Below are 144,179 nucleotides of genomic sequence, written 5' to 3' on the forward strand. Positions count from 1 at the left end.
CCGTTTACTGTCTGAGATTTTACTGTTTGTCCACCACTTCATTACCTCCAATTCCTACATATGCAGAAACCAGGAAAGAAATATCCAGATTTCTGTTATGCAGCTTAAGCAGCATATGAAATATCTCAAATAAAATCTTTTCTACTAAATAAGCATGTGAATATTCTGCACCTATTTTAACCTGTATTGTTCTACCAAATAAAAAGTTAAATACCTAGTCCATTCGACGAGCCCTTCGTACCACAGTATGTCATATGCATTTTCCACATCAAAATATACAGCAAAAAACAATTCAAAACATTTTATAACAACCCAACCGGTCAAAGCCAATGGCCGCCCACCCTGAGCCTGGTTCTGCTAGATGTTTTTTCCGTTAAAGGGAGTTTTTCCCCTCCACTGTTGCCTAGTGCTACTCAAGGGTAATTCTTGGGTTCTGTATACATCTTTATAGTCTTGACTATGTACTATGTAAAGTGCCTTGAGATTACCTTTTGCGAATAGGCGCTATATAAATAAAGTTGAATTGAATTGAGTTTTGAGAGAAAGGAAGGATTTTGAGAACATTTTTACAAAATGTGAACATAAAACCCTCACATTATGCACTAAATTTCAGAAAACAAGCTATTGATATAAGTTTGGAGGTAAATTAGGATTGAGTCTCTGATCTGAACTTAACTCTGCTCTGCAATTGTGACAAAATGTGCTTACTCTACATAGATGTATCATGAAATTAATTCTATTGCAGCCATAAGCAAAACTCACAGAAAACAAAGTCATAGTTGATGCCAATTAGATTAAATTAGCTTCCAAGTGATGTGATCCATTAGCTTCTCCTAATGGCAGTGAGCTGAGCCTCTCTAGACAGGAAATTGTTTCCCACCTGTATGGCTTAGTGTAACATGACGACATCTCAATCTCTGAGGTATCACTGCAATCAGAGGTGTGAAGAAAAACAAAACAGGGCACATTAACATGTGATACAGTCACTTGTGTGCATCTGTGTGTGCGTGTGTTAGTGTGTTACTTTTGGTGAGTTGATATCTCTTGTGATCTGTGCCATTTAGGTTCAAGGTCCAAAAAGTTCAGCAAAACAATATGCAGGTTCATTATTTCTTTCAAATCAAAGGATCTAAACTTTACACTAACACATATTTAATGGTGGGATTTTATAAATGGGTTTTGTTTTGTTGAACCTGTTTCTTGCTATTTACTAACACCATGACACATATGCAAAGTGGTCCAGTGGAATACATAGTTTAACGAGTGACAAGGATGGTGAGGAAGAATTACAGTCGATTAGGGCTAATGACAGGTATAGGCAGAACTGTAGACCTCTCTCTTCACAAGATAAAAGCCAGTAACTCTGCTAACAGCTCTTTGAGACTCTGTTTAAACCTGTATAGAGAGAACCCAACAACTGCCCCTTGAGCAAGTCATAGGAAGAAACCTCCAGCAGAACCAGGCTCAGTGTGGCCATTGACCAGTTGGGGTGAGTGGAAAGTGGAGAGAATAAAGAAAAGAGCAACAAAAAGCAACAACAAAACATCAGGCAGGTTGGTAGGACCAGTAGCTGCACACTGGAAGACATACAGCTTCAAAGCTGGGGACACCTGCAGAAAGGGACAGAGAGAGAGAGACAGAGAAGGACAAAGAAAACTACAGGAGAAAACACACAGGGTTAATTTTATACAGTGGTTACAATTGCGGGGTGAGAGGAGAGGAGAGAAGGTCAAGAGGAGTAAAGGAGCTCAGTGCATTGGGGGGTGGGTCCCCCAGCAGTCTAAGCCAATAGCAGCATAACTATAACTAACTATATGCTTTGTTAAAGAGGAAGGTTTTAAGCCTAGACTTAAAAGTAGAGAGGGTGTCTGCTTCCTGAATATGAACTGGGAGCTGGTTCCACAGGAGAGGAGCTTGATAGCTAAAGGCTCTACCTCCCATTCTACCTTTGAAAATTCAGGGAACCACAAGTAGGCCTGCATTCTGAGAGCGAAGTGGTCTACTGGGATGATATGGTGCTATGAGGTCGAACCTAGACTTATCAAATGCATGGCCTAGTTTTTCAGCATCACTTCAAGACAGGATGCTTCTTATTTTGGCAAAACACTGCTCTGTTGGGACAGTGGGAAGCTGCAGCTTGTGCACGTGTCACTATCTTAAGTGAAATAACATATAATATAACCAGAGGTTCTGTTCAAGTTTTGCAAATATTAAAGTTTTATTAAAGTCCTGACAGCTCCCACAATATAAATACTAAAAATGTGCTATGTTCAAACAATACAAAACAGTGCAATATAATACATAAATGGAATAGAAACATTGCATTGGTGGTTTAACTCAAGTCAGTTCCAGTGACAGCAAATATTTTTTCCTTTTTTTCAAGAAGATAAATGAAAATGCGGCTATAGTCAGTGAATACTTTGTAGAAGCCTCATAGAAGCATAATGTGCAAACAAGACAAAATAAAACTATAATGTAGCACTAAAACATATAAAGGTCTCTGATAACTTTCATTTAAAATTGCTTTAAAGGATATTGCCTTATACCCCTCCCCAAAAGAAGTGGTAGATCATGCTACACAGTAGGGGGTTTAGGTGCACTAACATTAGAAAAATGCATAGCACTTCCAACATGCTCACATCTCAAAACATTCATTCTTTGTTTCACTTAACTGTCCAATAAATTTGTTAAGATATCTCATTTGTCATTTTGGTATTCGTCATTTTGGGAACACCAAAACATGACACTGACAATTACCCACAATAAATGCCTTATGATCCATACACACCACCTTATGCATCTGCACAGATGAGGGACACATTCCATAAGTCTTCTGCACTGAATGTCAACCCCCGGGTTGACATAACTTAAACCCGCCTTGTTACGGCCCCTAAACTGCCTCGTCAGCTTCTCCAACCACATATGTATATAATAAAAGGCTGCAGACGGAAACACACAGTTAACTGAATGAGGGAGGGATTATTAATGAAGTGATGCTACCCTGTTTGTAAAACACAGTTAATCTAATGTCTGACTAAAAAATTCACTGCTACAAAGTGTCTCATAGAAATCAAAATAAGTCACTTTTTTAATTCAGACAGTTTGGCTTTTTCTTCCACTTTCTTCGACGCAAAACTCTGCACAATTGCTTCGGTATTTAAAGTTGTTTTGTTTGTGTAAATAAGAAATAAATTACAAAATAAATGCTGAGGTCTTCTTCTTCTTTGGCTTGGCAAACTAGACACTACTGCGGCGTATTTCTTCCCTCCTCAGCTTGGATAATGTTACTGAATTATTATCATATGTCTTATTGTTTATACCCGCTGGTACAGTCAGGTAGAATGAAGAAAGTCTATTAATTTCCTTATTTTATGCTTATACTCCAAGCTGAGAAAACAATTCAGAGTGAAAATGCTTTCTCTTAATTCGGTAAATCCTTTTCTTTGCTCAGCATAGTTTGCACAGTGGAACAAAACATGTTTCACAGTTTCAAGATCTCCACACTGACACACCCCGATGTTTGTTAAACAGACACAGCCCACTCCTTAGCCCACAGTGGCCCAACCTCAGCCTCATAAGCTTTACTTATGGGTTGCACAGATTCACAGATGGTTGTAATGAATAGTAGAATCTGTTAACATTTTTTGCGAAATTTAATAAATCCCAATTTTGATAAGGGAGACCATTTCCTGCCGTCCAAAAATTTCAATATCCTCCTTAGAAATGGTAATTTTTCCAGATTTGTTAGCTATTTCATTCCCACTATTCAGATCCCACTATATCAAATCAATCCTTTTTCATCATTTCTTCAAAATTCCAGATTACAGTCGATGTGCCTGACTGCTGAAATAAACTGTTTATCACTATGCAGAACCAGACACACTACATTTTAAGTCAGATTCAGTTGCTTGCTCTCTTCTAAGAAACACTACATTTTACCAGCGTTTATAGAAGTGAATGCTGTCACCATGTTGGAAGTCCTCTTTACAGCAACATAGCCCCGAAGTCGCATCTCAGAGCTGAGACTGACAAAACAACCAGCCAAACTGTGGTTTGACCCAAAAAACATAATATGTCATAAACATCTATACATTGCCCACTACGCTATTCTTCAGAAGATGAGTTATAATCCATTTAAATCTTTATTTTTTTGTAAACAAGCACAATGCATATATGGTTCTAAAAATGTTATAATCCATTTAAATCTTTATTTTTTATTGTGATACTTATCAAAATATTGAACATTGCAGGCTCTGAGGGGTGCAATTTGCCTAAATTAACTGAAGTATTTGAAAAGAATTATTTCCAAAACAATCAGTGTAGCAACCTTTTTATTATCTATGGATTTTTACCTCACCCTCAACACAGACATGACGAAAGCGATGACAATGGACTTGAGGAAGGACAGATGACTCATCAGCCACTGTTCATCCAGGAGCTTGAAGTGGAGAGGGGAAGCAGCTTTAAATACATGGATGTCCACATTAGTGAGGACCTCACCTGGCCACTCAACACCACCCAGCTGATTGTTATCAAATGTACCAAAATTAGATAGATTAGATTAAATGAAATCAAATAAAACTGAATCAAAGGTCAGGTTGACCAAAGACATTTACAGTAAAAAAAATATTTTTATTGAATTTATTTATTTATTTTGTCCTTTCGGCTTATCCGATGAATTCAGGGTGGCCCTTAAAGCTTTACTCATAAAAAGTTATTGTTTCTTGATTAGTAGAGCCTTCATTACAACGTGACTGCTGGAGCAGCTGATGTTGAAGTTCTTCAGGCAATGTTGCCTTTGTGGTTCACAGGTCAATTTGCTTGGACTTTGAGTCCCAGACCTTTTTCACCTGTTCACCTGGCTACATGTACAAGCATCTGAGGTATATTTACTACACACTTTAGGAAAAAGGCCTACACTGAACTTTCGATCACCATCTATTTAAAATATTTTATTTTCAGAAGACTGGAGCAGAGTGCTGGAGAGGCATCCGGGATCAGTGCTTTGGGTGTAGTGTCACTCTAGTGGCTCTTTTTGTGTGTGTTTGTGTTTGTCTACCACACCTCATGTAAATTATGGCAAAGAAAATGTCCTGATGTGCAGAACATCAGGGCAAGTTAAATCGTGCCCTCAGCTCGGAAAAAGTTTTTAAGTGAATACATTTGCGCATTATTTTACATTCACACAAATCTTATTTAAAGTTACAGATTTGTGCACAAAATCACAAGTCTGAGTACGCACACACAATTCGCTGTACAAATACAAATAATTTTGCTACTATTCTACTACCATAAGATCAGTAGAAATGTTTTTACCAAATTAAATATATTTTTGTTTTATTTTGTGAAATTTTATGCCAACCATGATTTAATTTCATTCAAAGAAAAAGGGATTGTAATGAGCCACTTTTGTGCCAAGTGGGAGATAGATTTGAATGTTGTCCGCATAACAGTTGAAGTAAAGGCTATATTTTTCTAAAAGAGAGAACAGTGAGAATAGCATTGGAAAATTGATCCCTGAGGCACACCATATTTCAATGGGAAGTGAGATGATGAGCTATCTCCTATCATTACTGAAGTAGATCTACCAGTCAGGTAAGCCTTTTGATCACATTGCCCTGGAAGCCCACCATATAAGCAAGGTGGGAGATAAACATTTTATGATCTACCTAATGCTGCATTACTTCAAAAACTGAATTTTTGTTGTCCAAGTAAAAAAGGATGTCATAATGCACTTTCAAGGGGGCAAATTCTGTGCTATGTCTTGATCAAAATCCAGAATATTATTTTTTTTCCAAAAAAGGTTGCGCCTGATCGAGTACAACCTTCTCCAGGACATAGAATGACAGATTACACAAAAGTCTAAATTTGACATTTCCTTGGGGTCAAGATTAGGTTTCTTGTGAAGCAGACGAACAGCACTAAAAGTTTCATGAACAGCTTTCATGAAGAGTGTGGTAGGAAGCACATCCTGCGGGCAACAAGTCAGTTGAAACAGAGTCCAGAGGCTCCATAGGCAGGTCATTAGAATATGAAGATTAGATTGGTCTTAATGATACAACTTTGTCATCAAAGTAATGTAGAAATTGCTTGCAAATTTCAGAGGTTGCCTCACTTAGTGGAGAAGGACCAGGATTTACAATAGTTAATCCTATTAAAGAGAACTCTTGGTTTGTTCTGGTTATTCCAAAGTATGTTTTCAAGGTACAGTGATTTAGCATTTCTAACAGCAGCTTGGTAAGCAGAAAGATAATGCCTTAGATAGAGCAACGGCACCTGTAGCCCATCCTTCCTCCACTTCCTCTCTGCCCGCCAACAGATTCTTTTCAAAGCATATGTATTATCATTTAATCATTTCCTTACCAGGATCTGCTTCAGCTATGATGTTCTGGCAATTCATTTTGTAGTTTACTTTGGATAAGCTCAACTGAAAACTCTTCTACAGTGGAAGCAGTGATGATATGATGGCAGCAGATTGAAGTTGGCAAGTTGTATGTAAAGTCTGAGGTGAACAGGGTCAAAGGGCATGCAGCAACTGTAAGTAAAAAGCAAACACATATGATGCAAATTCTGTTTAATGTGTCTCATGGAAACTTTGACACGTGACCACGAAGAACTGAGAGTCAAACCACCAACTTTATGGTTTATTGGATGGCTGCTCTACCTGTTGACCCACAGCCACCTGAGAGGCAATTTATGGTTTGTTTTAGTGTCTGTATGGGGTTGTTAAAAATAAAAAATACAATTTAGGAAAAGACTTGTCTTTTAATATATGTAGAGGTAATTACCAGGGAAACTTGAACATTCACCTCATAATAATACTGAACCCAAATGTCCTCAGTGTGAAGCAAATATATATGAATTTTCCTTACTGTGCTTATGGAAAAGACTCTCCTTTCAGAACAGCTTATGAGTGACAGCCAGAGAAAACTTTGATGTCTAAACAAAAAACAAGAAAAAAGCAACATCGTAACTTTCGGTAAAGTTGGAAGAGAGAAAAAAAATGCAAGGAGAGAATGAGAAAAGGACACAGACTCACGAAGATAAGGCTTGTGATGGGATGTAATAGAGAGTGAGGAAGGGAGGGATGAAAGTTATGACAAGGCAATAAATCAGTTATCTGACAGAGTTTTATTCAGAAACTGTCAGGGCTGCAGCTTCTCCTCCTCCTCTCTCTGAGGATGGAGGATCAGAACAGAGCAGAGCTCTGCTTTCCACAACTCCTCAATGCCTCCTGCAGGAAACCAGAGATCACTCAGTCTGATGTTGTCCTAATGGATTTGCTGTTCTTCATCTCTGGTTTCTCTGTGATTCTCAACCTGCTCGTCATCATCTTAGTCTCCCACTTCAGGTAAAGATAAACTCAGCAAAACGTACAATTGATTCTTTTTATAAGTGAAAATGTTACTTAGAGTCAGTGTGTAAATAAATAGTAATGGTAAATGGTCTGCACTTATATAGCGCTTTTCTAACTATTGGCACTCAAAGCGCTTTATACTGCTTCTTATTTACCCATTCACACTCACAATCACACACACACTCATACACCGATGGGGGAGCTGCTATGCAGCTGGCCAACACTCACCGGGAGCAACTAAGTTGGGGCTCAGTGTCTTGCTCAAGGACACTTCGACATGTGACCAGAGGAGCCGAGGATTGAACCAACAATTGTGAGATTGGTGGACAACTGCTCTACCTTCCTGCGCCACAGTCGCATAACTTCACATCCTCACACCAGACGTATTTTCTGCTTTGCTGACAATGTTTTTGAATGTTAAATGTCCAGATGTGCCACATGTAATACATATCACTTTACATTAATGTCTGATATTACATTACATGTCTTTGTCTTCCTGCAGGCAGCTGCACACACCCACCAACCTCCTCCTCCTCTCTCTGGCTGTGTCAGACTTTCTCTCTGGGCTCGTGGTAACATCAGTAGAATTTCACAGACAAAAAGCCTGTTGGTTTTTTAGTGACGTAATGTGTTCTTTGTATTGTTTTGTAGGCTCATTCATTATCACTACCTCAATAGGAGACGTGGTTTTCATATCGATTGACCGCTATGTAGCTATATGTGACCCTCTGCATTACCCCATCAGAATCACAGTCAAAAGAGTTAAAATCTGTCTTTGTGTGTGGTGGGCATGTTGTCTTCTCTACAATAGTTTGACTTATAAAGACGATCTGGCAAAACCAGGTAGGTTTAAATCCTGCTATGGAGAATGTTTGATCTTCATTGACTACATTGGAGTAACTGTTGACACAGTTTTGTCTTTTATTGCTCCAATCACTGTGATCGTTATTCTCTATCTGAGAGTGTTTGTGACGGCTGTGTCTCAGGCTCGTGCCATGCGCTCTCATGTTGCAGCCGTCACACTCCAACATTCAGGGACTGTAATGACTAAGAAATCTGAGCTGAAAGCAGCCAGGACTCTGGGTGTTGTTGTAGTTGTGTTTTTAATGTGTTACTGCCCATTTTACTGTCTCTGTTTGCTTCAGAATGTCCCTCTTACTGCTTTTGTTACAGCCTTTACAATCTTTCTGTTGTCTATCAACCCCTGTCTGAACCCTGTGATCTACGCCTTGTTCTATCCCTGGTTTAGAAAAGCTATCAGACTCATTTTCTCTCTTCAGATACTGCAGCCTGGCTCCCGTGAGACCAACATGCTGTAAACAGAGACTGTGCACTGACTGAAATGTGATCTGCTCTATGGACAAAGAAATTCATTTGTTCATGTTCTTCAGTGAGTGAATTCACAAATCCAAACAGTGAAAATGTGCAGTTTTTAAAGTTGTTATTGTCAGATAATTTGTTGGATTTTGTCCTGATTGAAGTGATGCTTCATTATTTCCAGTGATGGTGCTTATTATCAGTAACAAGTCATACACACTCCCTGCTGCAGATATCTGACCTGTGTATTTCCAGTCTGTGTCCGTCCTGTTTCTCATTTAATTTCTGGATACAAACAGTTTTTTCCACTGTTTCTGTTTTCACAAGCACCACACAGTGACTTCTGTTACACAGAACTAAATAAGGAGTAAACTTTGAAAATGACAACAATGATGTGCTGTAGAAATTGTATGGAGTACACAGTGGAGTACAGTGGATCTAGAAATGGAGTGAGACATATCACTGATAAATAACTGTGTAACAGGGTTCTTTGTTTAGTTTGCTAAACCTTCTGCTAAGTACTGCTGTATAACTCAGGCGCATATTCTTTGTATTTTCTTTTTTCTTTGTGGTTTTAATTCTTTTAAATACTTTGCAGTAAAGCTACTCAAAAGACAATTTTGACAGAAGTTCTATTTATTTCACTAACAGAAACTTGGTCTAAGAAGTGGGATCCAGAGACCTCACATTGCCCATAATCAGAGATGGGGGATATGGCTTGAATTTTCCCTGCTTTCTTTTCCACCCCAGCTCTGCAACCGCTCGCTGATTTCTTCATTTTGTCTGGGGTGTTTAAGCTTTACATAACAAACTAGTTACATAGATGTCACCCCTGTTATTATGCACAATAAAGAACAAGGCCAAAAAAAGCAAACCCAAAACAAAATGGTTGTTAATTCTCAAATAGAATTTAGAATTCTAAAAGCCCCCACTAATGAGCTTTGAGTCATTGGAAAGGGGATAATTTCAAAATAAAAAGACAGAATCTTGTTAAGTGATACTGAAGCAAACTTTCAGACGCAAATATTTGGCAAAAATGTTGGGTTTAGTTTTTTCTAAAAGTAGTCAAATGGAGGTATATGGTCTGCGCTTTTCTACCTATTGGCACTCAAAGCACTTCACTTTACTAAGTTGGGGTTCAGTGTCTTGCTCAAGGACACTTAGACATGTGACTGGAGGGGCCAGAACTCAAACCAACAACTGGGGGATTGGTTGACGACCACTCCACCAATCCCAACCAATTACCAATTAATTTAAAGAAGTACACCAAAAGAAGAACAGCAACTCCAACAGGCTGTGGCTTGGCACCTCGCATACATTCATTATTTTTCACTTGTATTGGGTGATATTGTGGGGAAAAAATTGTTAATGTTAATTTCATTCATTTTTTTTTACAATTTTGGACTTTTTGAACATTAACACATTCACAATATTATTTAAGTCATACTTTATCTTGTCAGGAGAAATAAATAGTTAGTAGAAATAATGACACTATTCGATAAACATTTTAATTTGTACATGAGAGTGAGTTAAAGTGTGTCTTTTATGTTTGAGTGAATGGTAATGGTGATGTAGTGTGAATTATCATTCTGTTTTTGTATTCAGATTTTTTATGTATATGGTCTTTATAAATAAAAATAATAAGAATTTAAAGAAGGAGAGCTGTCTGTGTCTTCGTACAGTCTGTTCTCTATTTTGTCTAGAATTTTACTTTTCAATCTTGTCCGGATAAAAGAAGTGGCGTTGCCCTGTTATTGATCTCTCGTTTTACTCAGCTGTGTTCCTGTCTGCAGCCTTTTGTTACACACATGAGCTGCTGAAGTAAGCCAATTAGAAACCTGGTTATCTGTGTACATGTCAAAGACTCTACATTCTCCAACTAAAATCAACCAGGTGAGACCAGCTTTCTCCTGAGAGTAGAGGCAAGTCATTGTTGATTATAATGCCTGTATGGTGGCTGTTGAAAATAAAATAAATTTAGAAAAAGACAAAAGCTGTCATTTAATATGTTTAAAATATGTTATTATCAGAAGTAAAACCTTGAACTTTGACCCTTTCATGTCACTTTGTCTGGTTTTGCGTTTTAATTCAGATTTCTGCCACAGTTTTGGTGGTTCTACTCCAGGGAAGAACTCATAAACATCAGAGCTACTGCCCTGTGGATTTATTTCCGACCTTTGTGGCTTCTACCATCGATTTACTTGCTTTTTTTGATCCACCTAACAAAGTGAGGCCCCGCAGAAGAAGTAAATGCTCAGTTGTGTTTGAGCATCTCAGTCAGCAAGAATTATGCACCGTGCTCCCAATCTAACATAGACTTTTCTGCGTCCTGTGGTTTGTGCTTCACAGAAACATGGCTGTCTTATCTTATACATACATACAGAGCTTTCCAGCAATACAAAGGGAGGCGGAATCCCTTTGGCTGTGAAGTACTAGTGAGGCTGTGGGGGATTTTAGTGTTGCCACTAACAATAACACTAACAGAGGACATACATTCCATCACACAAAGGGTAAGTTATAACAATTACAAATCCTGGTTCATAGCCTCTCTCTGGAAAGGGCTGAAGGCAACTACAAGCAGAACCCCCCTTCTGTGAACTACCAGTACCTGGCCAACAGACTGAATGAGTTCTACTGTCGCTTTAAAAAAACAGACCTGATACCCTCCACCAACCATTGATCAGCAGCAGCACCCCCTCCCCTGCAACATGAACAACCTGGAGCTCAACACTCTCAAAACAGTGGAGATGATAGTGGATTTCAGGAAGGACCCAGGCCTCCTTCCCCATTATCCTCAGAAACACTCCAAACAACACTGCAACACTATCAACTCCTTCCACTTCCTGGTCACCACCATCACCCAAGGGCTCAAGTGAGAGCAGATGTTGATATTGACACGAACTGTTTCAGCTCAACCCTCCGGCAAGACACTCTGGTCCATCAAGACCAGGATCTCTTAGAGTTCTTTTTAGAGAATGTTACTTAGAGTTAGTGTGTAAATAACTTCACATCTTGACACCATACGTAATCTTCACTTTACATTAATGTCTGATATTACATTACATGTCTTTGTCTCCCTGCAGGCAGCTGCACACACCCACCAACCTCCTCATCCTCTCTCTGGCTGTGTCTGACTTTCTAAACGGGCTTGTGGTAACACCAGTAGAAGTGCACCAACAAACAGCCTGTTGGCTTTTAAGTGATCTCCTGTGTTCTTAAGCAGGGCCCTGGCCTCATGCAGGGGCGAGGCGTCAGCACCTGTGGCGAAGCTCCTAGGGCAGTGGATATGAGGCACATCAAATCTATTTAAAAAGTTGTTCATTACAATCATCAACTCTATCCACACTCCCATCCTTCCTCTGGCTGCTGGTCTTCATTCCAGTGATGCTTCTCATGCCACTCCAAACTACTCTGGTATCCTTCAGTTGGTGCCTCTATTCAAGCTTCTATCTGTAGGCCTCCTTCTCTTTCTTGATCTTAACTGGCAGCTGTCTCTGGACCTCCCTCACTCCTTCCCTGTAACCTGACCTGACTGCTGCCTTTTTCTCATTCAGGATTATTTTAAGTCTTTGGTGACCCATGGCTTCTTGTTTTGGAAGCAGCGGACAGTTTATGGTGGTATACAGATGTCAGCACAGAAGTTGATGTAATCTGTAATGTAGCCTGTCAGTCCATCAATGTCCTCACCACTGTTTTGGTGATGGGAGGCTGCCTTTGAACCAGGGGCTTGCAACAGGAAGGAGGTGGATCAGGTTGTGGTCAGACATGCCCAGATTGGCAGAAGGACAGAAGAGCTGTAGGGCTCTTTAACATTTGAGAACATTAGGTCCATTGTCTTCTCCCCCTGGTGTGACAATCCAGGTGTTCAGGTGGAGAGGGTTTCATGTTTAAAGTCACCTGAGGTCATAAAGAGGTCGTGAGTATGTTGTGTCTGGAGTCTGGCTGCAACTCAGTGTATGATGTCACATGCGAAAGCTCTGAAAGAAGGAATATAGATGGTGATGAATATAGGGTATACAAATTCTCTGGGCATGTAATAAGGACTGAGTGCCACCCCCAACAGTTCAATCTCTGGGTAACAGACTCTTTCTTTCACAGTAACGTGACCAGTATGACAGCACCTTCTGTTGATGTACACTACCAGGCCCGCTCCTTTCCTCTTTCCTTTTTCCTCCAACCCGTACTCAGTGTGCTGAAGCCGTCAATATCAATGCATGTGTTCGGGACACTGTCTTGCAGCCATGACTCCATGAAACACTCGCTGCATTCTTATAAGAGATTTTCCTTTCTCACCAGTGCAGTCAACTTGTCCACCATGTTCTCCAGAGACCTCATGTTGCCCCTAATCAGACATGGGAGATGCACCTTGAGACTTCTCTCCCTCACTTGCCTATTTTCTTTTCCACCCCTCCTCTTTTTACCAGCTCTGTGTCTTCGCTGTCTTATTCGATCCGGTATCTTTCAATATGTAGGTCTACTTCCGCCCGATCAGCTGTTTCTGACTAAACAAATGGCTATCAAAAAACTCCCTCCCCTCCAACAGCATGATCAGACAGGGTAAGCTTTACACAGCAAACTGGATACTTTAATATACTAAAATATTTAACTAAAAATATGAAAGGGTAGAATAAATTAAAAAATAAGGAGCGTGATTGTGGTAGGCCGAGCTGCAGCCCATTGCAGACAACATCCCAGTCTCTTCTCTGCATTTTTCTGATCACTTCTTCATTCAGCTTACTGTCTTTCTCCTATCCCACTTGTACCACATCTTCAGGTGTCTTCAGTCTCTGCAACCCTGCCCTACCACAGGACCTCCCCAGCCTTCATACAAACACAGCCACTGACCGCCTGTTCAATACACGTTCAACCTCTCTGGATAGACTTTGTCCCATATCTTCAAGACCTGCTTGTCCCTTAGCTCCTAATCCCTGGCCCTCTGACCATATCGGTGGTCAATGCACTATTAGAGGAAGTGGCACAAGGCCAACTGCTCTTGCTGAGTATCAGGGTCTGCTTGTGTCTGTTTCTCAGTGTCACATGGGGAAAAGGTGAATACTACCAAGACAATATCAACAACATAATGGACACCAGAAAGCTGATCTCAACTTTGAAAATCACTTGTTTACCCCCCTCCACCTTTCTCACTGCCAATGACTTTGCCAGCTTTCTTATTAATAAGATGGAAGCCATCAGATCCCAGTTTTCTCTACCAGGAGACATCCTGCTAACTTCATGTAGGTGCATCACTCTTTTATTTTTACTAATTTTAATTTTAATTCTGCTCTTTCTCGCACTTGCATCTCATGAAATGTAAACATTTTTCTGATAGGACTTTGCTTTGATGTTTTCTCCTTGACTTAGATTTTTGCTGCCTTGTACCTCACTTGTAAGTCGCTTTGGATAAAAGCGTCTGCTAAATGACTAAATGTAAATTTAATGTAAATGTTAATTTTCAACTCTAATCAAAGACAACACATCCAGCCACCTCCTCCAAAATCCTCTTACCACCTGCTCTCTAGATTTCATTCCCTCCACTCTCCTTCAAGCAGTTGCACCCACACTAATCCCAGCCATTACACAAATCATAAATCCATCTCTCACAAGAGGCATTTTTCATACCTCATTAAAGCAGGCAAAGATTATCCCACTGTGAAGGGGTCAAAAGAGAAGCCTTCTCTTGACCCCTGTCTTGTGGAGAATTACAGACCTGTCGCTCTTTTTGCATTTCTGGCTTACACCCTTGAATGACCAGTCATGGATCAACTCTTAGACTCAAAACAATATTGAGATTTACCAGTCTGGCTTAAAGATTGGTCTCTCGACAGAAACGGCACTGATGTATTTTTAATAATCTTTCCCTAATTGTGCAATTAATTTCCTCTACTTGTCCCGCACTTTGAGGATGATATGGAATATGAAAATTCCAATAAATACACAAAGTAGATGCCCACAAGTCTGTTTCTTTTGCTGTAAGATGGATGCCTTTATCCAATCAACACTCTTTTTCCAAATCTCTAAATTGTATGTTCCATCAAATGTGAAACAATCTTTTGGGCATCGTCTTTTCCAGCAGGAAAAGCCTCCAGCCACTTTGAAAATGTATTTGTGATCACTAAAAGAAAGGCAAGTTCTCTAACCATGGAATTTGTGTCAAGTCAATCTGTAGTTGCTGAAATGGCCCACTAGGTGGAGGCAAATGGTCATGCTTTGGTGCCTTTAAATTTGGACTACAGGTGAGACAGCACTTAACAAATTGTCTTGCCTGATGTTCTGCTCCTATACTGAGATATAATGATCATCTTTCAAAGCGACTTAATTTAAAACAGAGTCTTGTTGACCATAATTAGGCAGCCATGCTTAATTTTTAAACCAAACTCAGTAATGACAGCATCTCCATTGTATTCTGCTCTCTGAATGTCTGATAACCTTCATCCTCTTAGGGGACAAGAAATGATATCCAGCTTTCCAATCAAAGCCCAAATTGTTAACATCCTGCTGGAACAACTGCAGCTTAGACATAGAGGCTGTGTGTCCACACTCGGCCAGAAGTTGCAGGAGAGCCAAAGCCAAATCCTCAAAATATTGTAATAATGCAAATGCAATGGGTAAGACCAATTTGGAGAAATGAGTACTTAAAACTGCTGAATAAACTCAACAACTGTCAATGAAACACAATTAAATCCCATTTATTCTCATTTACAAGAATTTGATTTATAGGAGTATTGTTGTGTGAATGCCTAAGTACCTAACCACTTTATTTGGTAGACTTTGAATTATAGGCCTAATTCCTTCTATTTAATTTTTTTGATAAAAGATATTGTTTAACATACATTGGATATTATGTGAACTTAATTTTAGCTTGATAAGCTAGGACATCTAAATGATTGGAATGTAATGCCCACAGTTTAGATGGAACTGAAGCCGGAATAAAAAGGGCACCTCTCCATCTGACTAGACAACATATCCTTTGTTTATCTCTTCATGATTTTGAGGAACATTAACACAAATATACCTAACAAAATAAAAGGCACTGCATTAAAAGAAAAGAATGTGGAATGTCCTTGTAATAACATAGCCAATGTTCTACCACACAAGCACAGGCTTTCCTGGGTTTGTTTGTGTTAAGCATCATGTAGTGTTACAGTGAACATTACCTTTGTTTAAAATAGTTTTCTTCTTTTCCTTTCGTCTGTTCCCTTTCAGGGGTCGCAACAGTGAATCATGTGCCTCCATTTAACCCTGACTTCAACTAACTTCATGTCCTCCCTCACTACATCCATAAATCTCCTCTTTGTTCTTCCTCTAGACCTCCTACCTGGCAGCTCCAACCTCAGCATCCTTCTACCAATATATTCACAGTTTCTCCTCAGAACATGTCCAAACAACCTCAATCTTGCCTCTCTGACTTTATCTCCAAAATATCTAACATGAGCTGTCCCTCTGATGTCTTCATTCCTGATCCTGTCCACCCTTGTCACTCCCAAAGAGAACCTCAACATCTTAAGCTCTGCTACCTCCAGCTCTGCCTCCTATCTTTTCTTCAGTGCCGCTGTCGCTAAGCCGAACAACATCTCTGGTCTCACCACTGTCTTGAACATCTTTCCTTTCATTCTTGCTGATACTCTTTTATAACACACCTGACACTTTTCTCCACCCGTTCCAACCTGCCTGCACTCGCCTCTTCACCTCTTTTCCACACTCTCCGTTGCTCTGAAACGTTGACCCTAATTACTTAAAGTCCTGCACCTTCTTCACCTATGCTCCCTGCAACCTCACCGTTCCACTTGGGTCCCTCTCATTCACACATGTATTCTGTCTTACTGCGGCTAAGCTTCATTCCTCTGTTTTCCAGAGCAGACCTCCACCTCTCTAGATTTTCCTCCACCTGCTCCCTGCTCTCACTACAAATCATGTCACCTGCAAACATCATAGTCCACGGAGATTCCTGTCTAACCTCATCTGTCAGCCTGTCCTTCACCAGAGCAAACAAGAAGGGGCTCAGAGCTGATCCTTGATGTTGACCCACCTCCACCTTGAACTCCTCTGTCACACCTACAGCACCTCACCACAGTCTTACAGCTCTCATACATGTCCTGCTCCACTGTAACACACTTCTCTGCCACTCCAGACGTCCTCATACAATACCACAGTTCCTCTCTCGGCACCCTGTCATACGCTTTCTCTAAATCTACGAAGACACAATGCAACTCCCTCTGACCTTCTCTGTACTTCTCCATCAGCATCTTCAAAGCAAATACTGCATCTGTTGTACTCTTTCTAGGCATGAAACCATATTGCTGCTTAGCCGAGCTTCCACTACTCTTTTCCACAACTTCATTGTTTGGCTCATCAGCTTTATTCCTCTGTAGTTGCACATCTCCTTTGTTCTTAAACATTTATCCCAAATAAACTTTAACAGGGGTGTGTAAACTTTTTTTATCCACTGTACAAATACAACACAATAACACAATGCTGCACAGCTGTTGCTTAACAACCTCGGCCTGGCCAGTGTGTGACGTGGTAGCAAACAGCAGTCCATCTCAGTGTGCTAACATACAGTGGCAAGAAAAAGTAAATGAACTATGTGCAAATTTCCTGGTTTTCTGCATACTTTGGTCATAAAATGTGATTTGACCTTTACCAAAGTCACGTGTCAACAAACACAGTATTTCTAAGCTCATAAATATTGTATGGTCATGATCTTTCATGTCTGGTGTGAATGGCTGTCTGAACTTCATTCCACAGCATCTTTTCTTTGTTAAGGTCTGTGCTCTGACAAAGCCCCTCCAAAAAGGTGGAGTACAGAATAGCCACAGAACCAAATCAATCTCAAACTCAATTTAATACGTGTGACTCTGGACTGATGAATGTCTGAGGTCTTTGACAATTCTCTGTAACCCAGCTACATGCAAATCAACAACTCCTGGTCGTAGCTCATTTTTGTGGCACATAGCTCACATCCATTGATGCTGCTTGTGTAAAGCAAACTGACAATGTTTAAGTGGTTTATAAGTCACCTCCATTCATGTTTTATTGATTGGAGTCACTACATTCCAGCTGCTGGAGACCTCAATAGCCTGTTTCACTTTTCCAACATATCTTTGTATGTTTCATGCCTGTGTTAAACAAAGATCATGAGTGTGTTATATGTGCATAAAAAGTTGTTAACATTTGTGTCTTTAATAAAGATCACTTTTTAGTCACTCCACAGTTTCTGTTTACATTATTTTTTTGTAGTGAAGTAGTATCACACTATCAGGGATCCTCTCACAGTCACATTTAGTTTAACATTTTTAAGTTACAGGTGGTAGTTGTAGATTATTCTTCTGTCTGGCACCAAACTTCTACTATTTTAATGTGACTTAAACCTTTGCCTAAACTACAAATGTAAATTGTACCACATTTGTCAAAGTTTACTTCTTATTTAGTTCTGTGTAACAGAAGTCACTGTGTGGTGCTTATGAAACAGACACGAGGAAAAAACAGTTTCTAACCAGAAGCTGAATGAGTATGCGTATGAGTATGACTAGTTACTGAAATAAGCACCATCACTGGAAATAATGAAGCATCACTTCAATCAGGAGAAAAGCCAACACATTATCTGACAGTAACAACTTTAAGAACTGCACATTTTCACTGTTTGGATTTGTGAATTCACTCACTGAAGAACATGAACAAATGAATTTCTTTGTCCATAGAGCAGATCACATTTCAGTCACTGCGCAGTCTCTGTTTACAGCATGTTGGTCTCACAGGAGCCAGGCTGCAGTATCTGAAGAGAGAAAATGAGTCTGATAGCTTTTCTAAACCAGGGATAGAACAAAGCGTAGATCACAGGGTTCAGACAGGGTCCCATAAACAACATAAAGACACCAGAGGCTGAAGGTACAGAGTTAACATTTAAAAAAGTGAGAAAGAAATATGGGCAGAAAGACATTAAGAAAACAACTACAACAACACCCAGAGTCCTGGCTGCTTTCAGCTCAGATTTCTTAGTCATTACAGTCCCTGAATGCTGGAGTGTGACGGCTGCAACATGAGAGCGCATGGCACGAGCCTGAGACACAGCCGTCACAAACACTCTCATATACAGAATTATGATCACAACGACTGGAACAATAAATGTCAAAACAAATTCGAAAAATGCTTCCAAGTAGTAAATTATAGTCACACACTCTCCGTAGCAGGTATTAAACTTACCTGGTTCAAACAGATTCTGGCTCAAAGTAATACTGTAATAGAAAACACAACAGATCCACCAAATACAAACACACATTTTAACTCTTGTCACAGTGACTCTGGTGGAATAATGCAGAGGGTCACAAATAGCCACATAGCGGTCAACTGATATAAAAACCATGTCTCCTATTGAGGCATAGAGACAGATTGAGGCCACATAAACATAGAGAGAACACATGAGGTCACCAACCAACCAACAGCCTGTTTTCCGTTGAGTTTCTAATGGTGATACAAGCCCAAATAAGAAATCTGACACAGCCAGAGAGAGGATGAGGAGGTGGGTGTCTGCAGCTGCCTGCAGGGAGACAAAGACATGTAATGTAATATCAGACATTAATGAAAAGTGATATGTCTTACATGTGGCACATCTGGACATTTAACATTCAAAAATATTGTCAGCAAAGCAGAAAATACGTCTGGTGTCAAGATGTGAAGTTATTTACACACTAACTCTGAGTAACATTTTCTTGTAAATCAGACTGTTCACTCACATACAAAGAATTAATTGTAATTTTTGCTGAGTTTATCTTTACCTGAAGTGGGAGACTGAGATGATGACGAGCAGGTTGAGCGTCACAGTGAAAAAACAGATGAAGAACAGCAAATACATGAGGACAACATCAGCCTGTTGGAGCTTTGTTTTCCTGCAGGAGGAATTGTGGAGTTGTGGAAAACAGAGCTCTGCTCCGTCCTGATCCTCCATCCTCAGAGAGAGGAGGAGGAGAAGCTGCAGCCCTGACAGCTTCTGACTAAAACTCTGTCAGACAACTGATTTATCAGTTTCTGTCTTAACCTTTATCTCTCTCTCTCTCTCTCTCTCTCTCAATTTGTACATGAAGATGGAACTAGGTAAACACTATGTCTCTGTCTCTTGCTTATCGCATCACATCCTCTGGTACTGTTCATGATTATGAACTCTTCTAAAAAAAACAAAGTATGGTGGTTTTCAGTAGACACTTTCAGAGACTTTGGACTTGGCTAAAATGCTATCACATGTCAAAGCAGCTTGTGCTGAGAGATGCAACAGAAGTCTGGCAACTTCAAGTACAGGTGTTTGTGACTATATTGCATAATTTACATGTAACTCTTCAGTGGTTGGATCGTTACGAGCAGAACCGTCAACGAAATTAATACATTCACTGTTGGGGAGTGGAAAGGAAAGACAATTCTGTGTAGAAGTCACATATTTGGCGACTACTGCTAGACGGTCATGACGCTCTTCATCCTTGTCAGTGGGAAAATGTTGAGCTGGATTAGAAACAGTACATCTTTGAGTGAGCAATATAAGGTAGGGAAAGAAGGAAATGATGAAAGTGAAGTATTGATGATGCCGTTAAATAATATGTGTTTGCAAGAAAAGACTGATTACCACATGACAAAAGAACAGTAAATAAAACTTTATTCTTGATTGCACTCCTAACGCGTGTTGGGGCGTTTGGGTCCATTTGTTTTAGTGCATAATAGTACACACTAGCCAGCATGGACCCGGTGAAGGCTCAAGACATGCAGGGGGCTGTGCAGTCCCAAGGAGCTCTATTGGGTCAAACTCAGCAGGAAGTCGAGGAGAATGTGCATAGGTTAGACGTGCTAGCTTCCTGTTTACCACCGGAGCATTTTTCTGGTGAAGCAGCCATGTGCAGACCATTTATATCAGCCTTGGTAATATTTTTCAAGCTCCAACCCGTCACCTTTGTTTCAGAGGATCACAAGATTGCTTATGGCATTTTGCTGCATGCAAAGAAGGTGCTGGCTTAGGGAAGACCAAATGGGAGAAGAGGGCTGCATGCTGCTGAATGTTTGAGGCTTTTTCTAGAGATTTAGCCTTTGTGTTTAACCCCTCAGCTTCCGGCAGAGTTGTGGCCTACAGTCTATATAAGCTAAGTTATTCCTCTGATTCAGTCACGGACTATACTATTGACTATATTATTATTCTTTGTTAGAAATCTCTCCTCCCAGACCTGCCCTGCCTTTGTAGATTCTGGTATGGAGGCCACACTTGCATAGCTCTTGTTTGTTCAGGTCTGGAGATGGACAGATTACCTAGGGCAAAAACCCTAACCACTGTGTTGGGACTCCACTACTATTACGCTTACCTGTGGTTATCCAAACACGACCCTCATATCATCTGGTCGTCATCAAAATAACAGGTTGGAGTACCTATTGCATGGCTAATTGTTTATGTGATGCTAGTTCTTGTTCCACAGATGCTCATGAGAGACCAAATGAACTCATTGATTTAACCAGCATTCCCAGCTGTTATCACGGCCTGGCAGAGGTTTCAGCAAGGCATGGGCAACTTCATTACATCCCCACGGCCCGTATGACTTGTGATTGACTTGCTGCCAGGTACCACTCCCCCCGGGGTTGTATGTACGCCCTGTCAGAGACAAAGGAAAAAGCCATGTAGGCGTACACTGACGACTCTCTGGAACTAGGTATCATCCACAGTGGGGGCGGGGTTCTTTTTTGTTGGTAAGAAAGATGGGGGCCTGAGACCTTGAATTAACAATAGAGGCGTTAATGCCTCCACGTTTGGGTTTGCGCTTGCCCCTCGTGTATTCTTGATGGACGGCGGTAAGCTTAGTGCAGTTGCAGAGTGGCCTTCTCCCTGTTACTGGAAGCAACTACAACAATTCCTGGGGCTTTTACCACCGGTTCATTTGAGATTATAGCAAAGTGGCAGCCCCTTTGCACACTTTCACATCTCCCAACAGACCATATGTCTGGGCAGAGAAGGCAGCGAGAGCCTTTGGTCAACTGAAGAAGCCCCCATCCTGACTCTCCCTGACACAAAGAAGCTGTTCCTAGTGGAAGTTGATGCCTCCAATACTGGGGTAAGGGTGGTGCTTACTCAACTAGGGAGAGAGATCACAAGTTGCATCCCTGCATGTTCTTTTCATGGCATAGACAAATCAAAGGAGATCAGTAAGAGACTTCAGGAAGAGCCAGCCTGGCCACTCCCCACTGCTAATTAACAAAACACCAGTTAAGGTGGTGGGGAGCACTAAGTTCCTAGAAGTGCACATTATGGACAGATTAACGTGGACTGGAACACTGCGTATCTGGTGAAAAAAGCACAGCAGCAGTTTCACTTCCCTTGCAGGATAAGAATAGGACAATTCCCTTCTCCCATCCTTACCGCATTCTACAGAAGCACCATCGAGACCACTTTGATGAACTGCATCTCTGTATGGTGCAGCAGCTGCATAGCTGTGGACTGGAGGTGTCTCCAGAGAGTGATAAGGACAGCGGAGAAGATCATCAGGACTTCTCTTCTTTCAATCCAGGAGACAGAACACAAACTCACACCTTTATAAGGACTATTCTCTCTGTTGGCCTCTGGCGGGAGGTACCGCAGTCTGAAGAGCAGAACAGCCAGGGTTTACAACAGTTTCATTCCACAGGCCATCAGAATCCTAAAATCCTGTTGGACAATCCCACAAAAATCTCAATCATGAGTTCCTTGTTATATGCACTCTGTGCTCATCTAGTACAGCGGTTTTTGGTTTTCAGTGTTGTTTAAAATAAAGTTCTAAACTAATCTAATCATAAAAACGAATCTGAAGTTGTTTATACAGAATGATCTCTGGTTAACTACTAGCCCGATCCACCGCCTGTTGTAATGATCATGCGTTAACTAACCAGACACAGGAAAGTTGGGGGAGTCCCCACCTGTCAATGTCCACAGCCTTTTCCAGGTGAAATGGATGGGAACACGGATTGAATTACTTTAAAAATGGTGAATTCCACCAAACAAACTTCTCTACAAAGGTGCTTGACAGGGGAAGGGTGGGTAACCATGGAGATGGTTGGAGATAATTGGAATCAGCGAAGAGAAGAAACCTCCACCACCTCAAATGTGTTTGTTGCAGCAGATCCTGTTCCAGCTGAGGAGAGAATCAGTCTGTTCTCCACAACTCCACAAATCACCAGTGGTAACTTCCGAAATATAAATTTTGCCGTCTACCTGTATACTTGGTTTTGTTTGATGAGTCAAAGACTGTAACTGTTATTTTTCAGGGAAAAAATAAATAAAAAATGGCAGATCATGAGGCTGAATGTGCGCTGTAATTACCATCTTAGAGACAGTTTCCACTGTCTTCTCTGTCCCTAAAGGTGGGGAAAAAACACAAATACAAAAACTACTGTAACTGTAGTGTCGTTCAGACCTGCAGTGAAATTCTTTATTATGCTGACTTTTTTAGGAGTGGGTGTATGTATGAATGAAATAGTCCCAAGATTTTATCCTACGAGCCCCTAGTGCAATGTCTGTATTATGCATGACCACATTGCTCTGTCCCGGATTGTTGGGGTGATATAGTGGGTGTGTTAATGGTGTTTGTATCATGTGTGCAGTTTATGCACACATGATTAATATCATGCACACTAGGATTAATATAGTGAGAGTAAAACAGTGCTAAAACAATTTGCATTATTTACACATTTTCTGACCCATGAAAAAAAACTATTTCCTGACTCTATCGAGTCTCAACCACCTGGATATTTACTGCATTATGAAAATAACTTCAAATAAAGGTATAAAAACACCAGCAAGTTACAGTAATTCCCACGTTATTTTTTTTTTACTTGCGAATTAAAAATAAAGCATGTGATTTAAACTGAACAGCATTAGTTTGATGTGATCACATAAACAGTAATACAGTGATGCAACACCGCATATATGCCTCTTTTCTATTATGGGGGGAGGCTTCGAAAAAAAAAACATAGTTCACATCGTTTCAGTCTCCCAAATAAACACTGAAAGCAGCCGTCATGAGTTAACAACTGTGGCATCACTTGATAAAGTCAGAATAACTGCAACATATTTAGGTTCCTTGAAACATTATGTTTGTATCAAGTTTGCTGTTTTCATGTCTCCTCAATAATACTGGATAATCTTCTACTCCAGTACATTGTTGGTCTACAAATACAGTAATACTGCTACAGTATGTTGCACCAGGGACTATTATTTGTACATGCACCGGTCTCCGTAACTCTGAGTCGAAGCTGAGCACCACCAACACACCATATACTGTCATCACATGCCATCCCACGGAACAAGAGACAAGCAATCGCTGTAAGAGTGATGAACAGCAGAGACCGACCCTGTGTGGTTATAATTCACTATATTACAGGAATTGTTGACATTGTTTAAGACACTGATCATAATTCTGTATATGAGAGTGTTTGTGACGGCTGTGTCTCAGCCTCGTGCCATGCGCTTGACACACTACAGCAATCAGAGACTGTAATGACTAAGAAATCTGAGCTGAAAGCAGGCAGGACTCTGGGTATTGTTGTAGTTGCGTTCTTCTTTTGTTTTTTACCAATTTTGCTCTTTCTTATAATAGGCGCTATAGTAGGTGCCTAAAGCTTCTTCTGTCTTTCTGCTGTATATTAACCCCTGTCTGAACCCTGTGATCTACGGCTTGTTCTACCCCTGGTTTAGAAAAGCTATCAGACTCATTTTCTCTCTTCAGATACTGCAGCCTGGCTCCCGTGAGACCAACATGCTGTAAACAGAGACTGTGCAGTGACTGAAATGTGATCTGCTCTATGGACAAAGAAATTCATTTGTTCATGTTCTTCAGTGAGTCAATTCACAAATCCAAACAGTGAAAATGTGCAGTTCTTAAAGTTGTTACTGTCACATAATCTGTTGGATTTTCTCCTGATTGAAGTGATGCTTCATTATTTCCATTATTATTTATTATCATTATTATCATTAATTATTCATAATTATCAGTAACCAGTCATACACACTCCTTGCTGCAGATATCTAACCTGTGTATTTCCAGTCTGAGTCTGTCCTGTTTCTCATTCAGCAACATTTTTTTCCTTTGTGTCTGTTTTCACAACAAAAACAACAACAACAACAGGGTAAAACGAGAGTAGGCCAGAGTCATGGGGATGTAATGATCAGGAATCTTAACACCCTTGATTCTGCTAGGACAGGATCATCAGGTGTTATCTCCTTGTTGAATGTGTGAAGTGATTTTAGACTTTATGTGGTGTTGAGGTCTGTACATCATATGCGCTCTTTACTCATTGTATACGGTAGTGTTACACCCAAAATGTTCTGTACCTTCTCATTACCTGTATTACGGTAAACACCTTTAAGGGAAGAGAAGAAGAAAAACTGTTGTCACGTTATGACACATGGACAGAGCTGACAAAGCTGTTCTTTTGCTAAATAAACGTTTCATTGTGTGGCCAAAGAGACCAGAATGATTTTTACTTTATCTCCACACGCAGAGTGAACGAAGTGTTCCTGCGCTCAACAGGTTATGGGCCCAGAGTGGAAGATAAGTGAACGTCTTAAGAGTTTCTTTTACGCACATTGTTGGCGCGACGCATTATGCGCAATAAAGAAGACGATTTAGCAAGAACAGAGAAACTGATAAAATGGCAAGTCGAGCGACCAGGATCACGACTCCCCAACTTTACTTCGACGGCACAGAAGCTAAGTATGAGCTTTGGGAAACAAGATTCCTAGGATATTTGCACGTGCTAAAGCTAAAAGACACTATCCTGAATGTGCCTGCTAATGCTAATGATGAAGAACTAGCCGAAGACGCACGAAAAAATGCAGATTGCTATGCTGAGCTAATAAGGCTAATAGACGACAGAAGCCTCTCGCTGATAAGACATGAAGCCAGTGATGATGGTAGAGGAGCCCTGAAGATATTAAAGGAACATTATTGTGGAAAAAGCAAGCCACGGATAATAACTGATTTAAGAATGGCAGAAACCGACAGTGTTACAGACTACATTATAAGGGCAGAGAACATTATTACAGCTCTGAGAAATGCTGGCGAGCCATTGAATGACGGTCTAATTGTAGCCATGATCCAAGGCGGGCTAAAGACCACCTCTTCAAGGCTAAGCACACAAAGAAGGAGAAACCAGCAGGTACGAAAAACTTAAAAGACATCATGGTGGACACAGGAGCGACATCCCACATTATCAACGACATAAGAAAGTTCATCAACTTCGACTCTTCATTCCAACCGGGTTCTCATTCTGTAGAGCTGGCCGACGGGACAAGATGCAGTGGAATAGCAGAAAAAAGAGGTACAGCAGTGATCCACCTTCTGGACAATGCTGGAAAACAACACAGAGCACAGCTACGAGACACACTCTATGTACCCTCCTACCCACAAGATATCTTCTCAGTAGTGAAAGCAACAAATGGAGGAGCGACTATTACTTTCAAAAGGGAGGACAATCACTTGATTACCAAAGATGGCAGCAGGTTTGACATTCATGAGACAGGAAATTTGTACTACTTGCCAACCGTAGAAGAGAATGTCCACACCAATTAGCTGGCCCCATGCCAACACCAACTATTGAAGAGTACAGATATGCTCAGTCCTTCACAGATGACTATTCAGGTACTATATTGGTGTATTTCCTAAGATCCAAAAGTGATACAGTAAAAGCTACAGAAAAATTCCTGGCAGACATAGCACCATATGGAGAAGTAAAATGCATCCGTTCGCATAATGGCACTGAGTTTACAAGCCGAGACTTCCAAACATTGCTAACAAAGAACAGGATAAGGCATGAAACATCTGCACCTTACTCACCTCATCAAAACGGCACTGCAGAGAGGAGTTGGAGAACTCTATATGAGATGAGTAGATGCTTACTAATCTTCTTCTTCTTCTTTTCCTTTCGGCTGTTCCCTTTCAGGGGTCGCCACAGCGAATCATGTGCCTCCATCTAACTCTATCCTCTTCATCCTCTTCACTCACACCAACTAACTTCATGTCCTCCCTCACTACATCCATAAATCTCCTCTTCGCCTGGCAGCTCCAACCTCAGCATCCTTCTACCGATATATTCACAGTTTCTCCTCTGAACATGTCCAAACCACCTCAAGCTGGCCTCTCTGACTTTATCTCCAAAACATCTAACTTGAGCTGTCCCTCTGATGTCCTCATTCCTGATCCTGTCACTCCCAAAGAGAACCTCAACATCTTAAGCTCTGCTACCTCCAGCTCTGCCTCCTGTCTTTTCTTCAGTGCCACTGTCTCTAAGCCGAACAACATCGCTGGTCTCACCACCGTCTTGAACACCTTTCCTTTCATTCTCGCTGATACTCTTTTATCACACAACACACCTGACACTTTTCTCCACCTGTTCCAACCTGCCTGCACTCGCCTCTTCACCTCTTTTCCACACTCACCGTTGCTCTGAACCGTTGACCCTAAGTACTTAAAGTCCTGCATTTTATTCACCTAAGCTCCCTGTAACCTCACCATTCCACCTGGGTCCATCTCATTGACACACATGTATTCTGTCTTACTGCGGCTAAGCTTCATTCCTCTGTTTTCCAGAGCAGACCTCCACCTCTCTAGATTTTCCTCCACCTGCTCTCTGCTCTCACTACAAATCACAATGTCATCTGCAAACATCATAGTCCAGGGAGATTCTTGTCTAACCTCATCTGTCAGTCTGTCCATCACCAGAGCAAACAAGAAGGGGCTCAGAGCTGATCCTTGATGCAGACCCACCTCCACCTTGAACTCCTCTGTCACACCTACAGCACCTCACCACTGTCTTACAGCTCTCATACATGTCCTGCACCACTCTAACATACTTCTCTGCCACTCCAGACGTCCTCATACAATACCACAGCTCCTCTCTCGGCACCCTGTCATACGCTTTCTCTAAATCTACGAAGACACAATGCAACTCCCCATGACCTTCTCTGTACTTCTCCATCAGCATCCTCAAAGCAAATACTGCATCTGTTGTACTCTTTCTAGGCATGAAACCATATTGCTGCTCACAAATGTTCACCTCTGCCCTTAGCCGAGCTTCCACTACTCTTTCCCACAACTTCATTGTGTGGCTCATCAGCTTTATTCCTCTGTAGCTCTGCACATCTCCCTTGTTCTTAAAAATTGGTACCAGTACACTTCTCCTCCAGTCCTCAGCATCCTCTCACTCTCCAAGATTTTGTTAAACAAACTAGTCAGAAACTCTACTGCCACCTCTCCTAGACACTTCCATACCTCCACAGGTATGTCATCAGGACCAACTGCCTTTCCGCTCTACATCCTCTTCAACGACCTCCTCACTTCACTCTTACTAATCTTTGCTACTTCCTGCTCCACACCAGTCACCTCTTCTACTCTTCGTTCCCTTTCATTTTCCTCGTTCATCAACTCTTCAAAGTTCTCCTTCCATCTTCCCATCACACTCCTGGCGCCTGTCAATACATTTCCATCCTTATCTTTAATCACCCTAACCTGCTGCACATCCTTCCCATCTCTATCTCTTTTTCTGGCCAACCTGTACAAATCCACCTCTCCCTCTTTAGTGTCCAACCTAGCATACAAGTCCTCATATGCTCTTTGTTTGGCCTTTGCCACCTCTACCTTCACCTTACGCTGTATCTTCCTGAGTGGATTACCCAATAAGTTATGGAACTATGCCATGCAAACGTCAGCGTACGTGAGGAACAGGTGCTACAATAGGTACACAAAGAAAACAGCATACGAGTTGTTCACAGGCAAGAAGCTAAATTTATCCAAGATGCAAAAATTTGGATCTATATGTTTTGCTTACAAGCAAGAGAGTGGAAAATTAGACTCCAGATGTGATCAGGGTATTTTCATTGGCTATGATAAAAACAGCCCGGCTTACTTAGTGTACTACCCAGACACAGAAAAGATTCAGAAGCACAGGTTGGTGAAATTTACATCTAAATCGACCGAAGAGAAGGAAACACAAACTTCTGAATCGCACACAGGGTATGAGAATGTGTATCCTGTGGTTCAAAACCAAGACAGAAATGATGTAATGGTGGAAAAAGATGGAAAGGATGTTCATGAAGTTTTACCTGAACAAAGTGAGCCTACATGCCCAGATAAACACACAGAAATGATCAGAAGAAACCCACCAAGAACTAGGAGGAAACCAACACATCCATTGGAATTTGAGACCGAGTACTCAGGGGACAATCTTAAAATGTGTGTTGACTTTTGTTACAAAATGATATGTAACATACCCCAGAACTATGAGGAGGCCATATCATCAACCGACTCACAGCAGTGGAAAAGAGCTATGGACGAGGAGATGAGTTCGTTGGAAGAGAACAAAACCTTCACACTCACACAGCTACTACCAGGGAAAAGGACAGTGGGAGGTAGATGGGTCTACGCAATAACAACGGACATTGATGGACGTGAAAAGTACAAGGCAAGGTTCGTAGCGAAAGGCTACAGTCAGAAACCAGGAACTGACTATGGGGAGACAATTTCACCCACAGCTGATATGACAAGTGTAAGAGTGGTCATGCAGAAGGCAGTTCAAGAAAACTTAGTTTTACACCAGATGGATGTTAAAACTGCCTACCTACATGCACCAATTGACTGTGAAATATACATTGAACAACCAGAAGGCTACGAAAAAAGGTCAAAAACAGGTGACAAACTTGTATGTAAATTACAGAAATCGCTTTATGGTCTCAAACAATCAGGGAGAAATTGGAATGTTATGTTACACACTTGCTTAGTGGAAAACAACTTTAGACAGAATCCAGCTGACAACTGTGTATACACAAGGGAGAACAATAATGGGAAGGTGATCTTAATAATATGGGTAGATGATCTGATCATAGCAGCAGACAGTGAAAGCATACTGAAAGATGTAAAGAAGATGCTCACTGAAAAATTCAAAATGAAAGACATGGGAAAGCGGAAACACTTCTTAGGGATCGATTTTGAACAGACAGAAGGAAGAGTAAAGATGTCACAAGAAAAATATGTGTCAAACATACTGAACAGGTTTAACATGCAAGACTGTAAACCTAGGGGAACTCCATGTGAACTAAAACTAGACTTCACAGAAAATGCAAAGAAAATGAATAACCCAAGAATGTACAGGGAGGCAGTGGGAAGCTTAATCTACCTGTCCACTTGCAGCCGACTAGATCTGAGTTTTGTGGTCAGTAAACTGTCACAACATTTTGCTGAACCAACAGAAGCCCACTGGAACACAGTGAAGCATGTGTTCAGATATCTTAAGGGTACAGAAAAACAAGGTTTGTACTTTAAGAGAAAGACGGGAAAATTGGGTCTAATAGTGTACAGTGTTGCTGACTGGGCATCAGACACTACGGACAGACGCAGTACATCAGGTTATTGTATCAGTCTAAGCAAAAACAGTGGTCTGATTGCATGGAAAACAAGGAAACAACCAACAGTAGCACTGTCTACTTGTGAGGCAGAACATGTGTCCTTAGCATCAGCTATACAGGAAAGCATCTATCTGGAACAACTACTCACAGGGATTGATTCGTATGAATATACAAGCACCATAGTGTACGAAGACAACCAAGGTACTATAGCACTAGCCAGAAACCCAGTTAACAGGCAGAGGTGTAAACACATTGACATCAAGTACCACTTTATGAGGGAAACTGTCAACACTGGCAGAGTCAATCTAGAATATTGCCCAAGTGAAAAGATGGTTGCTGACATAATGACAAAACCAGCCACTAAACTGAAGTTGTCTATGTTTACTGAAGACATGTTTGGTACTTAAGAATGTCTATAATGTACCATATGATCAAGACAATATAATAGTCTTGAGATGTTTGTGCATAAGTGTTAAGTTGATGAGCTAAGAGCGAGTGGGGGTGTTGAGGTCTGTACATCATATGCGCTCTTTACTCATTGTATACGGTAGTGTTACACCCAAAATGTTCTGTACCTTCTCATTACCTGTATTACGGTAAACACCTTTTAGGGAAGAGAAGAATAAAAACTGTTGTCACGTTATGAATGACCGTGTCGGATGGACAGAGCCGACAAAGCTGTTCTTTTGCTAAATAAACGTTTCATTGTGTGGCCAAAGAGACCAGAATGATTTTTACTTTATCTCCACACGCAGAGTGAACGAAGTGTTCCTGCGCTCAACATGTGGTCTGTAAAAGGCTGTACTTCCTAAAGCTTCTATTAATCGTTCCATTATCTTCAGCATATCTGGAGGTGGGGCCTGGTGGTAGCAGATTTAGTAAGGATTTCCAGACATCCTCTGACCCTTCTGACTGTGTCCCATGCCTGCCCATGTTTGACAAGTTTGAGCCTGTGACTTTCTCACTGTTAGAAGAGTTGATTGGCCAGATAAAGCCACCTAGCTCCCCTCAAGATGCCATTCCTCTTCATTTTCTTAACGAGGTTGTCCCTAGTATAGGGCAGTTTGTTTTGACAGTTATTAACATAAGTCTGACTTGGTGTTGTCCCTGTAAGCTTTAAACATACAGTGGTGTAACCCCTGCTTAAGAAACCAGGCCTCGATCACACTGTGTTGGCTAATTTTAGGCCCTTCTCCAAGTTGCCATTCATTTCAAATATCTTGGAGAAAGTAGTTTATGCGCAGTTTAAATCTTTCCTGGGCAAACAATATTTTTTGGAAGCCTTTCAATCTGGTTTTAAATCCCTGCATAATAGTCAGAGTCAGCACTACTAAGGGTCTTTAATGACATCCTCCTGGCAAGTGATGCTAGTGATTATGATTCACGTTCTGCCAGATCTGACTGCTGCTTTTGATACAGTACACCACGATATTTTACTAATTCGGCTGCAACACCTGGTGGGCATCCATGGCATTGCTCTGTAACAGTTTAGTTCCTTGCTAGTTCTGAATCTTCTTCGGCTCCTCTATTATATGGCATTCCCCAATACTCAATTTTGTGGCCTCTCTTTTTTTGCCTCTACCCATTTTCTTTGGGTTCCATCCTCAGAAAGTGTTTCTTTTCATTGTTACACTGATGACAGCTAGATCTATAAGGTGCTGAAGAAAAAAGATACTTTCTCTATTAAATCACTTCTGTTATGCCTTGATGACATTAAAGACTGGCTAGCCCTAACAGAACAAAACAGAAGTGATGATATTTGGTTCAAATGGCTCCAGTAAACCCTCTCCGTTTGACTTAGGCCCTCTCGGCCTGTATGAGAAGCTGACAGTGTCAAATCTGGGTTTTAAGATGGACTGTGGTTTTAAATTGGATCGCCAAATTAGCGCAGTTGTGAAGTCTAGTGTTTTCCACCTCAGACAGCTGACAAAGTAAAGCCCTTTCTTGCACTGCAGGATTTTGAAATAGTACCCATGGGCCTTTATTACATCTTGGCTTGATTACTGTAATGACTGTATTTTGGAGTTTGCCAGTCTTCCCTTGCACATTTCCAATTGGTTCTGAATGCTGCTGCTCATCTCTTGGTTGGAGTACGCAAGAGGGAGAACATAACTCCTATTCTGGCATCTCTCCACTGGCTACTCTGGCTAAAAACAAATAAAAGGATCTTAAACAGTCTGGCCCCCCATTAACTCGCTGAGCTGCTTTTTCCCTTCAAACCTTCCAGGCCCCTCAGTTCAGCTGATCAGATTCTCTTGGAAGTACCAAGGTCCAAGCAGAAGCTCAGAGGGGACAGAGTCTTTGCTGTTGCTGTACTTACATTATGGAATGCACTCAAGAGTTGAGTGTGATGCTAGCCAGGCAGCAATCAAGGTTGTAAGTCCATGTGTGCTGATCCAAGGCTTTGTAAGCTAGTTCTAGGATGAGCAGGAGCTGGTGAAAGATGTTAACAAATACGACCAGATGTTGGCCAAGGAGTTTAACAGGATTTCATTTGTGTTGCCCCCAGTTCTAATGCCGCTATTACAGAGAACAGACCATAAAATAAAATTTTCATGGACTCAGAATACACTGAATAAGGCCAAACAGGTCAAATATCTCCAACCAAGCATGTTGCAAAGCCATAATTAAATAAAGTATGAAAATAAGAAAAACTATTTTAAAAGTAATAAGACCAACAGTTGGAAAAATACCAAGAGCGTTCACAGCATATGCGGCTCCTTTAACTTTGGATCAGGTGACCTGAGGTCATTCAAGATTCAAAGATTCAAGATTCAAAGTGTTTATTTTCATGTGCACAGACAGAAAGCATTTTCATTGTGCAGTTTCCCTGCTAGTGCAGTTCTGAAAATAATGTATGTGCAAAAGTGTAAATCAATGTAAACAGTTATGTTCATGTTACCACACTGAGATGGACTGCTGCTTTATACCACCTCATGTATGTATGTATGAGATGTAAAAAAATCAGATCAAGATAAATCAATTTAGAATTTTTTTCCACTTTCCCGCCCCCATTTTTGGCAATGGGATCTATTATCTGTGTAATTTAATAAAAAAAACTGAATCTTTTAAATGTTAAAAATAAAATAAAAAACTTTCAAATGTGGTTAAAATGTGAATACCCTTAAACTAAAACTTTGCTGAAGCACCCTTTTGATTGTATGACAGCATTCAGTCTTTTGGGGGTAGCTTAAATGGACATCTTGCCTTGCGAATCTTTGCCCACTCTTCCTCGCAGTTCTTGTTTGCAGCCTTCTTCCGGTCATCCTCTTCTGCTGAAGCCATTCTTTTGTTGATTTGGAGGTATGTTTTGTGTTGTTGTCATGCCAGTGAAATTTTTCAAGGTTTTGTGCCAAAAATGGCTAATATTTGGAATTGTTTATATTTCCCTCAAGCTTGACTAAAGCAGTAAAAAAAAAGAAAACAGCCCCAAAGCATAAACCCACCAGCATGGTGGCACCATGCGGAGTGATGTTTTCATCCTCACAACACATTTTCCCACAGGCCTTTATCAGACTTTTTTTTTTTGTTGTTGTTGTTGTTTTTGCACATTGTACCCGAGCTTAGTTGTTCTTCTTTGTAAGAAAAGGTTTCCATTGTGCCACCCTACCGCAGGTATATGAAAAACTGTTGTCACATGTAGTACACAACCAGCACTTCCCAGAAATTCCTCCAGCTCCTTTCTTTTTGTGGGCCTCTTGGCAGCCTCCTAGACCAGTTTTTGTCTTTACTTAATTAATTAGTCCAGTTTTTAATGAAGTCACTTCAATTGTTGATGACCATCTTCACTGTTACACTTGCTATATCTAATGACTAGGAATTGTTTTGTACCCTTTCCCTGACTGTTACCTTCCAACACTGAGATCCATTTGAAGCTTTGTAAGCTCTTGATAGAACATGACTTTTGCTGTAAGAGGCAACTGAGTAAATGTTACTATAGAAGTTGAACTTATTCAGAGTCACTTTAATAAATGTCAGGTGTGTACAGACTACTAGTCAGTTTGAATGTGATTGGTCAATTCTGAAGCCAGCCACATCCCTATTTCTAAGAGGGTGTACAACAAAAAGAAATCTGACAACAGGAAATCACTAATATTTTAATAAATGTTTCCACCTTTAATGTCTGTGAAATCCAATAAGAAACACATTTAAACTGTTTAAAAATGTGTTTTCCCACTACTCACTAAAGAACACATGGAAAAGGTGTGTCTGTGCACACATAGGGCTATTGGTGTGCAGTCTGCATGATGTGACCAAAAACTCAGTGGTTGTTTCCCTCCAACAAGAGCAATACACTAAATTAAAAAAAGCGAAATACCTTTTCTCACAACGAAGGGTTATGTCCAACAAATCCTCCAACTCCCTCTGTCATTGTCGACGAACCAAGTGTCTGTAGAGCTGTAGAGCCCATCTGAAGTCTCGTATCTCCCAATAGGCAACAGTTCAACACAGCGCGGTTAGCGCGGTTAGCTAGCTGCCTCGCTTGGTTGACCCTCATGGGAACGACGAGCAGCTCTTCTCCTGATAAACCCTGATAAATTTCTAGCTGAAATTCTCAGTCCATCGGAAACATCTGTACACTTGCATATTATGTAACTGACAATATTAATACTGATAATACAGGTTGCTAGTACATAACTTCAAACTTTTCTCCTCAGAGTAGTGATGGGCGGAAACAAAACAGCGCATCGAGTGCTTCAAAAGTGCTTTGGAGCCTGTAGCAACGTGACCAGATTCGGCAAGCAGACACCCTCTCTACTTTTAAGTCTAGGCTTAAAACCTTCCACTTTAATAAAGCATATAGTTAGTTATAGTTATGCTGCCATAGGCTTAGACTGCTGGGGGACCCACCCCCCAATGCACTGAGGTCCTTTCCTCCTCTTGAGCATCTCTCCTCTCCTCTCACCCCGCAATTGTCACCACTGTATGTCATTAACTCTGTGTGTTTTCTCCCATAGTTGTCTTTGTCCTTCTCTGTCCCCCTCTCTCTGTCCCTTTCTGCAGGTGTCCCCCGGCTTTGAAGCTGTGTGTCTTCCAGCGTGAAGCTACTGGTCCTACCAATCTGCCAGATGTTTTGTTGTTGCTTTTTGTTGCTCTGTTCTTTTCTCTCTCCCCTTTCCACTCACCCCAACCGGTCGAGGCAGATGGCCGTCCACCCTGAGCCTGGTTCTGCTGGAGGTTTCTTCCGTTAAAGGGAGTTTTTCCTCTCCACTGTTGCCTATGGCTTGCTCCAGGGGGAATTGTTGGGTTCTCTTTATACATCTTTATAATCTTGACTTTATTCTGTAAAGTGCCCTGAGATGACTTTGTTTTGAATTGGCGCTATATAAATAAAGTTGAATTGAATAGAATTGACCATGTCACGTGCTCCTGTCGTAATCGTTTCTCACCACTTGGGACCGCTGAGTCAGTTGACACTTGCATTACATGACTATTCAAAAGAGTTCAGGCTGATCCCCACTCAGTGATGATGGTTGTCTGTAGCTCACAGATGTAAAGCAGTGTCATTCACTGACACTATGACAACGAATCAACATCTGTTCCCTGTAAGAGAACATTTTTCAAAGCTGGAGATATTTTAAGCAAAATAAGAAAATGATTGAATCTATATGATTAAGTCTACATGATCACCTCTAAAAGATACCATATACGGATAAACTGTTAGAAAGAAACAAATTTTAAACATTTTAACCCATGATTTAAATAGAAATTGTTTTACAACAGAAAATATGTATTTTGACATAGTTTTACTCAATTTTTGTGTTGCAGTAGCTATTACACATGATAATACAGTATAGAGTTAAACTAAAAATACACTGTACATGGTGCAGTTTAGTGAGGTGAACAGTCCTAAAAACCCAAATATGTCTTTCTGTATTGTCCATTGAAATGCTTTAGTGAATGCTGTATACTGTTTATACTTGTGCATATGCAGAAACAGTGGCTGTATGTTACAGTTATTGATGTTGTGATGAAACGCTGAAGATCTGTCTGCTGACACCGCAGACGGTCATTGCACAGAGGACTTGAAGAAGCCTCTTGTTGAAGCTGCTCTGCTGTTTGACCAGCAGCTTGTGAAGAGGAAGTGAGCTGTTCTCCATGATGTTTAACAGTTTGTGCAGCATCCTCCTCCCCACTGCCAGATCCAGTTTCCACATTGTTCCTCAAGCCAGCTATGCATACATGACTTCATTTCTGCAATCTATGCAATCACTCAATATATTTATGTTTTTACTGGGCTACAGGTGAGTGATGCATTTGCTACAGTTTGATAGATTTACGCGTTCAAAACCTTAGGAGGGTTTATCTTGTGAAAACTGAATGAAACTGAAAATAAACCTGGTCCTGATTAGGTTTGAAATTCAGGATCTGCTGCCAGGACAACAAGCTTAACACAACTTTGATAAATGATAAATGCTGATGTTTCATTATTGGCTGACCACCTGTGACCTCATAAAATGGTTAAAATCAGCTCCACTTGTACCAACAGTCACATTTTACTCTTTTTTCAAATTAATAAATGTACATTTTTTGCCATAATTAACATAAACAGTGTTCAAAAACGTTTATCTAAACTTGAAGAAATTAATTAGACTCTAATTAGAAATTAATTAGAGTCCCCTCCTTCCACCATTTCTCAGACTCATCACAAACATTGGCACTCCACAGGGTTGTGTACTCAGCCCCATCCTCTACACCCTGTTCACCTATGACTGTGTCGCCTCCCACAAGGACAACATCATCCTGAAGTTCGCGGACGACACCGCAGTGATAGGACGCATTGCTGGCGGTGACGAGGCAGCCTACAGGAGGGAGGTGGCCAGTCTGGTGTCACGGTGTGGAGACAACAACCTCACCCTCAACACAGACAAGACGAAGGAAACGATAGTGGACATGCGAAAGGAGAGGAGAACGCATCAGCAACTGTTCATCCGGGAGCTTGAAGTGGAGAAGGTGAGGAGCTTTAAATACCTGGGTGTCCACATCACTGAGGACTTCACTTGGACACCTAACGTCACGCAGCTGGTCAAGAAGGCCCAACAGCGGCTGTATTTTCTGAGGAGGCTGAGGAAGTTTGGAATTTCGCCTAAGATCCTCAGCAACTTCTACAGCTGCGTCATCAAGAGTGTCCTGACTAACTGCATCACGGTGTGGTACGGCAGCACTACTGCCATGGACCAAACGCCTGCAGAGAGGGGTGAAGACTGCACAGAAGATCACCAAGACTCCACTGCCCTCTCTGCAGAGCATCTACCACCGCAGAGTCCACAGGAGAGCTGCTTCCATCCTCAAAGACCCCTCCGACCCCCAGCACGGACTGTTCACACTTCTACCCTCAGGACGGAGGTACAGAAGTGTGAAATGCAGGACCTCGAGACTGAAGAACTCTTTCTTCCCCTTTGCCATCAGACTCCTAAACAGCTGACAGGAGTTTGCAACCATGAACATAACATAACATAACATAACATAACTGTTACACGGACACAAGTGTTTACATGGAAACAATTGCTCACGAATCACATTTTGTATTTGCACACAAATTTTTTTTTTTCAGAATTGCACTACTGCACTGAGAACGGCACTACCTCACTTTATTGCCTTATTGCTCTTATTTGTTTGCTCTTATTTTTTTTAAATTGTATTTTATTTTATTTCTATTTTTTTGTAAATTCTCATTTTACTTACTGTGTGACATTTAGAGTGGAGGGCAAAGTAAGAATGTCATTGTACAGGGAAACATGTATTCTATCTGTGCATATGACAATAAACCCTTTGAATCTTGAATCTTGAATTTCCCTACGCTATCGTCAAGTTACTCAACCTCGCCACAACTCAAGATTCGTCTACTCTACCAGGACCATACTTCACTCTTCCCCATAAGAACTTTGCTTCTCCTCTAGACTCGGCTCATCCTCCCACTGACTAGTAAGTTTTGTTTACATGTTCAGATACCATATCCCACAAGTCACTGTCAAGATACTCATCTTCGTGTCCTCTTTCATAGACTGGAGTTCAGCACCATATAGCGAGTCGGAGGACTTACTGGACTTACTTACCTGTTTTGCCAACTATTATATTTTATAATAAACCTTATTTTAAACTGAATAGTTGTTTCAAGCACTTCATTGGGTCCAACCCTAAAACTATTACCTTACACATACAGAACCAAAACCCCCCAAAATTAAATGTGGAATATTAAATATCAGATCTCTCTCATCTAAATCTGTTAGTAAATGACTTAATGAACGATCATCTATTTGATTTATTCTGTCTCACTGAAACTTGGTTGCAGTAGGAAGAATATGTCAGTCCAAATGAGTCAACCCCCCCCAAGTCATATTAATTATCATGTTCACAGTGATGGAGCCAGACATTTTTCATAGGGGTGGCCAGGCTGAGAACATTGTTCAATTTATTGTGGCATAAACTAGAATGCACATAAAAGCACACAAGTGTTATGTGCTAACATGTAGATGTACAATTAGCAATTTTAAAGCTCTTTTTATTAGAACTGTCAATAAACCATCTCATACAACTTTTACAAGTTATTCTATTTACTTGGAAATAATGCCAAACATTTTAGCTAAAGTCCAATATGTCACTAACAACAATAGAGGAACTACATTAAATTGCCAAAAGCATTCGCTCACCTGCCTTTAGACCCATATGAACTTTAGTGACATCCCATTCTTAATCGACAGGGTTTATTATGACGTCAGCCCACCCTTTGCAGCTATAACAGCTTCAACTCTTCTGAGGAGGCTTTCCACGAGGTTTAGGAGTGTGTTTATGAAATACATAATACACAGTGCTCGCAGTCTTCGCTCTAATTCATCCCAAAGGTTTCTATTGGGTTGAGGTCAGGACTCTTTGCAGGCCAGTCAAGTTCTTCCACACCAAACTCAATCATCCATGTCTTTATGGAACTTGCTTTGTGCACCTGAATTCATTTATTTGGATGGGTGAGCGAATACTTTTGGCAATATAGTGTATTTCAACCACTGTACCTAATAGTTATATGTGGTTATTTGACATAAAATGCTTGTGTCAAACAGTGGAGGGATTTGGCTGAGCTTCAGTCCTTGGAAATCTTTTAAATCGAAGCTGGGCTGGTCCTTCAGCTCAAGATTTCGAGATGTCTGAAACAAGAAAAATACAAAAGTCATTTTTAAGTCAAGTTTAAGAATGTAAGTCATGTACCTGGTGGTGGCCCACAGTGACCAGTGCATCTCAGTGAAAGCTCAGCTTAGATGGTGGCTCTGCTCAATAAGTGAAGACACATGAGTTAAAATAATCATAGTACCAAGTTTGATCAATCTTTTTGGCTTTATAAATTGTCAAAGGCAATTTCATAAGTACTGTCACATAATACATATCACAGGTTGTGTGTTCTACCCAGACATTCACTTCCTAAGGTCCTAGGTCTGTCTGTCATTTCTAAGCCTCACAGTCAACCTGCATGCCCTCAACATCTTTCTGAATGTCAGCATTTGGTGTTTTGCTTACCGACACCAAACTCTTTCTGTTGGTGTTCTTTAACATTAAACATTTTCATGTTGTTGATAACCCAATATATTCCCCTGACAACTTTTACCAATGTTGTGAGTGCATTTTAAGGCTCTCTAAAGACTTTTGTGGAGTAGATTTCCACTCACCCCAACCGGTCAAGGCAGATGGCCGTCCACCCTGAGCCTGGTTCTGCGGGAGGTTTCTTCCATTAAAGGGAGTTTTTCCTCTCCACTGTTGCCTAGGACTTGTTCAATGGGGAATTGTTGAGTTGCCTCTATATACTTGTATAGTCTTCACTTTATTCTGTAAAGTGCCTTATGATGAATTTTGTTTTGAATTGGCGCTATATAAATAAAGATGAATTGAATTGGAAAAAAGGAAAAGAAAACACAAGAAACACAACCATTAATACCTGTCTTAATGTTCACATGGATTTTATATGTTTTGATATGTGGGTTTTAACCTGTGACTTTTCTGGTTCCATAAAAATAACATTTAAAAAAAGGATAATAGTCTGCGTTTGGTAGAATGCTATACTTCACACGGGGCACAAACTCTTTGGCTACGAAAACAATTTACCATTTGATTTTTGAAATGACCACTGCTACATCCTCATGTGAGCAAAAACCAAGAGAACTCCAGGTGTTTCATACTTCTCAAAGTCATTTTGTGCTCTCTACTGCTGTGAAGTTCAGTTTAGTAGCCACACCTCAGCAGAGCATCCTGCCAGAGAACCATTCCTGCAGGGCTCTGAAAAAGTTAATTGGGCCCATTTTATCGTTTAAAAGTTGCCTTTCCATTTACAGACACTAAGTATAAATTGTAGAACACACGCTTTTAATTTCTGTTATTTTGTAAGAATACCCTCTTGTGGACACTTCACCTGCCACTCAAGTATAAAAGAATACGTATTCAAGTGTCGGTCAACATTGAGTCAGAAGTCAGAAGAAGAAGTAAAAATCTATCTATCAAATAATTGATAAAACACATTTGTTTATACAGTAGAAATCTTAAACATGTGTTGTTGTTTCCAATATTCCAAAGTTCAAGTGTTCAATGACAATGTTCAAAAATGTAAAAGGACATTATTCACAAATACTTTGTTTTGTAAGAGGATCCCACTGGGATGTGTCAATAAAAACCATGCAGCAAGTAAACTGCAATGATGAAGATGAGGATGTGATTCAACGAATGAAAGAGACAGAAAGTGATGAAGGTTAAGTCAGAAACTGATAAATCAGTTTTTCTGGCAGAGTTTTAGTCAGAAGCTGTCAGGGCTGCAGCTTCTCCTCCTCCTCTCTCTGAGGATGGAGGACCAGGACGGAGCAGAGCTCTGCTTTCCACAACTATTCAATGCCTCCTGCAGGAAACCAGAGATCACTCAGTCTGATGCTGTCTTACTGCATTTGCTGTTCTTCATCTCTGTGTTCACTGTGATTCTCAACCTGCTCGTCATCATCTCAGTCTCCCACTTCAGGCAGAGATAAACTCAGCAAAACTTACAATTGATTCTTTTATAAGTGTGAACAGTCTGATTTACAAGAAAATGTTACTTAGAGTTAGTGTGTAAATAACTTCACATCTTGACACCAGACGTATTTTCTGCTTTGCTGACAATGTTTTTGAATGTTAAATATCCAGATGTGCCACATGTAAGACATATCACTTTACATTAATGTCTGATATTACATTACATGTCTTTGTCTCCCTGCAGGCAGCTGCACACACCCACCAACCTCTTCATCCTGTCTCTGGCTGTGTCAGATTCCCTTACTGGGCTTGATTCTATATTAGAAGCTCAAAAACAAACAGCCTGTTGGTTGATTGGTGACATCATGTGTTCTCTGCATGTTTATGTGAGCTCAATCTTTCTCTCTGTCTCAATAGGAAACATGATTCTCATATCAGTCGACCGTTATGTGGCTATTTGTGACCCTCTGCATTATTCCACCAGAGTCACTGTGACAAGAGTTAAAATTTGTGTTTGTGTGTGTTGGACCTGTTCTGTTGTGTATAACAGCATCATTCTAAAAAATGAACTAACACAACCAGGTATGAATAATTTCTGCTATGGACAGTGTGTTGTTATAATTCACTACATTGCAGGAATTGTTGAGAGTGTTTTGTCAGTTATTGCTCCAATCAATGTGATGATAATTCTGTATATGAGAGTGTTTGTGACGGCTGTGTCTCAGGCTCGTGCCATGCGCTCTCATGTTGCAGCCGTCACACTCCAGCATTCAGGGACTGTAATGAGTAAGAAATCTGAGCTGAAAGCAGCCAGGACTCTGGGTGTTGTTGTACTTGTGTTCTTAATGTGTTTCTGTCCATATTACTGTATCTCGTATGTACAAATCAGTTCTAATAGCGCTTTACGTATAGCCGCTGGTCTCTTTCTGTCTCTTTTCTCCTGATTGAAGTGATGCTTCATTATTTCAAGTGACGGTGCTTATTATCAGTAACTCATCATACACACTCCCTGCTGCAGATACCTTTTTTTTTGTGTTTGTTTTTGTTTTGTTTTTTTTGTCCTTTCGGATTATCCCGTGAGTTCAGGGTCGCCACAGCGGATCATTGTCCGCATATTGATTTGCCAGTTGTTTCTGTTTTACGCCGGGTGCCCTTCCTGACGCAACCCTCCCCAATTTCTACCGGGCTTGGACCGACACTGCACAGCTGGGGAGGGGAATGGGCTGTTAGGGCTTCAGTGTCTTGCCCACGGACACTTCGACATATATAGCCAGGGCCGGGGATCGAACCACTCATCCGTGGACGACTGCCTTTACCAACTGAGCTAAAGCCGCCCCCTTTCCCTGCTGCAGATATCTAACCTGTGTATTTCCTGTCTGAGTCTGTCCTGTTTCTCATTCAGCTTCTGCTTACAAACAGTTTTTTCCTCTGTGTCTGTTTTCACAAGCACCACACAGTGACTTCTGTTACACAGAACTAAATAATTAGCAAACTTTGATGAATGTGGTACAATTTACATTCTGTCTCTCTTCCTCAAATGTGCACAAACACTCCAACAGACCTTGCATCAATAAGCCAAAACATTAATACCACCTGGAGGTTTTAATATTAAATCAAAAATGTCTTTTTAAGTTAAATTCATGTGCAGATTCAAGGAGAGAAAACTTCAAAAACTGTCTGACTTTTCACTGTAAAACATTCTATTACTTTTTTCTTCAATCTTGAAAACAAATAAATCAAAGCCTAAAAAAGGGTTAGAGCTTCATGTTTCACACATAGGTCTATGTAGAGGCGATCTTAGTCGTATCTGGTGGTCCCACAAATCATTTCCACCGAACATGGTAAGAAACCTTGTGCCTCCACAGCTACAAACTGAACCTTTCACTTCTGCCTTGGTGCGGTCCCCACTTCCTTGTAGTCAGTTCTTTCTGTCACCCCTAAACCTAAATCTCTAATAGCTGTACCTGGTAGGTCCTATTGTAAGTACTATGAAATAATGATGGAAGAATCAAGCCTTTCTAAGGCAATTGATTCAAAAAATGGTTCAGTGTTTAGAAACATTTGAATGACCACATTGGCGACACCTGCTGGAGAAATGTGTGTAGATCTCAAGAAAAGAGAGTGAGTCAAAGATGTGGAGAACGTACTATAGTTTGAAGAATTACTACATTTAATAATTCTGCGAAAAAAAATGTGTGGTGGCAAGTGCCGGTTTGGCTTGGGTGGAAATGGGTGTTATCAGTCTTTCATTCATTCTTTCATTTTCAGAATAACATTGTGTGTGAATAAACTGGATGTGACTATTGTAAATCCTATATTCTTGCACTTGCATCTCATATAATGTGAACACTTTTCTGACCAGACTTTGCTTTGATGTTTTCTCTTTGACTTAGATTTTTGCTGCCTTGTACCTCACTTGTAAGTCGCTTTGGATAGAAGATGTTTTGGGTTTTAATCAGTTTCTTATTTTGCTTAAAGTCTCTCCAGCTTTGAAGAATGTTCTCTTACAGGGAACAGATGTTGCAGGGATGGAGAGATATTTCCTAAGAAGACTGTACAGATCCCAAATGATGCATTTCATTAAAGTGGGTTGCACCGAATCAAACAGCTCCCACACGAGTGACCTATTTCACTTTTTTGCTCCTTCGATTTTTCAAATAAATCTCTACAAATATTCTCTCTTTTTCTCTGTCTTAATCTCCTTCTCATAAATCCACACAATCCGGGCATTTTGATTCGTTGTCGTAGTGTCATTGAATGACACTGCTTCACATCTGTGAGCTACAGACAACCATCATCACTGAGTGGGGATCAGCCTGAACTCTTTTGAATAGTCATGTAATGCAAGTGTCAACTGACTCAGCATCAGTTGCTGTTTATGTTCCATGAAAGATATCACCTACTTTAACAAAGAGACAGACCTCAATCAATAGTGGAAGACAGAGCAACTTTGTTGTTTACTCCCAACAATCTTCGAGCAGTCGACTGACCCACTATACCTGAAGGAATATAGATCTAGGCCAAACAGATGTGCTAACTGATCTGTGTCATGCATGACATGGTAATTAAGCAAAAAGCCTACTGGGGTGTCTTCCCCTAAACCTAAAGCCACGGAGGAGCTTACTGATTAGAGGCTCGCTGCTGCCATCATTGATCCTTCCTATTGAGCATGGTCTTATACAGTGGTCCTTACCCCTGTGTCAGTTACATCATTCATAATCTAGTTACCTACACAGATACTTACCCACTGCCCACCATACTAAAGATTTATTTCTCATTGACACCTCCAGACTTGACTTTATCAAGTGCTCAATGAGTAAATGAGTCATTTTCTTTTCTCTCTTCACTTTCCACTCACCCCAACCGCTCAAGGAAGATGGCCACCTACCCTGAGCCTGGTTCTGCTGGAGGTTTCTTCCATTAAAGGGATTTTTTCCTCTCCACTGTTAACTAGGACTTGTTCAAGGGGGAATTGTTGTTTTTTCTTTATACATCTAATTTTGGCCTCGAGATGACTTTATTGTGAATTGGTGCTATATAAATAAAGTTGAATTGAATTCTCTCCCTCTCTCTCTGAATGGATGGTGAAGGAGTGCTGCAGCTTATGCTTCAACGTTTCTGAGCTCTATGATTTTTCATTTCTTTTTTTGTTTATTTTTTTTTCTTTTAGTTCAGTTTGTTTGATAGGTTCTACTGTAGGGTAAAATTTAGACTACACATTTCTGACCAGCTGGATGGTTTTGCAAAACACCAAATGCTGTTAGTTGTGGGATTATAATGGTAGTATGTCACTTTAAATTAATTCACAATTGTTGTTATTTTAAAAGTGGTATTTTTATAGCTAATAAATAAATAATGTTGATATTGAATATTGAATGTACTGTGATAAAAACAACCATTTTGTTATTTTTTAATGAATATTGTAAAAATTATGGTTTTAGTATGTTCTAAAGCTATTTTGTTAAATAAAACTAAACTAAACTGAACAAACAATCTCTGTGATATGTCTCCAAAAAGGGCAGAGACCAACTTATAATACCATCAAAACTGTGAGTAAAAGTTGAGAAAATAGAACAACTGAAGAAGATAGAGAAAAATGAAAGGGACGAAAATGAGGATATGATTTAATTAGCACACGCGAGAGAGTGAGAGAATGATGGTCAAGTTGCAAACTGATAAATCAGTTCGTGTGACAGAGTTTTAGTCAGAAGCTGTCAGGGCTGCAGCTTCTCCTCCTCCTCTCTCTGAGGATGGAGGACCAGGACAGAGCAGAGCTCTGCTTTCCAGAACTATTCAATGCCTCCTGCAGGAAACCAAAGCTCCAACAGGCTGATGTTGTCCTCATGTATTTGCTGTTATTCATCTGTGTTTTCACTGTGGTTCTCAACCTGCTCGTCATCATCTCAGTCTCCCACTTCAGGCAGAGATAAACTCAGCAAAACTTACAATTGATTATTTTTATAAATGTGAACAGTCCAATTTACAAGAAAATGTTACTTAGAGTTAGTGTGTAAATAACTTCACATCTTGACACCAGACGTATTTTCTGCTTTGCTAACAATGTTTTTGAATGTTAAATGTCCAGATGTGCCACATGTAAGACATATCACTTTACATTAATGTCTTGTATTACATTAAATGTCTTTGTCTTCCTGCAGGCAGCTGCACACACCCACCAACCTCCTCATCCTCTCTCTGGCTGTGTCAGACTTTCTCCAGGGGCTTGTGACACTGGTAGAAGTTCAGCGACAAACAGGTTGTTGGTTTCTTGGTGACCGCATGTGTTCTCTACGTGTTTATGTGGCCACAATCATTCTCGGTGCTTCAATAGGAAACATGATTCTTATATCAGTCGACCGCTATGTGGCTATTTGTGACCCTCTGCATTATTCCACCAGAGTCACTGTTAAAAGAGTTAAAATGTGTGTTTGTGTGTGTTGGACCTGTTCTGTTGTCTACAATGGTCCGATTATAAAGGACTTCTTGACTCAACCAGACCTGTATAGATCCTGCTATGGACAGTGTGTGGGAGGCACTGACAACATTTCAGGAATTGTTGACAATGTTTTATCATCTATTGCTCCAGTTACTGTGATCATAATTCTGTATGTGAGAGTGTTTGTGACGGCTGTGTCTCAGGCTCGTGCCATGCGCTCTCATGTTGCAGCCGTCACACTCCAGCATTCAGGGACTGTAATGAGTAAGAAATCTGAGCTGAAAGCAGCCAGGACTCTGGGTGTTGTTATAGTTGTGTACCTAATGTGTTTCTGCCCATATTTCTCTTGTGCTTTTGTACCAGCTAACTCTGTTGGTGATTTACCAACTGTTGGTTTCTCTCTATTGTGCATTAACCCCTGTCTGAACCCTGTGATCTACGGCTTGTTCTACCCCTGGTTTAGAAAAGCTATCAGACTCATTTTCTCTCTTCAGATACTGCAGCCTGGCTCCCGTGAGACCAACATGCTGTAAACAGAGACTGTGCAGTGACTGAAATGTGATCTGCTCTATGGACAAAGAAATTCACTGGTTCATGTTCTTCAGTGAGTGAATTCACAAATCCAAACAGTGAAAATGTGCAGTTCTTAAAGTTGTTACTGTCAGATAATCTATTGGATTTTCTCCTGATTGAAGTGATGCTAAATTATTTCCAGTGATGGTGCTTATTATCAGTAACCAGTCATACACACTCCCTGCTGCAGATATCTAACCTGTGTATTTCCAGTCTGAGTCTGTCCTGTTTCTCATTTAGCTTCTGGTTTTTTCCCCTGTGTCTGTTTTCACAAGCACCACAGTGACCTTTGTTACACAGAACTAAATAAGAATTAAACTTTGAAAATGACAACTAGGATGAATTTGGTACATTTTATATTCTGTCTCTCTTCCTCAAATGTGAACAAACTCTTCAACAGACCCTTACATGTGAACTATATTGAAGAAATAAAATGAAGTGAAGTGAAAGCAGGTGGTAACAGACTAGGTGGTTTAATGTTGGTCGATAATAGTCCCAACAGGGAGAGGAATTCAAAAGACAGGCGGTAGGACATGAAACAGAGCAGGAGACAAAGAATTTTTCAGATCCTCCAAAATTTTGGTGACATTTTTTAAACGCGGTTTCATGTTGTAAAGTTTACATGGTATTTAAATTGTAAGGTCCGTGGAATATTACAACATTCTTCGAGATTTGTTTATTCAGTCAACTTAAGAGAGGCAGGACTGGTTTCCTTACTATAGAAGTTTGGGCAATGCTTTAGATAACATCCTGTTACTCACCATGTAATAAAAAAAATTTAAAGGGTACATTTTTGTAAAAATGTCGTGCTCTTACTGTATTTGAAATTACATACGTGTAACTACCTGGTTAGAGAATGAAGTGTTTGGGAAAGAAGTAGGTAACAACCTGTGATCTTAAAATGATTTCACTGTTAATTATTTGGTAACTAATTAGCATGTATTCTAACATTATGTGATATGTAATTGATATGTGCTAATAAATAATATTGCAATTACAGGCAACACAGTCAAAACTTAAACTTTTTTAAACGTTTTTAAACTATGGGGCACCTATTCTGTGACTACACGGCACCAAAAGAACATAAGATAAGATGAGATAAGATAATTCTTTATTGTCATTGCACGTTTCGGTACCACAAAATTATCTTTCCAGCAATGCTTTCACAGCATTGTTTCACATCTTCTCTTTTGATCACCAGACTGCCATGTGTTCTTGTGTTTCCTGAAGTCAATGACAAGCCCCCTTTTGTTTTGCTAGTTTTGAGGAGCACTGTAGTTCCACAGCTGCATCTGGGATGTTTTCATGAAGCCTGAGTCTGAGTAATAATTGTTATACAGCTGTCCCATCAGTTACTCACTAATCGGAGTCTCAAATCATCAATTTTTTGATGAGAGCGAGCGTTGACTAGAACTAAACTGGCAATAGCTGGTCTGTGTGGAGCTTGTTGCAGCCTGAATCTGCAGCCTGCCTGTTTACCTCGCTTCTGTCATGTGTATCTCCGTGGACTCCTCTTTTTCAGTCCGAGTATCGTCCACTTGGATAAGTTCTGAGTGTGTCAAATAGTCCATTTATGAAGGAAGGAAAAAAAAATCTGAATAATGTTTCCGTATTTCCATAAGTTTCGAACATGCGTATGATAAAAAGCTGCTGTGAATGGGAGAGCCTCGGGCCTCTGTGCCTTCTTGCACCGTCATGCTGACTGTTAATCCCTGATTGTTAATGAACTGGTTTTATACAGAAATGAACCATATAGGCTACCAGATAAAAGTGTACTGCAAATAATCATTTTCAGTGTGTCCCTTTGATCAAAGGCTACACACACAGACATATCAGAGAAAGATGTGTGAACATCAGCTGCATTCACACAAAATCCTCTCTTCAAGGTTGTGTGCAGATGTTTCTTTCTGCCTTAGAATGTAACAGCTGTGAGAAAATCAGAACCAGTTCTCAGATCCACTTTCTCTTCATTTACGTAAGTCACTAACACCATGCAGGAGAGGCCAATGTTGAGTAACGTTTTTACAGCCCCCTAAAAATTGTACTCATAATTCATTTCAACTTTATTTATATAGCGCCAATTCACAACAAAGTCATCTCAAGGCACTTTACAGAATAAAGTCAAGACTATAAAGATGTATAGAAAGAACCCAACAATTCCGCCTTGAGCAAGCCCTAGTTAACAGTGGAGAGGAAAAACTCCCTTTAATGGGAGAAACCTCCAGCAGAACCAGGCTCAGGGTGGGCAGCCATCTGCCTTGACCGGTTGGGTTGAGTGGAAAGTGAAAAGAACAGAGCAACAAAGAAACAACAACACATCAGGTGATGGATATCATTTCTTGTCCCCTGTGAGGGTAAAGGTTATCAAAGACATTCAGAGACCAAAGACCAACAAGGAAATTCTGTGGTCTGGTGAACTATTCAATTTATTCAATATTATCATTGAGTTATGCTCAATATGACACTTCTTTAAATCAAGCCACATTGTAATATGGTCCTTATATCTTACTATAGGAGCAGATCATCAGACCAGACAACTTGGTAAGTGCTTTCTTATCTGTGCTTGATGTAGAGTGACTTCACCAAATTTTAACATGTTTTCTATGGCTTTAGTTTAGGTTATAAATGTACATTAATGCTTTTAATTTGCCTCTGACTTCTCTAAATTAAAATATCTCTGTTTTTACCTGAAAAACCTGAAAGAGCTTTATATCATTAGGAGTTCAGATGATGTCATCTGGAGAAGTTCTGGAGGAGCAGGTCGACCATGTTCAGACGTAATCTGAATTGAAGGTTCCTCCAATGTCATATGGAGGCATTTTTCAGCTAGAAGTAGAGACATATTTTAAGTCAATGGGAAGTTAAATTGCATTAATATGTACATGTACTACATAAACTAGAACCATAAAAAGCAAGTTGAAATCAGTAAAGGTGTCCTTTAATGTTTTTGGGGTCAGCACCAGCTTTCTTGAGCAGCTGTTTTAAGGGGCGTCAGCATGACCATTTGCCTCCACCTAGTGGGACATTTCACCAACTACAGATTGATTTTACTCAATGCATCACAAATAGATTTTCAAAGTGACCCGAGTCTTTTCCTGCTAGAAAGGAAAATGGCCAAACTGTTAATACATATTTAATGGAACATATCATTTAGAGATTTGAAGTACCTGAGGGTGTTGTTTTGGATAATGGCAGCCATTTTACAGAAATGTAACTAAATTGCAGGGATCTGCTTTCTATTGATTGTAATTTGTATATTCCATATCATCCACAAACTGTGGGACAAGTAGGACGCATGAATCGCACAATTAAGAAAAGATTCATTAAGTCAGTTGGATTTAGGCAAATGAATTGGCATGAGGCATTGCCACTAGTGCTTTTGTCAATATAGTGAATTAAAGTAAAACCACTGGTGTGTCACCATATAAAGTAAACCCTTTTTCTTTAGAAGCACTGAGTAAGGAGGAAATCAGAAGCTGATTTAACACAGTTACGACAAATGCAACAAGAATATGTTAAATGTTTGTTCTTTTTTGTTTCAATGTATTCTCAGCTGATTATACTGTCTCTTCTTTTTCCAGGTGAAGAGCTTTTTCCTATACATACTGTGAAACCTGGTGACTACGTTTTGGTCCACAATTAAAAACCGTAAGTGGAGAACCCAGATACAGATCACCAACTCAAATGCTGCTGGTGGACCAGGACAGCATTCAAAATCAAGGGGCAGCCGCAATGGATTCACACCAGCAGAATCATAGGGTGTGTTTCAGTGAATGATAAAAGCATAAATCAAACCTTGTCTTCCTCATGCAGACATGTCCATTGTCAGACTGCTTTCCCTGTGAATGTAGAAATGCTTGATCATGTTCCTTTGACACGAGAGGAATTTTGTTTTTAAATACCAATGAAGATCAATGGAACTATAACCAATTACAACCACATGGTTAACGGTTGGTTGTTGATGTGTCTCTACAAGAAGATGGTATTGCTAGACATCCTCGACTCCCCAGCTCCCCAGCTCCCCAGCTCCCCAAACGTGCCGTGAGGTCAGTCGCTTTCTTTGGATGGCTGGATAATATCGTGCTTTCATTCCTGGCATACTTGGAGCATGCCTTATGTCTAGAAGTAAGCAACCCAGCTCAAACAATCCAGACTCATGCAGATTACTCTTGACTGCAGAAATGTTAATTTTTTGTCCAGTTGGATATAAAGACTTCATTATACTTTTCTTGAACTTCGAATTCTTGAAAAAGTCTTAGTGTGTCCATGTTTCTTTCATTTCTGGATTATGGTCTTTACACTTGGCACTGGTTTCCCTAAATGCTATGAAATATTTATATTATCTTCAGCTTTATGAAGATATTCTAATTTCATTTAAGGTCTTCTGAAAGCTGTTTTTCACCCATTTGCAAATTTAAAGTGCAAGCTCAAGTTAATAGACCTGGTGCCACTGATCAAGAATTAACTGCAGACACACAAGATCATGAAAGTATTTACCTGTAGGTTTTATCAAAGAGAATGCAAACGTTTGCACTGATAAAGGTTTTTAGTATTTTATTATAACTTTCTTTTTAGCACTGCTTGACCAGTGTTTTTTTACTTTTGATAATAAAGAAACATTTGTACCAGCTGAATGTGACAAATATTATGTTAAATATTCTTTATTATCTTCCTTATGACAGTTTTTACATGCACCCATTTAGAACTTTATTAATACAACATTTGGGTGAAATAATTATATCTTGAGAGCCTGTAGTCTGAATTGCTACCATTATAATTTCCAAAGAAATGCTAGTTTTTTTTCTGCATTATGTTAACTTAACTTAAAGTTTCACACAGGCTCCAGTTTTAGTTCTCATCATGGAATTAAAATCATTTTATGATAAGAATTATCTTTTGATATTCAGAGGCCTCAAAAAAGGAAATTAATTTTCTAAATGTGTAATCAAGTAAACAAGAAAGTGCATAAAAATCCAATTTCCCTTTTTATTTTATGTGGACTTTCCTTCTCTGTGTGCATGTTCCTGAAGTTGGATGCACTCTTATATATTCTGAATTTGTTCATAATAATTAAAAACATCATCTGTAAATAAAATTCAGAAAACTTTTGTTACGTGCAGGAATCACTATAATTCATTGACTCACTCATTGACATCACTGATGAATCTGACAGTGAAGTCATGTGATTGACAGGACTTTTCTTTTATCAGGGAAAAATAAGATAAGATCAATATTGTTTGCTACTTTTCCTGGATAAAATTGATTGATGGAAACAAAAACTTTAATCAAATATGGACTTCTTTTTCTAAGGAAAAGTAATTAAAAGTAATTGACTGCAGAAAGTAAATTCAATGTTTATTTTTTGGGGATGGGCGGCAGCAACAGGAATATTAAATGTTCTGTCACGTGACTTTCAAAATTCATATAATTATATTTTATCCAGGGGTTTAACCTGAATAAACTGATTGTAGACCTGCTCCCACCCAGATGGTTTAGTCTGATCCAAAGCAGTAGTTTTACAGAATTGTTACACTGCCTCCTTGTGGACATTGAAACAATCTGCATGTTACCCAAGATTTGGTAGTAATTGATGGATATGTTGAAACTTAAGTTAGATTAACAAATTATATCTTATGTTTTATTGAGCAGCACAAATATAACCTGGCAGCCAGTAGGTCATGGGTTCAAATTTAACAGCTATGGAGTACTGTTGGGCAATAAACAATATTGTGATATCTTAAACAATTTACAGGTGATACACGATATACATCTCAATATTTTGAAATCACCTTTAAAGCACTTTATAAAACCTTTATTTGACCTTTTAATGCAAACAATAAAACTACTGTGATGATTCTAATACTGTTGCCTGGTACTTGGCTGAGTCAGGAAACATTACTACTGCAAACATCCCTTTATCAGCACAAGAAAATAATTTATTAACATTTATAGTTTCTTCTTCTTTTCCTTTCGGCTGCTCCCTTTCAGGGGTCGCCACAGCGAATCATGTGCCTCCATCTAACTCTATCCTCTGCATCCTCTTCACTCACACCAACTAACTTCATGTCCTCCCTCACTACATCCATAAATCTCCTCTTTGGTCTTCCTCTAGACCTCCTGCCTGGCAGCTCCAACCTCAGCATCCTTCTACCGATATATTCACAGTTTCTCCTCTGAACATGTCCAAACCACCTCAATCTGGCCTCTCTGACTTTATCTCCAAAACATCTAACTTGAGCTGTCCCTCTGATGTCCTCATTCCTGATCCTGTCCATCCTCGTCACTCCCAAAGAGAACCTCAACATCTTAAGCTCTGCTACCTCCAGCTCTGCCTCCTGTCTTTTCTTCAGTGCCACTGTCTCTAAGCCGAACAACATCGCTGGTCTCACCACCGTCTTGAACACCTTTCCTTTCATTCTCGCTGATACTCTTTTATCACACAACACACCTGACACTTTTCTCCATCCGTTCCAACCTGCTTGCACTCGCCTCTTCACCTCTTTTCCACACTCACCGTTGCTCTGAACCGTTGACCCTAAGTACTTAAAGTCCTGCACCTTCTTCACCTCTGCTCCCTGTAACCTCACCGTTCCACCAGGGTCACTCTCATTGACACACATGTATTCTGTCTTGCTGCGGCTAAGCTTCATTCCTCTGTTTTCCAGAGCAGACCTCCACCTCTCTAGATTTTCCTCCACCTGCTCCCTGCTCTCACTACAAATAACAATTTAATCTGCAAACATCATAGTCCAGGGAGATTCTTGTCTAACCTCATCTGTCAGTCTGTCCATCACCAGAGCAAACAAGAAGGGGCTCAGAGCTGATCCTTGATGCAGACCCACCTCCACCTTGAACTCCTCTGTCACAACTACAGCTCCTCACCACGGTCTTACAGCTCTCATACATGTCCTGCACCAATCTAACATACATCTCTGCCACTCCAGACGTCCTCATACAATACCACAGCTCCTCTCTCGGCACCCTGTCATACGCTATTTCTAAATCTACAAAGACACAATGCAACTCCCTATGACCCTCTCTGTACTTCTCCATCAGCGTCCTCAAAGCAAATACTGCATCTGTTGTACTCTTTCTAGGCATGAAACCATATTGCTGCTCACAAATACTCACCTCTGCCCTTAGCCGAGCTTCCACTACTCTTTCCCACAACTTCATTGTGTGACTCAGCTTTATTCCTCTGTAGTTGCCACAGCTCTGCACATCTCCCTTTTTCTTAAAAATTGGTACCAGTACACTTTTCCTCCAGTCCTCAGCATCCTCTCACTGTCCAAGATCTTGTTAAACAAACTAGTCAAAAACTCTACTGCCACCTCTCCTAGACACTTCCATACCTCCACAGGTATGTCATCAGGACCAACTGCCTTTCCGCTCTTCATCCTCTTCAATGTCCTCCTCACTTCACTCTTACTAATCTTTGCTACTTCCTGCTCCACACCAGTCACCTCTTCTACTCTTCGTTCCCTTTCATTTTCTCCTTCATCAACTCTTCAAAGTTCTCCTTCCATCTTCCCATCACACTCCTGGCGCCTGTCAATACATTTCCATCCTTATCTTTAATCACCCTAACCTGCTGCACATCCTTTCCATCTCTATCTCTTTGTCTGGCTCTATCTCTTTGTCTCCCTGTACTCCTGTCTACTCTCTTCAGTCCTCTCAGTGTCCCACTTCTTCTTAGCTAACCTCTTTCTCTGTATACACTCCTGAACGTCCTCGTTCCACCACTAAGTCTCCTTGTCCGCTTTCCTCTTTCCAGATGACACACCGAGTACCCTCCTACCTGTCTCCCTGATCAAATTAGCTGTAGTAGTCCAGTCATCTGGAAGCACCTCCAAACCACCCAGAGTCTGTCTCAGCTCCTCCCTGAAAACTAAACGACATTCTTCCTTTTTCAACTTCCAATTAACATTTATAGTTTAACTGTTTAAAATGAAAAACACTTTTTTGTGTTTAATTTCTTTAGGTCACTATCTCAATGTAGCACACTGACTTTGTCTCCCTCTTCTGTCTCTTCCTCCCTTTATTCAAAACACCTCCCTTATAAAAATCTGACAGTGCATCAAGCTGTCACAATACTCAAACGTGCAGTGTAGATACAGGTTAGCAACATTGGAGTTAATGTCAAGTTATGTAAAGAGTTGAACATTTAAACCAATGCTATGTAAAGTGACTTGACAATCAATTAAACCCTAATATCTAACTTTGCGCATTGTTATATTTCATTTGACATGTTGTTGTTTTCAGATAAGATGTTGTATCTTTCCTCAGAACTTTCTCCATGACAGCAGTGTGTGAAATCTCATGTAACATAAACACGAGGGGGATATACAGTGGCATCTTGTGAACAGGATACATCCTGAACTACAGAGGTAATGATGGAATAAAAAGTGAGCAGAGAGTCTCCAAGAGGAAGATAAGCTAATGAAGTTTAAGATATTACATGACATTTTGTTTTTAAGAGTTTTTGATCTAATCATTTACAACATCCTAGGAAGAAAAAATATATTTCTGACCAAAAGCTAATTACTGTTAAAGAGATGTTTGCAGACTTAACTTTCAGATTTCATTTCTCATCAGCCAAGCACCAGGCTAGTATTTAGGTCTCAGCCATTATTTATTTTCACTCAAGAGCTGGTAAATATATGTGAAAATCTTAACATAAATGTAACTGTAGCAGTGAATGTGTACATCTACCAATCTTTTTAAGCAACGCAGTAAAACTATGACTGTACCACTTCAATACAGTGTCTAGTTTGATTTTTGATGAGAATTGTTTTTTTTAATCCATAGAGCAGATCACATTTCAGTCACTGTCTCTGTTTACAGCATGTTGGTCTCACGGGAACCAGGCTGCAGTATATGAAGAGAGAAAATGAGTCTGATAGCTTTTCTAAACCAGGGGTAGAACAAGGCGTAGATCACAGGGTTCAGACAGGGGTTAATATATGACAGAAAAATTATGGCTGTAACAGACACTGTAACAGGGATATTTTGCACAAACAAGAAAAAAAAAACATAATATGGACAAAAACACAATATGTACACAACTACAACAATCCCCAGAGTCCTGGCTGCTTTCAGCTCAGATTTCTTAGTCATTACAGTCCCTGAATGCTGGAGTGTGACGGCTGCAACATGAGAGCGCATGGCACGAGCCTGAGACACAGCCGTCACAAACACTCTCAGATACAGAATTATCATCACAGTGACTGGAGCAATAAATGACAAAACTACGTCAATAGTCATTTCAGTGTTGCCAACATAGATAAAACATTCTCCATGGCAGGACTTAAACCTACCTGGCTGAGCCAGATCATCTTTGTAAGGCAGACCACTGTAGAGAAGACAACAGGTCCAACACATGCAAATCCATATTTTAACTTTTGTCACAGTGACTCTGGTGGAGTAATGCAGAGGGTCACAAATAGCCACATAGCGGTCGACTGATATAAGTAACATATCTCCTATTGAGGCATTGGTAAATAACGAGCATGCAAAATAATACAGAGAACATACGAGGTCACCAACTAACCAACAGGGTGTTAATTCGTGTGCTTGCAGAGGTGTTACCACAAGCCCAGAGAGAAAGTCAGACACAGCCAGAGAAAGGATGAGGAGGTTGGTGGGTGTCTGCAGCTGCCTGTAGGGAGACAAAGACATGCAATGTAATATCAGACATTAATGTAAAGTGATATGTCTTACATGTGGCACATCTGGACATTTAACATTCAAAAACATTGTCAACAAAGCAGAAAATACGTCTGGTGTCAAGATGTGAAGTTATTTACACACTAACTCTAAGTAACATTTTCTTGTAAATCAGACTGTTCACACTTATAAAAGAATCAATTGTAAGTTTTGCTGAGTTTATCTCTGCCTGAAGTGGGAGACTGAGATGATGACGAGCAGGTTGAGAACCACAGTGAACACAGAGATGAAGTACAGCACATAGATCAGGGCAGCCCTAGACTGACTGATCTCTGGTTTCCTGCAGGAGGCATTGAGGAGTTGTGGAAAGCAGAGCTCTGCTCCGTCCTGATCCTCCATCCTCAGAGAGAGGAGGAGGAGAAGCTGCAGCCCGACAGCTACTGACTAAAACTCTGTCAGACAACTGATTTATCAGTTTCTGTCTTAACCTTCATCTCACTCTCTCACTAATTACATCACATCCTCATATTCATCATCTCTCTTTTTCTCTCTCTACATTTGCCGTTCTACTTTTTTCCCCATTTTACTTACACTTTTGATGGTATTAAAATTTGCCGTAGTTTTCTCTGGACCCCTGCCAAATCTGACCAGTGATGACATGTACAGCCGCATGTCGTCATTCAACCGCTGGCTGTCTAGGTGGTGTCCAGAAAATAATGTGGGCTACATAAATAAATGGAAACGGTTTTGGGAAACTCCTGGGCTGATTAGGAGAGATGGCATTCATCCTACTTTAGATGGTGCAGCTTTCTTATTCAGAAATATGGTTGGTTTTATTAAACAACCAAAAGTATGACAATCCAGTGTTGAGCCTAGGATGCAGAGATCCAGTCCTACACGCCTCTCTGCAGTATCCTTACAACCATCACCCCCCACAACTCCCACATACCTATAGAGACTGTGTCTGCTCTCCGACACATTACATAAACCAAAAATGACCACAAGAGGTAGAAGTACAGAGAGACGCAGCGTAAGGTGAATGTAGAAGTGGCAAAGGCCAAACAAAGAACATATGAGGACTTGTATGCTAGGTCGACACTAAAGCGGGAGAGGTGGATTTGTATGGGTTGGCCAGACAAAGAGATAGAGATGGGAAGGATGTGCAGCAGGTTAGTGTGATTAAAGATAAGGATGGAAATATATTGACAGGTGCCAGGAGTGTGATGGGAAGATGGAAAGAGAACTTTGAAGAGTTGATGAATGAGGAAAATGAAAGGGAACGAAGAGTAGAAGAGGTGACTGGTGTGGTGCAGGAAGTAGCAAAGATTAGTAAGAGTAAAGTGAGGAGGGCGTTGAAGAGGATGAAGAGCGGAAAGGCAGTTGGTCCTGATGACATACCTGTGGAGGTATGGAAGTGTCTAGGAGAGGTGGCAGTAGATTTTCTGACTAGTTTGTTTAACAAGATCTGGGAGAGTGAGAGGATGCCAGAGGACTGGAGGAGAAGTGTACTGGTACCAATTTTTAAGTACAAGGGAGATGTGCAGAGCTGTGGCAACTACAGAGGAATAAAGCTGATGAGCCAAACAATGAAGTTGTGGGAAAGAGTAGTGAAAGCTAAGCTACAGGCAGATGTGAGCAGCAATATGGTTTCATGACTAGAAAGAGTCCAACAGATGCAGTATTTGCTTTGAGGATACTGATGGAGAAGTACAGAGAAGGTCAGAGGGAGTTGCATTGTGTCTTTGTAGATTTAGAGAAAGCGTATGACAGGGTGCCGAGAGAGGGAAGAAACGCAACAATGACCAAATCATACTTTCCCTCTGACTTCGGGTGGGGATCCTGAGTATAGTACAGTTAAAACATACACATATTGTTTAACTTACCCATGCATCTCAATCATGTGAGCAACCAGTATATTGACAAGCTGCCTTCTGGGGCTGTGTATTCCTCTAACACATCCTGACCACCTGCTTTTGTCAGCAAAGCATCTCTGACCAACTATTTACAGAAAAGGGAAGAATAGGAAATTAGAAGTTATACCGTGGCTTCAGATTTTCTATTTTAAGTAGTACTTAAAAAAGCTAGCAAAATTTAAAATGGCCATAATGCTACCAATTATTTTTCCATATCATTCATTTGCATACAATGAATCACAACATAAAAAAGATCAAACTTGCAGGTCTGTGCACTTCAGCAATAATGGTTGCTACCTCCTTAGCAGTTTCTTAGTCTGAATTGCTTGTTGTAAGATAGGTCCTCTATCCAATGACAGAAAACAAAACACATTATTTAACATAATATTTGCATTTTCAAAATTTAGCATCCTTTACTCGTTTATTAGGAAACACCAGATTAATCCTCGTCTTGAAGCGTTAGGTACAAGTCAGCATTGGCTTCAACCACCTTATTAAGTCGTCATCTTCCACTGCAGTGTGGGACGCATCACATGGAGAGTTGAGCTCTATTTGACAACCCGAATTTGCATCTGACTGCAAAATAAATACATTCCTTAGCAACGACAAAGTGAAGATACAGACTCTCTTCCCAACTGTTGGACAAGATAAATATTACAACTACCCATTAAATAATTACCTGCACTGATTTATTAACAGATCTTTTAGCTGATAATGATGAATAAAGAGATTTATACAATTTTAAGAAAACAGATGTAAATTATAATATAAATCTCAGCATTAGCAGCAATGTGGCGGGTAAAAGTAATGAAAGTGTTTAAACGGTCCCTCTAGGTAGCGCTAATGCTAATTAGCATTAGCGTTAGTTTAGCTAGTGAAGACCAACTCTGTTTCAGCCTCATTTTCGGGCATTGCTGTTTTGAATCGGCACAGAGTTACATGCATGTACTCCTGGACAATAATGAGCAATTCTTGTGATTAAAGTAATGAATTTATTAAAAATTTTATTTTTTATTAAAAATAAAACCGGGCCCCCTAGCCAACCACTTCTCAACTAGCTTGCTAGAGTTTATTTTGTGCTCGTTATTAAAGTTACATGATTTGTAATGTTATGGTGGGACAAAAGGTATTATATTTAGTCATTAAGACAGCATTAAGCTAACTTCATTAGTTGAGCTATCTTAGCTTGGCTTGGTAATATTTATATATTTACAATGCAGGATCACTTAATGTCTTTGTCTGTTCATTCTTTGCTAATATTATTTGGTCATCGAATAAACAGTGGAACAGTGGGCAGGGCAGCACCAATGAGTAAGTCTGCAGATGTCACTTACTGCTGCCATCTGTTCTTGTCCTGTTTGGTGACGGCTCCAGAATGTAATAGAGTGATGGGATTAGCGGCTCCTGTGGACTGTCAAACGTCCTTAGCTGTTGCAGGAAATACATCCTCTACTCAGCATTTCTCAGAATAAAGTTCATTTTATTTCCCAGCTCAAGTCAATGAAGGAAGAATTTGAAGCTTTCTTTAGTTGTGACAGGGTTGGTGGAAATAATGGCAGGAGGCAGTGTGGGAAGGCTCTCCCTTGACTTCAGTTTGTCAAGGTTTCACTTTCAGGACCCAAATTCATACACATAAGCGTAGCTTTAAAAGACCGTAAATTGTACCACTTCATAAAAGACATAAAAACATAGAAGACTCCAGAAGTTGTGTCAGAAACGGTGCTAATGGTTGTCCATGAGTAAGTGGTGTGCTACCTACATGCGAAAGCATTTTTATTGCCATACTGTGCCACAGACATGACTGACCTGATCACAGCTGGTCAATCTGCAAAGTTTGTACAGAGCGTACAGAGCTCTTGTCGAGGGAGAAAAAACCCGCGGCGGCGGGCTTTGTGTTTAGACCAGCGATGCGTGGTGCAGCGACGCTGTTGTGATCTGCAAGCACTGCTCACCCCTGGTGGAGTTCATGATTATCAAGTGCCGGCCGTTCTATCTGCCAACAGAATATACAGCCATACTGCTCGTTTCTGTTTACATTCCCCCGAACAACAACACCAGCAGCAGGAACAATGCACTTAATGAACTGCACCAGTACATCAGTGAGCACCAGACAGCCCACCCTTATGCTTTTCTCATCATAGCTGGGGATTTCAACCATGCAGACTTAAAGAGTGTGTTTCCAAAAATACACCAACACATTAACTTTCCAACTCGAGGAAATAACATCTTAGACCTTGTTTACACCACACAGAGAGGAGCTTGCAAAGCCCTTCCCCTCCTCCCTTCAGGACTGTTTTGACACCACTGACTGGGATATGTTTAAGCAGGCTGCCACATATAATAACACCACAGACCTCCAAGAGTACTCAGAGACTGTCAGTGCCTACATCAACAAGTGTATTGATGATGTAACTGTCAAAAAGACCATCACTGTACGGGCCAACCAGAAGCCATGGATGACAGGGGACGTCTACAGACTCCTGAAGACGCGGAAGACTGCCTTCAGAGCTGGAGATGAGGTGGGCCTGAGAACAGCCAGGGCCAACCTGTCCCGTGGCATCAGAGAGGCCAAGAGACTCCAGGAGGATAGCTCATCAGTTCAGCAACAGCAGAGACACTCAGAGCCTGTGGCAGGGAATACAGACCATTACGGACTACAGGCCCCCACCGCGGACGTGTGACAGCAACATCTCTCTGCTGAACGAGGTAAACGCCTTCTTCGCTCGCTTTAAAAAGCAAAACAGCTCCACTGCACAGAGGACTCCACCTCCTCCTGGTGACCAGGTGTTGATGCTGACCCCAGACAGATCCTTCAGCAGGATCAAGGCACGAAAAGCTCCGGGTCCTGACAACATTCCTGGGCGTGTACTGAGAGACTGTGCAGCAGAACTCACCAATGTCTTCACAGACATTTTCAACATCTCTCTACGTCAGGCTGTTGTTTTTGACCACATGCGTCAAAGCTACCGTCATCATTCCAGTCCAGAAGAAGCCGTCTCCATCCTGCTTCAATGACTACCGTCCAGTTGGACTTACTCCGATTATCATGAAGTGCTTTGAACGGCTAGTCATGCAGCACATCAAGTCTGCCCTCCCCCCCTCTCTGGACCCCTTCCAGTTTGCAAACCAACCGCTCGACCGACGATGCTGTCGCAACGGTTGTCCACTCAACACTCACACATCTGGATAAAAAGGACTCATACGTCAGAATGCTGCTCAACACTTCGCTGTGCAACTGGCTGTTGGACTTTCTAACTGGAAGACCTCAGGCAGTACGGGTCGGCAGTAATACAGCACCATCACACTGAACACTGGGGCCCCCCAAGGATGTGTGCTGAGCCCCCTTCTCTTCACCCTGCTGACCCAGGACTGCACACTATCACAAAACTCCAACCTCTTCATTAAGTTTGCGGATGACACGACTGTGGTGGGTCTCATTAGCAACAACGATGAGACAAAATACAGAGCGAGGTGAGACGCCTGGCCGGGTGGTGGAGTGACAACAATCTCTCTCTGAATGTGGAGAAGATGAAAGAGATTGTTGTTGACTTCAGGAGAGTGCATACTCAGCATGCTCCTCTAACTATCAACGGCGCTAATATGGAGAGGGTGAGCAGCACCAAGTTCCTGGGTGTGCACATCACAGAGGACCTCTCCTGGACCGACAACACTGCAGCACTAGCCAAAAAAATCACAGCAGCGTCTCTACTTCCTCCCCAAACTGAGAAGAGCCAGAGACCCACCCCCCATCATTTACACCTTCTACAGAGGCACCATTGAGAGCATTCTAACGAGCTGCATCACTATGTGGTATGGGGCCTGCAACGCCTCCTGCTGGAAGAGTCTACAACGCATAGTGAGATCATTGGTGTCTCTCTCCCCTCCCTCCAGGACATTTATGGAACCCGTCTCACCCGCAAAGCCCTCTGGATTGCGGTTGATCCCACTCACCCGTCACACAGCTTCTTCAACCTGCTGCCATCTGGGAAGAGACTGCGGGGCCTACAGGCCAGGACCAGGGTATATTATATATATAAATATATATATATTATATATATATTATATATATATATTATATATTATATTTTTATATTTATGTGATATAGATCTTAGGCTCCACTGTTAGAACTACCTGTAAGCACCATGGATCCGAGAGAAATGCAATTTCAGTTCCCTGTATGTATGTACGTAGTGTTCATGTGGAAGAACTGACAATAAAGCTTGACTTGACTTGACTTGACTTGACTTGACTTGACTTGACTTGACTTGACTTGACGGAACGTGGGATGGATCCTTAGTGGTCTGGGTAAGCACAGCTTGACAGCCACAGGATTAATGACCTTGGCAACGGGGAAAGGACTAACAAAGCAAGGAGCAAGCTTCCTGCTCTCCACCCGAAGGGGAAGGTCTGCGGTGGAAAGCCAGACCTTTTGGCCCGGGGCATACTGTGGGGCAGGAGAGCACTGCGTGTTGGCCCCCACGTGTTGGCCCACATTTACCACTTCTCGTAACTAGACACTGACTTGAGAAGGGTCTGTTGTGCTCTTCGCCAGGCAAGGTGACAACTTCGTACTGCAGCAGCAGCTGATGGAACCATAGCATCAGAGTCTTGATAGAGAACAAAGGTGGTTGGTAGCCATAGATTACTTGGAAGGGAGTGGGCCCTGTGGCTGTAGATGGAAGGGAGTTGTGAGCATATGCATACATACATACCCAGACCACATTTCTTGACCACGTGGAGGGATCCTGTGCGCACAGTAAGCGCAGACCAGTCTCCAGTTCCTGGTTGAATCTCTTGAAATTACCGTTTGGCTGTGGGTGAAAACTGGAGGGCAGGCTTCAGTTTGTCACTTAAAAAAATAAATAATAAAATCCTTTCTGCTTTCTCGCACTTGCATCTCGCGAACTGTGAACACTTTTCTGATAGGACTTTGGTTTGCTGTTTTCTCCTTGACTTAGATATTTGCTGCCTTGTACCTCACTTGTAAGTCGCTTTGGATAAAAGCGTCTGCTAAATGACTAAATGTAAATGTGATGAAGTGACGGTAAAAGTTGGCAAATCCTAAGAATCTTTGGAGCTGTCGTCTGGAGTCAGGTGTCGGCCAGTCCTTTACCACCTGCACTTTAACTGGATCCATGGTGATGTTGCCTGGTGAGATGATTTACCAGATGAATGTGACAGTGGTGACGTGAAACTCACATTTCTCTGCTTTGACAAATAGTTGGTTTGTGAAGGAGACATTGGAGGACTGGTCTTACATGCTGGACATGGTCAGTCTCAGATCAGGAGAAAAAGAGAATATCATCAAGATAAACAAACATGTATTTGTTCAGCTTATCTTCCAGCACATCACTGACTAAATTCTGAAACACAGCCGGAGTGGTGATCAGGACAAAGGGCATGATCAGATATGTATAATGGCCCCCCAGTGTGTTGAAAGCATTCTTCCATTCGTCACCCTCCCTTATTCTTACCAGGTGATAAGTGTTGCGTAAGTCCAACTTGGTGTAGATGGTGGAGCCTTGGAGGTGTTCGAAAGCTGAGGAGATTAGTGGAAGTGGATATCCGTTCTTGATTGTGAATTTGTTGATGGCACGGTAATCGATGCACGGTCTTAGATCACCATCTTTCTTGCACAGAAAGAAAAACCCTGCTCCGGCTGGTGAAGAAGACGGGCAGATGATGCCAGCGGCCAGTGACCCCGTGACATATTTCTCCATGGCTTGATGTTCCAGGTTGGACAATGAAAAAAGGCGGTCTCTAAGGGGTATTGTGCCGGGCAGCAGGTCGATGGCACAGTCATGAGGTGGCAGGGGACTAAAAACTTCCTTGAGGTCATGATACTGAGAGAGTACTTTGGAGAGGTTAGGGTAATTGGTGTCAAGGTCTTCAGTTGGGACAATGGGAGTCTGAGCAGAAAAAGACATGCAGCTAAACATGGAGTACTCCAACCCAGAATTTTGCTGGTTCACCAGTTAATGTGGGGGTTTTGTGTCTCCAACCATGGTATACCAAGGACCAGGGAATGCAGAGGGGAATCAATGACGTGGAACACCAGGCTTTCTAAGTGGTTGTCTATGGCTAAGGGAACTGGCTTGGTTTTAAACAGTACCTTGTGTAGTAGTTTGTTGTTGAGTGAACAGATCTGGAGTGGTTAAGGCAAAGGTGTGAGTGGAAGCTTGAGTCAATGATCTAGGAGTCTGTCTATGAAGTTGGTGTCAGCTCCTGAATCAAGAAGCGCAGGTACAAGAAGGTGGCATGGAGCAGGGCCAACTAAACTTGGGTTAGGGAGCATGAGTCAGGGGACCTAGACAAGGAACGTCTCAGTAGTGAGAGCGACCAAGCTGTATGGGTTCTGATACCGGGCTAGGAAGACGTCTTGACATCAAGAAACTGGTGTGCACCAATGAACATGGGTCTGGGTTTGGGAGACATGAGAAGCATGGCAATGGGCATGGGCTTTCTCCAGGAGGCGTTCCCTGTGACGGCGAGTAGCGGCCTCAGTGAGGTCTTGGAGGGTCCTTGGTTTGGGTTGCTGAGCCAAGGCAATCCGCCAGGACTTTATAGAACGTGTCATACAATGCTGCATCATTCCATTCACTGTCTGCAGCCAGTGTGCAAAAGTCTAGAATATAATCAATAATGGGGAGCGTGCCCCGAGTCAGAGTGAAGAGGCAGAGTTAGGCTTCCACCTCTGGCCTAGCGGGTTAAAAAAAAATCTGAGAGAGCTCAGTCCCAAAAGTCTTGTAGGTGGAACAATAACTCTACCGCCGAGACCATGCAGCTGTTCCCCACAGAAGGGCGCGGCTAGTGAGCAGAGCAAGGACGTAAGCCACCTTGGCCTCTTCTGATGGGAAGGAGGAAGGAGGAAGACTGCAGGTGGAACTGAATCACACACTGCATGAGAAAGGCCTGGCAGGTTCTGGGCTCCCTCCATATCGCTCAAGAGGTAGAATCTTGGGTTATCTCTTTTAGGGTGGGAAGACATAGCTATAGGTGGGGCTATGGCAGAAGTCTGTGGCGATGCGGTGGTTTAGGTAGTTGGAGCAAACTTAATAGTGAGATGTTTCACCGTAGAAGCTATCTCCTCTAAACATGAATCATGCTTTATGAGCATTTTCTCGACATCACTGCGCCAACATTGTGATGAAGTGTCAGCTGGGTCCATGTTGGCCAGATTGTACTTTAATGAGCTCGTTTTAGGGTTGGACCCAATAAGGTCATTGACACAACTTCTCAGTTCTAATAAAGTTTATTATAGAACGTTATTGTTGGCAAAGCAGGATGATGATGTGGCAAGTCCTCTGACTCGCTAGATGGCGCTTATCTCCAGTCTATGAAGGAGGACAAACAGATGCACTTAGCATTGCACTTGCACATGGACTGGCAAACCCGTATGCATGGCGTGAATCAAAGCATCAGCATAGCATGGAAAACATTCCTTACCATGGCATATGGTTACAAGGGTCCGTGATGATCCTGATTCCTTATGGGCATTAAGCAGTACTCATAATTCTTAGCGTAGTTTGTATAGTCGGGAACAGAGAGAGTCCATAAGGAGCTGTTACTTACTAAACCAGAGCGGCAGGGTCTGGTTTAGAGTCAGGTCATCAAACGTAGCGTGGTCCGAAATGTGGATAGCTACAATGAACTCCAATGAAGGCTGCAAAGTCACGGTGACAAAGCAGACAATCTGGCAGCTTGGTGAGGGAACTGAGGAGGTATATAAGTAGAGTGGTGAGAGCAGGTGAAACTGATTACTGGTGATTAGTAACGCGGAAATAATGTGACGGGACCAGGAAACGGGAAGTGGCTGCAAAATAAAAGTCATGAGGGAGGAAGTGAAGTTGGGGATCCTGGCAGCTTTGCGTTGTTGTCATACTAAAAAGTGAAAGTCCTTTTCATCCTCAGCTTTTAACTAGAGGCCTGTGGGTTCTGTGATAAAATGGCTGATATTTGGAACTGTTCATAATTCCTTTTGAATAAAGCCCCAGTTTCAGCTGAATAGAAACAACTCCAAAGCATTAAGCTGCCACCACCATTACCATTCATTGTGGTTATGATGTACTTTTGGAGATGTGCAGCGATGTTTTTGCACCAATAACACATTTTCCCTTAAGCTTTTATCAGACTACTTAAGTGATATTAATATCTGTTTTGTAGTAAATGTCATCAGACTGCTCCCGGTGACAAATTGATTTGCACATTTAAGAAAGAAAAACAATGTGTGGCAGAAGGATTAAAAAACACGGTTTATGCCTTTAATACCTTGACAGGAAAGAATGTGAAGGAGACAAAGCAGGCACACCTGTGAGTAGGGGGAGGGGGAAATCATTAGGTTGAGCAGCACAGAGGAGAAGACAAAGAAAAGAGAATGACTGAAAGAGAAGTTTTGAAAAAGCCATAACTTATTTTCTGGACCTTGTTCCCCAAGAAAGGAACATGTTAAGAACCACACAAAATTAATAATGGCAGTTGTGTATCAACCAGCTGAATTACTTGAACATTAATGGAAAACCTTGGACTTGAAGTGAGCTGATGACTGGAGTCCAACCCACTTTCTTCCTGTCTGTTGGTTTGCTGATCTGGCCACTCATTTAACGATGAGTTAACCTGATCAGCTGCTCGTCTGACCAGCCACACGCTGGCTCCTCCGATCTGCTTTTCACCTATTCCCCTGCTCTGTTGTTGCTAGCTCTGCCAGTTACCTGTCCACCCCAAATGGCTGACCTGCTCAGCACGCTATCTCAAACACAACCTCCACTGCTGTACATGGACTTAGCCATGTTTTTCTGTTGTCTTTATTCAAATGTGCAGCCAAACATTCTTGGATTCTTGGTCTAACTTCTTGGTCTAATGACACTAGTAATGTCATTTGTTCAGTTTGTTGAAATGCGATTTTTGTAATCTGTCTTCTCTGGTGCATCCCTGGTTTTAAGCTCATTGGTGTGACCCTTATGTGGGACATGAGACCCCGTATTTGGCTACATTGTTGTTCATCTTCAGATTATTCATCTTTATCTATCCATCCATTATCTTACACTTATCTTTTGGTTTTGCAGTGGCAGCAGGCTTAGCAAGGCTTCCAAGACATCCTTCTCCCAAGCAACAATGTCCAGCTCTTAAGGCAGATCATCTTTATCTGGATGTAATACTGCCAATAGTTTTCACACACAAGCAATTTCTCAAAAATGTCAATGAAGTAATAAAAAAAAAAGATTCAAGTCTTTGCAGCACAGTCCCACAAGTTTAATTTCTTTTGCTTGTTTTAGGGCCACAAATAAGGGTCTAAAAGACTAACAGCCTAGGGTCACAAGATTCCCTAACCCGGTCCTGGATGCAGTTAGCAAGAGACAGACATCAGTGGCCAACAGAGAGAGAGAGAGAGAGGGGGAGGGATGAAAGTTAAGGCAGAAACTGAAATAAATTTGAATATTTTTGCCTGAGAGTTTTAGTCAGAAGCTGACAGGGCTGCAGCTTCTCCTCCTCCTCTCTATGAGGATGGAGGACCTCTGTTTTCCAAGTCTCTTCAATGCCTCCTGCAGGAAACCAAAAATCAGTCAGTCTAAAGCTGCCCTAATTTATGTTTTGTTGTTGTTTATTTTCTCTGGTTTTTCTGTGGTTCTCAACCTGATTGTCATCATCTCAGTCTCCCACTTCAGGTAAAAAATAACACTAAGTCACATTTTCTTTGTAAATAAGACTGCTCAGACTTAATAATCAATTTTAAGTTACATTGCCTGTTAACAACTTCACATCTTGACACCAGATGTATTTTCTGCTTTGCTGACAATGTTTTTAGATGTTAAATGTCCAGATGTGCCACATGTAAGACATATCACTTTTCATTAATGTCTGATATTACATGTCTTTGTCTCCCTGCAGGCAGCTGCACACACCCACCAACCTCCTCATCCTCTCTCTGGCTGTGTCTGACTTTCTTTCTGGTCTTGTGACCATGGTAGAAGTTCATCGACAAACAGCCTGTTGGTTTCTTGGTGACCTTATGTGTTCTCTACATGTTTATTTGAGCTCAATTATTCTCGGTGACTCAATAGGAAATATGATACTTATATCAGTCGACCGCTATGTGGCTATTTGTGACCCTCTGCATTACTCCACCAGATTCACCCTGACAAGAGTTAAAATGTGTGTTTGTATGTGTTGGATCTGTTCTGTCCTCTACAATGGTCTGGTTTTAAAGGACTTCTTGACTCAACCAGGCCGGTACAGGTCCTGCTATGGAATTTGTGTGGGGGGCACTGACATTTCAGTAATGTTAGATGCTGTGTTGTCATCTATTGCTCCAGTCACTGTGATCATAATTCTGTATCTGAGAGTGTTTGTGACGGCTGTGTCTCAGGCTCGTGCCATGCGCTCTCATGTTGCAGCCGTCACACTCCAGCATTCAGGGACTGTAATGACTAAGAAATCTGAGCTGAAAGCAGCCAGGACTCTGGGTGTTGTTGTACTTGTGTTTTTAATGTGTTTCTGCCCATATTACTCTCTCCCTTTTGTACAAGATCCCTCTGTTGGTGGTTTACTTACACGTGTTGGCTTCTTTATGTTACATATCAACCCTTGTCTGAACCCTGTGATCTACGCCTTGTTCTACCCCTGGTTTAGAAAAGCTATCAGACTCATTTTCTCTCTTCAGATACTGCAGCCTGGCTCCCGTGAGACCAACATGCTGTAAACAGAGACTGTGCAGTGACTGAAATGTGATCTGCTGTATGGACAAAGAAATTCATTTGTACATGTTCTTCAGTGAGTGAATTCACAAATCCAAACAGTGAAAATGTGCAGTTCTTAAAGTTGTTACTGTCAGATAATCTGTTGGATTTTGTCCTGACTGAAGTGATGCTTCATTATTTCCAGTGATGATGTTTTTGTCAGTAACCAGTCATACACACTCCCTGCTGCAGATATCTAACCTGTGTATTTCCAGTCTGAGTTTGTCCTGTTTCTCATTCGGCTTCTGGTTACAAACAGTTTTTCCCTCTGTGTCTGCTTTCACAAGCACCACACAGTGACTTCTGTTACAGAGAACTAAAAAATAAGTAAACTTTAAAAATGACAACTATCATGCATGTAGTACGTTTTACATTTGCAGTGTATGCAAAAGTTGGTGCCAGACAAGAGAATAATCTACATATACAACATGTCACTTTAAAATGTTAAACTAAATTTCAATGTGACCCATGATAGTTTGATACCTTAACTACAAAATGATGCTGTAAACAGAAACTGTAGAGTGACTGAAATTAGTGGTATGCGATACTCTATTTGGAATTGATGTGTTATCAAATACATACAGGCTCAGTAACGCAAATACTAATACAATACTTTAAAATTGTTAAGGTGGATGCATCATGAAATTGATTTTCCCTTTTTAATTATTCATTAGTTAAAACCCCGATAGAATCTGGGCAAAGTGTATAGGTGTATAACAAAAATACTTTAATTTTACCACTGTATCAGCCTTTTTACAAATTTGGTGGGAATGTGACTTTGCTAAAGATCAGATCACATTTCATGACCAATTTATGCAGAAAAAAGCTAATTGCTCATTTACTTTTTTTTTGCCACTGTATGTGCACACTGAGATGGACTGCTGTATTCTACCATTTCACACACTGGCCAGGCAGAAGTTGCTAAAAGTTGTGCAATTGTATATGTTATTGTGTTATCTTTATACAGTGGACATAAAAAGTCTACACACCAATGCTGAAATGCCAGGATTTTTAGATGTAAGTAAATCTGAAAACTGATATCTTTCACAGCAATAAATTAAATTCAAAGATTCTAATAATGTGGTTAAATAAATATGCACACCCTTAAACTAATACTTTGTTGAAGCACCTCTTGAATGTTAGAGAGCATTGAGTCTTAGGGGGGTTGGGGTCTATCAGCATGCCACATCTTGCCTTGGGAATCTTTGCCCCCTCTTCCTTGCAAAAGCTTTTAAATCTGTCAGATCACGAGAGCATCCCCTGTATTTCTTCAGGTCACCCCACAGATTTTCAGTTAAATTCGCCTACCTCCTTGACTAAAGGCCCAGTTCCAGCTGAAGGAAAAAATCCCCAAAGCATAAAGCTGCCACCACCATGCTTCACTGTGGGTGTTATGTTTACTTAGTGATATGCAGTGATGTTTTTGTGGCAATACCAGATTTTCCCACATGCTTTTGTGATATTTTAAGTAGGCCTTTGCCAAACGTAGCTGGGTTTAGATTATTTCTTCATAGGAAGAGTATTCTGTCTTGCCACCCAACCCCACAGCTCAGACATGAAAAATTGTTGTCACATGTAGAACACACAGACATTTCTGCAGCTTCTATATTGTTTCTAAAGTCCTCTTGGCAGCCTGCCAGGTCATTGGTTTTCCTATTTAATTAAAGCAATTTTGGAGAACTGTCCAGTTTTTAGGGAAGTTACTGTTGCACCATATTTTTTCTACTTGTTAGTGACCATCTTGGTATATCTAATACCTTAGTTTGTTTTTTTTTAAACACAGCCACATTCCTAATTAAAGGAGTGTGCACAGTTAAAATTCTGTTGCATGTCGTAAAACTTTTTAAATAAGTATCTTTTTTACAATTGGGTTCAGTGTTCCTTTAATTTTCAGAAGAAATAAAAATACTAAGGTAAACAATTAGTTGGCTACTGTAATCCTTTGCCCAATGGTTTAAAAGCTGGCTATGGATCTGACTCGCTGTATTTGTCAGATTAGAGAGAAGAGGAAGGCCGTTTAGCAAAGTGATGTACCCTTTTAATTTGCCACTACAGGTAGAGTTGACAGTTAAGCATTGGTATGTGGTTTCTGAATAAATTGCATTTAAAAAAAGTCAATCAATCAAACTTTATTGTCTTTTTGTCATCCATACAGCAGCAGTAGTGCAGACTGAATAAAACTGTGTTTCTCTCTTACTAAAAAAGACATTTTAAAGATTTAAATTTAATAAATAGTAGAATAGATAAAAGTGACAACCAATAGAGTAAAGTTACGATCCAAAGGATTGCAGTAAGGTTTTAGGTCAGTGGTTCAACAAGCTGACCATTTGTGGTAGGAAGCTGTTAAGCAGTCTGTTGGTCCTTTTAATACTGCGATAGCTTTTCTCTGATGGAAACAATTAAAACAGTTTATTGAGAGGATGTGAAAAGTCTTTGACAATGTTCAGTGCACCAGTTTTGGAAGAATTCCTATACAGAGGGCAGAGACTCCTTTTAACTTCTCTGCACCCTGCACCACCATGAAGTTTGTACCATGAAGGCATGCAGTATGTCATTAAACTCAGCTTCCTTGCAAAGTGCAGTCTATGCTGGCCCCTCGCATTGGTGTTTTTCACCCAGGTGAGGTCATCGGAGATCTGTACTGCAAAAAGCTCGATGTTGCCCACTGCCTCTTCTAGATCTCCACTAATGCAGAGTGGAGAATGCTCAAGTCATGTATTCCGGAAGTTCATGATCATCTCCTTTGTTTTGGTCCACGTTGAGCACCAGGTTGTTCTCTCTGCACCATCCCTCCAGATATGTTACCTCCTCCCTGTACATTCCTGATTCTTCGTCATTGTGGATGACTCCCACTACTATAGTGTCAGCCGTGAACTTAATGATCAGGTGGATACATAGTCATGTGTTAGCAATGCCCATAGATCAACTGACTACAGGTCCTGAGAAAGTCAACTTTCTGCAGACATCTGACCAGCTGGATGTTTTAGTAAAACATCAAATGTTGTTTAATTATCACAGAGCTGTGGGATGATAATGGTAGTGTCCCACTTTAAATTATTTCATTTTTGTTATTATTGATAGCATTAATAGTGCCCTGGGTTAACAACTAGCGCCACCGGTACTGTTGACATACAGGGTGCAGGTGGAAATTGGGCTACTGATGGTCGAAGATAGAGAGGAGGAAGGAGGATATACTATGTGTCCAGGACACAAGGTGGAAAGGTAGCAAGGCTCGAAGCTTAGGAGCAGGGTTCATGTTGATTTATGATGGGTCGGATAGGAAGAGAAATGAAGTAGGAGTTATCCTGAGAGAGGGGTTTGTAAGGAATCTTCTAAAGGTGAAAAGAGTATCACACAGGTGGATGAGTCTGAAGCTGGAAATTCAAAGCTTAATGTTTAATGTTGTTAACATTTTTAAGAACAAGGGAGATGTGCAGAGCTGTGGCAACTACAGAGGAATAAAGCTGATGAGCCAAACAATGAAGTTGTGGGAAAGAGTAGTGAAAGCTAAGCTACAGGCAGATGTGAGCAGCAATATGGTTTCATGACTAGAAAGAGTCCAACAGATGCAGTATTTGCTTTGAGGATACTGATGGAGAAGTACAGAGAAGGTCAGAGGGAGTTGCATTGTGTCTTTGTAGATTTAGAGAAAGCGTATGACAGGGTGCCGAGAGAGGGAAGAAACGCAACAATGACCAAATCATACTTTCCCTCTGACTTCGGGTGGGGATCCTGAGTATAGTACAGTTAAAACATACACATATTGTTTAACTTACCCATGCATCTCAATCATGTGAGCAACCAGTATATTGACAAGCTGCCTTGTGGGGCTGTGTATTCCTCTAACACATCCTGACCACCTGCTTTTGTCAGCAAAGCATCTCTGACCAACTATTTACAGAAAAGGGAAGAATAGGAAATTAGAAGTTATACCGTGGCTTCAGATTTTCTATTTTAAGTAGTACTTAAAAAAGCTAGCAAAATTTAAAATGGCCATAATGCTACCAATTATTTTTCCATATCATTCATTTGCATACAATGAATCACAACATAAAAAAGATCAAACTTGCAGGTCTGTGCACTTCAGCAATAATGGTTGCTACCTCCTTAGCAGTTTCTTAGTCTGAATTGCTTGTTGTAAGATAGGTCCTCTATCCAATGACAGAAAACAAAACACATTATTTAACATAATATTTGCATTTTCAAAATTTAGCATCCTTTACTCGTTTATTAGGAAACACCAGATTAATCCTCGTCTTGAAGCGTTAGGTACAAGTCAGCATTGGCTTCAACCACCTTATTAAGTCGTCATCTTCCACTGCAGTGTGGGACGCATCACATGGAGAGTTGAGCTCTATTTGACAACCCGAATTTGCATCTGACTGCAAAATAAATACATTCCTTAGCAACGACAAAGTGAAGATACAGACTCTCTTCCCAACTGTTGGACAAGATAAATATTACAACTACCCATTAAATAATTACCTGCACTGATTTATTAACAGATCTTTTAGCTGATAATGATGAATAAAGAGATTTATACAATTTTAAGAAAACAGATGTAAATTATAATATAAATCTCAGCATTAGCAGCAATGTGGCGGGTAAAAGTAATGAAAGTGTTTAAACGGTCCCTCTAGGTAGCGCTAATGCTAATTAGCATTAGCGTTAGTTTAGCTAGTGAAGACCAACTCTGTTTCAGCCTCATTTTCGGGCATTGCTGTTTTGAATCGGCACAGAGTTACATGCATGTACTCCTGGACAATAATGAGCAATTCTTGTGATTAAAGTAATGAATTTATTAAAAATTGTATTTTTTATTAAAAATAAAACCGGGCCCCCTAGCCAACCACTTCTCAACTAGCTTGCTAGAGTTTATTTTGTGCTCGTTATTAAAGTTACATGATTTGTAATGTTATGGTGGGACAAAAGGTATTATATTTAGTCATTAAGACAGCATTAAGCTAACTTCATTAGTTGAGCTATCTTAGCTTGGCTTGGTAATATTTATATATTTACAATGCAGGATCACTTAATGTCTTTGTCTGTTCATTCTTTGCTAATATTATTTGGTCATCGAATAAACAGTGGAACAGTGGGCAGGGCAGCACCAATGAGTAAGTCTGCAGATGTCACTTACTGCTGCCATCTGTTCTTGTCCTGTTTGGTGACGGCTCCAGAATGTAATAGAGTGATGGGATTAGCGGCTCCTGTGGACTGTCAAACGTCCTTAGCTGTTGCAGGAAATACATCCTCTACTCAGCATTTCTCAGAATAAAGTTCATTTTATTTCCCAGCTCAAGTCAATGAAGGAAGAATTTGAAGCTTTCTTTAGTTGTGACAGGGTTGGTGGAAATAATGGCAGGAGGCAGTGTGGGAAGGCTCTCCCTTGACTTCAGTTTGTCAAGGTTTCACTTTCAGGACCCAAATTCATACACATAAGCGTAGCTTTAAAAGACCGTAAAGACTTTAATATTAACAAAATATAAATGACTGATTGTACCACTTCATAAAAGACATAAAAGACTCCAGAAGTTGTGTCAGAAACGGTGCTAATGGTTGTCCATGAGTAAGTGGTGTGCTACCTACATGCGAAAGCATTTTTATTGCCATACTGTGCCACAGACATGACTGACTGGATCACAGCTGGTCAAGTTTGTATTTTTGAAATTATCATTTAACTGTGCAATGGCATGTCCTCCATTATTACCTTTCTCACCAGGTTTAGCGACAGGTTTATTATGCAGATCCTTGCAAGTTTTTTAAATTACATCTACAGACATCTGAACTGCTGGATGTTTTTGTAAAACACCAAATACTGTTTTTGGAATGATGATGATACATATGATAATGAATGATATCCCATTTTAAATGAATTCACAATATTTACCGTTTTAAAAATTATTATTTAATATATTATGGCTGGTACATCACAATAATACACTGAATCATGTTTTTCTAAAGAATATTATGAATTATGATTATGGTACAATATTCTATTTAACACTAAACCAAACTGACCAAACAACGAGTTGTTGTGTGAACAAAAACAAGCAGAGAGAAACTTATAATTCCATCAAAGCTGTCAATAAAAGTAGAGAAAGAACAAGACAGAAGTAGCGAGAGAAAGGGAAACTGATGAATGAGGATGTGATGTAATTAGCAAGAGAGGGAAAGAGAGAGAGATGAAGGTTAAGACAGAAAGTGATAAATCAGTTGTCTGACAGGAGTTTTAGTCAGAAGCTGTCAGGGCTGCAGCTTCTCCTCCTCCTCTCTCTGAGGATGGAGGATCAGGACAGAGCAGAGCTCTGCTTTCCACAACTCCTCAATGACTCCTGCAGGAAACCAAAGATCAGTCAGCCTGACGGTGTCCTTATGTATTTGTTGTTCTTCATCTCTGTGCTCACTGTGATTCTCAACCTGCTCGTCATCATCTCAGTCTCCCACTTCAGGTAAAGATAAACTCAGCAAACTTACAATTGATTCTTTTTATAAGTGAAAATGTTACTTAGAGTTAGTGTGTAAATAACTTCACATCTTGCCACCAGATGTATTTTCTGCTTTCCTGACAATGTTTTTTAATGTTAAATGTCCAGATGTGCCACATGTAAAACATATCACTTTACATTAATGTCTGATATTACATTACATGTCTTTGTCTCCCTGCAGGCAGCTGCACACACCCACCAACCTCCTCATCCTCTCTCTGGCTGTGTCAGACTTTCTCTCTGGGTTTGAGACAGTGTTAGAAGTTCATCGACAAACATCTTGTTGGTTTCTTGGTGACATCATGTGTTCTCTACATGTTTATGTGAGCTCGATCATTTTCAGTGCCTCAATAGGAAACATGATACTTATATCAGTCGATCGTTATGTGGCCATTTGTGACCCTCTGTATTACTCCACCAGAGTCACTGTGTGGAGAGTTAAAATGTCTATTTGTGTGTCTTGGACGTGTTCTGTTGTCTACAATGGTCTGATTTTAAGGGACTACTTGACTCAACCAGGATGGTATAGGTTTTGCTATGGACAGTGTGTGGGGGGCACTGACAGCATTTCAGAAATGTTGGATGCAGTCTTGTCATCTATTGCTCCAGTCACTGTGATCATAATTCTGTATCTAAGAGTGTTTGTGACGGCTGTGTCTCAGGCTCGTGCCATGCGCTCTCATGTTGCGTCCGTCACACTCCAGCATTCAGGGACTGTAATGACTAAGAAATCTGAGCTGAAAGCAGCCAGGACTCTGGGTGTTGTTGTACTTGTGTTCTTAATGTGTTTCTGCCCATATTTCTTTTTCTCTTTTGTACCACATAGCTCTGTTGATAAAATATCTGCAGCCTTTGGTGTCTTCCTGTTACATATTAACCCCTGTCTGAACCCTGTGATCTACGCCTTGTTCTACCGCTGGTTTAGAAAAGCTATCATACTCATTTTCTCTCTTCAGATACTGCAGCCTGGCTCCCGTGAGACCAACATGCTGTAAACAGAGACTGTGCAGTGACTGAAATGTGATCTGCTCTATGGACAAAGAAATTCATTTGTTCATGTTCTTCAGTGAGTGAATTCACAAATCCAAACAGTGAAAATGTGCAGAGTACGGTCAGCAGCTGACCCAGAATAAAAATGAAGTCTTTGCTGACAGCAGCACATCCGTGGAAAACTTACAAAATTTCTCTCAGAGCTATTAGTTTGTTTTTTAAAGAAGGCATTGTATGTTAAATTATACACTGCCAAACCTCCAGGTTCTTGCTGTTAGGCAATACTTTACTGTACTCTTCATTCAAGCTCCTTATTAGTTTAGCCTACAGGTTTAGCTTGTAGCTATAATAACAAACATTTACATTGCTGCTTTTATGTTGGCTTGAGTTACTTGTTCCTCTTTTGAAGAAAGGGAGTCTCTTTGGTGTTTGTCACTTAGAACAGCTGTTAGCTCTTGACTTCACTGTAGACATAAAGGGCATTCTAGCCTCTTTCACACATTAAATCCTGAGAATATTAGGAAAATTCAGCCTCAGACATTGCTGGGACTGGCCTTCCAGTCATGTAACTCAGAGCGGGAGATCACATGCGTGAGAAGCATCCTCACGTGTGACAATCCGCTGTATTTCCAAGCACAATCAACACAGAGGAGGCACAATTTTATATATAATGTAATCTTTGGGGAACGGTGTTTTATTTACAGCACATTGAAGTCAGTAACAGCAGCTTGATTTATAATACGCCGTTGAGTTATCAACTTAGATGAAGGGGACTCCATTTAAAAGGACAAATTAAAGAAACTGTGATCACTCACTTAAATATCGTTGATAGATATTTGATGCACACACAGGCCCAAACTGAAAACCAATGTATGGCCCTTTTTGTGTGTGGGACCATACACATGCTGTGTGAAGTTAAAGGACTTTGTCAAAGATATTAATTTTAATGCTATGTTGCAGGAAGCGTGATCAATGTGGATGTTTAAAAAAAAAAAAATCACAGACTATTAAAACAGACTCCAATTTGATAATAGTGGATATAAACTCTGCAAACTCATCTAAAAACACACGCGCAGGACCAGGGGGTCTGTAGATTAAAACACAGTAAAAAGACTTTGTAGTGCCAACCTTAGACATTTGGTGTTTAAACGAGCTGAAGGAGTCCTGACTTAATTGGCAGAAGGAGAAATAGTCACTGTGTACAATGGCAAGTCCTCCTCCACGACCTATTTTACGGGCTGTGCCAAACAAGGAGCAGTCTGGAGGACGGAGTTCATTTAGATGGAACGCTTTTAGCCAATGGGTCTAATAGTAACTTCTTGAACCTTTTCAATCTAAGTTTAGGTCATGACACTCCACTGAAACTGCACTCACTAAAGTGGTAAAGATTGTTTGACTTAACACAGATTCAGATTTAACCTCTGTGCTTCTCTGTTCTTTCGAGACTACATATAATTCTGAAGAAATTTGATTTCTCTGGATTAGCCCTTGCTTGGCTAAAATTCTTTTTCTGAAAGAACACAATGTGTTTCCTAAAATATTATTACATAAGCATTTTCTCATGGAATACATCAGGGTGCAGTCCTTGGCCAAATCATACAGTTATTGATTTCCATTGTTATAAAGATGATACTGTAAATACAGATGGTGCTTCTCAGATTACTAAAACTGAGTCACGCCACTGCTGTAGAAAATAATGTGAATAACATTGTGCTTCTAAATTCAAAACTGAGATGATGGTTATTGGCCTAGCACTGTCAAGTCTTTTTGGGTTTCGTCTTCAACAACTGCCCAAACTTGAAAAAGGCATAAGCCAATCACAAGGAAATCGGAAATAACTCAGTTTCTTCTACATTTGCCTTGTTTATTGACCCTTTCTTCAGTAGCAAAACAGCCGGCTCCAAACAGGCTCAGAAAAGGTTCAAAGCAGGCTCGAAACAGGATAGAAACAGTTTAAACCCTATAGAAACAGCATAGAAGAAGTCAAAACAGGTTGATAATCTTACAAACAGAAGATGTAAAGATAAAATGTAACATATATTAGCCACCAACATTATGTAACAGGTTTAACAGAAGTTTTAAGTCCTCTACACTCTGCGTGGCTAATTAGCATACCATGCTGAATAATTTCATAAAAAGACTGATAAACCCAAAACATGCTTTAACCAAATTATTTAATACCAGTAGTTTACACAATAAGTTTTAACATAAAAATCAGCTTACATACCAGTGATATCGGTTAACTGCACTGATGAAGCATCTTCTCCTTACTCCAGTTGACTTAAAAGTCTTGTCTCGTGGTCTGCATCATCACTCCACTGCAGCCCGATCACCTACGCCACACGTGTGTTTTCTCTCTCTTTATTCATCCCAGGGTAGACTAACATTACTTGAGCGCCAAGAATTGCGTAGTTACTTTTGAGGTTAGGCTAGGTGTTACCTAACCTCTCTTTTGAATAATACAAACAAAGACAAAACTAAAACTGCCTTTCTTACATTCTTACAATACATAACATAGCTCAAATTTGATCTCATCTTTCCATGGTAATGCAGTGAAATTAATTTATGTCGAGAATGCTGTAATTAGAATTCAAACAATCTGGAAAATTTTACCATAGTACTCAATTTTTAATTTCCCTTTATTGTCTCCCTGTTCATGTAAGATCAGATTTCATATCTGCTTCTGATGACCTAAAAAATCTTAAATGTAATTGCTCATGCTCATACTCATAAATTCCCAGAGGGCGAAGCTGCTCTGTCCCTACATTTTCCTTTTCTAATGGGATAACCTCCCTGATTACATTAGGGAGTCTGACTTATCAGAGATTTTTAAATCTTAACTTAAAGCTCATTTATATGCCCTAAACTTTAATTAGTGCCTTACTAAGATGGTTTGTACCTGCTACAAGTTCCTGGCTGGTGTATTGGTTTCAGTTTCCATTGCTTTTTACTAATTCGTAAACCCAGTATGTACAAAATACCACTGACATTTGGCAGTATGCCTGTCATACATGTGACAGAATTTGAGATGCCGACATTGGTCACTTCCACCAGTGCTGTTTCTGTAGTATGATGAATTTTAAATCCTGACTGAAAGTTTTCAAACAAGTTATATCTGTACAGGTGGTCGCATAATTGCTTGCAACTACTTTTTCAGGGATAAATAGGGTATTGCTCTGTAATTGCCTAAAAGATGTGACTCAGGACAAAGTTTTTAAGTTTTTAAGTAGGGATTTGACTACAGCAGCCTTATAGACCTTTGGTACAGCTTGTTTGTAAAAATAAATTAATCTAATATTGATGTGTCTGTTAAAGATAAAACCTCTTTGAGCAGTTTATTCAGGATGGGGTTTAACAGACATGTCGTTTTTATTGAAGCATTTGTTAAAGTTAGCTCAGTAAGATCAATGGGGGAGAAGCAGTCTTAGAGGGATCAAGGTCTTATTGATCTTTCTTAAGCTATTGGACAGATGTAGCCATTGAAAGTGACATAGTTTTTCTGTGCGGTATGTCAGGGGTACCCTACTGGTGGTGCTTCATAATGAATCCAAACAGTTTCTCATCCCATGGCATCATATTATGACGATAATGACATATGGCGTCAAATTGTGTCACTTTGTACATCCTTTGGTGGATCATATTGATGCCACAGATACCCATAGGCATTACTAGATGCTTCAGAAGCACCCCTTGCAACAGCACCTGGCAATGATGCTATGGGTGCACTGTTTTGTCAGTATTGGACACTCCAGGAATGTCAGCTTTTGATGCTATGGTAGCGACACAAATGGTATATACACAAAAACTGCAGGGTAAGGTTAAGTTACACGATAAATTACATAAAAACAAAATGCTACAAACAGTGAAACTGACACACTATAATTGTGTGGCAGCACATTGGGAATGAGAACGGTCTCAGAATGCAGTGCATTTAATTCTGAAGCAGGCTCATTAAATTAAACCTGCAGTTCTTCAATTAGCAACTAGATGTTGCAAAGTCTAGCCAAACGTCCACAGTACTGAATCCTACTGTCTGTGGTGAACATTAGTCTTAAATCCAAATTATCACACTTCTACTGGATAAGCCTAAAAGTCAAAAATAATAATAATTCTACCAGCTTGCTATCACATCAATGTGATACACCTGTGTTTACATGTCTGTAGGTAAATTTATTGCTTCATTTATTCCAAAGACATGTTGCAGTGGGCTATAATATAGATATCAAATGTTCCCTGAAAAACCATTTTTACCTTTGTAGTTTAGTTGCTCAGGAACCTTTTAGGAGGTTATATGAGTGAATGTGTATGAAACATATAATATAAACATACAGTATAATCACATCGTGACTCACAGCTGTGAGATATAAACATTAGTTTCAAATCTGATCTGACAGACAGTATTCAATTTCAATTCAATTTAACTTTCTTTATATAGCACCAATACACAACAAATTCCTCTCAAGGCACTTTACTGAATAAAGTCAAGACTATAAAGATGTATAGAAAAAACCCAACAAGTCCCCTTGAGCAAGCCCTGGGCAGTAGTAGAGAAGAAAAGCACCCTTTAATGGAAGAAACCTCCAGCAGAACCAGGCTCAGGGTGGGCAGCCATCTGTCTTGACCGATTAGGGTGAGTGAAAAGTGGAGAGAGAAAGCAAAAGAGGAACAAAAGCAACAACAAAACATCGGGCAGGTTGGTCAACCGGAGTAACTGTGGCACAGGAATGTAAAAGCAATCATCCACCCTTCCCTCAGTTTTTTGTCAAATCCCTGGCTCCTCCGGTCACATGTCAAAGCTCCTAGTTAGTGTTGGTCAGCTGCATAGCAGCTCCCCCATCGGTGTGTTTGTGTAATTGTGAGTGCAAATGGGTAAATGAGAAGCAGTGTAAAATACTTTTGAATGCCAATAGGTAGAAAAGCGCTATAAGTGCAGACCATTTACCATTTAAAGTAAGATTCAGTACTGTAGACCGGGGATTGGGGAAAAGATGTACTGCAGATTGGATTATATGAGCCTACCTTAGAATTAAATACACTGCATTCCTGATGGAACGCTACTAGAAGGGTACAGTGGACATACTGTACAGAAAACTAAAACACTTTTATTTCAGTATTGTTTTGTGACTGACTTTGAAACTCATCTTATAATACTATCAAAACTGAGTACAAGGGGAGAAAGTAGAACAGCATAAGTAGAGAGAGAGAGAAAAAAATTAAAGTCATGAATATGACGATGCGATGTAATTAGCAAGAGACACACATCAGTGGCCAACAGAGAGAGAGGGGTGAAGGTTAAGACAGAAACTGAAATATCAGTTGTCTGACAGTTTTAGTCAGAAGCTGTCAGGGCTGCAGCTTCTCCTCCTCATCTCTCTCAGGATGGAGGATCAGAACGGAGCAGAGCTCTGCTTTCCACAGCTCCTCAATTCCTCCTGCAGAAAACCAAAGGTCAGTCAGTCTAAAGCTGCCCTCCTGTATTTTCTGTTCTCCATTTCTGTGCTCTCTGTGATTCTCAACCTGCTCGTCATCATCTCAGTCTCCCACTTCAGGTAAAGATAAACTCAGCAAAACGTACAATTGATTCTATTTATAAAAGTTAATGTGTAAATAACTTCACATCTTGACACCAGATGTATTTTATGCTTTGCTGACAATGTTTTTGAATGTTAAATTTCCAGATGTGCCACATGTAAGACATATCACTTTACATTAATGTCTGATATTACATTACATGTCTTTGTCTCCCTGCAGGCAACTGCACACACCCACCAACCTCCTCATTCTCTCTCTGGCTGTGTCAGACTTTCTCTGTGGGCTTGAATCCCTTTTAGAAGCTCACCAACATACAACATGTTGGTTTCATGGTGACTTCCTATGTTCACTACGTGTGTATATGAGCTCGACTGTTCTTGGTACTTCAATAGGAAACATGATACTTATATCATTCGATCGCTATGTGGCCATTTGTGTACCTTTGCATTACCCCACCAGAGTCACTGTGACAAGAGTTAAAATGTGGATTTCTATGTGTTGGACCTGCTCTGCTGTCTACAATGGTCTGATTTTAAAGGACTTTTTGACTCAACCAGGACGGTATATTTCCTGTTATGGAAAATGTGTGGGAGGCATGGATAACATTATAAGAGTTTTTGACAATATTTTGTCATCTATTGCTCCAGTCACTGTGATCATAATTCTATACATGAGAGTGTTTGTGACGGCTGTGTCTCAGGCTCGTGCCATGCGCTCTCATGTTGCAGCCGTCACACTCCAACATTCAAGGACTGTAATGAATAAGAAATCTGAGCTAAAAGCAGCCAGGACTCTGGGTGTTGTTGTAGTCGTGTTCTTAATGTGTTTTTGTCCATATTTCTCTCTCTCTTTTGTACAAGATCCATCTGTTGGTGGTTTATTTTCAACCTTCGCTTACCTTCTGTTGTATGTTAGCTACTGTCTGAACCCTGTGATCTACGCCTTATTCTACCCCTGGTTTAGAAAAGCTATTAGACTCATTTACTCTCTTCAGATACTGCAGCCTGGCTCCCGTGAGACCAACATGCTGTAAACAGACACTGCAGTGCAGTGACAGAAATGTGATCTGCTCTATGGTTTAAAAAAAAAAAAAACCTGGTTTGTCAACCAGGTTTTAAACTGTGGATTCTAAACACTTGTGGTACAGTCAGTTCGAGTGTGTTGCTCAAAACATTTGTTTATGTATACATTCATGGCTGCTGATATTTAACTTGTATATTTTTAGTCTATCCTGTGTTTCTGATTAAAAAAAATATTTTTTCTTACTGGGATGTAGTAAACTACTATATTGCAAAGATCCACTACAAAAATATTTGTTAACACTTTATAACAACTGCACAATATGAAGCATTAGTTGAGCATGAGTAGATACTTAACTCATCATGAGTAAATACTTGACTTATCATTTAGCACTGCTTCCTGCGTAAACATTGCTGGATAAAGAAATAAAGTGTAACAATTTCTGAATAAAAATATATCACTGCCAACAATGGACCCCAGTGCCACAGAACAAGAAATCAAATTTTTATAAATCAATAACAATGTATTATCTGTGTCAACCTCAATATTAAGTTCCACATATTAGAGAACAGCAGATTATAATGCGAATCACTTTCATTTTAAAACATCAGATTTATTATGAAAACCTCACTACATCCTAGGTCAGTTCACTGTTTATTTTAGGGGCAGCAGCTTTCTGGAAGCCTTAAGAGCTTTGATCATAACTTCTATAGTTGGCTCCTTATGTATTGCAGCAGCAAATTGTGTGGCAAATTTTAATGACTGCTGTGGTCTTTAAGTTCTTTATACTCAGTAGGAGATTGGAGCCTTGACCACTACTGTGTTTCGATGCATTCCAAAATGCTTGAAAACAGCTGACATAGTCCCTCCTGATTTATTTTTTTTCCTGGTACTTTAGTTAACTGAAGAATATTTCTCTTGAAGCTAATTGACTGCTTAAACTCCTTCCAGCATAAAGTAGATGGTAGCTGGTGAACTTACAAAATAATGCAATAAATGCAGCTTGAAAAGTCATCGTTTGGTTTAAATCCTTAACATGAATTGTTACAAAATTACAGAAAAACAAATTCTTAAATTGTGTTAAAAACTTGTTAAAAACTTTTCTTTCAAAGATGTTACATTTCTTTAAAATGGAAGTATTATGTCAATAATTACAAATTACATTTAATTCCCAATTTTCTACAACTTACTGTATTATTAAACAGTAATTTTTCCCTAGAATACAGTCTAATTTATATTAATAGTAAAGTCAAGTAAAGTGGGTTTTTATTGTCATTTCAGCCATATACAGTACAGTACACAGTGAAATGAAACAACGTTCCTCCAGAAGGTGCTACATGAGTCAACATAAATTAACATAGTGACATACATAGACTGTACAAAAAGTGCACATGTACAATGAAATGTTCAGTGCAAAAACACCACAAGACGGCACCGACCAGTACAGTGAGTGTGTAACCTACTGTACAAGGCAGCAATGTTGTGCTTAATAAAAAAATTGCAAAAAGAAAAAATGTTCCAGCGGGGTTGTTGGAGTGTGTGTGTCTGCACGTGCATGAATGCGCATGTGTTTGTCCAGTCCCTTTGTATTGAGGAGTCTTATTTCTTGTGGAAAGAAACTGTTGGGCAGTCGGGATGTAAGGACCCGAGTGCTTTGGTATCTTTTCCCAGACGGCAGGAGGTTGAAGAGTGTGTGTGAGGAGTGTGTGCGGTCACCCAAAATTTGGTGGCTTTTTGGATGTAGCGTGTGGTGTAAACCCCTATGATCTTCTTAGCTGTCCTTAGTATCTGTTGTAGGGTCTTGCGGCCCGAGATGGTGCGGTTCCCAAACCAGGCAGTCATACACCTGCTAGGGTTGCATGGACAGGATGGCTGTTGGGAGTTGGGCCGTCCTTAGCTTATTCAAGTAGTAGAGACGCTGCTGGGATTTTTTGTTGAAGGTGCTGGTGTTGTGGGACCAGGTTCTCGGCCAGGTGAACGCCTAGGAATTTGGTGTTCCTGACGATCTCCACCAAGCAGCCGCCGATGTCCAGTGGGAAGTAGTCACCCAAGTTCCTCCTGAAGTCAACCACCATCTCTTTAGGGTCTTTAGTTTTTTCCATATTCAGAGTACAGTTGTTACCTTTACATCAGTCCAGCACTTCTCCCGTATACTGACTGGTCTTTCTTACTGATGAGACTCACCACAATCATGTCATCAGCGGACTTGATGATGTGATTGGAGCTGCACATCACTACACAGACGTGAGTCAGCAGAGTGAACAGCAGGGGACTGAGCACACAGCCCTGAAGGCCCCAGTACTCAGTATGGTGGTGCTGGATGTGATGTTCCCGATACGGGCTGCATGAGGTCTCTCGGTCAAGAAATCCAGGATCCAGTTGCAGATGGAGGTGTTCAGGCCCAACAGGCTCAGCTACTCCATCAACTGCTGAGTGATGATGGTGTTGAATGCTAAGCTAAAGTCTATGAACAGCATTTCAAGCGTGTGTGTCCTTATTGTCCAAATGAGTGAGTGCCAGATGGGTTAGTGTGGTGGAGAGGTCATCGTCCGTGGAGTGGTTTGGACAATATGGCAAGAGGGTCCAGTGTGTGGGGCAGCAGGGTCTTGATGTGACTTATGACAAGCCGCTCGAAGCACTTCATGATGATAAGTGCAACACTTCTTCTTCCAGAAGACTTCTTCGACACGGGGATGATGGTGGTGGACTTAAACCATGTTGAAGAGGTCAGTAAGAACATCTGCCAGCTAGTCTGCACATCCTCTGAGCACATTGCCTGGAATTTTGTCTGGTCCAGCTGCTTTTGACTGTGCAGAGCTCTCCTCACTTCAGCCGTGGTCAGACACAGCACCTGGTCATCAGCAGGAGGGGTGGTCTTCCTCGCTGTAACATCGTTCTCCACTTTAAACCAAGCATAGAAGTTGTTCAGCGCATCTGGAAGGGAGCCATCTGTGTCACAGGCAGGTGATAATTTCCTGTATTTGGTGATGGCTTTGATACCTTGCCACATGTGCCATTAATGCACGGCTGTAAAGTGGCTGTGAATCTTCTGGGCGTGTGAGCGCTTAGCTTCTCTGATGGCCCGGGACAGTTTGGCCCTAGCTGTTATTAGGGCTGCCTTATCACCAGTGATGTTATCTATGCACTTGTTGATGTAACTGGTCACTGATGACTTGTATTTCTCCAAGTCAGTGAGGTCGCCATAGGTTGCAGTCTCTCTGAATATGTCCCAGTCAGTGGTCTCAAAACTGGTCTGAATTTAAAGATGAATTTAATTATAATGTCACCTCGATGTCAATCCAGCCATTCTTTTATCCATTTGCTCTGTGTCTGTTTTTTAGCAGTAGTGGCTGTTGGAGATTCTAGTTGATTGATTGGTCCATCTCCACTGCTGCTTCATAGTAAAACAAATGTTATTGGCTGTCTCACCATGTTGATTTGAGCATTCATGATTACTCAGGCTGTCATCCACAGCTTGGGGAATCACTTTCAAGTTTGGAAATACGGCTGTTAAAGTGGCTTTGCTGCACGGGGCATTCACGCTCCTACTCGGTTGTTCCACTAGTTCCCAGTTTTGTTTTGTTTTTTACGTCTGCCTGTCAAATGATTACTTAAGCAAATCTAAGTTGTGGGATGTCAACAAAGAAGAAAAACCTGGATTGTGGTCAGAGGAAGTTAAGTGAAGCCAGTGACAGGGGAGCCCTGTGAAAATTGTAAAAGCTAATCCGGAGTGGTGCAGGAAGTTAGAGCAGTTGTTCACCATTTCCGTAGTTGTTGCCCCCCAATCCCCGGCTCCTCCGGTCACATATCAAAGTGTTCTTGAGCAAGACACTGAACACGTACTTAGTTGCTCCCGGTGAGTGTTTGCCAGATGTATAGCAATTCCTGTGTGTGTGATTGTGAATGGGTGAAAAAGAAGCACTATAAAGGGCTTTGAGTACCAATAGGTAGAAAAGCGATATATACAAGTCCAGACCACTTATCATTTATCTAGCGTTTCATTTTGTTATAAACAGAGATGCAACAACAATGCTAATATTACCACATACTTAAATGTTACAGTTGGTTGCTGGCCTGTGTTTACGTTAACATTAGCTAACAGTTAATATTACAGTCAGCTAATGTTTGCTTAATGCAACTGCATCTTCTTGTGTAAGTCCCAAGTCTGGATAAGTGCAGAGGGTTGTGTCAGGAAGGGCATCCGACGTAAAACACATGCCAAATTAAAAATGTCAATCATGACTTTCACACTGAAAATAGTTCCTATACCGGATCGGTCGGGACCTGGGTTAACAACGACCGCCACCGGTGTTACGGTTAGTATAAGTATTTTAGAAAGGACCCAAGTAAGGAGACGGCAAGAGAAGGCATAAAGAGATGGGTATTTATTTATAAAGAAACAGGAGGGTTAACACATAAAAATCACTTAAAGAACTAAAGGTAACAAAACAACAAACTAAACACATACAGGGTAAACAACAGACTAAAACAGCTATCCAAACAACGGGGTGCACACATACAAGACTAACACAAGGCAGGGTACATTTAGGGACCAAACTAGACTTAAACTAATTCTAATTCACAGGTAAGAGGGTAAATTAACAGGGACAAACTAAACAGGAATAGACAGAAGGGAATAGAACCTAGACAAACTAAACTACAGCCAATGGGAAATTAACAGGGGTAACTAATACAGGGAACAGGGTAAAGTAAATAAATAAACTAATAAACTAATGCAAATCTAACAAAGGAGAACCAAACCACTAACACTAGAAATAACCAAACCACATATCTAGGAACAACAAAACCACGTAAAAACGAGAGACCAAAACACATAGCGAGGAATAATCAGACCACATAACAAGGAGTTAACAAACCATAGACCAAAAGTCCGGACAGGGATCAGGCAGGATACAAACTTGTGACGAAGGCAGACTGAGTACTAACACACGTTAACACAAACCGGCAGAGAACAGTGGGGAGAGCAGGGTATAAAAGGACAGGGGAACAGGTGAAACAAATCAGGACAAAATGAGGAAGGTAAAGACAGCAAACAGACTCACAGGAAGAGACACTGGAGGATCAATAAAATAAAAGCCAAAACAGGACATAAAGCTAAATAACTTAAACACGGGGACAGGACTGTGACAACCGGTGCCGTTTGTCGTGGCAAAAACTGTAAGGCAAGTTAGGAGGCAAAAAGGCAACTTACAAATGAATGATAACGTTGAATTTAATCAGCAAAATAGAGAAACATGCAGAGCAGAACAGAGCTACACTCATGAGTGGGCCAATCTGATTGACCAAGATGTGTAGGTTGTTCAGCCTTTTATACATATAACTCAACAGCTGGGTTCACACAAAGAACAAAGGGATGAGTCAATGCAAATCAACCTTCATACAATGTGGTCAGGAGTCTTAATTAACAAGTTCATGTTACTTTGTCCTTTTGTCTTCATTGTCTTTTAAGTCCTTGAGATTGATGATTTGTGCTGGTTCCCGTTGCCTCCCTTCTGGGAAGCAAATGTTCAGGTGTAGGTAGTTTTATAGTTGATATCTACCTAACACACTTCTTTGTGTGGCCAGAGACATGATGTCTTGCTGGGGAGCAAACGGTGAGGAAGCACTGGTGTAAACAGGTTTGATAGTGGGTCTGTGAGAAGTGTGAAAACAGTGAAACAGAGTTACCTAGATTTTGAAATTTCCCTCACAATGTTGACCTACAGGGTACCGGTGAAAATTGGACTACTGTTGGTCGAAGAAGGAGAGGAGGAAGGTGTGTTCCTAGGCAAAGAGAAGATGAAAGCTAAGAATGTAGGACTGACAGTAGGGACTTTGAATGTTGGGGCTATGACAGAGAAGGCTAGAGAGTTGGTTGACATGATGCAGAGAAGCAAGGTGGATATACTGTGTGTCCAGGAGACAAGGTGGAAAGGTAGCAAGGCTAGAAGTTTAGAAGCAGGGATCATGTTGTTCTACCATGGGTCAGATAGGAAGAAAAATGGGGTAAGAGTTATCCTGAAAGAGGAGTTTGTGAGGAACATTCTAGAGGTGAAAAGAGTATCAGACAGGTTGATGAGTCTGAAGCTGGAAATTGAAGGCATCACGTGATGTTCAATGTTGTTAGTGGTTGACCCACAGGTAGGATGTCAGAAGAGAAGGAGAAATTCTAGAATGAGTTAGATGAAGTTATTCAGAACATCCCCAAGGGTGAGAGAGTGGTGATTGGTGCAGATTTCAATGAACATGTAGGTGAAGGGAACAGAGGTGATGAGAATGTGATGGACAGATTTGATCTTCAGGACAGGAACGCAGGAGGACAGATGGTGGTAGACTTTGCAAAGAGGATGGAAATGGCTGTAGTGAACACTTTCTTCCAGAAGAGGCAGGAACATAGGGTGACATACAAGAGCCGAGGTAGAAGCACTCAGGTGGACGACATCTTGTGTAGACGTAAACTGAAAGAGATCAGTGACTGTAAAGTATTGGTAGAGGAGAGTGTAGCCAGACAACACATGATGGTGGTGTGTAAAATGACTCTGGTGGCGAGGAAACTGAAGAGGACTAAGGCAGAGCAGAGGACAAAGTAGAAGTTGAAAAAGGAAGAATATTGTGTAGTTTTCACGGATGAGCTGAGACAGACTCTGGATGGTCAGGAAGTGCTTCCACATGACTGTACCACTACAGCTATATTTGATCAGGGAGACAGGTAGGAAGGTACTCGGTGTGTCATCTGGAAAGAGGAAAGTGGACAAGAAGACTTGGTGGTGGAATGAGGAAGTTCAGGAGTGTATACAGAGAAAGAGGTTAGCTAAGAAGAAGTGGGACACTGAGAAGACTGAAGAGAGTAGACAGGAGTACAGGGAGATGCAGCGTAAAGTGAAGGTAGAGGTGGCAAAGGCCAAACAAAGAGCATATGAGGACTTGTGTACTAGGTTGGACACCAAAGAGGGAGAGGTGGATTGGTACAGGTTGGTGAGGCGGAGAGAGATAGCGATGGGAAGGATGTGCAGCAGGTTCGTGTGATTACAGATAAGGATGGAAGTGTATTGACAGGTGCCAGGAGTGTGATGGGAAGATGGAAGGAGAACTTTGAAAAGTTCACTTCATTTTGGGCAATGGTTTGTCTGGTTACGGGGTTGGGTCTGAGGGGCCCCCCCGCTGCCTGTTGTTTACTTTTGTTCATTGGACTGTGTGTCAGCGGTAATTCTTCGTCTTGTGTGGTTACACATGCAAAGAATAAATTAGCTGAGAAATCTACTTTTGACATCAAGCAATGTGATCTAGAGGTTCCATCTTTGTAAAATCACCTGGTGGAATGCTTCATGAACAACACAATCACTGGTCATTATAAGACCTTTTTAGGTGTGTGTTATCAGTTGAGGAGTCTAACAATGCTGTTACAGTTAGTCTTTTAGTGTATAAAAGAGACAGCAAAATAATGACGCGGTAAATCATTCATTATCTCCCTTGACCTTGTGACATTTGGAAGTCATCTTCTGAATAAAAAAAAAACAACATCCATGCAATTAATGTCAATACCATTGTAGTCCCACCATCCAAGTAACAGATTACTGAATGTATTTTAATTTGCATATGCTATGCTAAAAAATAGAAGCATTTTTTGTGTTGCAGTATTCCTTAACATAACATTTGTTATGAGTTACATTACACAATCAATTTAAATTCAATTAATTTTGACCACATGGCGGGTTAGGGTTAACCTAACCCTAACCCTTGTCTCGAAGTGTTTGCAGAACTGCTACAAGGTCAGTTATTGTCTAACAGCAGACCATCCCACACTGGCTCTGACCCAGAGTTACTCTATGCTCACAGGTGCTTATCAAAGTTCTGGAAAGGGAAATGGTTTCCATAAAAGGAGAAAGGACCGCGGGCAGTGTCCTGAGGGCGGAGGACGGTCTGCCCAGCAACAGAAGGTTATAAAATTATGTATGAATGTATGAAGTTTAGAACTGCATAGGATAGAGAATTGAAACTCTGTCGATGTACTTTTCTCTTGCAAGATAATAAAACCCTAAAAGACATATTGGGTGTTGAAGCTTCTTTACTAATTACACATGAGGTATCTAGGACCAGAAATTGTCACTTTTACCATGACACTGTTCACCGAGGCAATCGAATGGCCGCGTCTGGTAAGGCTAAAGGGGGACGTGTGTGTGTGTTTGTCAACAACTCGTGGTCTGGAGATATACAGACAGTTGATGAACACTGTTCGCCAGATGGGGAGTTTCTACTGCTGAAGTGCCGTCCTTTTTATCTACCGAGGGAATTCACTGCGGTGTTTTTGGCCGCTGGTTACATCCCCAGCGTGACCTAACTCCACGGCAGCACCCAGCAAACTCCATGACGTCATCAGCGCTTTAGAAACTGCTCGTCCTGATGCTGTTTTTATTGTTGCTTACGACTTCAACCAGTGTAGTTTACGGACTGTATTCCCCAAATAGCACCAGCATGTGGACATTCCCACCAGTGATAAAAACACTCTGGACAATGTTTACAGTAACATACGTGGTGCATACAGGGCTGCACCCCACCACTCAGACCACATCTCTTTGTTCCTGTACCCTGCTTACAGACAAATACTGAAACAAACACACCCTGTCACCAAACAGGTTAAACTCTGGACCCCAGAGACTGAGAGCAACTTGCAGGACTGTTTTGCTCTGACAGACTGGGATGTGTTTAAAGCTGCAGCCACCCTGGAGGACTCTTCTGTCAGCGTACAAGATTATGCTGAGTATGTGACTGGGTACATCAGCACTTGTATCAATAACATCGTGCCCAACATACAAATTTGGAAGCTTCCAAACCAGAAGCCCTGGATAAACAGTCAGGTACGTCACATGCTGCGTGCTCGCTCTCTTGCATTTAGATCAGGCAATGAGACCGAGAGCAAAGCTGCAAAGTACGGACTGAGAAAAGCCATCACAGCGGCCAAGAGGCAGCTGGACAGCTTCTACTCTACTGCTGACTCGGGGCGGATGTGGCAAAACTGCAGCACATCACAGACTACAGAACCACCACCAACATCACCACCTCAAAAAACAGCCTGCCGGACAACCTCAAAACATTCTACACCCACTTTGAGTTCCCCAGCTACACTGCAGAGAGGGGGCTCACACACACGTGGACCACTCAACCCCCCTCCCCTCCACCAACCGTCTCACCGACCCAGGTACACAAAGCTCTGAGGAATATCAACCCCCGCAAAGCAGCAGGACCAGACAACATTCCTGGGCGGGCCCTCAGAGCATGTGCCAACGAACTGAAAATGTGTTGGTATATAATACATTTTATAATTTAATCAAAGTTCATCTAAGGGCAAATAAAACAGAATGCATGTTTTTGTGTGTTTAATCAAATTGAATTAATTTTATGAAATGTGTCAACACTGAGCATGAGATTAAGTTCACTATAAATTTTGTCCTATAGCGCTAACAAAGACATAAAATAAAACAAAACAAGACAACACACTTTTACTGTGAAATAGATCACAGAAGTAACTATTAGAAGCAACAGTAAATGTTAGTTAACTCTATTACACAAACAGTGCATAAAGAACAGGACATGTATGTGTTTGTCAGTACTTACAAACTCCTCCAGCAGTCAGTGGCACACAGCAAACAACGATTTAACTAGGTGTAGAATGATGAAGGGGAAAGAAGTGATCTCCTGTTTAAAAGACACACATAACTTAATTACTTCGCTCATTTAAATCCCTTAGCAAGCTGTTTCTGAGCTCATTTTAGCCTTACACTAGCTAACAGTAAACTGTATGCTAACGTTGTTAACGAGCTAATATGCTAATCGCGATTAGCATCTTATTTTAGACACTTAAACTCCCGCACACAGCATAAACCTACATACACGGAGACATTTACCTTCTGAAGTTCTAAATACATCTGTTACAGCCTGGTAGAGTTTGCACCCACCGCAGTAATGGATGCAGACACAGCACAGTGGTTTCAACAACTTCCATTCAGCTGCTCTCATCGTAATGACACTACATCCCGTGGACTCACACTACGGGGCCACCTTCACGGCCCACCCCTCCAGCTTTCTGATTGGCTGACAGATCAATGGCAACCAATGCAAATACAGAAAAGTCCAGATAGGTTGTCACCTAACGCCATACTCTCAGTTTTCAATAAACTTTATTTACACAAAGATTTCATATTTAGCTTTTTTTAACTTTTTTAAAGACACATACCAATTTATCTTTTACCTGCTTTTGTACTTAAAGTACAAGGACTTACTGAGTACTTCATCTTGAGATAAAAATTAGAACTGATTCGACTAATTACTAATCAAAAAACATTCACAATTTTATATGTTATTTTAGAGTTTGTGTTCTCTCACAGCTATTCAGAATATAAAAGAAATGGAGTTGCATCATTATAGCCTAATATAAATCTTTCAATTTAAATTTACAAGCTATGCAGACAAATCATAATTAAAATCTTACACTTTGCTGCATCAATAATTACAATCTATATTATTATTATATTCTAAAATTGATTTTTTTTCAAAATGAGCAGTAATTATAAACACATGCATTTTGGTACTATAGAGAAAAATTGTGCTTCTCCGTCTCTGTCTCCTCTCTCTGTCTCTTTCTGCAGGTGTCCCGGGCTTTGGAGCTGTGTGTTTTCCAGTGTGCAGCTACTGGTCCTACCAACCTGCCCAGTGTTTTGTTGCTGCTCTTTTCTTTTCTCTCTCCACTTCCACACACCCTAACCGGTCAAGGCAGATGGCTGCCCACCCTGAGCCTGGTTGTGCTGGAGATTTCATCCATTAAATTGAGTTTTTCCTCTCCACTGTTGCCTAGGGCTTAGTCAAGGGGGATTTGTTGCTTTGCCTCTACATACTTGTATAGTCTGGACTGTATTATGTAATGTGCCTTGACATACTTTGTTGTGAATTGGCACTATATAAATAACGTTGAATTGAATTGAAAAGACTCATTACTGAGATGGCTTTCACAGTCTCTGTTGGGTTAAAGTTAGGCAGAGACACAGTTAGCTTAAAAAGTGAATAATAATGTTTGAGTGCGTGTGTGATTGTGAGTTTGAATGGTTGAATATGAAGCAGTGTAAAGAGCTTTGAGTGCCAATAGGTATGTTTGTGTGTTACACCAGGAACACACAGGAAAGATGTGGAACAACTGGTTTACTCCACGTCATTTTTGTTCTTCTCCAATATTTCAAGGTTGACTAATGTAATATAAGCACATTGGGAGGTTTGCATGGAAGTATATTGGGTTCTTTTTTTCCTTCCTCATCAATAGATTACTTCAAATAGTATTTACAGAAAAATGTCATTTTTTTCTCTGTAGTTTGTTACTATGTAACTAATTGTAATTAATGAATATTATCCCACCTGTGAGATTGACGTATGACTATTGTCTGACCTCCTGTGGCTTCATAAAATGGTTAAAATCAGTTCCACTTTTACCAATAGTGACCTTTGACCCTTGGCTTTGTATTAATAACTGTACATGTTTTTTTATAATTAACAAAAACACCATTGTTCAAAATATGTAGTTTTCTTCTTGCAGAGTTTGGTAGCTTGTTCCACCATTGTGGGATCATTGCGCTAAACAGTTTTGCTTTGTTTCTTCTGTGCGGTGCTGGGACGACCAGACGTCGTTCGTTGGCAGATCGCAGCGGGCGGGAAGGATTGTAGACTTGAATGATTGAGTTGAGGTAAGCGGGAGCTGTCGAGTTAACCACCCTGTGAGCAAAAGACAGAGCTTTGAACCTGACTTGACTCACTTGAGTAAAAGATTTAATGTGTAGATGATTAGTGAAGAATTTTAATAGGCCAATACCTTAGGTAGGTTACTTAGGTAGTGAGCTGAGTTGGTGTAATTTTACAACCACTGTGCACAGTGTACTACATTTTGCTGTGTCTGGGGCTGTGTAGCTGCAGATTCCTCAGAGTCGATATGCTGACTGTTGTCCTCCAAGATGGTATTAAGATCACCGGTGGTGATGTTTTGATTATTTAATTTTTCTTTTACATGAAGAGAGTGAAAGACTTTCATCTAAACTTGAAATAGTTTGATTGATTTGAATGAAGCAGCCCACATTAAATTTGTAATTTGTCTTTTATTTTTTCCTCTTTTCAGTTCCATTTACCAAGCTTTACTAAACTTGGTGTGCCTTTAATTCTATCCCACTCAATCTGAATTCTGCAACTGACAAACAGCAACTGATTACATTGGTTGCCCTGTTGTTTGTTTGCTGTTTTAGAACAACTTTTTGACAGCCCCTAAAAAGTTTCCACATTTATCGTTTGGGGTATATCTCTACCTGCTTTGCACATCTAGAGAGTAAAACTTTTGCCCATTCTTCTTTGTAAAATAGCTCAAGCTCAGTCAGATTGGATGAAGAGCATCTTTCAACAGCAATTTTCAAGACCATAGATTCTCCATTGGATTTAGGTCTGGACTTTGGGTCATTCTAAGACATGAATATGCCTTGATCTAAACCGTAGGACCAGACAACATTCCTGGGCGGGCCTTCAGAGCATGTGCCAACAAACTGGCTGATGTTATCACCCCCATCTTCAACCTCTCCCTCAGCCAATGCACCTTTCCTTTGTGCTTTAAATCCACAACCATCATCCCACTGTCTGAGAAGAGCCCAGCCAGCTGCCTGAATGACTACAGGCCAGTGGCACTCACTCCAATCATTATGAAGTGTTTCGAGAGAGTGGTGCTGGCCCACATTCAGAGCAGCATACCAGACACCATCGACCCCCTGCAGTATGCCTATCGGCCCAACAGGTCCACCTCGGATGCCATTGCTGCTGCAATCCACTACTCCCTCTCTCACCTGGAAAATAAGGACTCATACCTGAGGATACTCTTCATAGACTACAGCTCCCCCTCCAACACTGTCATCCCCCACAAACTCAATCCTTTCTGTAAGGTGGACGGCCTAGGTTGCAGTTGTGCCACACTCTTTCCATTGTCGGATGATAGATTATACAGTGCTATACAGTAAGATGTTCAAAGCTTGGAATATGTTTTATAAACTAGCCCTGCTTTAAACTTCTCCACAACTTTATCCCTGACCTGTCTGGTTTGTTCCTTGGACTTCATAATTGTTTTTGTTCGCTAATGTTCTCTAACAAACCTCTGAGGGCTTCAGAGAACAACTGTATTTATACTGAGATTAAATTAAATACAGGTAGACTCTAGATACTAATCAGGTGACTTCTGAAGACAATTGGTTACACTGGATTTTAGTTAGTGGTATCAGAGAAAATGGGAAATACAAATACATGCCACACTTTTTTCATCTTCCCTTCAGTTCACAGTCATGTACCACCTTGTGTTGGTCTATTGTATATTTATAAAAATAAATTAGGGAGAAGGGGAGAGAGAGGCAGAGGGAGAGGGGGGGAGAGAGTGAGGGAGAGAGAGAGAGAGAGAGAGAGAGAGAGAGAGAGAGAACAACTGATAAATCAGTTGTCTGACAGGAGTTTTAGTCAGAAGCTGTCAGGGCTGCAGCTTCTCCTCCTCCTCTCTCTGAGGATGGAGGACCAGAACAGAGCAGAGCTCTGCTTTCCACAACTCCTCAATTCCTCCTGCAGGAAACCAAAGATCAGTCAGGCTGATGTTGTCCTAATGGATTTGTTGTTCTTCATCTCTGTACTCACTGTGATTCTCAACCTTCTCGTCATCATCTCAGTCTCCCACTTCAGGCAGAGATAAACTCAGCAAAACTTACAATTGATTCTTTTTAAAAGTGAAAATGTTACTTAGAGTTAGTGTGTAAATAACTTCATATCTTGACACCAGACGTATTTTCTGCTTTGTTGACAATGTTTTTGAATGTTAAATGTCCAGATGTGCCACATGTAAGACATATCACTTTACATTAATGTCTGATATTACATTACATGTCTTTGTCTCCCTGCAGGCAGCTGCACACACCCACCAACCTCCTAATCCTCTCTCTGGCTGTGTCAGACTTTCTCTCTGGTCTTATGACACTGGTAGAAGTTCATCGACAAACAGTCTGTTGGCTTCTTGGTGATGTCATGTGTTCTCTATTTGTTTATGTGAACTCAATTATTTTCGGTACCTCAATAGGAAACATGATTCTTATATCAGTCGACCGCTATGTGGCTATTTGTGACCCTCTGCATTACTCCACCAGAGTCACTGTGACAAGAGTTAAAGTGTGTGTTTGGATTTGTTGGATCTGTTCTGTTGTCTACAATGGTCTGATTTTAAGGGACTCCTTGGCTCAACCAGGACTATATAATTCCTGCTATGGACAGTGTGTGGGGGGCACTGACAACATTTCAGTAATGTTTGATGCAGTTCTGTCATCTATTGCTCCAGTCACTGTGATTATTATTCTGTATCTTAGAGTGTTTGTGACGGCTGTGTCTCAGGCTCGTGCCATGCGCTCTCATGTTGCAGCCGTCACACTCCAGCATTCAGGGACTGTAATGAGTAAGAAATCTGAGCTGAAAGCAGCCAGGACTCTGGGTGTTGTAGTAGTTGTGTACTTAATGTGTTACTGCCCATATTTTTGTCTATCTTTTGTACAAGATTCCTCTGTCAGTAATTTACCTGCAACCTTCGGTGTCCTTCTGCTGTATATTAACCCCTGTCTGAATCCTGTGATCTACGCCTTGTTCTACCCCTGGTTTAGAAAAGCTATCAGACTAATTTTCTCTCTTCAGATACTGCAGCCTGGCTCCCGTGAGACCAACATGCTGTAAACAGAGACTGTGCAGTGACTGAAATGTCATCTGCTCTGTGGACAAAGAAATTCATTTGTTCATGTTCTTCAGTGAGTGAATTCACAAATCCAAACAGTGAAAATGTGCAGTTGTTTACGTTGTTACTGTCAGAATTTAATAAGAACTAAACTTTGAAAATGACAACTATGATGAATGTGGTACATTTTACATTCTGTCTCTCTTCCTCAATTGTGCACAAACACTGCAACAGACTCTTACATGTGAACTATATTGAAGAAATAAAATGAAATGAATTGAAAGCAGGTGGTAACAGACTGGTTGGTTAATGTTGGTCAATAATAGTCCCAACAGGGAGAGAAATTCAAAAGACAGATGGCAGGACATGAAAAGGAGCAGGAGACTAAGAGTTAGTTAGTTAGTTGTTCAGTCAACTGGTTTAGTTTACTTCATAATTATATTTAAAAATAATAATAATTTGTCCTTGATAGCATGCAGTTTTTTCATGTGGCCTCCAGGTGTCAGTGTAACCATTGTGTTAAACAGCCTCAGACAAGAGAACAGAACAGCAAGGTGTTAAAGCAGGTTTGGACAGTGTCAGAGTATAAATACTCAAGCAAAAGTACTAAAGAAAATATTACTACAAGAAACAAAATATTAAATTCAACTACCAAGTACAAACTCTTAAGTCCAAAACACTATATTTGAAAAGTTACTTATGAAAAAGTATTTCAAACTATTGAACTTGATACTGTTGATAACATAATAAATAATTGTTAGTCCAGATGTGTTTCATGTGTGTTTCATAAAAAAAGTTTCTGTAACACTTTAGACTACAGCCCGTGATTTACATGGTAAGTATAGTTAACAGAGAAATTAAGACGGGTGACAGGGTGAAGAGAGAGGAGATATGACTTTCCCTTGGGGAGCACCTGTGCTGCAGGTCACAGTGTCAAAGAACATAATCCTTACTGGCCCCCAGGCTTGTCCAGGTGGTTGTGCATGCAGTATAGCAGGTGGATAAGAGCATCCTCCACTCCCAGCTGAGGCTGATAAGCAAACTGGGGGAGGTCCAAGACCAGTCTCTCCAACACTTTCACGATGTGGGAGATTAGAGCCACAGGTCTGTAGTCACTGGGAACACTGTAGTGGGTGATTTTCTGTATTGGCATCAGGCATGATGTTTTCCATCCCACAGCCAACCTTTCCAGCTGCAGGCTCAGGTTGAAGATGTGCTGAAGGAAGCCACATAGCTCTGGTGCACAGGCTTTCAGTAGCCTGGGGCTGACTTCATCATGACCTGCTGCCTTTTTGGGGTGAAGCCTGCATAGCTATCTCCTCACCTGCTCTGCTGAGATGGTTATAGCTGCAGAGACAGGAGTGGTGTTCGAGTCATGCAGGTGCGAGATGTGGGCACCTGTGGTGAAACTCCTTGGGGGTTGGATAGGAGGCACATCAGCCTATTGAAAAAGGTTTTAAGTCATTAGCTCTATCCACACTCCCCTCTGTCCTCTGGCTGCTGGCCTTATATCCAGTAATGCTTTTCATGGCACACCAGACTCCTCTGGTATCCTTCCATTGGTGCCTCTATTCAAGCCTCCTTCCCCTCTTTGCTCTTTACAGACAGCCGTCTCTGGACCTCCCTCACTGCTTCCCTTTCACCTGACCTGAACGCTGCCTTCTTCTCATTCAGAATTACTTTAATATCTTTGGTGACCCATAGCTTGTTGTTTGGGAAGCAATGGTCAGTTTTTGTTGGTACACAGATGTCAACACAGAAGTTGATGTAGTCTGTCAGTCCATAAATGATCTCACCATGTGTCTCAGAGTTTTTTTCCAATGTGTGGTCATAAAACATCACTGCAGTGCATTTGTGGCCCCCTGAGACTTCTTTTTAACTTTCACATTTGAGTACATAAGGTCCAGTGTCTTCTTCCCCCTGGTGTGATGATTTAGCTACCAATACTTCACAGTCACTGATAGGGGCGGCTATAGCTAAGTTGGTAAAGGCAGTTGCTTACGGACCACAGGGTTCAATCCCTGGCCCTGGCTATATGTCGAAGTGTCCCTGGGCAAGACACTGAACCCCTAACAGCCCATTCCCCCCCTCCAAGCCCGGTAGAAATTGGGGAGGGTTGTGTCAGGAAGGGCATCTGGCGTAAAAAAAAAAAAACTGTGCCAAATCAACATGGACACTGATCTGCTGTGGCAACCCTGAACTCACGGGATAAGCCGAAAGGAGAGTAGACTTCACAGTCACTGATCTCTTTCAGATTGCAATAGCATAAGATGTAGTCCACCTGAGTGCTCTTATACATCACCCTATGTCCCTGCCTCTTCTGGAAGAAAGTGTGTCCTCTTTGCAAAGTCAACCACATCTGTCCTTTTGTGTTCCTGTCCTGAAGAGCAATCTGCCCATCAAATTCTCATCACCTCTGTTCCCTTCACCTACATGTCCATTGAAATCTGCACCAATCACCACTCTCTCACCTCTGGGGATGCTCTGCATCACTTCATCTAACTCACTCCAGAATTTCTCCTTCTCTTCTAACTCACATCCTACCTGTGGGGCAGAACCACTAACAACATTGAACATCACGTCTTTAATTTCCAGCTCCAGACACATCAACCCTCAGTCAACCCGACCAACTCAGCTGCTTGTGCAGAGTAATGTTTGGTGATGATTTGGCAATCAGAATGTTATCTAGTGTCACTAATGCATAGCCTGTAGCATTGGTATCCACAAACATAGTAATTTGAGGACTGTCATAGTCAGTCCTCAAATCAGTCAGTCAAGTCAGACCGTGGTAAGACATTTTCAGTTATGTTTCATATGTGCCTTCAGTTTCCAGTGGCAACAGTGAGGAGGGATTTAAGGTAGTTTATCTTTCTATTGTGAGGTGTGGTTGTGATAACAGTCATACAGGAGAGATTTCTGGATGGAGAGAGATATGAGAAATTATTTTGTAATAAGATGATTGCAACTGCATGAGGGGCTTTCAAAGTTAGGGGATGAAACAATACAACTGAGGCAGAGGTCTGTACTGCCATGGATGTAGCTGTATTTTTTTTTTTTTGCAGCTGATGCAAATGTAGTGGAGCAAGTGTGTCAGCCTTACAGCTCTCAAGACTTGGGGAAGCTACTAGTATGTCATCAACATACAGTAGCAGTTGGCTGTTGGCTTGGAGGTGGGAACTTCGCTAAGTTGACTGACATTTGCTTCTGCAAAAATAGTTGGAGATTCACAATATCCTTGGGCCAATCTAGTATATGTGTATCTCTTCGTTTTATAAGTGAAATGCAAACTAAAACTGGCTATCTGGATGTATTGGATTGAAAAGAATGCATTGTTTATATCACAATCTGAGAAGTACTTCAGGCTTTACCAATAGTTTTTCTGCACCAGTGCCTGCACCAGAAACAGGAGTTTCATGCAGCCTTTGAGCTTATACCCATGTTTGTGTGGTACTAAAGCTATATTTAATGCATGTAGGAATTTTCTCCCTAACAAGTTGCATGGGTACACAGCAGATAACACCATCTGGCACACATGAATTTTACATTTTCTTTATCAATTACTTTGCCGGGTACTGATAGTTTCTCCCAATGTATTTTCCCATTTGCAGATTTGACATAGATGTTTTAATCTGATGGCTTTAGGTCAGGTAAGTCACTGGGATGTATTACTGTTTGAGATGCACCTGTGTCACATACAAATGATATGTCGTTGCCCATTATAGTTAATGTTACTTCAGGCCGTACTTCTCGTAGCAACATAGATTCTAGATTATTTATTTTTTAAGAGTTGCTGTGCATGTCTGGTGTAGTCTCTGAGGTTTGCTAAGCGAGAGGTTCTGTGGTCAACCATTTGGTATGTCACAAAACTACTTATTCAAGGCAATGAGCCTTTTAGATAAGCAGTTTTGAGCCGTTGTTCATATGGACTGTCATTATTTGCGTTGTCGGGGTTGGACTCCACTGTGTGCATCAAATACCTCTTTTATTCTGTTCAAATATTCAAAATATATGTCTGTATGTCTTATACTTTTGGTGACTGCATTTTCATCTTCTTGAACAACTAAGGCTAAAGTCTCAGCCTGAGTCTTTTTCTTTATTCCTTCCTTCCTTCTATCCGCTTTATTTAACCATATAACCATTTTTCTTTCGCTTTTTTTCCTCACTCTTTTCACATTCACTTCATGTACACTTGACATCCCTAAGCTGGCTGGCTGGCTGTTAAAAGGGAAATAAGGGTAACAGGAATTCCCCTTATTTCCCTTTTAACAGCCAGCCAGTTTGTATGGAGTAAACCTGAGCAACTGGCCCAGCTGGTAAGAAGCTGTTTGTGTGGTCACCATTAGGTTTTCACAGCCAGATAGTTTTGTTGACACCGTTAGGTCACCCACTATCTGTTTTCTTACCAGGACACTGTTAAATAACTAAATTGTAAGAAAAACAATACCTTTCGCTCACTCACTCATTCATACAGAATTCCACAATACTATTACTTTTTATCTTTAAAGTGCTTCATCTCCCCAGAGAATCAAGCTTCGTCAGCACGGGGTTATTTATTACCGGTAGTCTTCTCATATGGACTATTGCCATACTCAACTACGAGCTTTTGTTGAGTCCCAGACTCTATTCTTAATGATAATAATACTTCTAAATCACACATCTTTCCATTCAAACAAAACTAGTTTTTCTTACCTGAGGGAGCAGTGACTCTGTTCTCTCTGTATTTTTCTCTTTAGGATCCCGTCACTTCTCCTCCTTTCAGCAGAGAGTGGCCTCTTTTTATCAGCAATTCAGCTGAAGGCCTTCTAAATCTGAGTGGAGAAAAAATTTTAGTTTTAGTTAGCAGTTGCAATAGTTTAGCATCTTAAATTTTTATCAAGGATGTTTTAAATGCTGTTCAAAGTTTGTCTCACATACATCTTTTGTCTTGAAGTGTTAGACAATAACTGACCTTGGAGCTGTTCTGCAAACAGCAGACTATTCCACACTGTAGTGAACCAGAGTCACTCCAGGCTCACACGTGCTTATCAAAGTGCTGAAAAGGGAAATGGTTTCCATAAAAGGAGGAAAGGGCTGGGGGCAGTAGCCTGAGGTTGGGGAATGTTCTGCCCAGCAACACAAAAATATATACCCAATGTGTGATGTATAAAGTTTAGAACTGCATATAATAGAGACTTGACCTTTGTTGATGAACTTCTCTTTTACAAGATATTAAAACCCTAAAAGACATCCTGGATGTTGAAGCTTCTTTATCTATATTTACACTTGAGGTGCCATGCAACTGTCAGACCTACATTCTTAGCTTTCTTCCTCTCTCTGCCTTTGAATACGCCTTCCTCCGCTCCTTTGTCGACCAACAGTAGTCCAATTTCCACCGGCACCCTGCACGTAAAAACAACACCGGTCGCAGACGTTTTTAACCTGGGCCACGACCGATTCGATATGGAAGTCATGATTCGCATGTTTAATTTGGCATTTGTTTTACATCGGATGCCCTTCCTGACACAACCCTCTGCATTTATCCAGAGTTGGGACTGGGTTGACACTGGCTTGTGTCCCCTTGTGGTTGCATTATCATTTTTAAATTAAGTAATAAGTACTTCTTACTTAATTTTTAAGAGCTCACCTAAAGTGTGAACTATCTATGCCATACAAAACAAATTGATACAGAACATACAAATATTTGATTCCAGATGAAAAAGTATGACTTTACACTTGATATAAAATGCAAAACTTAACCTGTGCAGTCCAATATAAAACTTAACAAAAATTTACAATAAAAGTAGCAAAATGAACAAAAATGGACACAGTATGCTACATAACAGAGTAAGCAATCCGGATTTCGGCATACTGTGGAAATGTGAAATTTTAGTCCAGTTGACTCTAAAGACTTTATCAAGTACTCTTCTGTTTGTTTTGGAGTCTTACATATCTCTCAGTCTATTTCATTCACTTTAAGTTATCTTTCCTGATCTTACACTTCTTGAAAAAGCCTTAGTGTATTTCCGGATTATGTTCTTCAAAGTTGGTACTGGCTTCCCTAAATGGTCTGAAATATTTTATTTCCATCTTCAGCTTTATGAAGATATACCAGTTTCATTTTAAGTTGAAACCTGATTTCAAACTCAGCACACTGCTCGAGACTGCTCCTGAAGAACCATCAACATGCAAATTGCAAGTGGAAACTCAACATTTAAAAACACACCAGGTGACACTCATCAAGAATTAACTGTGGACACTTAAATGGGGACGCAAAACCTTTGCACCAATATAGTTTTCATTATTATACTATAACTTTGCTTTTATACACTGCTTGACCAGTTTTACGGATAACTGTACATATACCCACACAAATGCTATTAATACAGCATTTAAATAAAATGATAACTTGAAGTGGTCCCATAATAATTGTCAAAGCAATGCTGAGTTGTTTATATATTTAGTTATTTATTAATTTTTTACCATTTTATACCATTATTATTAAACTTAACTTGACATTTAACAGATCCCAAGCTTTTAAAACTGGGGCTTTATTTATTGGTTCTCATTCTGGAAATCAGCTCATTTTATGTCAATCAAAAATTTAACTTTAGATTTATTTTTTTCAATATTTAAGAGACATCAGAAAAAGGTGCTTTGTGGATTTCAAGATGAAAAAATTTATTTTACATGTAAAAAAAAAAATAAAAAATTTAGTTGTGCCAATTTCTTTGTTTTGTTTGCTAGTATTTACTAGATAAATTTAACTAATTAAACAGAAACTTTACATTGAGATGGATAACTTTTAGTGAGAGATTGTTTTGATTTAAAAAGGGTTTTTTTTTTAGGGAAGAATAGTGGTGACAGGAATGTTTACATGCAATTACTTTTCAACTTCACAATTCATATTATATTTATCCAGAGGCTCAACCTGGATAATTCCAGACTTGCTCCCACCCAACCAGTTCACTCTGGTTCAAGCAGTTTTACAGAATTGTTAGACTGATGTCTTGTGGACGTCGATATGAACTGCATGTTACCCAAGGTTTAGCATTGACTGTTATAGCATTGTATGTTGAAACTTAAGTTAGGTTGAAAAATGATATCCTATTCTGATGCTTTGTTAGACAGCACAAACATGACCTAAATGTAGGTCATAGGATCAAATTCAACAGATAGAGTACTGATTTTAAAAGTCCCTGTGATATAAGCCTGCATCACATATTGCACAGTGTGATATTTCATTTAACATGTAATTTTCAGTTAAGATGTTGTAGGTTTCCTCAGAACTCTTCCTTTTAAAATCCAACACATATAGGAGGGGGATTTACAGTGGCATCATGGGAACAGGATAGATCCTGAAGTGCAGAGGTATTGATCCAAAAACAAGTGTTCCTATAATTTGTAGAGTAAAGTCTGCGGGAGGAAGAGAAGCTAACAACCAGAACAAGTCTCATGCCAACAGCTTAAAATATTAGATGACATTTTGTTTTCAGAGGTTTTGATCTAATCATTTACTACATCCCAAGAAGAACAATCCATTTCTATGACCAGAAGCTAATTGCTGTTGACTCAACTGTCAGATTTAATTTCTCCTCAGCCAAGTGTGAGAGAAATTTCCTGCAAATGCAAAATGCCTGTTCATGGTTACCAAATGCATTTTTTTTTAACCTATGCTTTACCACCTCTGCAGAACCTTCTGTCTGCACTGTCTTTAGACCAAAGCTCCATCAGGAAGCTGTCCCAGCAGGGAACGCATAGGAGATGAGTAGTCTAAGAGACTTGCTTATTAGGTTCCTTACCCCTGTGTGTATGTTCTGTAAGGTTGATTTGCATTGAGTCATTTCTTTGTCCTTGTGTGAATTCAGCTGCTGAGCTGACTGGTTCAAAGATATCATAACCTGTAAACCTTGTTAGTCTCATTGGCCCCCTCAAGTGTAGTTCCATTATGCTGTGTGTGTTTCTCCCTCTTGCTGATTAAACTCACCTTAACCAAGACTGTTGAGCTGCCTTTTGCTTCCTAAACTTGGCTTGTTTTTTGCCACAACACCAAGCACCAGGCTACAGATTTAGTTCTCAGACATTGTTTATGTTCATACCAGATTTGTCAATGATATTTGAAAACCTTAATGTAAATATATCTTCAGCAGTGAGTGTGTATATCCAAAAAATCTTTTTGAGCAACACAATAAAAGTATTATTATTCCACTTCAATACAGCGTCCAGTTTGATCTTGGTTGTTTTGTTTTTTATTCACAGAGCAGATCACATTTCAGTCACTGCACAGTCTCTGGTTACAGCAGGTTGGTCTCACAGGAGCCAGGCTGCAGTATCTGAAGAGAGATAATGAGTCTGATAGCTTTTCTAAACCAGGGGTAGAACAAGGCGTAGATCACAGGGTTCAGACAGGGGTTAATATATGACAGAAAGGTTATAACAACTTCAACAAATGCATTCACAGGGATATTCTGCAGAAAACAGAAATATAAAAAGTAATATGGACAAAAGCATATGAAGTACACAACTACAACAATACCCAGAGTCCTGGCTGCTTTCAGCTCAGATTTCTTACTGGTTACAGTCCCTGAATGCTGGAGTGTGATGGCTGCGACATGAGAGCGCATGGCACGAGCCTGAGACACAGCCGTCACAAACACTCTCATATACAGAGTTATTATTACAATGACTGGTGCAATAAATGACAAAACAGTGTCAACAGTAATTGCATTGTACTCAGCATAAATAGTACATTCTCCGTAGCAGGACTTAAACCTACCTGGCTGAGCCAGATCATCTTTGAAAAGCAGACCACTGTAGAGAAGACAACAGGTCCAACACATACAAATCCACATTTTAACTCTTGTCACAGTGACTCTGGTGGGGTAATGCAGAGGGTCACAAATAGCAACATAGCGGTCAACTGATATGAGAACCATGTCTCCTATTGAGGCATTGATAATAAACGAGCATGCAAAATAATACAGAGAACATACGAGGTCACCGAGTAACCAACAGGGTGTTAATTCGTGTGCCTGTAAAGGTGTTACCACAAGCCCACAGAGAAAGTCAGACACAGCCAGAGAGAGGATGAGGAGGTTGGTGGGTGTGTGCAGCTGCCTGCAGGGAGACAAAGACATGTAATGTAATATCAGACATTAATGTAAAGTCATATGTCTTACATGTGGCACATCTGGACATTTAACATTCAAAAACATTGTCAGCAAAGCAGAAAATACGTCTGGTGTCAAGATGTGAAGTTATTTACACACTAACTCTAAGTAACATTTTCTTGTAGATCAGACTGTTCACACTTATAAAAAGAATCAATTGGAAATTTTGCTGAGTTTCTTTGCCTGAAGTGGGAGACTGAGATGATGACGAACAGGTTGAGACCCACAGAAAACACAGAGATAAAGAACAACGAATAGATTTGGGCAGCTTGAGACTGACTGGTCTTTCGTATCCTGCAAGAGGCATTGAGGAGTTGTGGAAAGCAGAGCTCTGCTCCGTCCTGATCCTCCATCCTCAGAGAGAGGAGGAGGAGAAGCTGCAGCTCTGACAGCTTCTGACTAAAACTCTGTCAGACAACTGATTTATCAGTTTCTGTCTTAACCTTCATCCCTCTCTCTCTCTCTCTCTGTCTCTTGCTAATTACATCACATCCTAATTTTCAAAAATCTTTTTCTCTCTAATGCCACCATTATACTTTCTCCCCTTTTACTTACAGTTTTTATGGGATTATCATTTGCTGCCCTGCCTGTTTTTTCTTGACACAACACAGTGGTTGTTTGCTCAGTTTGGTTTAGTGTATTTAACTAAATATTTTTTAGAACATTGTGAACCATAATCTTTACAATATTCATTAGAAGAAACATGGTTGTTTTTATCACAGTACATTAAATAATATATACTGAAGAAAGTACATTGGCCTGAATTAATCTGTCAGATTATTGTGATATATCATCCATAAAAATATCACTTGTAAAAATATAATAGTGAATCCATTTAAAGTGTGATACTACTATCATTACTTCCCCAATACCTGTAGTCAGTTCTAACCAGCTGATTTACTCAACTGAGTCAAAAAATCTAAATTAAAATTATATTTCACTCTTCTCAGCTAACAGAAATATTGATTTATATCATGAATCTGCCCAGTTTGTAATAATTTTGTCCAGCTTGTTCCTCTGTCTACTCAGCCAACATCCCAATTCCTTCATTTCCATCAACCTCTGCTGTCTTCTACCAATTCTCTATTCAGTCACCAAATGTCCTCAGACACCACACCTTTTCCTGGTCCCCTGTGCTGTAGCCTGTCCTAAGTGGTTAGTAACAGAGTAGAAGACAGACCATTTAGACTCACTCCATGTTCTTTTTCTAGGAGCTACTTATTTTACATATTTGTAGTACACACAGAGCTGCAGAGACTTTTAACATATCTCCAACAGGATGGAGAGCGACAACCTCCACTGAACCACAGCTTAATTGTGACACTCCGCCTTCTCTTAATGAACTAAGACTGTTTTCATTTGACACATATGTATGCATTCAGTACCAGGAACCCAAAATTTTATACCTGGTAATTATTAACACTCCTCTACAAATCGCATGAAACCTGAATAATAAGTGATTTCAGCTTTTCCCGTAAGTTCAGGGTCGCCACAGCGCGGCATCGATTTATTGGGCACATTTTTATGGCATAGCTCCCTCTTCAACTCAATGACTCAGTACAACATCTACATTACCGCTGATGCTCTCTTACTTAAGACCGGATGTAACAAAGCACCCATACTCCGAAATACCCTCTGCAAAAGCCTCTGAGGAACATGGTCATCAGCCTCCTCCAAGAACACAAAACACATTTTTACTGGATGTGCATAGTCCCATGACCCCTTTAGTCGTCTTGCAAGGGTAAATATACAGTTGATTATTCCACATCCAAGGTGGAATCCACATTTCTCCTCATGAATCTCATGTTCAACAATCAGCCTCCATTACCATCAGTGTCCACCAAATTGCTTCAACCCACAACTCAGGCTTTAAACATGGCTCACTTGAATGTCCCCAGCCACCCCCAGACTGTAGAGAAATTCTTCTGGAGTTAAACATCTGGTGGACAGGGGACTCAAGCAGGCATTCCCAGGACACCTGTATTACAAATTTGGGTTACCAGGTCCATCCAGCAGACCACCTCCTGCAACCTGATCCAACTCACCACCAGGTGGTGATCAGTTGACAGATCTACTCCTCTCTTCACCCGAGTGGCCAAGACGTACGGCCTCAAATCTGATGATACGACCACAAAGTCAATCACTGGCCTGAGGCCAAAGGTGTTCTGGTACCAGGTACACTTTACAGGCAGGTGGAGCAGGGCAGAACAGAGAGTCCCCATGAAGACGTAGAAACTGGGCAAAAACACCCGCACATAAGCAAAGGCAAAACACTCTGAAATCTGGAGTAACAAAAACAGGCTCTTTTGTGTGAGAACAGGAAGAAAATCTGGCAGGGACAGACAGGTAAGCAGGGCTTATAAAGGAGAGGTGACAGGTGTAGAGGATAGAGGCTAATAAGGTGGCGCAGCGTGGAGGGAGAGACAGGGAGAGCAGAGTGGAGAGATGGTGATGCTCACCAGAACAACACGGAGCGGAGTAACAGCATCCTGATATACCAGATATTCGAAGTGCCCAGCAGGAGTGGTAAAGGCGGTCTTCCACTCGTCGCCCTTCCGAATGCGGACCAGATGATAGGCGTTTTTAAGGTCTAATTTGGTGAACACAGTGGTGCCCTGCTGCTAGTGACTCATTGATGTAACTCCCCATGGTGTCTCTTTCGGTGCCAGAGGGGAATTATAATCGGCCCCGGGATGGGATAGTGCCCAGTAACAGTTCAATGGGACAGTCAATATGGCGGTGTGGGGGAAGGTGGCTTTGTCCTTGCTGAACACTGACTTGAGGTCATGATAAACCTTAGGGATGTTGGTTAAATCTATGTCGGATGGCTAGATGAAGAGGACACTTGTCTAAGACAAAGGCTTGAACAGGAAGTTTCCCAGCTACTAATCCTCCCCTCTAGCCAATTTATATGAGGTTTGAGATCCGCCAACCGAGTGGACCCGAGGATGATTTGTTGTTGAGGGGATTGGATGATATGGAAAGATAGATTCTTGCGATAATTTTCTATGGTTAGTTTAACAGTAACAGTCTGCAGGATGCTCGGGTTCAGAACATGACCATCTAGGGTATGAATGGTAACAGGTTTAGGGTGGGGAATTAACAGAAGGCCCAACTCTTGGGCAAGATCCTCATCTAAAAATTCTGTGTCCCCACTGGAGTCAATAACCGCAGCAAGGGGAACCGAACGACTAGCAAACTGCAACGTTACACTCAACTTGGGGTATGACCGGGTCGGGAGGCTGAGGTTTGGTTAGAACAGGTATGACTCAGCAGGTGCCTCCCCTCTCCTGCTGAGCCCCACCTTTAACAGGACAACACCTTGTGACTGGGGCGTGTGCAATAGAGGCAAAGATTGCATCTAAACCGTCTCTCACGCTCCTCAGGCGGAATACACGCTCTCTCCAGCTGCATGGGTTCAGGTGGGTTGGCAGTGAGAAGCGGCCTGGAATCTAACACTGGGGAATTGGTGGGACCCCGGGAAACGTGGCTGAGAGCTAGGAGGGCGAGTTTTGGGGCGTCTCTCTGGTATGCGGTATTCTACACGCGTGCAGACATCAATTAGTGCATTAAGAGTCTCCGTCAAAAACCCTGAAAAGCTCATCCTTAATGGATTCAGATAAGCCCTGATAAAATTCCTGATCTGCCGCAATGGTTCGGAACTCTATCGCGTACTCAGCCACTTTGGGGTTTGGGGGTCCCCAAATGTATGATTCGGGGGTAGCTAGATGAAGACCTGGGGGTGACAGAGGTGAGGCTGTACCTGCGGGAGACTGAGGGGAAGTGGAGGCAGAAGGGACTGGCTGAAGTCGACTATGTAACAGGGAGATGGTTTTTAAATCAGCTTGTATTTTAGCCAGATTGGTGTCATGCTGAGACAGGGCTCCGGGAGGTGTATGACTGCATATCTGAGGAGGAGAGAGAGAGTGAGCAATTTCAACAACTCAGTATAAACCACTAGGAGAGTGGTTGTAGGTGGGTGGTGAGTAATGTGCCTCAAGTTGAGTCAGGGCACAGGAGGAGAAGAAATGAAGAACTAAGGGCGGCTGAAGAGATCAGGGGAAAAAGAACAACAAGAACAACAAAAATACAAAGTAGCAACTAAACAAAGTCCCAACCAAAAGTGTCAGAGGAAACAAACCAGGAGGGCATTGTAATCCTCAGTCTTGTCGAATTACTTTTAGGAAATTCTTAATTCACTTCTTCCAAGAAGTGGAACTTCTTCCAACGTCTTCCAAGGAAACGCTGAATCACAATAGTCACTTACAAGGTTTACAGGCAGGTGGAGCAGGGGGGAACAAAGAATCCAAGAGGAGACGTAGAAGCTGGGCAAAAACACCCGCACATAAGCAAAGGCAAAACACTCGGGAGTAACAAAAACAGGCTCTTTTGTGTGAGAACAGGAAAACAATCTGACAGGGACAGACAGGTAAGCAGGGCTTATAAAGGAAAGGTGACAGGTGTAGAGGATAGAGGCTGATTAGGCAGCGCAGCGTGGAGGGAGAAATATAGTGACGCTCACCAGGACACTGAGTGGAGTCATAGCCGTGACACACAGAGTATTTTTCTGATGGAAAAAGACTAGTGCACCCTGGCATTTACAGAAACGTGGCTCACAGAATGGTAAATGGTAAATAGTCGCTTATATAGCGCTTTTATCCAAAGAGCTTTACAATGTTGCTTCCGATTCACCCATTCACACACACACCAGTGGCGGTGGCTGCCATGCAAGGTGCTCACCTGACCCACCGGGAGCAACTTGGGGTTCAGTGTCTTGCCCAAGGACACTTCGACGTGTAGCCAGGAGCAGGGATTGAACCACTGACCCTGTGGTCCATGGTAAACTGCCTTACCAACTGAGCTACAGCCGCCTACGTCTGCAGAATGTGACCATTATGCAGAGGTGCCTATTGGGGATATTGATGTGCCCATTCAACTTGACCGGGAAAGAGTCAATGAGGTGGGGTATGTGTGTATATCAATAAAATATACTGTACCTCACCTGTACCTCACTTGTGCCCCTTTTACCTACCCAGTGAGATCCCATTGCTGTTTTTATGTATTGTGTACATTCACCCCAAAGCCAACATGGCCGCTGCATGTAACAGTTTTTAATAGACAAAAAAATGCAGTCCATCTCTACCGATGCGCCTACGTTTATAATGAAAGTTTTTAATCACGTGTTTCTCAAGAAGACTCTTATTCTACAAGTACATTCCCTATCCTACCAGGCGAGATACAAATCCATCTCTTCCATAAAATGTAAGTGAATAAAAGCTAAGGGCCTCATAGAATATGTGGGCGTCTACTAAAAGCCATGCTCAATAGAGCTCACCCCTGTTTTTCATTATACTTTTAATAGTTCATGAAGGGAACACAGGATATCAAGTATGGAAAAATGCCACAACAGACCCCGTCCTTTAGGGTTGAGCAGCCCTAGTTTTTAATCACCTGGAAGGACGCAGATCCCATGCCAGGCTTATATCTTTATATTTTACCTTAGCTTTTACCACCATTCAACCCTAATCTTATGGGGTGGATTCTTAACTTTTAAGCCTATGGTGTGGTCTTTGAGCTAGTCTGCACTTTGACTGGCTCACCACAAGGTTGTGTCCTTTCACCCCTTCTCTTTATCTTGTACACAAACGTGTCAAAGCCAATATGAAAATAGATATATTCTAAAACATACAGACAGCTATTATTGTAAGACTGTTTCAGGATGGGGAAAGGAGCCACGGACTGATGTGAATGAATAAAGGTCAGTCTGTGGAGCATATCACCTCATACAAATACCTGGGAACAATACCCGACTCTGGTGTAAACTTTGAACCCCACTGTGAAGCTGTGAACAGGGGGCATCAGAGCTTCTCAGGAAATTTGCTGTATTTACAGTAGATGCAACTCTGAGGTCCATCTTTTATTGTGGCTTTATTACGTCAGTTTTATGTTTTTGTTTAGTGTCATGGTTTTAGGGTGTCTCCCTAAAATCTATAAATTATATGAACTAAATTTTTAAATGGGCAAGTAAGTCGAGTGGATAGTCAAAGCAGAAGAGTTACACTGATTATGGACTGGTTTACACAGTTTCTCTGTTCCAAAGTACAGAACAAAAAAGGACAGGAACAGTTTTCCTGAAGCCATCAGTTTAAGTTGTATTCTCCTGTCTAACACCAAACGTCTAATATTTTAATTTCACTATTTGGGCTTAGCCTACACTACAAATCAAAACAATAGAGATGCATTCATCACAGTTCCCAATTTAAAAGTTACTTCTTATTTAGTTCTGTGTAATACAAGTAACACAACAGTAACAGCCAGAAGCTGAATGAGAAACAGGACAGACTCCAACTGGAAATACACAGGTTAGTGTGTGTGACTGCTTACTGATAATAAGCACCATCCCTGGAAAAAATGAAGCATCACTTTAATCAGGAGAAAATCCAACAGATTATCTGACAGTAAAAACTTTTTCACTGCTTGGAATTGTGAAGAACATGAACAAAGGAATTTCTTAGTCCATAGAGCAGATCACATTTCAGTCACTGCACAGTCTCTGTTTACAGCATGTTGGTCTCACGGGATCCAGGCTGCAGTATCTGAAGAGAGAAAATGAGTCTGATAGCTTTTCTAAACCAGGGATAGAACAAGGCGTAGATCACAGGGTTCAGACAGGGACTAATACACCACAGAAAGAAACCAACAGTTCGTAAAACACCAACAGAGTTAGCTGGTACAAAACCACGGGAAAAATATGGGCAAAAACAGATTAAGAACACAAGTACAACAACACCCAGAGTCCTGGCTGCTTTCAGCTCAGATTTCTTAGTCATTACAGTCCCTGAATGCTGTAGTGTGACGGCTGCAACATGAGAGCGCATGGCACGAGCCTGAGACACAGCCGTCACAAACACTCTCATATACAGAATTATGATCACAGTGACTGGAGCAAGAGATGACAAAACATCGTCAACAATTCCTGCAATGTTGTCAGTGCCTCCCACACACTGTCCATAGCAGGACCTATACAGGCCTGGTTGAGTCAAGAAGTCCTTTAAAATCAGACCATTGTAGACAATAGAACAGACCCAACACATACAAACACACATTTTAACTCTTGTCACAGTGACTCTGGTGGAATAATGCAGAGGGTCACAAATAGCCACATAGCGGTCGACTGATATGAGAATCATGTTTCCTATTGAGGCACCACAAATGATTGAGTTCACACAAACGTATAGAGAACACATGTGGTCACCAAGAAACCAACAAGCTGTTTGTCGATGAACTTCTACCAGTGTCACAAGCCCCTGGAGAAAGTCTGACACAGCCAGAGAGAGGATGAGGAGGTTGGTGGGTGTGTGCAGCTGCCTGCAGGGAGACAAAGACATGTAATGTAATATCAGACATTAATGTAAAGTGATATCTTACATGTGGCACATCTGGACATTTAACATTCAAAAACATTGTCAGCAAAGCAGAAAATCGGTCTGGTGTCAATATGTGAAGTTATTTACACACTAACTCTAAGTAACATTTTCTTGTAAATCTGACTGTTCACACTTATAAAAATAATTAATTGTAAGTTTTGCTGAGTTTATCTCTGCCTGAAGTGGGAGACTGAGATGATGACGAGCAGGTTGAGAATCGCAGTGAGCACAGAGATGATTAACAACAACATAAAATACAGTGTAGCAGATTTAGACTGTTGGAGCTTTGGTTTCCTGCAGGAGTCATTGAGGAGTTGTGGAAAGCAGAGCTCTGCTCTGTTCTGATCCTCCATCCTCAGAGAGAGGAGGAGGAGAAGCTGCAACCCTGACAGCTTCTGACTAACACTCTGTCAGACAACTGATTTATTATTTTCTGTCTTAACCTTCATCTCTCCCTTTATCTCTCTTTGTCTCCTGCTAATTACATCACATCCTCTGATATTGATCATTTGTTTTTACTCTTCTGGCTTCCACAATTCTACTTTCTCCCCTTTTACTCATACTGTTGATGGTATTATACATTGGTCTCTGCCCGTTTTTCGCTGACGCATAACAGTGGTTGTTTGTTCAGTTTGGTTTGGTGTTATTTAACTAAATAACTTTTAGAACATTGTGAACCATAGTCTTTACAATATTTTATGACACCTGTCAGTCATGACCAGTGTGCTGGTGATTCCTCCAAACAACTGTTTTCTATGTCATATATCGATGGGAATACCTCCTTTAAGCGCGTATATAGTTTTAAGAAGTAGCCCCGTTATTATATTAGCTACCGCTGCTGCTACTGCTGCTGTTGTTACTTGAAGATATAAAAATAATCACTGACTTTATCAGACTACCCAAAAGTTCCATCTAACAGAACAGGGGTGGCAACATCATCCTGGGCAGGAAAGCTGAACTGAAGTTCCGCCGTCCACCTGGACGGGCCCCTTCAAACTGCTGGCGAACCGCACGGGAAGCAGAACAGGGGTGGGGGCATCGGGCCGGAAGCTTTAACGGGTGCGGTAAATCCAGCAGACTCTGTTCCCCCTCACGGCTAGAGTTGGCCATTATCTTCAACAACTCAGGCGAACCAGGCAGACTGCACAACCAGGGTCAGGAACTGACCACTGGTCTCATCTGCATGGCCTTGGCCATGTGTTTCACTATGTCAGTAGCCCTCTCAAAGGAGTCCATGAGGTGGGTGAGAAGTTCTATAATCACAGGGAGCTGTTTAAGCTGGTCAGTGCCTGAAAGCCTGTTCAGGAGGCAAGGGGGAATTGGTTGACTGAGAGGGAGGACCATGCTGCTTGGCAGACACCTGTTGTGCAACTGGTATGTTGGCCGACTCAGGATCTGACGCAGGCTCGAAAGCAGATAGAAGGCCAGGCCTTTGATAACAGTGGAGACACGGAGAACAGGAGGGGGGTAGTGAATACTAGAGGCTGGAGCCTGTGGTGCATTCAGGGACCGAGGTTTAGCTTTCCTCCTGCGTCTGTTCCCTGGCTCAGGTCGGAAACCTAGGAAACATATTAAGGCCTCTATGGCATTAAAGGGGAAAAACCACTTGCATGTCTCTGGGTCCTTTATTGGCCAGTTCAAAATGTCACGAGTTGAGTATTTTGGTTTTAAGTACCCAATTATGGAAACAGCAAGAGGAGGTTCAAGGAAAAAGATGTATTTATTATAAGGAATGAAAGGGGGTGAACAAAACTAAAAAATTACTCCACAAGCAAGACAAGGAATTACACACAGGAAATTAACATCTAACTAAACAATATTAAAAACGTATGATAAACATAGGATAAATTAAATTGTGACTGTGTCAGGGGAGAAAGGAAACTGACTATATACATACAGGAAGAACATTAGACAAAATACCAAATAAACGAAGAGGTGTACACATACTAGACAGACAGATTTGAATGTAGTGTGCACCCAGGGACCAAAGAGAACTGTAACTAACATTGAGGCGCACTAGTAAAAGGGCAATTTTATAGTTACTAATAAATAGAACTCTAAACTGAGGCTGACATATAGGGATAATCGAAGCAAGTGTAAAACAGGAGGGAATAAACAGTGACCAAGAGTAACCAAATTAAAGTGAAATAATTAAAGGCTAACAATGTAATAAAAGAATGAGTGTAACAGGGATCAGGCAGAGCAGAGTGAAGAGAGTCAAAACAGAGGAGATTCAGGAGTATGCAGCATAACAAGACATGACCAAAGAACAGTCTAGCAAAGAACTGAGGGGAAAGCCAGGTTTATAGGACAGGGGAGCAGGCGAAATTAATCAGGACAAACGAGGTAGATAAAGAAACCAAAACATACTAAGAACACGGAGTGGGACAGGGGGAACAGTGATAAAAGGAGGGAGACCAGATATAATGATTTTAGTAGAAAGCGTAGAAACCTGAACAAATAAATCATTAATGACACATGAGAAGATGAGAAGAACCACTTCGCCTTCTTGTTTGAGGAAGATTACTACAGTCCTACTAATTATTAAGGCAAACACCAAACTGTCCCTGTACTCACATACACCAACTCACTTAAAGAGAAAGAGAGATAGTGAGAAAAAAACATTTGTGTTACCTTATAGTACACAAATTTAAAGAAAACTGATAATGAATTATACAAATTATCCATTGGGGTGCAAAAAGAAAAAAAAATTTGACAGCTAAAACTAGTTGTCTCTCATTACCCATTGTACATAATAGTCCACCCAATCTTTTTTAATATGCATGCTCCACTCTAAGTCTTGCCTGGCCCTTAAAAACCTGCACTGGCTGCACTCTCAGGGGTTTGGCCAGGGATGCACGGAACCTCGTCCACTACGCTGTTCAGCAACCTGTTGAACTTAATGTTAGTCTTCTCACTGAGCTCTACAACCGATGACCAGGTCATCTTTATCAGATGACCCAACTTCACACAGCCTGCCTCCCTCAGATTGGACTATAGACTAGCATGCCTGACACTAGATTAGGATATCTTTGGGCCTTGAATATCTGCCAAGCTTGCAGGACTGCAGGGAGACAGTCCTTTCAGATCCATTTGCTCCAACTGTAGGAGAAACAAGTGCTCGTCAAAGCCCAGCTGTCCAGTCCTCCTCAGCAATGGCTAAGCAGTGGTCAACCAGTTGGATCCACAGCCATATAGAAGCTTCTGTGGAGTTTGTAACCTGAATGACAATATTTATGGTCTCGATCACCTTCTGCAATAGGTAAGTACACGATTGCTGCTCTAGTCCTGTTTTTTCCAGACCAAGGAAGTCAACAAGAGTCTTTTGCACCTTCTTTATGAGGCCTCCAGGTGGATAAAGGACCACAAATCTATGCCACAGTGTGGAGGCAACCAAGTTATTAGCAACCGGAACTCTACCCCTATATATGATATCTGGGGTAGCAACAATTTCCATTCAGGCAACTTAGCACATACATTCTCTTCTATACCCTCCCAGTTTAGTTTTTGATACTCATCAGTGCCCAAGAACACCCATAACACATTCAAACCATTCCTTCTCCACTTAGGGTCCCTTGGCAAGATGGCTGACCTGCATATGCAGACAAGGCGACCTCGTAAAGATAATCCTGTGAGCCCCTCCCTTAATTTATACTGCAGTGGGTCTAGTGCTAGTGTGTACAATTGACCTGATACAGGGAAGCCCTGTCTTATTCCTCTTTTAACAAGAAAAAGGCTGACTTAACCCACCACCTACCTCACTATACTAGAAAGTCCATTATACAGAATTTTTATCCAAATGTCCTATATGTAGATAATAAATATCTGTGGTCCACTCTGTCAAAGGCCTTCTCCTGATCTAACGACACAACCCCAGATAACACAATTTACACATATCAAACATACCTCGCATGAGAAAAATATGATCCATAAAAATCCTTTTAGGAACACAATATGTTTAACCGTGTGTACAGTAAATTTCAAGTAGTCCTTCAGATGATTGGCTAAAACCCCTAAGAGAAGTTTGTATTCCCCACACAAAAGAGAGAGAGGCCTCCAGTTTTTAAGGAGGGCCAAGTCCCCTTTCTTCTGAAACAGGGAGATCATGAACAGCTCGCCTACATGATGATGGCAAGTATTCTTCTTGTAGGCATTCTAGCAGAACCTGATCAGTCAGAAGTCAGTACCTAAAATGCTCCAGAAACTTTCATAGAAGTCAGCACATAAAACATCAATCCCTGGAGAACACCCAGAGGCCATTTGTGTGACTGCTGCAGTAAGCTCCTCCAAAGTGAGCTCTGAGTTGAATGCAGCCTTCTCAATATCTTGCAGCTGTGTTAACCCCTCATACAGTTTGGCAGTGTGACACACAGCACTGTGTGGTCATGTTGTATGCATAAATAAATGTAAGAGAAAAGTTAAGATTTCATTTCTTTAAATATCTGTTTGCGGAGGTAGTACACACTACTGCCACAGAGGGCCCTCGTAACCCAAGTGAGACAGTCGTAGTGGCCTGCCTCTACTGGCACTGTAAACAACATATATCTTTATACAGCCCTCACATACGAGGTCTGTTACAGCAGCACTTGCCTCATCACACTCCTCATTCTGCTGTTTGTGGTCACCCTTCCATCTGGTAACCTAATACATCCCATTTCTTTTTCCTGGGCCACAGTTCTCTCCAGATTGAAAAAGAAGGAACTGGGTATGTCAATGTCTTTAATACTAACAAAGCGAGCCCGTGACCCTGATCACTGCTTCTTTCACCCTTTTCTAAAGTAAAGTTCCGAGCTCCTCCGACGTAATACAGACCTTGCTTTTGAACAATTCTGACAGATTAAAGTTTTTTCAGCACTTTTCATCATCTCCTATTCTAATGTGTTTATATGCTTTATTTATCCTAACTGAAGAGAAAGCAGTGTACTGCTGGCAAAAAACTCTGAGCTTTGCCTACCTCCCACCACTGACTTAGAGAGAGCAAAAACTACTCTTCTTTTCTTTCCATGATTCCCAAAATTAGTTACACTTATCTAAAACAATTTTCATCTTTTAACTTGTAATTTGTTATTGAAATGCTAATATGATCTTCAGATGGTCTGTGAAGACAATTGGTTTTTGTAACTGCTCATTAACTTGGAGCAAATGAATAGAGATATATAGATCTCATCCAACCTAGCCCCAAAACACCTGCTGCTTTTACCCAAGTATATTGGGTATTTGAGAGGAATGTTCTAGAGGTGAAAAGAGTATCAGACAGGTTGATGAGTCTAAAGCTGGAAATTGAAGGGGTGATGTTCAACGTTGTTAGTGGTTATGATCCACAGGTAGGATGTGAGTTAGAAGAGAAGGAGAAATTCTGAAATGGGTTAGATGAAGTGATGCAGAGCATCTCCAGAGGTGAGAGAGTGGTGATTGGAGCAGATTTAAATGGACATGTAGGTGAAGGGAACAGAGGTGATGAGACTGTGATGGGCAGGTTTGGTCTTCAGGACAGGAACACAGAAGGACAGATGGTGGTAGACCTTTCAAACAGGATGGAAATGGCTGTAGTGAACACTTTCTTCCAGAAGAGGCAGGAACATAGGGTGACGTATAAGAGCGGAGGTAGAAGCACTCAGGTAGACTACATCTTGTGTAGACGTTGTAATCTGAAAGAGATCAGTGACTGTAAAGTATTGGTAGGGGAGAGTGTAGCCAGACAACACAGGATGGTGGTGTGTAAAATGATGCTGGTGGTGAGGAAGATGAAAAGGACAAAGGCAGAGCAGAGGACGAAGTGGTGGAAGTTGAAAAAGGAAGAATATTGTGTAGTTTTCAGGGAGGAGCTGAGACAGACTCTGGGTGGTCAGGAGGTGTATCCAGATGACTGGACCACTACAACTAATTTGATCAGGGAAACAGGTAGGAGGGTACTCGGTGTGTCATCTGGAAAGACGAAAGTGGACAAGGAGACTTGGTGGTGGAATGAGGAAGTTCAGGAGTGTACACAGAGAAAGAGGTTAGCTAAGAAGAAGTGGGACACTGAGAGGACTGAAGAGAGTAGTGAGGAGTACAGGGAGCATAAGGTGAAGGCAGAGGTGGCAAAGGCCAAACAAAGAACATATGAGGACTTGTATGTTAGGTTTGACACTGAAGAGGGAGAGGTGGATTTGTACAGGTTGGCCAGAAAAAGAGATAGAGATGGGAAGGATGTGCAGCAGGTTAGTGTGATTAAAGATAAGGATGGAAATGTATTGACAGGTGCCAGGAGTGTGATGGGAAGGTGGAAGGAGAACTTTGAAGAGTTGATGAATGAATAAAATGAAAGGGAACAAAGAGTAGAAGAGGTGACTGGTGTGGAGCAGGAAGTAGCAAAGATTAGTGAGAGTGAATTGAGGAGGTTGTTGAAAAGGATGAAGAGTGGAAAGTTTCTGACTAGTTTGTTTAACAAGATCTTGGAGAGTGAGAGGATGCTGAGGACTGGAGGAGAAGTGTACTGGTGCCAATTTTTAATAACAAGGGAGATGTGCAGAGCTGTGGCAACTACAGAGGAATAAAGCTGATGAGCCAAACAATGAAGTTGTGGGAAAGAGTAGTGGAAGCTCGGCTAAGGGCAGAGGTGAACATTTGTGAGCAGCAATATGGTTTCATGCCTAGAAAGAGAAGTACACTGATGGAGAAGTACACAGAAGGTCAGAGGGAGTTGCATTGTGTCTTTGTAAATTTAGAGAAAGTGTATGACAGGGTGCCATGGTATTGTATGAGGACATCTGGAGTGGCAGAGAAGTATGTTAGAGTGGAGCAGGACATGTATGAGAGCTGTAAGACCGTGGTGAGGTGCTGTAGGTGTGACAGAGGAGTTCAAGGTGGAGGTGGGTCTGTATCAAGGATCAGCTCTGAGCCCCTTCTTGTTTGCTCTGGTGATGGACAGGCTGACAGATGAGGTTAGACAAGAATCTCCATGGACTATGATGTTTGCAGATGACATTGTGATTTGTAGTGAGAGCAGGGACCCAGGTGGAATGGTGAGGTGAAGAAGGTGCAGGACTTTAAGTACTTAGGGTCAACGGATCAGAGCAACGGAGACTGTGGAAAAGAGGTGAAGAGGTGAGTGCAGGCAGGTTGGAACAGGTGGAGAAAAGTGTCAGGTGTGTTGTGTGATAAAAGAGTATCGGCGAGAATGAAAGGAAAGGTGTTCAAGACGGTGGTGAGAACAGAAATGTTGTTCAGCTTAGAGACAGTGGCACTGAAGAAAACACAGGAGGCAGAGCTGGATGTAGGAGAGATTAAGATGTTGAGGTTCTCTTTGGGAGTGAGGAGGATGGACAGGATCAGGAATGAGGACATCAGAGGGACAGCTCATGTTAGATGTTTCAGAGATAAAGTCAGAGAGGCCAGATTGAGGTGGTTTGGACATGTTCAGAGGAGAGACTGTGAATATATCGGTAGAAGGATGCTGAGGTTGGAGCTGCCAGGCAGGAGGTCTAGAGGAAGACCAAAGAGGAGATTTATGGATGTAGTGAGAGAGGACATGAAGTTAGTTAGTGTGAGAGAAGAGGATGCAGAGGACAGTGTTAGATGGAGGAACATGATTCACTGTGGCGACTCCTAAATGGGAACAGCCCAAAGGCAAACAAGAGAAAATGCACTGAAGCAAAGTAAATAAATGATTTAAAAACATTTTAACAAATAAATATCTAAAAAGTGTGGTGTTCATTTGTATTCAGTCCCCTGAGTCAATACTTTGTAAAACCACCTTTTGCTGCAATTATAGCTACAAGTCTTTTGGGGTTTGTCTCTACCAGCTTTGCAATATAGAGAGTAAAATTTTTGCCCATTTTTTTTGGTAAAATAGCTCAAGCTCAGTCTGATTTGATGGAGTGTAACAATTTTCAAGTCTTGCCACAGATTCTCAAGTGGATGTAGGTCTGGACTTTGACTGGGTCATTGTAACACATGAATATGCTTTGATCTAAACGGTTCCATTGTAGCTCTGGCCGAATGTTTGTGTTGCTGTCCTGCTGGAAGGTGAACTTCCTGCCCAGTCTCAAGTCTTTTGCAGAGTCTAACAGGTTTTCTTCTAAGATTGTCCTGTATTTGGCTCCATCCATCTTCCCATCAACTCTGACTAGCTTAACTGTTCCTGCTGAAGAAAATCATCCCCACAACATGATGCTGCCATTTTTCACAGTGGGGATGATGTGTTCAGGGTGATGTACAGTGTGAGGTTTCAGCCACACACAGCGTTTTGCATTTAGGCCAAAAAGTTTAATTTTGGTCTCATTTGACCAGAGAAACTTCTTCTACATGTTTACAGTCTGGGTGTTTTTCTAGTTATGTTCTTAATCTGTTACTGCCCCTTTTTTTGTTTATCTTTTGTACAAGATTCCTCTGTCAGTTATTTTAGCTGAAACCTTTGGTGTCCTGTCATATATTAACCCCAGTATGAACCCTGTGATCTACGCCTTGTTCTATCCCTGGTTTAGAAAAGCCATCAGACTCATTTTCTCTCTTCAGATACTGCAGCCTGGCTCCCGTGAGACCAACATGTTGTAAATAGAGACTGTGCAGTGACTGAAATGTGATCTGCTCTATGGACAAAGAAATTTATTTGTTCATGTTCTTCAGTGAGTAATTTCACAAATCCAAACAGTGGAAATGTGCAGTTCTTAAAGTTGTTACTGTCAGATAATCTATTGGATTTTCTCCTGATTGAAGTGATGCTTCATTATTTCTAGTGATGGTGCTTATTACATATATTCTTGAACCTCCTGTGATATAGTGAAAGCAGAACTGCCTTGTCAAAAGCAATCTCCTCAAACACGTTCCAATATAATATTGATCCACCTGGAGCAGTGATTAGTGTTAGGATACTGCAGAATGTCTGATGATCTGAACTTTCAAATCAAAAACCCTGTGTACTAGGTAAGTACAATGAGTACATCTGTAAGGCTCTTAGAGTGTGTCTTCCATTTTCCTCCCTTTATGGTTTTGGTTTTATAGATTATGGTCATCACAGTTGATACTGGTATCCGTAAATGCTTTAAAATATTTTGATTCCATCTCCAGCTTTATGACCTGTATCCCAATTTCATTTTGAGGCGTCTAAAAGCAGTTTTTCTGATCCTATGACTTTAGTTTCTCTCAGCAAACTGTTTGAGACTGCTCTGGAAGAACCACCCACTTGCACACATGCAAACCCAGTTTAATACACCAGGTGCCACTTATGAAGCATCAAATACTGAAGTTCTCTTTTAAAGATAAGAATCCTGATTTTACATTTAATTACTAAAGGGTTTATCAAGAGAGATGCAAACTCTTCCACTGATGGAATTTTTATTATGCTCTCAATGTTCTTTTGGAACATGTGTACCAGCTATGTGTATTATATGTATATATAATGTGTATATTAAGTTGATGACTCCTTGTTATACTCAGCCAATGCAGTTTAAGGGAATGCAAAGTTTTGCACTCAACTCTACATGTACACAATTAATGTTTTATTAATACAAAAGTGCAATTTACTTTACAAAGCAATGAAATTTGTTTTTTTTTCCAATATGTAAGGAACAAAGACTGTACTTTAACATGGACTGCTTTCAGTGAGATTGTTTCTAACAAAAACATTTTCAGCAGGATAAACAGGTAGGAAAACTATATCCTATTATTATTAGTTTTTGAGCAGATCAAACATAACCTGACAGCTAATAGGTCATGGGTTTAATAGCTATGGAGTAACCTGTCCAGGGTGTAGCCCACCTCTCGCCTGATGACAGCTGGGACAGATTCCAACCCAAATTGGATAATCGGTGACGGATAATGGATGGATGTTGTATGTTTCCTCAAAACAGTCCTCTCCATGACAGCTGTGTATGGTATTTGAAACTCTTGTAACATGAATAGGAGGAGGATTGATAGTGGCACTATGTGAATAGGATAACTCCTGAAGCATTCCTATAATTTGAAGAGCAGAGTGTGCAAGAAGAGAAACCAACAACGAGAACAAGTCACATGCCAGCAGCTTAAAATGTTAAATAACAAATGGAAGTCGATGTGTGCGAGATAGTTATTTACTACATGATCAGAAACTGAATGAAGCACAGAATAGACTGAAAATATACAGGTTGAATATCTACAGCAGTGAAGTTTTACATATACAAACCTTTTATAAAAAGAAACTCCATTCCTAATCTACAGTTTGATTCCTGGTTGACTAACCTTTCTTTGTCCATAAAGTAGATCACATTTCAGTCACTGCACAGTCTCTCTTTACAGCATGCTGGTCTCACGGGAGCCAGGCTGCAGTATCTGAAGAGAGAAAATGAGTCTGATAGCTTTTCTAAACCAGGGGTAGAACAAGGCGTAGATCACAGGGTTCAGACAGGGGTTAATATACAACAGAAGTAAACCTAAGGTTCTGGGTAAAACACCAACAGCTGTATCTGGTACAAAAGAGAGGGAGAAATATGGGCAGAAACACATTAAGAACACAAGTACAACAACACCCAGAGTCCTGGCTGCTTTCAGCTCAGATTTCTTAGTCATTACAGTCCCTGAATGCTGGAGTGTGACGGCTGCAACATGAGAGCGCATGGCACGAGCCTGAGACACAGCCGTCACAAACACTCTCAGATACAGAATTATGATCACAGTGATTGGAGCAATAGATGACAAAACTGCATCAACAATTCCTGTGATGTTGTCAATGACCACCACACACTGTCCGTGGCAGGAATTATATCGCCCTGGTTGAGCCAAGGAGTCCTTTATAATAAGACCATTGTAGACAACAGAACAGATCCAACACATACAAATCCACATTTTAACTCTTGTTACTGTGACTCTGGTGGAATAATGCAGAGGGTCACAAATAGCCACATAGCGGTCGACTGATATAAGAATCATGTTTCCTATTGAAGCACCAAGAATGATCGTGGTCACATAAACACGTAGAGAACACACAATGTCACCAAGAAACCAACAGGTTGTTTGTTGCTGAGTTTCCAACAGTGACTCAAGCCCAAAGAGAAAGTCTGACACAGCCAGAGAGAGGAGGAAGAGGTTGGTGGGTGTGTGCAGCTGCCTGCAGGGAGACAAAGACATGTAATGTAATATCAGACATTAATGTAAAGTGATATGTCTTACATGTGGCACATCTGGAAATTTAACATTCAAAAACATTGTCAGCAAAGCAGAAAATACGTCTGGTGTCAAGATGTGAAGTTATTTACACACTAACTAAGTAACATTTTCTTATAAATCAGACTGTTCACGCAAAAAATCCGTTGTAAGTTTTGCTGAGTTTATCTTTGCCTGAAGTGGGAGACTGAGATGATGACGAGCAGGTTGAGAAGCACTGTGAAAACGCAGATGGAGAGCCTAAAATAAAATATGGCAACTTGAGTCTGACTGTGCTTTGGTTTCCTGCAGGAGGCATTGAGGAGTTGTGGAAAGCAGAGCTCTGCTCTGTTCTGATCCTCCATCCTCAGAGAGAGGAGGAGGAGAAGCTGCAGCCCTGACAGCTTCTGACTAAAACTCTGTCAGACAACAGATTTATCTGTTTCTGTTGTCTGTTGTCATCCCTCCCTTTCTCTCTCTGTCTTCCTAATTACATCACATCCTCATATTCATCACTTTCCCTTTTTTTTTTTGAAGGCGTGATGTTCAACGTTGTTAGTGGTTATGATCTACAGGTACGATGTGAGTTAGAAGAGAAGGAGAAATTGTGCAGTGAGTTAGATGAAGTGATGCAGAGCATCTCCAGAGGTGAGAGAGTGGTGATTGGAGCAGATTTAAATGGACATGTAGGTGAAGGGAACAGAGGTGATGAGAATGTAATGGGCAGATTGGTCTTCAGGACAGGAATGCAGAAGGACAGATGGTGGTAGACTTTGCAAAGAGGATGGAAATGGCTGTAGTGAACACTTTCTTCCAGAAGAGGCAGGAACATAGTGTTGTTATGATAAAAGCCAAATTTCCAAATGTAACTGTAAATATAAATGAACTAAGTGAGAGGAATGCCATTAATGGCGATAGCTTATAATTATTCCAGTAAGATGAAACGGTGTGGAACTCAAATCAAGCTGTACAAGAATGGTTAACAGTCCAGCATCAGCAGCCATTAGTGTTCTTCTTAACCAAGGCTGTTCAGTATAGTGTTTTGGATAAAAATAAAACTGAAATTATTAAGATTCTTGTTTCAGAAATGAGCATGAAACTGTCCTGGCTACTTTTTCCAAGACTTGAGATATATGGCAACTGACAAATTGGACAAAATATGCCTTTTGCGGTCAGCACCAGGTTTCTTGAGAATTGGATCTACAGGAGCTGTGTTAAATGGTGTTGGAATAAGTCTATTAATCTCAAAAGTGTGGATAATTTGGGTAATGTAGGAAGAAAGTAGAGCTACACACAATTTAACCAGGTGTATCAGCAAGGGATCGGGCAGACGTGTGGAACACTTAAACACTTACTAGATGAGACTGTAAATTTCTAATTCAGTAGGGAACTTAAAGATAAAAATAGTGGAGAGAGAGATTTTGTAGAAAAATTGTAAGAGGAGCTAAGTGGTAAAACGTTTGAGGAAGCCAACCACCCATGTTTGTTGACAACTTTGGAACTGAAAACTGTCATAAATTCCCCTCAGTGAAGCATTGGAAGTTGAAGTGAATTGAGATGTTTCAAGATATTCTTAACAGCAGAGACAACAAAACTTTGGTTCTGGCTAGTTCTGGCTGCTGGAAGAGAGTCTTTATAGCTGTGGATATGTTCATGATACATTTCCTTGTATTTAGTCCAGTTCTTATTTAGAGACGTTCCAGGCAACAGTCTCTAGATTTGAGCTGGTGTTGTTCAGGAGTAAATGAATGAGGAGAGTGAGTGAAGGAAACCGTTTGTGAGAGGCACCACAGTATCTAAAAGGTTATGTAGTTCAGAATTAAAGTGAAGAACCAGATCATATGGCCTCCTCCCCTTCTGGCAGTTTGTGGTTGTGAGATGTAAAATAAACCCAGGTGGACATGTTTGATTTAATTTTAGAAAACTGTTATGCTATTTCCAAGTCTTGAACAAACAAAAGATGTTGAGGTTATGATCAGCCACAAGAATGTAGATTAGAGAGCTTTTGTTGGAATGAGCGCATGTTAAATATCAGAGGGACTGAGGAGGACGCGAATGATCATATAGGCTTTGAATCATCATTCTTGTACATGAAAGAAGCCAGCTTGCGGCATGGCAGTAGCTCCCAGCGGCCTCTCCGGATCCAAAATGGTGCTTTTACCATATTTTGCCACATTTAGCCATACCCTTTACAGTATATGGACACCACAGTCAGCTGTGTTCATGTGTATGACCGCCAGTCGGCACAGGAATCATGCATACAATAATCTGCATGAGGAAGTAATTGGTAACCTTCGCGACCTTGGCTTGCTGCGACCCCGGCCACAAAGACCAGGCCCCCAGCCCTCGGTGTCACCTGACGCCGGTGGCCAGGTGAGGGGACGTCGGAAGCGCTGCTCAAGGAAGCGGAAGCGCGGCAAGCAGGCGGGTGTCCGTGCTAGGCTAAATGCTAACCCTAGCCGGCCGGCTCTACCGTCCCTTCTCCTCTCCAACGTCTGCTCCCTGGACAATAAACTAGAGTACATCCCACTCCAGCGGACCACGCGACGAGAATTCAGAGACTGCTTCATCCTTGTTTTCACATCCTTGTTCCGGAAGCCGCCATCCAGCAAGACGGGCTTAATGCGTTTCCTGCCGACAGAAACGCTGCTCTGTGCGGTAAGACTCGTGGTGGTGGCGTGTGAGTTTATATCGACACGAAATGGTGCAAGAACTCTGTGCTTGTCTCACGTTTCTGCTCATCGCTAGTGGAGCTCGTGACTGTTGGATGCAGACCGTTCTATTTACCACGGGAATTCACCACTGTTTTCATTGGAGTGTACATTCCCCCTAGCACTAATGCTAAGGAGGCACTGTGTGAACTCTACAGCGCTATTAGCGACCTGCAGAACGCTCACCCCGACGGACTGTTTATTATTGCCAGAGATTTCAACCATGCGAATCTCAGGACTGTGCTCCCTAAATTCCATCAGTGGAAAGTCATGTGGACTTTGTAACGAGAGGAGGGAACACACTGGATCTTGTTTACACAAACATCCCCGGCGCGTATCGTGCGGAGCCCCGCCCCCATCTCGGCTACTCAGACCACATCTCTGTTCTGCTAATTCCAGCATACAGACCGCTCGTCAGACGCTCTAAACAGGTTCTGAAACAGGTGAAAACCTGGCCAGCAGGAGCTACTTCTGCTCTTCAAGACTGTTTTGAGTGCACTGACTGGGACATGTTTAGGCAGGAGGCAACCAACGGCGATTCCATCAACTTGGAGGAATACACGTCAACAGTAACCAGCTACATCAGCAAGTGCGTTGTTGACGTGACCATCTCCAAGACCATCACTACACGCTACAACACGAAGCTGTGGATAAATACTAATGTGTGTGCGCTGCTCAAACAAAGAGACTCTGCCTTCAAAACAGGGGACAAGACGGCCTTAAGAACAGCACGGACCAAACTGTCCTGTGCCATTAGAGAGGCGAAGCGCGCACACATGAAGAAAATCCACAACCACTTTTAAGACAGCCGAGACACCCGATGCATGCGGCAGGACATCCAGGCGATCACGAACTACAAGACAACATCATCTGCTTGTGACCGTGACACCTCCCTCCCAGATGCGCTGAACCACTTCTATGCCCGGTTCAAGGTACAGAACAACGTGAAGGAGAGGAAGTCCACCCCTCCTCCCAGTGACCAGGTGTTCTGTCTAACCACAGCTGAAGTGAGGAAAACTCTACGCAGAGTTAACCCACGGAAGTCTGCTGGACCAGACAACATTCCTAACAGAGTGCTCAGGGAGTGCGCAGAACAGCTAGCACATATCTTTACAGACATCTTCAACATCTTCCTGAGCAGCAATGTTGTTCCTACGTGCCTCAGGACAACGACCATTGTTCCTGTGCCTAAGAAGTCTTCTGTCTCCTGCCTCAATGACTATCGTCCCGTCGCGCTCACACCCATCGTGATGAAGTGCTTCGAGAGGCTCGTCATGTGGCACATTAAGTCCCAACTCCCAACCTCCCTGGACCCCATGCAGTTTGCGTATTTTCCAAATCGTTCCACTGACGATGCCATCTCCACTACCCTCCATTTGGCCCTCACCCACCTGGACAATAAGGACTCATACGTACGAATGCTGTTCATTGACTTCAGCTCAGCATTCAACACAATCATCCCTCAGCACCTGATCAAGAAGTTGAGCATTCTGGGCCTAAATACCTACCTCTGCAACTGGATTCTGGACTTCCTGACTGGGAGACCTCAGTCAGTCCGGATCGGGAACAACATCTCCAGCACCACCACACTGAGCACTGGGGTCCCTCAGGGCTGTGTGCTCAGCCCTCTGCTGTTCACTCTGCTGACGCACAACTGTGTAGCAATGCACAGCTTGAAACACATAATCAAGTTTGCTGATGACACGACCGTGGTGGGTCTAATCAGCAAGAACGACGAGTCAGCTTACAGAAAGGAGGTGCAACGGTTAACAGCCAGGTGTGGAGCAAACAACCTGTCTCTGAATGTTGACAAAACTAAAGAGATGGTTGTGGACTTCAGAAGAGCACAGAGCGACCATTCTCCACTGATTATCGATGGATCCTTAGTGGAGATAGTCAAGAGCACCAAATTCCTTGGTGTTCATCTGGCGGACAACCTCACCTTGTCAGTCAACACCAGCTCCATCACCAAGAAAGCTGAGGAAAGCCCATCTCCCTCCCATCATCCTGACCATGTTCTACAGAGGGACCATTGAGAGCATCCTGAGCAGCTGCATCACCGCCTGGTTTGGGAACTGCACAGTCTTGGATCGCAAGACCCTACAGAGGATAGTGAGGACAGCTGAGAAGATCATCGGAGTCTCTCTCCCCTCTATTATGCACATTTACACAACATGATGCATCCGCAAAGCCAACAGCATTGTGGACGACCCCACACACACATCACACATACTCTTCACACTCCTGCCAGCAGGAAAGAGGTTCCGAAGCATTCGGGCCGCTACATCCAGACTGTGCAACTGTTTTTTCCCGCAAGCCATCAGGCTCTTCAACACACAAAACTGAAATGGAACTTACACACACTACAACCCGAACTCAACACACTCTCATCACTCATTACTCATCTCAATTCATTCCACCATCACTTATTTATTTATTTTTATTATTCTATACTTACCGCACTACACTGTTTACCTGCTATTTTTTGCACATTCCAATGCAATAGCACTGTTTACATGCTGGACATTCAAATGCACTATACTGTTAACATGCTGCTTTTTTTGCACCTTTAGCACACTCGACTGTATTGTACTGTAAAATCGAAGTATACAATAGGTTTACTGGTCGGCACTGTCTTAGGTTCTGTGTCCTGTCCTGGGTTACTTGTGTTGTCTTTCTACACTGTCTGTCTGTACTGTTTTTCGCCTGCACTGTTTGCACTAGGTTGCACTCGATGCACTTTACATAGCTTGTGTTGTTTTGTAGCACCTTGGTTCTGGAGGAACGTTATCTCGTTTCTACTGTGTACCACTGTGTATAGTAGAAATTACAATAAAAGCCACTCGACTTGAGTTGACTTGACTTGTTCTTCAGTAAGTGAACTTACAAATATGTTTTCACAACCTCCACACAGTGACTTCTGCTACACAGAACTAAATAGGAAGTAAACTTTCAAAATGACTATGTATATAAATAACTATGATGAATGTGGTACGTTTTACATTCTGTCTCTCTTCCTCAAATGTGCACAAACACTCCAACAGACCCTTACATGTGAACTATATTGAAGTTATAAAATGAAGTTATAAATGAAGAAATGTAATTTGGACTGAAGTCCACTTCACTAATGAAGCAGCTAACTGGACAAATTTTAGGGCCTTAAGAAACAAATGCACAGTCCAGACTAGTAAAACAAAATCAAAATACTATTTAAATTCTATTTCAGAAAACCACATCAACCTAATAGAGTTTTAAAAATAAAGAAAATCTTCCAATCGTAAAATTAATTTGAGAAAAAAATCAACTCAATCGAAATTAACGCCAAAGAAGGCATTATAAAATGTTTCAATGAGCATTTTATTTCAGCAGGAGGTGTTCACAATAACTCTGGAGCTGAAAAACCTTAAACATTTTACTGCTGAGACTCACTTATATGACACTGTTGAGACTCAAAATTGCTTCTTTTTTAAAAATCTATGCCATTTCTGGAAATAAGGAAAGCTCCTAATCTAAAAAAATCTACCAAGACCACTTAGACCCTTATCTTTTAAAACTGGCAGCTGATTTATAGGTGAACCCTCTTCTTATTCTGATTCAGTATTCTGAGTGAAACCTAGTCAGGCTTTAGGGCCAGACAAAGCACCATAACTGCGACTGTGTCTGTGCTTAATTACATCTATAATTGCATTACACCAGGAGAAACATTGTGCTGCTACAGTATGTATGTTGATTTAACAAAGGCTTTTGATTGTGTTAACCATGGATTACTGCTCAACAGACTCAAAGATATTGGCATGTCCAATCTAACTATTTAGAAATTATTTTAAAGATAAGAAAATATGTGTTGCTGCAGAAGGATATCAGTCTGATTTTACTTAGTGGGAATAATCACTGTAGAGCCAATGTTGATGTTGATGTTGTGTTGCGTTGAAGTTCTGGATGGGAAGACAAGGACCTCGGTCTTGGAGAGGTTGAGGTGAAGATGTCTCTCTCTCATCCAGGCAGAGATGTCTGAGATAAAGGCAGAAATGCATGATGAGACAGTGGAGTCATCCGTTGGAAAGGACAGGATGAGCTGTGTGTCATCAACATAGCAGTGAGCGGATGAGTGGATGATAGAACCCAGGGATGTAGTATATACAGAAAAAAGAAGAGGACCAAGAACTGAACCCTGTGGGACACTTGTAGAGAGGCTATGAGAGTGAGAAAGATGCCCCCGTGAGGATACCTTGAAAGTTCATCCACATGTAATTCTCCACATGGGAGGGGTCAAGAGAAGGAAAGTTTGAAGGAGAGTGGAAGGGATCGGATCCAGAGAGCAGGTGGTCGGATGGTTAGAGAGGAGGTGGGTGGATACGTCATCCTCAGTCAGTGTTGGAAGAAGTTAGCAGGATGTCATCATCTGGAGGAGAGAACTGTGAGCTGATGGCTGCCAACTTACTAGTAAAGAAGCCGGCAAAGTCATTGGCAGTGAGATAGGTTGAGGGTGGAGGTGAAGGTAGAGTTGGGTAGATGAGTGATTTGAAGGTGGAGATCAGCTTTCTGGTTTGGATTTGCGCCACTACCTCTCAGATATCCTGATCGTGGTGCATTGCTCATGTGTGTTGTTACGTGTGTTGGAAGAATGTGAAAGTCTAGGGAAGAGATTCAATCTCAAGGGACCTCCTGGTAAAATAACGGTTATATCAAAGTACCAACAGTGAGAAGAATTCAAAAGACAGATGGAAGGACTTGAAAAGGAACAATCTGGACTCTGTAGACCTGATCGTTACACAGTGCCTCTTTCAGAGCCAGAAAATTCCCAACAGACCCCAGTCCCAAAACAATACAAATACCCAATAAATAACTCTTTAACAATCACATTTCAAACAATAATTTAACCAAAACATTGGCAATATTAGGGAATACAGGGCTTAATGAATAATAAGTGTCAGTATAACCATTATGTTAAACTACTTTAGACCAGAGAACAGAATAGGAATCTTCTTCTTCTTTTCCTTTCGGCTGTTCCTTTTCAGGTGTCACCACAGCGAATCATGTGCCTCCATCTAACCCTGTTCTCTGTATCCTCTTCACTCACACCAACTAACTTCATGTCCTCCCTCACTACATCCATAAATATCCTCTTTTGTCTTCGTCTAGACCTCCTGCCTGGCAGCTCCAACCTCAGCATCCTTCTACCGATATATTCACAGTCTCTCCTCTGAACATGTCCAAACCACCTCAATCTGGCCTCTCTGACTTTATCTCCAAAACATCTAACAGGAGCTGTCCCTCTGATGTAGTCATTCCTTATCCTACACCCTTGTCATTCCCAAAGAGAACCTCAACATCTTAAGCTCTGCTACCTCCAACTCTGCCTCCTGTCTTTTCTTCAGTGCCACTTTCTCTAAGGCGAACAACATCGCTGGTCTCACCACCGTCTTGAACATCTTTCCTTTAATTCTTGCTGATACTCTTTTAACACACCTGACACTTTTCTCCACCCATTCCAACCTGCCTGCACTCGCCTCTTCACCTCTTTTCCACACTCTCCGTTGCTCTAATCCGTTGACCCTAAGTACTTAAAAGTCCTGCACCTTCTTCGCCTCTGCTCCCTGTAACCTCAAGAGAACAGAACAGGAATGTGATGCAGACTTGGACAGTGTCATAGTTGGCAGAAGTACACAAAGTCAATATTCAACTAAAATAAATAAAATGTTACCGAGTTATTAATTATTGAACTTGATGCTGTTGATGTTTAGTCCAGATTTGCTTCACGTGTGTCTCGCCAAAAAAGTTTCTAAAGAAATAAAAACATTTTAGGTTCAAAGTTATCATCGGTATGATCTAGTTTGACATCCACTATATTCTCACACTTCGTGCAGCAGCTGCATGATATACAATCACATGGTAAAGAAAAGTCCACATAGGTTCTTTTTTAAATAGTTGAATAACGAAAAAAAAAAAAAAAAAAGAACGATATGGAAAAACCTAAATTTTAATTAAATACCATTTTAATTTGTGGGTGCATGGTAGTGTGTTTTTGATTGAGTATGTCATATTTTGGAATAAACAGGTGCGTGTGAGAAAAATTGGGAAAAGCATAAATGCTAAATGGTCTGCACTTTTATAATGCTTTTCTAGCTTTTAGGTACTCAAAGCACTTTACAATGTGGCTTCTTATTCACACATAGATGACAGTGGCTGCTATGCAAGCTGTCGTCCTAAGCCACCAGGAGCAACTTGGGATCCAGCGTCTTGGCCAAGGATACTCAACTGACCATCCACAGTTGATTGCTTTTGGACCATTATGGTTAATCTAATGTTATTCAAAATAATGTTCAGAGAAAAAGGAAAACCTACCTACATGAGAAAACACAAATAAAAGGGTTGCCCAAATAAAGTGAACATAAAAGTAGTCAAAAATAGGTTGTCCTTGTACTTTTTTTTGTCCTTTCGGCTAATCCTGTGAGTACAGGGTCAACACAGCGGATCATTGTGCGCATGTTGATTAGGCACAGTTTTTACGCTGGATGTCCTTCCTGACGCAACCCTCCCCAATTTCTACCGGGCTTGGACCGGCACTGCACAGCTGGGGATGGGAATGGGCTGTTAGGGGTTCAGTGTTTTGCCTAGAGACATATAGCCGGGACCGGGGATCAAACAACTGACTGTGTCCCTGAACTACAGCAGCCCCTAAGTTCATGTACTATACAGGATATATTAATGTATTATATCCTGATAGGGAATTTTCATTAAACAGCAACAAAAAGCAAATACAAAACACCGGGCAGGTTGGTAGGCCCAGTAGTTGCAAACTGGAAAACACACGACTCCAAAGAGCAGTTGTGTTAGCAGTGCACTATGGAAGTACACCGTTTTGTGCAGGTGTAGAAAGAATCTGAGCATTAGTGGGACATTTTGAGTGAAAGTGTTTTGGGGAAAAGCATTACAAAATTTGAACATGGAATCATACAATTATGCACTCAAATTGAAAAAACATCATATAGATATAGTTTGGAGGTAAACGAGGAATGAGTCTTTGATTAGAACTTACCTTTGTCCCACTTGTGTGCATGCTCTACATAGATTTATGATGAAATTAATTGTTTAGCAGCCACAAGCAAACATTTACAGAAGAAAAAGTTGATACCGATGAGATTAAATTTGCTTCCAAGTGATTGTTTGTGATCCATTAGCTTCTCCTAATGGCAGTGAGCTGAGACTCTCTAGACAGGAAATTGGTTCCCACCTGTATGGCTTAGTGTCACATGATGACATCTCAATCTCTGAGGTATTACTGCAATCAGAGGTGTGAAGAAAAACAAACTTCAGGATAAACAGGGCACATTATCATGTGATACAGTCACTAGTATGAATGTGTGTTTGTGTGTGTGTGTTTTTTTTTGTTGAGTTGATTTCTCTTGTGATCTTTGGCATTTATGTTTGTTAAAAGTCCAAAGAGTTTTGCCCAAAACAATATGCAGGTTCATTATTTCTTGTAACTTAGAGACACAACTGTGCAATCACACGCATCTGACGGAGGCATTGATAGATGGGGTTTTGTTTGAACCTGTTTTCACTAGCACCAAGACATTTATGCAAATTGGATTAGTAGAATGACAGGTGACATGGATGATGGGGAAGAATTATGGTTGATTAGGAGTTAAGAGTTTGCCCCACTAAACACAAGTCATGCAGCTTTTGAGGAATGGCCAATGTTTATATTGGGCTATAAAGGTTTCCCATGTCCCTTAATGCATGAGCAGCACATAATCAGACAGTTGCAGGTGGCTAATGCCATAGCTTTTATGTGGACCCAGCATTGTACTTTCTTTTAGAGTAAAGCCCATATACTTTGGTTGACTAATTCCACATTTTACATTTTACATTTTTTAGCTTCGCCAACTTAGCAGTTTTCTGTTACCAATTTAATTCTGGTGCGGGCCAACCTAGTGTAGCCCCTGTTAGCTGTCCCCCTGCAGTTCCCGAGCAGTTGGGAAGCCAGTCTGGCTGGGTGACGGTTTGTAAGAGATCTAATACTAAACAGATGCCCAAGTTTCACCACCAGTCGGTTCACGTTTGTAATAAATGTTCCTCACTCAGCAACACACCCGCCGAGAAACCAACTCTGGTAATTGGCACCTCTATAGTCAGAAACGTGAAGTTAAAGACTCCAAAGCCCATAGAAAAATGTCTTCCTGGGGCCAGAGTGGGCGACGTTGAATCATATTTGAAACTCCTGGCTAAAGATAAATGTAAATACAGTAATATTATTATTCACGTGGGAGTAAATGACGCCCGATTACGTAAATCGGAGGTCACTAAAATGAATGTTGAATCGGTGTGTAACTTTGCAAAAACAATGTTGGACTCTGTAATTTTCTCTGGACCCCTGCCAAATCTGACCAGTGACGACAGCTGCATGTCGTCATTCAACTGCTGGCTGTCTAGGTGGTGCCCAGCAAACGATGTGGACTACATACACAATTGGAAACGTTTTTGGGGAAAACCTAGGCTGATTAGGAGAGATGGCATCCATCCTACTTTAGATGGTGCAGCTTTCTTTTCCAGAAATATGGCTGGTTTTATTAGACAACCAAAAGTATGACAATCCAGTGTTGAGCCTAGGATGCAGAGATCCAGTCCTACACGCCTCTCTGCAGTATCCTTACAACCATCACCCCCCCACAAACCCCACAACTCCCACATACCTATAGAGACTGTGTCTGTTCCCCGACCAACTCAATTACATAAACTAAAAACGACAACAAGAGGAGTTAATCATAATAACCTAATAAAAGTTAAGACTACTCCTCTTACAGAACAAAATACCAAAACTAATAAATGTGGATTATTAAATATCAGATATCTCTCTTCTAAATCTCTGTTAGTAAATGACTTAATAAGTGATCATCAATTCGATTTATTTTGTCTCACTGAAACTTGGTTGCAGCAGGAAGAATATGTCAGTTTAAATGAGTCAACCCCCCCAAGTCATATTAATTATCATGTTCCTAGAAGCACAGGCCGAGGTGGAGGAGTAGCAGCAATCTTCCATTCTAGCTTATCAATAAATCCAAGACCTAAACATAGTTATAACTCATTTGAGAGCCTTACTCTTAGCCTTTCACACCCAAACTGGAAAACTCAAAAACCACTATTATTTGTTATCGTGTACCGTCCTCCAGTCCCTTATTCAGAGTTTTTGATTGAATTTTCATTTTTTCCCAAAATGTAAATAAACCCACTCACTGTTTTAGTCAAAGCTTAGACCTTGTCCTTACGTATGGAATTAAAGCGGATAATTTAACAATATTTCCTCACAATTCTCTTCTGTCTGACCATTTTCTAATAACATTTGAATTTACAATAACAGACTATATAGCAGTTAGGGAAAAATTCCACTATAGCAGATGCTTAAGTGAAAAAGCTGTCAACAAATTTAAAGAAATGATTCTTTCATCATTTGCTTCACCATATGTTAATACAATGGAAAGTAGTCTCCTTAATGTTACTCCTGCACAACTAGATTATCTTGTTGACAATTCTGCAGCCTCACTATGTACAATACTCGATAGTGTTGCCCCTCTGAAAAAGAAGGCAGTAAACCAGAAGAGATCTCCATGATATAGTTCACAAAGTTAGAAAGGAAGTGGCGTTCCAGAAATTCAGAAGAATCTCATTTAGCCTGGAAGAATAGTTTAAAAATGTACAAAAAAGCTCTGTGATGCCAAAACAGCATATTATTCATCATTAATAGAAGAAAACAAGAACAACCCCCGGTTTCTGTTCAGCACTGTAGCCAGGCTGACTAAGAGCCATAGTTCTGTTGAGCCTACTATTCCCTTAACTTTGAGCAGCAATGACTTCATGACCTTCTTTATGAATAAAATTGTAGCTATTAGAGAACGAATTCACCAGATCCTCCCCCCAAATATTACAGATCGTCAGGTACAACAGTGCTAGAATCATCAATAAGGCCCCAATCCCTGTTAGACTGCTTTTTATCCATAGATCTCTGAGCTAACTTCAATTATTACATCATCTAAAGCAACTACCTCTCTGCTAGACCCTATTCCAACTAAGCTGCTCAAGGAAGCTTTACCCTTAATAGATACATTCATATTAGATATCATAAATCTATCTTTAGAAACAGGCTATGTACCACAGGCCTATAAGGTAGCTGTAATTAAACCACTACTTAAAAAACATTGTCTTGACCCAGGTGTTTTAGCCAATTACAGACCAATATCTAATCTCCTCTTTATTTCTAAAATACTTATAAAAGTAATTATAAAAAAACAATTATCTGACCATCTTTACAGGAATAATTTGTATGAAGACTTTCAGTCAGGATTTAGAGTTCATCATGGTACAGAAACAGTACTGGTAAAAGTCACCAACAATCTTCTCATGGCCTCAGATAATGGAATCATCTCTATACTGTTAGATTTTAGTGCTGATGAAAATAATCAGTTAATAAAGCTTCAAGCCTACAAGACATAAAGGCCTGGATGTCCCACAATTTTTTTAATTCTAAACTCAGGCAAAACTGAAGTCACAGTATTTGGGCCCAAAAATCTCAGGAATATGATGTCCAACCATATTGTTACTCTAGATGGAATGAGTCTTGCCTCCAGTACTACTGCAACAAACCTTGGAGTTATTTTTGACCAGGATTTGTCCTTTAACTCACATATACATTTTTAGAACAGCCTTCTTCTACCTACAGAACATTGCCAAAATTAGGAGCATACTGTCTCAAAATGATGATGAAAAACTGGTCCATGCATTTGTTACCTCTAGGTTGGACTACTGTAATTCCCTACTTTCAGGATGCCCCAGTAACTCTCTAAAGAGCCTGCAATTAATCCAAAATGCTGCAGCAAGAGTGCTGACTGGAACTAGCAAGAGAGATCATATTTCACCTTCACTAGCTTCTCTCCATTGGCTTCCCATAAAATCTAGAATAGAATTTAAAACCCTGCTTCTTACATATAAACCTCTGAATGTTCAGGCTCCATCATATATAGAAGATCTCATATCACCATATCATCCCAGTAGACCACTTCGATCTCAGAATGCAGGCCTACTTGTGGTTCCCAGAATTTGCAAAGGTAGAATGGGAGGCAGAGTCTTTAGGTATCAAGCTCCTCTCCTGTGGAACCAGCTCCCAGTTCATATTCGGGAAGCAGACACCCTCTCTACTTTTAAGTCTAGGCTTAAAACCTTCCTCTTTAATAAAGCTTATAGTTATAGTTATGCTGCTATAGGCTTAGACTGCTGGGGGACCCACCCCCGATGCACTGAGCTCCTTTCCTCCTCTTGTCCCTCTCTCCTCTCCTCTCACCCCACAATTTTCACCACTGTATGACATTAACTCTGTGTTTTCTCCCGTAGTAGTCTTTGTCCTTCTCTGTCCCCCTATCTCTGTCCCTTTCTGGAGGTGTCACTGGGCTTTGAAGCTGTGTGTTTTCCAGTGTGCAGCTACTGGTTCTACCAACCTGTTTTGTTGTTGCTGTTTTCTTATCTCTCTTCACTTTCCACTCACCCCAACTGGTCAAAGCAGATAGTCGCCCACCCTGAGCCTGGTTCTGCTGGAGGTTTCTGCCATTAAAGGGAGTTTTTCCTCTCCACTATTGCCTAGGGCTTGTTCAAGGGGGAATTGTTGGGTTTTCTCTATACATCTTTATAGTCTGCACTTCTTTTGGGTTGTGAATTGGTGCTATTTAGGTCAGGAGAGCAGTAGGTGCCATATTTACGGTAGCTCATGTGTAGCTCTCAATGTCAACGCAATAGACCAGAGAAAGATTTGTTTTATATCTTACTGTAGCTAAAAAAAAAACAAAACCAGTGCCTACTTGAAGAAATGCCCTCTATCCTGTAAAGTCCTGTTTGTGAGTTCGTCCAACTGCCTCCTGGCTGTAGGAGATGTGCTGGTAACTTCTTTGATGAGGTTTAAGATGGTGCTCTGTTTTGTATGGCATACTATTATGCTCTACATTTTGCTATTCTGCTTTCAGTCATACAATACATACAATCCACGAGCAAGACCTCACACCATCTTATAAGTGGGACCAGGCTAATTGAAAAACTTCTTGACCAATAGCTGTAACCCACAGTTTGAATGGCCAAAAGTAGGCAATGATAGTTCCATCTGTTAGGGTCACTTTAGACATTCGGGGATCTTTATTGCCTGTTTGTGTGTTGTTGTTTGCGTGCTATTTTCTACATTCTTTCTCATCTGTTATTGCTATTATTCAGTTATTATCTTATTTTCTTTCTTCAGTGTCATATCTGTAGATGATGATGTGTAGCACGATCTTGTTTGCTACAATCCACCATTAATTCCTGATTCGAAGGCAAGGTATATTAGTCAATTTTGATCTTAAGAAGCAGTCGTTAACCAGATTTTTAGATCCAATCATTTATTTTTGCCTTACTGTAAAGCGAGACCTCTGTACACAGGAGTTGCATATTTTGTCCTGGCTATAACCTGCTATGTATTCTCCTTCTAATGTACTAGGCTGTCAAAGTTTGCTAATAAAAATAGAAATTAAACTTTTAATGAAAGGGTTGTTTTCATTTTTAGTTAAAGTAGATGATGTCCTATGTAGATTGTCAGCATTGTAGAGCTTAAAATAAGATAATATAAACTTATACTAACAAATGCAAAATGCAATATTTACAGGTCAATGAAAACTCAGTTAAGCTTAACAATAATTAAGAAACACTTTTCAATTTTATTTCAAGAAGACAGTCATAAATCTTCTTGAAATAAGATAAATAATTCAAACTCACTTAAAATAAGTTAAACGCATCCTAAATGGAGATGCTGATATTTTTAAAGAAGCCACTTTTAAGTAAAAAAAAAAAAAAAATTCTAATCATTTTTTTCTAATTATTATGCAAATATTTGTAAAGCATAGCTTTAAATGAGGTTTTCTGGGTAATTTTAACATTAGCTTTTTCTAATTATCACATCTCATTTAAAGAAATCTTACCAAGCGAATTTTCACATTTTACTCAGCAGTTTTTTTTCACACATTAGAAAAAAGAACATTCTTGTAATTTTTTTTTTTTCGTATTTTTTAATTTCCTTTTTTTCTAGTGCAGTGTACTAAAACATGTCCTTGATATAGAATTTTTTTCTCTTTGTATAACCACATAGGCCAGCTTCATAGCAGTGTGAGTGTGTGTATGTGTGTGTTTGATTGTGTTAATGGGTGAATGAGAAGCAGTTTCAAGCACTTTAGATACCAGCCGTTCTGTGTGGAGTTTGTATGTTCTGCCCATGCTTGTGTAGGTACTTCAGTTTCCTTCCACAGTTGTTGGGTTAATTGGTGATTGTAAAATTGCCCCTAGGTGTGAATGTAAGTTTGAATGGTTAGTTGTTTGTAAATGTCTCTCTGCTCCTCTGAGGCTCTGGTAACCTGTCCAGGGTGTACCTCACCTCTTGCCAAATGACAGCCCTGTTAATCGTTAGAATATTTTTTACTTCAAAGGAATAAAAGAGAAAAAGTACAAAAAATACATTAAAAAAATGTATATAGTCATGGCCAAAAATACTGGCACACTTCTTAATGCTCTCAGTAAATGTTTTGGCATTCACCTGCTTATTGTTTGTTTGCACTGGAACAACACACAAAAAAAAAAAACAGAAGAAAAGATATAATTGATACAGATCTGATACAATTCCTGGGTAATAATCAGGGTAAGACACCATCAGCTTTAGTAGTTTTTATATAATATTTTAAAATAATTTTTGTGTCAGTATTTTACTATGAAGCCAATCTTTGTGCTGTACTTATGCAGAGCTTAAAAACATAAAAGCAGATTTTGCAGTATTTTGGCTATTATTGGCCTCATTAAACCACCCAGTCTGTTGTCATCATCTTTCATTTCACTTCATTTTACATCATCCGTATAGTTCACATGTAAGAATCTGCTGTAGTGTTTGTGCACATTTGAAAAAGAGAGGCAATATGTGGAAGAAGATAGAAAAACAACACAATTTATCCCTTCACCACCTTGAGGGCAAAGGCCATGAAGGAGATAAAGAAGGCACACCTGTAAGCAGGAGAAGGGAAATCATTAAGTTGAGCAGCATGGAGGAGAAGAGAATTCAGTTTCTGGACCTTGTTCCTCAAGAAAAAAAATTAGCACATAACTACACAAAATTAAAGGAAGCATTAACTGATATTGAGCCCGTCCTGAAATCCCCTATCATCTCCACTTGAGAGTGTTGACCTCCAGATGTTAATGCTGCACCACCACACCAGACGGTTCATTTCACTCCTGTAGGCCAACTCGTCTCCATCAGATATGAGGCCGATGAGGGTGGTGTCATCTGCGAAGTTCAGGAGTTTGACAGACTGGTGTCCAGATGTGCAGCTGTTGGTTTACAGGGAGAATAACACAGGAGATCCCTTGGGGGGATCCAGTGCTAATGGTCACTGAGTCAGACATGCTTCCCCAGCCTCACGATCTGCCATCTGCCGTCTGTCAGGAAATCTGTAATCGACCTGCACATGGAGTCAGGCACATGCAGCCTTGAGATTTTGTCTTGGAGCAGAGCTGGAATTATTGTATTGAAAGCAGAGCTGAAGTCCACAAACCACCCTTTTAGGGGCTGCTACAATGGCCGGTCCCCTTTTGACGTGTTAAAAATTCAATTCAATTCAATTCAACTTTATTTATATAGCGCCAATTTACAACAAAGTCATCTCAAGGCACTTTACAGAATAAAGTCCAGACTATACAAGTATGTAGAAGTAACCAAACAAATCCCCCTTGAGCAAGCCCTAGGCAACAGTGGAGAGGAAAAACTCCCTTTAATGGGAGAAACCTCCAGCAGAACCAGGCTCAGGGTGGGCGCCATCTGCCTTGACCGGTTGGGGTGAGTGGAAAGTGGAGAAAGAAAATAAAAGAGCAACGAAAAGCAACAACAAAACAACAACAAAAAGCAACAACAACAAAAAAAAGCAACAACAAAGCATTGTACAGGTTGTAGGACACAGAATTAATGGCATACAGTGGTGACAAATAAATGTATAGAGAAAAGCTAGTTAGGGTTGAGTGAGGATTATTAACTATAAGCTTTATCAAAAAGGAAAGTTTTAAGCCTAGTCTTAAAAGTAGAGAGGGTGTCTGCTCCCCGAATTTGGATTGGAAGCTGGTTCCACAGGAGAGGAGCTTGATAGCTAAAGGCTCTGCCTCCCATTCTACTTTTGCAAACTCTGGGAACCACAAGTAGGCCAGTATTTTGGGATCGAAGTGGTCTAATCGGGCGATACAGGACTATGAGATCTTTTAAATATGATGGAGCTTGACCATTAAGAGCTTTGTATGTAAGAAGCAGGGTTTTGAACTCTATTCTAAATTTCATGGGAAGCCAATGAAGAGAAGCTAGTGAAGGTGAAATATGATCTCTCTTTCCTAATCCAGTCAGCACTCTTGCTGCAGCATTTTGGATTAATTGAAGGCTTTTTAGAGAGTTATTAGGACACCCCAGAAGTATAGAATTACAGTAGTCCAACCTAGAAGTAACAAACGCATGGACCAGTTTTTCGGCATCACTTTGAGACAGGATGCTTCTAATTTTAGCAATGTTCCGTAGGTGGAAGAAGGCTGTTCTAGAGATTTGTCTTATATGTGACGTAAACGCCAAATCTTGGTCAAAGATAACTCCAAGGTTCCTCACCGTAGTACTAGAGGCCAAAGTTATGTCATCTAAAGTAAGTATATTGTTAGACAGCATATTTCTCATGTTTTTAGGCCCAAAGAGGATGATTTCAGTTTTGTCTGAATTTAGAAGTAGGAAATTGTAGGACATCCAGGTCTTTATGTCTTTTAGACATGCTTCAAGTTTGACTAATTGGTTAGAATCTTCTGGTTTCACAAATAAATAGAGCTGGGTATCATCTGCATAGCAGTGGAAGTTTATGGAATGTTTCCTAATAATTTTGCCTAAAGGTGACATGTACAGATTAAAAAGTATTGGTCCTAACACAGAGCCCTGTGGAACTCCATAGCTGACTTTGGTGCATAAAGAAGAGTCATCATTACCATGAACAAGTTGGAATCTGTCTGAGAGATAAGATTTAAACCAATGTAATGTGGTTCCTTTAATCCCAAATCCATGTTCTAGTC

At 41.0% G+C, this 144,179-nt stretch overlaps 1 protein-coding gene and 2 long non-coding RNA genes across 4 annotated transcripts; 1 reads left to right on the forward strand and 2 right to left on the reverse strand.

Annotated features, from left to right (window-relative positions):
* Positions 1-26,567: 26,567 nt before the first annotated feature.
* Positions 26,568-54,335, reverse strand: LOC137132476 (uncharacterized). The gene is made up of 2 exons (XR_010915124.1): positions 52,601-54,335; positions 26,568-26,721 (listed from the first exon to the last, which is right to left on the reverse strand). It is a non-coding gene; the product is annotated as an uncharacterized lncRNA (long non-coding RNA).
* A 16,630-nt stretch (positions 54,336-70,965) lies between these two features.
* LOC137132478 (uncharacterized) lies at positions 70,966-93,018 on the reverse strand. 2 transcript variants are annotated; one of them, XR_010915126.1, is made up of 4 exons: positions 92,800-93,018; positions 92,510-92,590; positions 72,644-81,777; positions 70,966-71,741 (listed from the first exon to the last, which is right to left on the reverse strand). It is a non-coding gene; the product is annotated as an uncharacterized lncRNA (long non-coding RNA). The 2 variants fall into 2 exon arrangements; XR_010915125.1 differs by having other exon boundaries at positions 70,966-81,777.
* On the forward strand, positions 81,699-83,641 carry LOC137132477 (trace amine-associated receptor 13c-like). The gene is made up of 2 exons (XM_067514953.1): positions 81,699-81,894; positions 82,097-83,641. The coding sequence occupies exons 1-2, from the start codon at positions 81,725-81,727 to the stop codon at positions 82,908-82,910; spliced, it is 984 nt and encodes a 327-aa protein (XP_067371054.1). The 5' UTR covers positions 81,699-81,724; the 3' UTR covers positions 82,911-83,641.
* Positions 93,019-144,179: the final 51,161 nt, after the last annotated feature.

Source organism: Channa argus, chromosome 9 (assembly GCF_033026475.1).
Source record: "Channa argus isolate prfri chromosome 9, Channa argus male v1.0, whole genome shotgun sequence".
Classification (NCBI taxonomy): Eukaryota; Metazoa; Chordata; class Actinopteri; order Anabantiformes; family Channidae; genus Channa; species Channa argus.

Bases quoted from the DNA above. Each gene is read 5' to 3' on its own strand.
- LOC137132477 (XM_067514953.1), top strand. From the start codon at position 81,725: ATGGAGGATCAGAACGGAGCAGAGCTCTGCTTTCCACAGCTCCTCAAT. The intron at 81,895-82,096 runs GTAAAGATAAAC...GTCTCCCTGCAG, and splicing joins ATCTCAGTCTCCCACTTCAG to GCAACTGCACACACCCACCA.